At 44.5% G+C, this 144,179-nt stretch overlaps 5 protein-coding genes and 6 non-coding genes across 11 annotated transcripts in view; 2 read left to right on the top strand and 9 right to left on the bottom strand.

The window, feature by feature from the left end:
• The window catches only part of LOC115195330 (potassium voltage-gated channel subfamily B member 2-like), a 274,933-nt gene extending 273,164 nt beyond the window's left edge, over positions 1-1,769 (top strand). Inside the window, exon 4 of the mRNA XM_029755107.1 lies at positions 1-1,769. This exon is cut by the window's left edge and continues 21 nt beyond it. Coding sequence (XP_029610967.1) covers positions 1-1,718 — 1,718 coding nt within the window. The 3' untranslated portion in view covers positions 1,719-1,769.
• A 36,480-nt stretch (positions 1,770-38,249) lies between these two features.
• On the bottom strand, positions 38,250-55,253 carry sbspon (somatomedin B and thrombospondin type 1 domain containing). Its single transcript, XM_029755106.1, has 6 exons — positions 54,855-55,253; positions 47,903-47,978; positions 47,493-47,611; positions 44,585-44,663; positions 39,582-39,758; positions 38,250-38,718 (listed from the first exon to the last, which is right to left on the bottom strand). The coding sequence occupies exons 1-6, from the start codon at positions 55,069-55,071 to the stop codon at positions 38,601-38,603; spliced, it is 786 nt and encodes a 261-aa protein (XP_029610966.1). The 5' UTR covers positions 55,072-55,253; the 3' UTR covers positions 38,250-38,600.
• Positions 55,254-75,431: 20,178 nt separating this feature from the next.
• c6h8orf89 (chromosome 6 C8orf89 homolog) lies at positions 75,432-90,562 on the bottom strand. The gene is made up of 7 exons (XM_029755025.1): positions 90,199-90,562; positions 88,604-88,643; positions 86,506-86,663; positions 85,812-85,947; positions 83,983-84,087; positions 81,093-81,148; positions 75,432-75,574 (listed from the first exon to the last, which is right to left on the bottom strand). The coding sequence occupies exons 1-7, from the start codon at positions 90,389-90,391 to the stop codon at positions 75,432-75,434; spliced, it is 831 nt and encodes a 276-aa protein (XP_029610885.1). The 5' UTR covers positions 90,392-90,562.
• A 196-nt stretch (positions 90,563-90,758) lies between these two features.
• trnaa-ugc (transfer RNA alanine (anticodon UGC)) lies at positions 90,759-90,831 on the bottom strand. The gene has a single exon. It is a non-coding gene; the product is annotated as a tRNA-Ala (tRNA).
• Positions 90,832-91,572: 741 nt separating this feature from the next.
• LOC115195327 (60S ribosomal protein L7) lies at positions 91,573-97,787 on the bottom strand. Its single transcript, XM_029755105.1, has 7 exons — positions 97,711-97,787; positions 97,067-97,166; positions 96,134-96,300; positions 95,605-95,742; positions 94,992-95,101; positions 92,782-92,992; positions 91,573-91,629 (listed from the first exon to the last, which is right to left on the bottom strand). Exons 1-6 carry the CDS (start codon positions 97,722-97,724, stop codon positions 92,784-92,786), a joined length of 738 nt encoding a protein of 245 aa, XP_029610965.1. The 5' UTR covers positions 97,725-97,787; the 3' UTR covers positions 91,573-91,629; positions 92,782-92,783.
• On the bottom strand, positions 91,843-91,934 carry LOC115196501 (small nucleolar SNORD12/SNORD106). The gene has a single exon (XR_003878866.1). It is a non-coding gene; the product is annotated as a small nucleolar SNORD12/SNORD106 (small nucleolar RNA).
• Positions 94,744-94,835, bottom strand: LOC115196500 (small nucleolar SNORD12/SNORD106). The gene has a single exon (XR_003878865.1). It is a non-coding gene; the product is annotated as a small nucleolar SNORD12/SNORD106 (small nucleolar RNA).
• Positions 95,243-95,334, bottom strand: LOC115196502 (small nucleolar SNORD12/SNORD106). Its single transcript, XR_003878867.1, has one exon. It is a non-coding gene; the product is annotated as a small nucleolar SNORD12/SNORD106 (small nucleolar RNA).
• LOC115196503 (small nucleolar SNORD12/SNORD106) lies at positions 95,839-95,930 on the bottom strand. The gene has a single exon (XR_003878868.1). It is a non-coding gene; the product is annotated as a small nucleolar SNORD12/SNORD106 (small nucleolar RNA).
• On the bottom strand, positions 96,811-96,902 carry LOC115196504 (small nucleolar SNORD12/SNORD106). Its single transcript, XR_003878869.1, has one exon. It is a non-coding gene; the product is annotated as a small nucleolar SNORD12/SNORD106 (small nucleolar RNA).
• Positions 97,788-116,525: 18,738 nt separating the features above from the next.
• Positions 116,526-142,543, top strand: LOC115195326 (retinol dehydrogenase 10-A). Its single transcript, XM_029755104.1, has 6 exons — positions 116,526-117,347; positions 118,204-118,439; positions 136,507-136,605; positions 139,433-139,578; positions 141,479-141,610; positions 141,851-142,543. Exons 1-6 carry the CDS (start codon positions 117,047-117,049, stop codon positions 141,972-141,974), a joined length of 1,038 nt encoding a protein of 345 aa, XP_029610964.1. The 5' UTR covers positions 116,526-117,046; the 3' UTR covers positions 141,975-142,543.
• The last annotated feature ends 1,636 nt before the right edge of the window (positions 142,544-144,179 follow it).

The raw sequence follows: 144,179 nt of genomic DNA, 5'->3' as shown, positions 1-144,179 counted from the left end.
ACAACGAGCTGGGCCTGCTCATCCTCTTCCTGGCCATGGGCATTATGATCTTCTCCAGCCTCGTCTTCTTCGCCGAGAAGGACGAAGACGCCACCAAGTTCACCAGCATCCCCGCCTCCTTCTGGTGGGCCACCATCACTATGACTACGGTGGGTTACGGTGACATCTACCCTCAGACTCTGCTGGGTAAGATAGTCGGGGGTCTCTGCTGTATCGCCGGGGTGTTGGTCATCGCTCTGCCCATCCCCATTATCGTCAACAACTTCTCTGAGTTCTACAAGGAGCAGAAGAGGCAGGAGAAGGCCATAAAGAGGCGGGAGGCCCTGGAGAGGGCCAAGAGGAACGGTAGTATCGTCTCCATGAACCTGAAGGACGCGTTCGCCCGGAGTATGGAGCTGATGGATGTAGTCGTGGAGAAAGGAGGAGAGGACAAGCTCTGTGTGGGCCTGGACAACCACCTGTCCCCCAGTCGCTGGGCCGGCACACCCAAATGCGCCGCCTCTGACACCAGTCTTCATTCCCTGGATAAGACGTTCCCCGAATCCATCCTCCTGGGGTCCACCCACCGCATCACCATCACCACCAGCAGCAGCCACCAGCGGCGGCACCTCGGTAGCCCTCAGTTCAGAGGCGGTATCCCCGAATTCAGAGGCGGTACCTCTCAGCTTCTTAACGCTCAGAACCTAGAGACCATGTACAACCAGATGGCCAGGTCTCAGTCCTTCACTAACCTCAACACTTCCTGCTCCCTGAGCACCATGAGCACCTCAACCGCCTTCACCGCCACGACAACCCCAGAGTTGCAGCAGCACCAGCACCCGGGGTCCCCTCCTGCCTCGGCCCCGACCTTCCAGAAAATAGAACTGGAGATGCAGGAAGTCCCGCACTCTTCTTCTTCGATGGAGCCCTTGCTGAAGGAAGGTGAAGGAATGCAGAGCCTGCCCAGCGTGGATAGCATCACCAGCTGCAGGGACGAGTTTGGGGAGGGCTCTGTATATGGAAGGAAGTTCCCTCCGTCTCTGGACCTCCTCCCAGAGTCGAGGGTCGATGACATCCAAAGCCCCCAAGATGCCACCCTCCTCAAAGACAGGATGTATGGGTTTGTTCCCTATGACCAAGATGGTGCCACAAAGTCCCCCAGAGACGACGCAGAGAGCTTCAACAGAACTGTCGAGAACATCCGAAACTCCCTGAGAGGCAGCATCAACCCTGTCGTCAAGGGAACCAAAGGGTTAAAGGTCATTTTCATCGAGGGCCCCCCCACCGAAGCCCCCCCGACGCCACCCAGCACCACCTCACCCCAGGACATCAGCTCCAGCCTCCTGGAGGATGAGTCCCCTGAGGGGGAGAGCACACTTCTCCTCCCCAGCACAGAGGCCCTCGACCTGGGCACAGAAGATAAGATCTTCCCCCTGTCCCCTGAGAGGCTGATGGTAGTGGTGGACACCCCACTAAGGGACGAGGACACCCCGGACCAGAGTCTCGGGGCTCAAGGGTTGGCCAATGAGGAGAAGAACCTGATGGAGACAGCGGGAGCGGCAGGAGGGGCGTCGGCAGGGAACTGCACCCAGGGTATGGTGGGGGGAGGGGCAAGTGGGGAGGGTAAGGTCGACATCAACCAAAGTGGACACAAAGCAGAGAACCACATGTTCACACCAGAGATCCCCCTGATGACCGGGAAAAGCAGTATGTCCCCAACCTGTGAAACCAGCATGTGACTGTAGGGGGCGCTCTGATGGAAAAGACCCACTGGAACTACAATTAAATAACCTGCTGAGAAATACGAAGAAGAATGAGAAGAAAGGGAGGAAATAGGAGGAAAGTGAGATGAGAGAAAAAGGGCCAGATAGTGGAAGAGATATTTTTGCATGGCATGACACGTCCCTTTTACATGTGTTGTTGTTTATTTCTGAAACAGACTGCAGAGGTTTATCGCTGAAACAGAGACTGCAGTAGTTTTGCAGACTTAAAACTTTGGAGCTCAAATCGAGAAACTCATATGGACATATTTAAGAGGAGGACATTTTCAATCCTGATGTATATTTCAGTCTTGTTTCTTTTTTTCTAGCAACAGTGAAAAATGCTTATCTTTTAAAAAAAAGCATGCATTTAAAAATAGATATATAGGTATATTTGACGGTGCTTAGTTTGCTGAAAGCGCTCAACATACTATGACAACAAAGGCAATGACAATTCACAGAAGAAGAGGCAGAAGAAAATCCACGTTCGCCAAAGGTACAAATATTTCTAATGTGAGGAGAAAGGGACTAATGCATTGACAGACCTCAGACAGAGGCTTGTGTTCCAAATGGCACCCTATAGTACACTACTTTACACCAGAGCCCTATGGCACCCTATTCCCTATACAGAGCACTACTTTAGACCAGAACCCTAAGGGGGTGTTGCAACGTAGCGACCTATGACAAACATATCATGACCTTTTCGTTTAAATGCAACGTGTAAAAACCATTGACGACTATGTCATGTTTTTGTGTTGATGAGATTTATGTATGAACTGCAATGTTAAAACATGAATGTCTTAGGTTTGCGTTATAATTGGTTTGGGTTTTCAGTGTAATAATGTCAAAAGACCTTCAGCTTAATGATGATTAGCATATACGTTGGAAATTATGTTTCAAAAAAGTTATAAACAACTGTAGATGCCAAAATATGTAATCAGTGAGGACAAACGGGCAAACGCTTCAGCTACTAGCCTAAACTTAATAAAGAACTATATTTATTTCAGCTTGGTTTCAGCAGGCGAGATAGGGTTTTAGAAAAAAGAAATCATTAGGTCGGTTGAAATACAACACTATACCTCCTCTGCTTCTTGATTCCATCAAAATATCACACAATATATTATTTACTCTCTGACAATGTGTACTTCTGAATGTAGCTTTTACGAATTTAAATTCTATGAATACAATAAAGTAGGATTACAGTTAGTTAAGACAGTCCTAGAGGTGTACTAAAGGGACCTAAAGTTAGTTAAGACAGTCCTAGAGGTGTACTAGAGGGGCCTAAAGTTAGTTAAGACAGTCCTAGAGGTGTTCTAGTGGGGCCTACAGTTAAGACAGTCCTAGAGGTGTTCTAGAGGGGCCTACAGTTAGTTAAGACAGTCCTAGAGGTGTTCTAGTGGGGCCTACAGTTAGTTAAGACAGTCCTAGAGGTGTTCTAGTGGGGCCTACAGTTAAGACAGTCGTAGAGATGTTCTAGTGGGTCCTACAGTTAGTTAAGACAGTCCTAGAGGTGTTCTAGTGGGGCCTACAGTTAGTTAAGACAGTCCTAGAGGTGTTCTAGAGGGGCCTACAGTTAGTTAAGACAGTCCTAGAGGTGTTCTAGAGGGGCCTAAAGTTAGTTAAGACAGTCCTAGAGATGTTCTAGTGGGGCCTACAGTTAGTTAAGACAGTCGTAGAGGTGTTCTAGTGGGGCCTACTGTTAAGACAGTCCTAGAGGTGTTCTAGAGGGGCCTACAGTTAGTTAAGACAGTCCTAGAGGTGTACTAGTGGGTCCTACAGTTAAGACAGTCCTAGAGGTGTTCTAGAGGGGCCTACAGTTAAGACAGTCCTAGAGGTGTTCTAGAGGGGCCTACAGTTAAGACAGTCCTAGAGGCGTTCTGGTGGGACCTACAGTTAGTTAGGACAGTCCTAGAGGCGTTCTAGAGGGGCCTACAGTTAGTTAAGACAGTCCTAGAGGTGTTCTAGAGGGGCCTACAGTTAGTTAAGACAGTCCTAGAGGTGTTCTAGTGGGACCTACAGTTAAGACAGTCCTAGAGGTGTACTAGAGGGACCTACAGTTAAGACAGTCCAACAGGTGTTCTAGTGGGTCCTACAGTTAAGACAGTCCTAGAGGTGTTCTAGTGGGTTCTACAGTTAGTTAGGACAGTCCTAGAGGTGTTCTAGTGGGTTCTAAAGTTAGTTAAGACAGTCCTAGAGGCATTCTGGTGGGGCCTACAGTTAGTTAAGACAGTCCTAGAGCTGTTCCAGAGGGGCCTACAGTTAAGACAGTCCTAGAGGTGTTCTAGTGGGTCCTACAGTTAAGACAGTCCTAGAGGTGTTCTAGTGGGTTCTACAGTTAGTTAAGACAGTCCTAGAGGTGTTCTAGTTGGGCCTACAGTTAGTTAAGACAGTCCTAGAGGTGTACTAGAGGGGCCTACAGTTAAGACAGTCCTAGAGGTGTTCTAGTGGGGCCTACAGTTAGTTAAGACAGTCCTAGAGGTGTACTACAGGGGCCTACAGTTAGTTAGGACAGTCCTAGAGGTGTTCTAGTGGGGGCTACAGTTAAGACAGTCCTAGAGGTGTTCTAGTGGGGCCTACAGTTAGTTAAGACAGTCCAAGAGGTGTTCTGGTGGGGCCTACAGTTAGTTAAGACAGTCTTAGAGGTGTTCTAGTGGGGCCTACAGTTAGTTAAGACAGTCCTAGAGGTGTACTAGTGGGGCCTACAGTTAAGACAGTCCTAGAGGTGTTCTGGTGGGGCCTAGTGTTAAGACAGTCCAAGAGGTGTTCTAGTGGGGCCTACAGTTAGTTAAGACAGTCCTAGAGGTGTTCTAGTGGGGCCTACAGTTAGTTAAGATAGTCCTAGAGGTGTTCTAGTGGGGCCAACAGTTAGTTAAGACAGTCCTAGAGGTGTTCTAGTGGGGCCTACAGTTAGTTAAGACAGTCCTAGAGGTGTTCTAGTGTGGCCTAAAGTTAAGACAGTCCTAGAGGTGTTCTAGAGGGGCCTACAGTTAGTTAGGACAGTCCTAGAGGCGTTCTAGAGGGGCCTACAGTTAAGACAGTCCTAGAGGTGTTCTGGTGGGACCTACAGTTAGTTAAGACAGTCCTAGAGGTGTTCTAGAGGGGCCTACAGTTAAGACAGTCCTAGAGGCGTTCTGGTGGGACCTACAGTTAGTTAGGACAGTCCTAGAGGCGTTCTAGAGGGGCCTACAGTTAAGACAGTCCTAGAGGTGTTCTGGTGGGACCTACAGTTAGTTAAGACAGTCCTAGAGGTGTTCTAGTGGGACCTACAGTTAGTTAAGACAGTCCTAGAGGTGTACTAGAGGGGCCTACAGTTAAGACAGTCCAACAGGTGTTCTAGTGGGGCCTAAAGTTAGTTAAGACAGTCCTAGAAGTGTACTAGAGGGGCCTACAGTTAAGACAGTCCTAGAGGTGTTCTAGTGGGGCCTACAGTTAGTTTAGACAGTCCTTGAGGTGTTCTAGTGGGTTCTACAGTTAGTTAAGACAGTCCTAGAGGTGTACTACAGGGGCCTACAGTTAGTTAGGACAGTCCTAGAGGTGTTCTAGTGGGTTCTACAGTTAGTTAGGACAGTCCTAGAGGTGTTCTAGTGGGTTCTAAAGTTAGTTAAGACAGTCCTAGAGGCATTCTGGTGGGGCCTACAGTCAGTTAAGACAGTCCTAGAGGTGTTCTAGTGGGGCCTAAAGTTAGTTAAGACAGTCTTAGAGGTGTTCTAGTGGGGCCTACAGTTAGTTAAGACAGTCCTAGAGGTGTACTAGAGGGGCCTAAAGTTAGTTAAGATAGTCCTAGAGGTGTTCTAGTGGGGCCTACTGTTAAGACAGTCCTAGAGGTGTTCTAGAGGGGCCTACAGTTAGTTAAGACAGTCCTAGAGGTGTTCTAGTGGGGCCTACAGTTAGTTAAGACAGTCCTAGAGGTGTTCTAGTGGGGCCTACAGTTAAGACAGTCGTAGAGATGTTCTAGTGGGTCCTACAGTTAGTTAAGACAGTCCTAGAGGTGTTCTAGTGGGGCCTACAGTTAGTTAAGACAGTCCTAGAGGTGTTCTAGAGGGGCCTACAGTTAGTTAAGACAGTCCTAGAGGTGTTCTAGAGGGGCCTAAAGTTAGTTAAGACAGTCCTAGAGATGTTCTAGTGGGGCCTACAGTTAGTTAAGACAGTCGTAGAGGTGTTCTAGTGGGGCCTACTGTTAAGACAGTCCTAGAGGTGTTCTAGAGGGGCCTACAGTTAGTTAAGACAGTCCTAGAGGTGTACTAGTGGGTCCTACAGTTAAGACAGTCCTAGAGGTGTTCTAGAGGGGCCTACAGTTAAGACAGTCCTAGAGGTGTTCTAGAGGGGCCTACAGTTAAGACGGTCCTAGAGGCGTTCTGGTGGGACCTACAGTTAGTTAGGACAGTCCTAGAGGCGTTCTAGAGGGGCCTACAGTTAGTTAAGACAGTCCTAGAGGTGTTCTAGAGGGGCCTACAGTTAGTTAAGACAGTCCTAGAGGTGTTCTAGTGGGACCTACAGTTAAGACAGTCCTAGAGGTGTACTAGAGGGACCTACAGTTAAGACAGTCCAACAGGTGTTCTAGTGGTTCCTACAGTTAAGACAGTCCTAGAGGTGTTCTAGTGGGTTCTACAGTTAGTTAGGACAGTCCTAGAGGTGTTCTAGTGGGTTCTAAAGTTAGTTAAGACAGTCCTAGAGGCGTTCTGGTGGGGCCTACAGTTAGTTAAGACAGTCCTAGAGCTGTTCCAGAGGGGCCTACAGTTAAGACAGTCCTAGAGGTGTTCTAGTGGGTCCTACAGTTAAGACAGTCCTAGAGGTGTTCTAGTGGGTTCTACAGTTAGTTAAGACAGTCCTAGAGGTGTTCTAGTTGGGCCTACAGTTAGTTAAGACAGTCCTAGAGGTGTACTAGAGGGGCCTACAGTTAAGACAGTCCTAGAGGTGTTCTAGTGGGGCCTACAGTTAGTTAAGACAGTCCTAGAGGTGTACTACAGGGGCCTACAGTTAGTTAGGACAGTCCTAGAGGTGTTCTAGTGGGGGCTACAGTTAAGACAGTCCTAGAGGTGTTCTAGTGGGGCCTACAGTTAGTTAAGACAGTCCAAGAGGTGTTCTGGTGGGGCCTACAGTTAGTTAAGACAGTCTTAGAGGTGTTCTAGTGGGGCCTACAGTTAGTTAAGACAGTCCTAGAGGTGTACTAGTGGGGCCTACAGTTAAGACAGTCCTAGAGGTGTTCTGGTGGGGCCTAGTGTTAAGACAGTCCAAGAGGTGTTCTAGTGGGGCCTACAGTTAGTTAAGACAGTCCTAGAGGTGTTCTAGTGGGGCCTACAGTTAGTTAAGATAGTCCTAGAGGTGTTCTAGTGGGGCCAACAGTTAGTTAAGACAGTCCTAGAGGTGTTCTAGTGGGGCCTACAGTTAGTTAAGACAGTCCTAGAGGTGTTCTAGTGTGGCCTACAGTTAAGACAGTCCTAGAGGTGTTCTAGAGGGGCCTACAGTTAGTTAGGACAGTCCTAGAGGCGTTCTAGAGGGGCCTACAGTTAAGACAGTCCTAGAGGTGTTCTGGTGGGACCTACAGTTAGTTAAGACAGTCCTAGAGGTGTTCTAGAGGGGCCTACAGTTAAGACAGTCCTAGAGGCGTTCTGGTGGGACCTACAGTTAGTTAGGACAGTCCTAGAGGCGTTCTAGAGGGGCCTACAGTTAAGACAGTCCAACAGGTGTTCTAGTGGGGCCTATAGTTAGTTAAGACAGTCCTAGAAGTGTACTAGAGGGGCCTACAGTTAAGACAGTCCTAGAGGTGTTCTAGTGGGGCCTACAGTTAGTTTAGACAGTCCTTTAGGTGTTCTAGTGGGTTCTACAGTTAGTTAAGACAGTCCTACAGGTGTACTACAGGGGCCTACAGTTAGTTAGGACAGTCCTAGAGGTGTTCTAGTGGGTTCTACAGTTAGTTAGGACAGTCCTAGAGGTGTTCTAGTGGGTTCTAAAGTTAGTTAAGACAGTCCTAGAGGCATTCTGGTGGGGCCTAGAGTCAGTTAAGACAGTCCTAGAGGTGTTCTAGTGGGGCCTAAAGTTAGTTAAGACAGTCTTAGAGGTGTTCTAGTGGGGCCTACAGTTAAGACAGTCCTAGAGGTGTTCTAGAGGGGCCTACAGTTAGTTAAGACAGTCCTAGAGGTGTACTAGAGGGGCCTAAAGTTAGTTAAGACAGTCCTAGAGGTGTTCTAGTGGGGCCTACTGTTAAGACAGTCCTAGAGGTGTTCTAGAGGGGCCTACAGTTAGTTAAGACAGTCCTAGAGGTGTTCTAGTGGGGCCTACAGTTAGTTAAGACAGTCCTAGAGGTGTTCTAGTGGGGCCTACAGTTAAGACAGTCGTAGAGATGTTCTAGTGGGTCCTACAGTTAGTTAAGACAGTCCTAGAGGTGTTCTAGTGGGGCCTACAGTTAGTTAAGACAGTCCTAGAGGTGTTCTAGAGGGGCCTACAGTTAGTTAAGACAGTCCTAGAGGTGTTCTAGAGGGGCCTAAAGTTAGTTAAGACAGTCCTAGAGATGTTCTAGTGGGGCCTACAGTTAGTTAAGACAGTCGTAGAGGTGTTCTAGTGGGGCCTACTGTTAAGACAGTCCTAGAGGTGTTCTAGAGGGGCCTACAGTTAGTTAAGACAGTCCTAGAGGTGTACTAGTGGGTCCTACAGTTAAGACAGTCCTAGAGGTGTTCTAGAGGGGCCTACAGTTAAGACAGTCCAACAGGTGTTCTAGTTGTTCCTACAGTTAAGACAGTCCTAGAGGTGTTCTAGTGGGTTCTACAGTTAGTTAGGACAGTCCTAGAGGTGTTCTAGTGGGTTCTAAAGTTAGTTAAGACAGTCCTAGAGGCGTTCTGGTGGGGCCTACAGTTAGTTAAGACAGTCCTAGAGCTGTTCCAGAGGGGCCTACAGTTAAGACAGTCCTAGAGGTGTTCTAGTGGGTCCTACAGTTAAGACAGTCCTAGAGGTGTTCTAGTGGGTTCTACAGTTAGTTAAGACAGTCCTAGAGGTGTTCTAGTTGGGCCTACAGTTAGTTAAGACAGTCCTAGAGGTGTACTAGAGGGGCCTACAGTTAAGACAGTCCTAGAGGTGTTCTAGTGGGGCCTACAGTTAGTTAAGACAGTCCTAGAGGTGTACTACAGGGGCCTACAGTTAGTTAGGACAGTCCTAGAGGTGTTCTAGTGGGGGCTACAGTTAAGACAGTCCTAGAGGTGTTCTAGTGGGGCCTACAGTTAGTTAAGACAGTCCAAGAGGTGTTCTGGTGGGGCCTACAGTTAGTTAAGACAGTCTTAGAGGTGTTCTAGTGGGGCCTACAGTTAGTTAAGACAGTCCTAGAGGTGTACTAGTGGGGCCTACAGTTAAGACAGTCCTAGAGGTGTTCTGGTGGGGCCTAGTGTTAAGACAGTCCAAGAGGTGTTCTAGTGGGGCCTACAGTTAGTTAAGACAGTCCTAGAGGTGTTCTAGTGGGGCCTACAGTTAGTTAAGATAGTCCTAGAGGTGTTCTAGTGGGGCCAACAGTTAGTTAAGACAGTCCTAGAGGTGTTCTAGTGGGGCCTACAGTTAGTTAAGACAGTCCTAGAGGTGTTCTAGTGTGGCCTACAGTTAAGACAGTCCTAGAGGTGTTCTAGAGGGGCCTACAGTTAGTTAGGACAGTCCTAGAGGCGTTCTAGAGGGGCCTACAGTTAAGACAGTCCTAGAGGTGTTCTGGTGGGACCTACAGTTAGTTAAGACAGTCCTAGAGGTGTACTAGAGGGGCCTACAGTTAAGACAGTCCAACAGGTGTTCTAGTGGGGCCTAAAGTTAGTTAAGACAGTCCTAGAAGTGTACTAGAGGGGCCTACAGTTAAGACAGTCCTAGAGGTGTTCTAGTGGGGCCTACAGTTAGTTTAGACAGTCCTTGAGGTGTTCTAGTGGGTTCTACAGTTAGTTAAGACAGTCCTAGAGGTGTACTACAGGGGCCTACAGTTAGTTAGGACAGTCCTAGAGGTGTTCTAGTGGGTTCTACAGTTAGTTAGGACAGTCCTAGAGGTGTTCTAGTGGGTTCTAAAGTTAGTTAAGACAGTCCTAGAGGCATTCTGGTGGGGCCTACAGTCAGTTAAGACAGTCCTAGAGGTGTTCTAGTGGGGCCTAAAGTTAGTTAAGACAGTCTTAGAGGTGTTCTAGTGGGGCCTACAGTTAGTTAAGACAGTCCTAGAGGTGTACTAGAGGGGCCTACAGTTAAGACAGTCCTAGAGGTGTACTAGTGGGGCCTACAGTTAAGACAGTCCTAGAGGTGTTCTAGTGGGGCCTACAGTTAGTTAAGACAGTCCTAGAGGTGTTCTAGTGGGGCCTACAGTTAAGACAGTCCTAGAGGTGTTCTAGAGGGGCCTACAGTTAGTTAAGACAGTCCTAGAGGTGGACTAGTGGGGCCTACAGTTAGTTAAGACAGTCCTAGAGGTGTTCTAGTGGGGCCTACAGTTAGTTAAGACAGTCCTAGAGGTGTTCTAGTGGGGCCTACAGTTAGTTAAGACAGTCCTAGAGGTGTTCTGGTGGGCCTACAGTTAAGCCAATCCTAGAGGTGTTCTAGAGGGGCCTACATTTAGTTAAGACAGTCCTAGAGGTGTTCTAGTTGGGCCTACAGTTAAGACAGTCCTAGAGGTGTACTAGTGGGGCCTACAGTTAAGACAGTCCTAGAGGTGTTCTGGTGGGGCCTACAGTTAAGACAGTCCTAGAGGTGTTCTAGTGGGGCCTACAGTTAGTTAAGACAGTCCTAGAGGCGTTCTAGAGGGGCCTACAGTTAAGACAGTCCTAGAGGCGTTCTGGTGGGACCTACAGTTAGTTAAGACAGTCCTAGAGGTGTACTAGAGTGGCCTACAGTTAAGACAGTCCAACAGGTGTTCTAGTGTGGCCTACAGTTAGTTAAGACAGTCCTAGAGGTGTTCTAGTGGGGCCTAAAGTTAGTTAAGACAGTCCTAGAGGTGTTCTAGAGGGGCCTACAGTTAAGACAGTCCTAGAGGTGTACTACAGGGGCCTACAGTTAGTTAAGACAGTCCTAGAGGTGTACTAAAGGGGCCTACAGTTAGTTAGGACAGTCCTAGAGGTGTTCTAGAGGGGCCTACAGTTAAGATAGTCCTACAGGTGTACTACAGGGGCCTACAGTTAGTTAGGACAGTCCTAGAGGTGTTCTAGTGGGTTCTACAGTTAGTTAGGACAGTCCTAGAGGTGTTCTAGTGGGTTCTAAAGTTAGTTAAGACAGTCCTAGAGGCGTTCTGGTGGGCCTACAGTTAAGACAGTCCTAGAGGTGTACTAGTGGGGCCTAAAGTTAGTTAAGACAGTCCTAGAGGTGTACTAGTGGGGCCTACAGTTAGTTAAGACAGTCTTAGAGGTGTTCTAGTGGGGCCTACAGTTAGTTAAGACAGTCCTAGAGGTGTACTAGAGGGGCCTTATGTTAGTTAAGACAGTCTTAGAGGTGTTCTAGTGGGGCCTACAGTTAGTTAAGACAGTCCTAGAGGTGTACTAGTGGGGCCTACAGTTAAGACAGTCCTAGAGGTTTTCTGGTGGGGCCTACAGTTAAGACAGTCCTAGAGGTGTTCTAGTGGGGCCTACAGTTAAGACAGTCTTAGAGGTGTACTAGTGGGTTCTACTGTTAAGACAGTCCTAGAGGTGTTCTGGTGGGGCCTAGAGTTAGTTAAGACAGTCCTAGAGGTGTTCTAGAGGGGCCTACAGTTAAGACAGTCCTAGAGGTGTTCTAGTGCGTCCTACAGTTAAGACAGTCTCAGAGGCGTTCTAGTGGGGCCTACAGTTAAGACAGTCCCATTGCCTTTCCTGCGGTGCCTACTGTTCGTTAAGACGTTCCCTGAGGCGTTCTTGTGGGGCCTACAGTTAAGACAGTCCTAGAGGTGTAATAGTTGGGCCTACAGTTAAGACAGTCCTAGAGGTGTTCTAGTGGGTCCTACAGTTAGTTAAGACAGTCCTAGAGGTGTTCTAGTGGGTTCTACAGTTAGTTAAGACAGTCCTAGAGGTGTTCTAGTGGGTTCTACAGTTAGTTAAGACAGTCCTAGAGGTGTACTAGTGGGGCCTACAGTTAGTTAAGACAGTCCTAGAGGTGTTCTAGTGGGTTCTACAGTTAGTTAAGACAGTCCTAGAGGTGTTCTAGTGGGGCCTATGTAGATAATTGGGAGTACCATTTGGGGCAGAACAATATTAGTTTATCACAGAAAAAAAAAACATTAGTATTACTTGTACTGTCAGATGACCAATGCATATGGTCATGTTTTTATTTATCAGTCTATCAGGGCATTCTAGCTGCTCATTAACACCAGTAAATGAGTAGATTAGATGTATTTTTATTTTCCCTAATGGGTGGTTTTGTCTCTAGTATCGGTATTGATTCATCATATCCTCATCGTCATCCGTATATCATTACTGTAACTGTTTGGTCTGTGCGTTTCCAGTTTGTTTATTATCCCGATCCTGATCGTTTAAAACATCTCTGTTTGTCTTGCTGTAGTGTCTTAGACTGGACATGATTGTTTGTATTGCTGTAGTATCTTGGACATGATTGAGTTTTAAAACTGAATGATTTAAGTCAGACTTCAAAACCCTAAGCTTAACTTCTACTTTCTCTGCTTGTTTTCGCAGAATGAAAACACCAGCTGTTTTTATGTTGCCTTTTATTCTAATTGACATGCTGGAATATGATATATATATATATATATTGCTTTGGCATGGAGCTTGGCTGAGTGTATAATATAAACTTGTGTTGAGTTTGAGAAAACGACATAGATGCCGAACGCTACAGAGTCGAGGAGGAGGTGCAACTTTCCTGTTGGTTCTCATAGTTTAAAGCAGGGGAGAAGGACTACCCCCTATCATAGAAGACACGGAAGTTCAAGGCCGACAGCGGTATGCAGGCATTGTTTACAGAAAACAGGATCCCTCGTTATAGTGAATTGAAAAAATTGCCATCTTTGTGGTCAATCTTCATGTAAATAAAAATGTAAACAAATCTTAGACAAACCAGATGTCCTTGAACCAATTGTTTTAAATCCGCACACAGAAGAAGTTAAGGATCATTTGGTTGCAGCCTGCAGTACCCCGGTCAGCCTTCAACTTGAGTTACTCAATGAGGGGGGGGGGGGGGGGGCAGCACTGAGCTAGCCTGCGTCGTCACTTCCTGGATGAGCTCAAAGTGCGCATGTTGTCTCCATGAGACGCCATCTTAACCAACTTCAGGGTGCTATTGAGTCTTCAGATGGGAATGAATGGTGTCAAGTGATCGATGGCTTTGTCCATTCATATATACAGTCATTGGTTTAAAGGGAGAGAGGTGGAAAGTGCAGTACAGCATTCTGCCATCTATGCAGGCCAAGAATTGTTACATTATTTTCTGTCCAATTGGATTTCTAAGTATACAGGCAGACACTAGTACTACACGTGTATTTTTCAGAAGGTATTTAATCGATAAGGCCCGAGGGGATGTGGTATATGGCCAATATATCACAAACCCCCGAGGTGCCTTATTGCTATTATAAACTGGTTACCAACGTAATTAGTGCAGTAAAAACTAATATTTTTTCATACCCGTGGTATACGGTCTGATATACCATGGCTGTCAGCCAATCAGCATTCAGGGCTCAAACCACCCAGCTTATCAATCTGAATATATAACGGGGCTATATCTTTAATCTACACTGAACCTACCAAACATTAGAAACACCTTCCTAATATTGAGTTTTACCCCCCAATTGTGTCTGGATGGCTGGATGTCCTTTGGGTGGTGGACCATTCCTGATACACACAGGAAACTGTAAAGCATGAAAAACCCAGCAGCGTTGCAGTTCTTGTCCCACTCAAAGTGGTGGCCCTGGTCACCTACTACCAGACCTCGTTCAAAAGGTACTTACTGTAAATCTTTCATCTTGCTCATTCACCGTCTGAATGGAAAACATACACAATCCATGTCTCAGTTGTCTCAAGATGTAAAAATCCTTCTTTAACCTGTCTCCTCCCCTTCATCTACACTGATTGAAGTGGATTTAACAAGTGACATCAATAAGGGATCATGGTTTTCACCTGGTCCGTTCTGTTAAAGAAAGAGCAGGTGTTCTTAATGTGTTGTACACTCAGTGTATAATGGAGAAATACTTTTAATATATAATGATATAACAGTGTTATAATGGCCAATGCAACATTATCAAAATGTAAACCGAGAAATTAAAACGCTTACTTTTAAATATTGGTGTGGCTGACAATGTGTTGTCAGTCATCCTGCAATGTGTTGTCAGTCATCCTACAATGTGTTGTCAGTCATCCTGCAATGTGTTGTCAGTCATCCTGTAATGTGTTGTCAGTCATCCTACAATGTGTTGTCAGTCATCCTACAATGTGTTGTCAGTCATGCTACAATGTGTTGTCAGTCATCTACAATGTGTTATCAGTCATCCTGCAATGTGTTGTCAGTCATCCCGCAATGTGTTGTCAGTCATCCTGCAATGTGTTGTCAGTCATCCTACAATGTGTTGTCAGTCATCTACAATGTGTTATCAGTCATCCCGCAATGTGTTGTCAGTCATCCCGCAATGTGTTGTCAGTCATCCTGCAATGTGTTGTCAGTCGTCCTACAATGTGTTGTCAGTCATCCTACAATGTGTTGTCAGTCATCTACAATGTGTTGTCAGTCATCCTGCAATGTGTTGTCAGTCATCCTACAATGTGTTGTCAGTCATCCTGCAATGTGTTGTCAGTCATCTACAATGTGTTGTCAGTCATCCTACAACGCCAGATGTCGATGGAAAAAAACTCTAAACAATTATGGAATATAAATGAGAATATCTTAAATGGTATTTATTTATTTCCATGGCAACTAGTAACATGTAAAGCTATTTTATAGTTTGTTGTGAATTAATGTAGAGAATAATTATATTTTTTTGTAAATCAAAACCAAACAAGCACAACCACGATTTAATGCCATAACAGTGACTTTTCATAAAGATGTTATTTATGAGAAGGTGGTCAAACATTAGGCTTTGTTCATATTATAGAACTGTACAGAAAATGATAACTTTTATAGGGTTAAAACATCAGGTCTTTAAGTAATAGGTACAATATTATTAGAGTTCTCAGGATTTCTATCTATCAACTCACTGATGTTTCGATTGGCTTTCATTAACAGGTATAACGTCAGCTAGTACAGTACTTTATAAAAGATGTTGTCGAATCCACATTGATGTCTTGGCTACTAGGGATATCTTACCCCCATCTCCACCCCGTCAAACCCCAGTGGAATAGAGGGGAAGACAAACACAGATGGGTGTTTCCTGTGTTTCAGCTTTTCTATCATTCAGTTGGCCAATAGCTCTGAGAGAGAGAGAGAGAGAGAGAGAGAGAGAGAGAGAGAGAGAGAGAGAGAGAGAGAGAGAGAGAGAGAGAGAGAGAGAGAGAGAGAGAGAGAGAGAGAGAGAGAGAGAGAGAGAGAGAGAGAGAGAGAGAGAGAGAGAGAGAGAGAGAGAGAGAGAGAGAGAGAGAGAGAGAGAGAGAGAGAGAGAGAGAGAGAGAGAGAGAGAGAGAGAGAGAGAGAGAGAGAGAGAGTCAGAGTCTAATGGACCATCAGAATGGCAACAGGTATTGGACCTCAGACAGGAAGAGATGAATGGATCACTCTGATTGGCTCCTACTGAAGCCAAGTCAATATTGTAGATCACTGGAAGGAGTGATGGGTTGAACCCCCATGGCATGCTTACAGGAAGACTGGTCCATTGATAAATGGTTAGGATAGGTTAGGGAGCCAGTTCTGGGATGCAGGGAAGGACACTAGTCTTTGGACTAAAATATAGACTTGTTTCTTAGTGAGAGCAGTCCGTCCTTGTGTAAAGGAAGCGAGAGCAGTTCCCTCGCTTGGTGCCACATATGAACAATAACTATCGATGTACGCAGACAAGGGAATGTCCCAATGAAAGACTGGCTAAAAGACACACAGGAACACAGGTTCTCATGTCGTAAGATGGTGTGTCCAATCCACTACGACAAGAAGGGAAATTGTCGTTCGAGACCTACACAACATCGTGTGTTGTGTGTGCTGTCTCCAATCTCCAGACTTCCCAAAAAAATCCTTTGACATATTTGGAATTTATTTCAATTTTTCTGTCCAAGATTCATCTGTTAAATGTGAACGGTCATGAAATGTTTCCATGTTTTCTCTCAAAGTGATCCCACATGGAAAAGCACTTTGTTGGTATTTGTGTTCAGTAATCGTAAGTGAAGAGTACTCATTATTTTCCAAGTAGCGAAGCAGGGAGACTCAGTTGAATCAGCTATCTAGAACCAAGCTGAATGTTTCTTCAGGATTGTGTACTGTAGTGTTTCCCAACTCAAGTCCTCCAGTACCTCCAACAGCCCAACTCTGGTCCTCCAGTATCCCATCAGCCCAACTCTGGTCCTCCAGTACCCCCAACAGCCCAACTCCAGTCCTCCAGTATCCCCAACATCAAAACTCCAGTCCTCCAGTACCCCCATCAGCCCAACTCCGGTCCTCCAGTACCCCCAACAGCCCAACTCCGGTCCTCCAGTACCCCTAAACAGCCCAACTCCGGTCCTCCAGCACCCCCAACAGCCCAACTCCAGTCCTCCAGTACCCCCAACAGCCCAACTCCAGTCCTCCAGTACCCCCAACAGCCCAACTCCGGTCCTCCAGCACCCCCAACAGCCCAACTCCACTTCTCCAGTACCCCCAACAGCCCAACTCCAGTCCTCCAATACCCCCAACAGCCCAACTCCGGTCCTCCAGTACCCCCAACAGCCCAACTCCAGTCCTCCAATACCCCCATCAGCACATGTGTGTTGTAGCCCTGGACAAAAACATTTGATTAAACTGGTCAAGGGATTGATGATTAGTTGACAGGTAAAATCAGGTGTGCTTGTCTGAGGACGCAACAACAAATATGTACTGTTGGTGATACTGGAGGACTGGAGTTGGGAAAACACTGCTGTATTGTATAGAGGCAAACTGAAATAGCACCCTATTCCCTATGTAGTGCACTACTTTTGGCCAGAGCCCTGTGTAGGGAATAGATAGCCATTTAGCACCAAAGTCAGTGTGTGTGTGTGTGTGTGTGTGTGTGTGTGTGTGCGTGTGTGCGTGTGTGTATCGTGTGTGTGTATATATATGCTGAATTTAACTCTATGAGCTAACAGAAAAAGGACAGTGTGCTATGACAGTCTCCTGGTATTATTATTGGTGATACCGTTAAAGTGTTGGAGAAAATGTTGTGTCTTTATTTTCTTTGACAGAATGGTTATTATTTGTGTCATTCGCACGTAAAATTATCGAACTCCTACTTCCCTTCCCACAAACACATAAATGCTACATTGTTTGTTTCCCATGTCTATGTGTAATTCTGCCTCTCTTATTTTGGGGATATTGTTTTGTTTTTTACTCTCTTTTTTCAGTTTTAAGGGACATTATCAGTAGACACCTTTTTAAGATTCAGACTGTTTGGCATATCTTTGTACGCATGCTATTAGTCCCAACAATTATGTGACCACAGAACACTTTGTTATGGTACATGTATGTTAACATTTCTGTATTGATTAGACAGCATTGTTCCCCATTTAAGTCTACTAGCATATGCAGGATAACAAATAAATGTAAATAAAACTCATCTGTGTCCTGTCTGCTCTTCTCCTTCTACAAGAAAATTAGCATCCCAAATGGCACCCTATTCCCTATTTAGTGCACTACTGTAGCCTGGCACCAGTCAATTTAGCTAACGTTCCCACTCCCTGTAGTCCATGTCATGTGACTAAGTGACATCTTCATGAACTCGAACATTCTATCACTAATGAGCTCGAGGACAACAGAGGATTTGATCCTGATTCGACAACCCTCACAGCTATCCTCCGATCACAACGATTATGCAAATGATTATGTACTTTTTCCTCTATCCACAGAACACATTGATTGGTATCCGGTTCCTAAGCAACCGTTGTCTTTGTCCAGATCAAAAGTTGCTAGCTGACGTTTACATTCTCAAACTAAATAGCTGCCTGCATAGTCCAATTCCAACCATAAACCGTCTTAGCTTTGATTTTAAGCCTTAAAATACAACAACTTGCCTAGCTAAAAGCTAACTGTTTGTTTATAAATATTTATGTTATTTCCAATTACCAATTCGGTATTAGATAGCTAGAACATAGTGGCCCTTTAGGGAAAACAACCTGTGGTTACCTAGGTTACCCAATCAGCTCACAACACATTTTCAAGCGCAATTTTCTTGTCTACTTGTTTTTGTCAATTACAAGACTACATTTAAGAAAAGTATAACATGTCTAAAGATAACTTTTCAACACTTACTGCTCTCGAGCATCCTCACTAATTAGAAAAAGGTAATATTGTAGAGTTCCTTTTCATAACGGTGCTAGCAGCCAGGTGAGTGAATGCTAACTAGGAGTTACCCACCTGAACATTAAATGTCTTACTGTACCTGTGATTACATTTTTTCCACATTCATATCTATGTGTATCATACTTAGTCACCTGTTCCCATATTGTCCAAGCCGTCGCAGAATAGCCTGAAGCCACAGGGCTCTTCTCAAAGGCTCGATTTCCCTACCTGGGAGTTTTGCGAACCGTAGGTCGGGATGTTTGACCTGGTTGCATGTGTACTGAACAAAAATATGAAAGCAATATGTAATGTGTTGGTCCCATATTTCATGAGCTGAAATAAAAGATTCCAGAAATGTTCCATATGCACAAAAAGCTCATTTCTATCAAATGTTGTGCACAGATTTGTTTACATCCCTGTTAGTGAGCATTTCTCCTTTGCCAAGATAATCCATCCACCTGACAAGTGTGGCATATCAACAAGCTGATTAAACAGCATGATCATTACGCAGGTGCACCTTGTGCTGGGGAAAATAAAAGGCCACTCTAAAATGTGCAGTTTTGTCACACAACACAATGCCACAGTCTCAAGTTTTGAGGGAGCGTGCAATTGGCATGCTGACTGCAGGAATGTCCACCAGAGATGTTGCCAGAGAATTAAATGGTCATTCTACAATGAGTCACCTCCAACAGCGTTTTAGATAATTTGGCAGTTCGTCCAACCGGCCTCAAAACCGCAGACCACATGTAACCACGCCAGCCCAGGACCTCCACATCCAGCTTCTTCATCTGCGGGATGGTCTGAGACGAGCCACCCGGACAGCTGATGAATCAGTGTCAGAAACCGTCTCAGGGAAGCTCATCTACGTGCTCGTTCTGCATTAGCATCGAATAGCCCCCATAATATGCAACTTTTCAGGGAAGTTAGGAACAAATATACACAGGGAGTTAGGAAAGCTAAGGCTAGCTTTTTCAAACAGAAATTTGCATCCTGTGGTACTAACTCAAAAAAGTTCTGGGACACACTCGGAGGGCCTCTTGTCCAGACTTCTGGCAGTCTCTATGGGGGTGCCACAGGGTTCAATTCTAGGGCCGACTCTTTTCTCTGTATACATCAATGATGTTGCTCTTGCTGCTGGTGATTCTCTGATCCACCTCTACGCAGACGACACCATTCTGTATACTTCTGGCCCTTCTTTGGACACTGTGTTAACTAACCTCCAGACGAGCTTCAATGCCATACAACTCTCCTTCTGTGGCCTCCAACTGCTCTTAAATGCAAGTAAAACTAAATGCGTACTATTCAATCGATCGCTGCCTGCACCTGCCCGTCCGTCCAGCATCACTACTCTGGACGGCTCTGACTTATGAATGGCACGACAATGGGCCTCAGGATCTCATCACTGTGTCTCTGTGCATTCAAATTGCCATTGATAAAAAGTCATAATTCAGCCAAAATTCACCCAACTTGTTGTGGGAAGCTTGTGGAAGGCTACCCGACACGTTTGATCCAAGTTAAACAATTTAAAGGCAATGCTACTGAATACTAATTGAGTGTATGTAAACTTCTGACCCACTGGGAATGTGATGAAATAAATAAAAGCTGGAATAAATCATTCTCTTTACTATTATTCTGACATTTCACATTCTTAAAATAAAGTGGTGATCCAAACTGACCTAAGACAGGGAATTTTTACTAGGATAAAATGTCAGGAAGTGTGAAAAGCTGAGTTTAATTGTATTTGGCAAAGGTTTATGAACCTGTTTGGGCTAGGGGGCAGTATTGAGAATTTTGGAAAAAAATATGTGCCCATTTTTAACTGCCTCCTACACCAACTCAGAAGCTAGAATATGCATATTATTGTTCAGGTTTGGATAGAAAACACTCTGAATTTTCTAAAACAGTTTGAATGGTGCTGTAAGTATAACAAAACTCATATTGCAGGCAAAAACCTGTGAAAAATAGATTAAAAAAAATGTGAATTTTGTGACTGTACTATTTAGTGTCATTGTTTTATAGATACCATAGTGAGAAAGGATTCAGTTCGCAACTCCTAAGGCTTCCACTAGATGTCAACGATCTTTATAAAGTTGTTTGAAGCATCTGTGATGAATACAGACCGAATTAGAATGCTTGGAAGTTGACACGTCATCACTTCATTTTTTGCGCCTGCGCATAAATCTGAAAAGAGTGTCTTTGTCATAATCGTTTATTCTAGACACTTGATAGGTTGTGTGAAAATATTACTGATGTTTACTGATGTTTCACGTTAAAAATGGACCAAAAGATTAATGCTAAACAACGTTTGACATGTTTGAACAAACGTAAATAGATTATTTACTAGGTTTTCTTTAGCTTTTCGGCGTGACTTTACACTGCCCACCTCATTTTGTGGGAGCCTGCTGAACGCTAACTATTTGGACATAAATTATGAACTTTGTCAAAAGAAACCACATTTGTTCTGGACCTGGGATCCCTGGCAGCGCCTTCTGATGGAGATAATCAAAGGTAAGGGGATATTTAGAATGTTATTATCGATATTAGATGATGCTAATGCTAACTGTATAGCTTAGCTTAGCTTATAGCTTAGCTTATTGTTGTTAGCATAGTACCCAGTTTATTGCAAAATGTGATTTCCCAGTAAAGTTATTTTGAGATCTGGCCATTCGGTAGCAATTACGAGATGATAATATATTATTCTTTGAATGACATTATTATAATTTACCAATGTTTTCGAATAGTAATTCCGTGATTTGTAATGCTGGATTCACGGGGAGCATTCGAGCCAAATTTTTTTTTGAATTTCACCGCGACTGTAAATGCTGTTTTTGGATATAAATATGAACTTGATGGAACTAAAAATGCATGTATTGTATAACATAATGTCCTATGAGTGTCATCTGATGCAGATTGTCAAAGGTAAGTGCATAATTCTAGCTAGTTTTCTGTCTGTTGATGCCCTTCTTTGAATTGGCTGAACATTACACACAGCTATTGTCAATGTACTCTCCTAACATAACCTAACTTTATGCATTCTCCGTAAAGCCTCTGAAAATCGGACAGCGTGGTTAGATTTAGGAGATATATCTTTCAAATGGAGGAAAATAGTTGATTATTTGAATATTTGAAATGATTACTCTTGCAGTTTTGAATTCCCCGCCATGGTCACATGACAATGAATCCCAATACTGGGATAAGATCCTGCCCCCTGGCCTCAACAGGTTTTAACTTCCGACTTCAACTGTATTTTTATGTACATATTCTCATTAACCCCTTTAGATTTGTATGTATTAGGTAGTTGTTGGGGAATTGTTAGATTACCTGCTAGATATTACTTCACTGTCATAACTAGAAGCACAAGCATTTCGCTACACTCGCATAAACATCTGCTAACCATGTGTATGTGATCATTTCAATATCATTTTGATTTGATTTGTTTCAGTAGTGTGATGCAGCTTGATGTACTGATACCCCCTGGAGGCAGCTTGATGTACTGACACCCCCTGGAGGCAGCTTGATGTACTGACACCCCTGGAGGCAGCTTGATGTACTGACACCCCCTGGGGGCAGCTTGATGTACTGACACCCTCTGGAGGCAGCTTGATGTATTAACACCCCCTGGAGGCAGCTTGATGTACTGACACCCCCTGGAGGCAGCTTGATGTACTTACACTCCCTGGAGGAAGCTTGATGTACTTACACCCCCTGGATGGGTTGAGCCCCTGGTCATGCTACCAGTCAGACTGCAGCTTTGGATGTCCTGGCCTGATTGCTACCTTGTCCCGGACCCGTTGCTGATCAAGCTCAGCCAGTTAGTCGCTGTGTTTCTGCCGTCTGCATTGCTTGCTCTTTGGGGTTTTAGGCTGGGTATCTGTAAACCACTTTGCGTATGTTTTCTATGTATTCGTGATTCAAATATTTCCTTTTGTCAATAACAGCTTCTACACATTATGGTAACATGTTTGACTGAATTATATATTTTTTTGACTTTATGGGGGTGATGCTGTTATCCATTAGAGTTCATTTCATGCTAATTTGTCAAAATTATCAATTAGAAAGATGGTGCTGTTCAACACTGATGTTCACAGGACTCTCCTAATGCTATGATGTACCAGCACCACAGAGGAAGCAGGGAGAGGAAAACCAGCACCACAGATGAAGGAGAGAGGAAAACCAACATCACTGATGAAGGAGGGAGGACAACCAACACCACTGATGAAGGAGGGAGGACAACCAACACCACTGATGAAGGAGGGAGGACAACCAACACCACTGATGAAGGAGGGAGGACAACCAACACCACAGATGAAGGAGGGAGGAAAACCAACACCACTGATGAAGGAGGAGGAGGAAAACCAACACCACTGGTGAAGGAGGGAGGAAAACCAACACCACTGATGAAGGAGGGAGGACAACCAACACCACTGATGGAGGAGGGGAGGAAAACCAGCACCACAGATGAAGGAGGAGGAGGAAAACCAACACCACAGATGAAGGAGGGGAGGAAAACCAACACCACTGATGAAGGAGGAGGAGCAAAACCAACACCACTGATGAAGGAGGGGAGGACAACCAACACCACTGGTGAAGGAGGGAGGACAACCAACACCACTGGTGAAGGAGGGAGGAAAACCAATCTGGGGGAAGCTGTAACCTGTAGCATGCCTTGTTCAGTCTCCTCAGGACTTCGAATGGCCCCACAAACCGCGGACCCAGCTTTCCGGCAGGGCAGGCGGAGGGTCAGGTTTCGGGTCGAGAGCCAGACCCGGTCCCCTGGTGCGAACACCGGGGCCTCACTGCGGTGGCGGTCGGCGCTCACCTTCTGCCGCCTCACGGCCCAATGCAGGTGCACATGGGCGGTGTCCCAGGTCTCCTCCGAGCGCTTAAACCATTCGGCCACCGCAGGAACTTCGATCTGGCTCTGATGCCAAGGTGCCAGAACCGGCTGATACCCCAGGACGCACTGGAAGGGAGAGAGGTTAGTGGAGGAGTGGAGGACAGAGTTTTGGGCCATCTCTGCCTAGGGGATGAACGCTGCCCACTCCCCCGGCCGGTCCTGGCAATATGACCGCAGAAACCTACCCACATCCTGGTTTACTCTCGCCACCTGCCCGTTACTCTCGGGGTGAAAACCTGAGGGGAGGCTGACTGAGACACCCAGACGTTCCATAAATGCTCTCTAGACCCTGGACGTGAACTGGGGACCCCGATCAGAGACTATGTCCTCAGGCACCCCGTAGTGCTGGCAGACGTGAGTGAACAGGGCCTCCGCAGTCTGTAGGGCCGTAGGGAGACCGGGCAAAGGGAGGAGATGGCAGGACTTAGAAAACCGATCCACAACGACCATGATCGTGGTGTTGCCCTGTGATGGAGGAAGATCTGTCAGGAAGTCCACCGACAGGTGCGACCACGGCTGTTGTGGAATGGGTAGGGGTTGTAACTTCCCTCTGGCAGGTGCCTGGGAGCCTTGCACTGGGCGCACTTTGAGCAGGAGGAAACATAAACCCTCACGTCCTTGGCCAAGGTGGACCACCAGTACTTCCCACTAAGACAACACACTGTCCGACCGATGCCAGGATGACCAGAGGAGGGTGACGTGTGGGCCAAATAGATCGCGGACAGGAGACGGAACATACAGACGCCCAGCTGGACACTGGAGAGGAGTGGGCTCTGTACGTAACGCCCGCTCGATGTCCGCGTCCAGCTCCCACATGACCGGTGCCACTAGGCAAGAGGCCAGGAGTATGGGAGTGTGATCCATGGACCGCTCCTCTGTGTCACACATCCAGGACAGTGTGTCTGCCTTAGCGTTCTGGGAACTTGGTCGGTAGGACAGGGTGAACACAAAACGGGTAAAAAAAACATGGCCCTTTGCCTGGCGAGGGTTCAGTCTCTTCGCCGCCCGGATGAACTCCAGATTGCGGTGGTCAGTCCAGATGAGAAAAGGGTGTCTCACCCCATCAAGCCAATGTCTCCACGCCTTCAGAGCCTTGACGACAGCCAACAGCTCCCGATCCCCCACATCATAGTTTTGTTTCCGCTGGGCTGAGCTTCTTCGAGAAGAAGGCACAGGGGCGGAGATTCGGTGGCTTACCCGAGCGCTGAGAGAACACGGCTCCTATCCCAGCCTCGGACGCGTCCACCTCCGCTGTGAACGCCAAAGAGGGATCCGGATGAGCCAGCACGGGAGCCGAGGTAAACAGAGCCTTCAGGTGACCAAAAGCCCTGTCCGCCTCAGCCGACCACTGCAGTTGCACCGGACCCCCCTTCAGCAGTGAGGTAATGGGAGCTGATACCTGACCAAAACTCCAGATAAACCTCCGGTAGTAGTTGGCAAACCCTAGAAACCACTGCACTTCCTTTACCATGGTGGGAGTCGGTCAATTATGCACGGCTGAAATGCAGTCACTCTCCATCTCCACCCCTGAAGTGGAAATGCGGTATGCTAGGAAGGAGACAGACTGTTGGAAGAACAGACATTTCTCAGCCTTGACGTACAGGTCATGCTCCAACAGTCGACCAAGCACCCTGCGCACCAGGGACGCATGCTCGGCGCGTGTAGAGGAGTATATCAGAATGTCGTCGATATACACCACTTCACCCTGCCCGTGCAGGTCACAGAAAATCTCGTCAACAAAGGCCTAGAAGACTGATGGAGCATTCATCAACCCGTACGGCCTGACGAGGTACTCATAGTCCCCTGAGGTGGTACTAAATGCCATCTTCCACTCGTCCCTCTCCTGGATACGCACCAGGTTGTAAGCGCTCCTGAGATCCAATTTTTGTGAAGAAGCGCGCCCCGTGCATTGACTCGATCACACTGGCAATGAGAGGCAGCGGGTAGCTGTACCTCACTGTGATCTGATTGATACCCCGATAGTCAATGCACGGGCGCAGACCTCCATCCTTCTTCTTCACAAAAAAGAAACTCGAGGAGGCAGGTAAAGTGGAAATGTAGGGATTCGGAGACATATGTCTCCTCCTGTGACAAAGGATACACGTGACTCCTGGGAAGTGCTGCGTCTACCAGGAGATTTATCGCACAATCCCCCCATCGGCATATTCTGAGGGGATGCGCACGGTGGAGACCTGGTCTGGACATTCCTCTGTTTCCACGAAATAGTGGGGTCATGACAGGCCAACCAGGGTAGGCCCAGCACCACGGGAAACGCAGGAGAATCAATAAAGAACAGACTGATTCTCTCTTTGTGACCCTCCTGCGTAACAATGCTTAGTGGAGCGGTGGCCTCCCTAATCAGCCCTGATCCTAATGGTCGACATTCTAGGGTGTGCACAGGGAAGGGCATATCTACATTTACATTTACATTTAAGTCATTTAGCAGACGCTCTTATCCAGAGCGACTTACAAATTGGTGCATTCACCTTATGATATCCAGTGGAACAACCACTTTACATTAGTGCATCTAAATCTTTTAAGGGGGGGGGTTAGAAGGATTACTTTATCCTATCCTAGGTATTCCTTAAAGAGGTGGGGTTTCAGGTGTCTCCGGAAGGTGGTGATTGACTCCGCTGTCCTGGCGTCGTGAGGGAGCTTGTTCCACCATTGGGGTGCCAGAGCAGCGAACAGTTTTGACTGGGCTGAGCGGGAACTGTGCTTCCTCAGAGGTAGGGAGGCGAGCAGGCCAGAGGTGGATGAACGCAGTGCCCTTGTTTGGGTGTAGGGCCTGATCAGAGCCTGAAGGTACGGAGGTGCCGTTCCCCTCACAGCTCCGTGAGGGGAACAGGAACAAGGGGGATCCCTAAAATATGAGCAAATGAACGGTCAATAAAATTCCCAGCTGCGCCTGAATCTACGAGCGCCTTATGCTGGGAATGCGGGGAAAACTCAGGAAATTTAATAAACACATACATGTGAGCAACAGGGGGCTCTGGGTGAGCCTGGTGCCGACTCACCTGGGGTGACTCGATAGTGCCCTGCTTGCTACCTCGACTCCCTGAGGAACCCCCTCAGCACCGACCAGCAGTGTGCCCTCTGCGGCCACAGATGGTGCAGGGAATGACCCCTCCTCCGGTCGCCCTAAATGCAGCACCTCCTAGCTCCATGGGCGTCGGGCCAGACGTTGTAACATGGTCTTCGACCGCAAAAGGGGGGTCGCCTGCTCCTGCTGACTCCATTTCAGGTGACTAATTCTGTAATAAAGTCTGTGTGAGCTGGTGTGCATCACCAAATTCAATTTATTAAGGTGGTAACTGACCTTTTTATGGTGTCAGACCTGTCCTCGTGGTCCTAGACCTTAGTGCTGCTTTTGACACCATCAATCACCACATTCTTTTGGAGAGATTAGAAACCTTAATTGGTCTGCATGAACAAGTTCTTGGCTGGTTTAGAGCATATTTGTCAGAAAGATATCAGTTTGTCTCTGTGGATGGTTTGTCCTCTGACAAATCAATTGTAAGTTTCAGCGTTCCTCAAGGTTCTGTTTTAGGACCACAATTATTTTAACTATATATTCTACTTCTTGGTGATGTCATTCAGAAACACAATGTCAACTTTCACTGCTATTTGGACGACACACAGCTGTACATTTTGATGAAACATGGTGAAGCCCCAAAATTGCCTGCCCTGGATGCCTGTGTTTCAGACATAAGGAAGTGGATGGCGGCAAATGTTTTACTTTTAAACTTGGACAAACAGAGATGCTTGTTCTAGGTCCCAAGAAGCATAGAGGTCTGCTGTTGGATCTGACAATGAATCTTAATGGTTGTACAGTCGTCTCAAATAAAACTGTGAAGGACCTTGGCATTACTCTGGACCCTGATCTCTCTTTTGAAGAACATATCAAGATTGTTTCAAGGACAGCTTTTTTCCGTCTATGTAATTGCAAAAATCAGAAACTTTCTGTTAAAAAATGATGCAGAAAATTCCATGCTTTTGTCACTTCTAGGTTGGACTACTGCAATGCTCTACTTTCCGGCTACCCGGATAAAGCACTAAATAAACTTCAGTTAGTGCTAAATACGGCTGCTAGAATCTTGACTAGAACCCCCAAAAAATTATAATATTACTCCAGTGCTAGCTTCTCTACACTGGCTTCCTGTTAAGGCAAGGGCTGATTTCAAGGCTTTACTGCTAACCTACAAAGAATTACATGGGCTTGCTCCTACCTATCTTTCCAATTTGGTCCTGCTGTACATACCTACACGTATGCTACGGTCACAACACGCAGGCCTCCTTATTGTCCCTAGAATTTCTAAGCAAACAGCTGGAGGCAGAGCTTTCTGCTATAGAGCTCCATTTTTATGGAATGGTCTGCCTATCCATGTGAGAGACGCAGACTCGGTCTGGACCTTTAAGTCTATACTGAAGACTAATCTCTTCAGTAGGTCCAATGATTGAGTGTAGTCTGGCCAAGGGGTGCAAAGGTGAACGTCAATGCACTGGAGCGACGAACTGCCCTTGCTGTCTCTGCCTTGCTGGCTCCCCTCTCTCCACTGGGATTCTCTGCCTCTGACCCTATTACGGGGGCTGGATCACTGGCTTACTAGTGTTCTTTCATGCAGTCCCTAGTAGGGGTGGGTCACTTGAGCGGGTTGAGTCACAGACGGGACCTGCTGTCTCGACCTCTGAATGCTCGGTTATGAAAAGCCAACTGACATTACTCCTGAGGTACTGACCTGTTGCACCCTCTACAACTACTGATAAAATAATTGTGTTGGGCGATTTCAATATTCCTGTGGACAAAGAGACTGACTCCAAGGTCACGGAATTTATTAATCTTTTGAGCTCTATGGACTTTACCCAACATGTTACTGGGCCCACCCATAACAACGGCCATACACTGGACCTGGTTATTACCAAGGGGCTTTCTATTGGGCCCACCCATAACCAAGGCCATACTCTAGACCTGGTTATTACCAAGGGGCTTTCTACTGGGCCCACCCATAACCACAGCCATACTCTGGGCCTGGTTATTACCAAGGGGCTTTCTACTGGGCCCACCCATAACCACAGCCATTCTCTGGACCTGGTTATAACCAAGGGGCTTTCTATTGACATATCCTCTATTGTTGATGTTGCTTTATCTGATCATCACTGTGGATTTGCGACTACCTTGTTGTCCAGAGCACAGGGTAATACTGAACGCAGTGTTAAGAAAACGCTATCTGTCCTCTCCTATTCTGCCTTCCTCTTGTGACGATTTAGTTAACTATAATAGAAAATGAATGGCAACTGTTGACGCCATAGCTCCAGTAAAGTTAAGAAAGGCCACATCCAGAGAACCCCTTGGATGAGTGAGAAAACAAATCAATTAAAAATAAATTGTGGAAAGGCAGAGCACAGAGGTGGATAAAGTCAAAGTTGCAGATCCGTTATGATATTCTGAGAGAACAACTTGCATTCGGAAAAGTATTCAAACCCTTTGACTTTTTCCACAGTTTGTTGCGTTACAACCTCATTTTTTAAGTGTAAGAAGGCAATTAGAAATGACAGACGGGGTAGATTACTCCTCTCAACCAATGACGGCCTGATAAATCCTACCCTCGCAAACCGATGTGAACTTTCCTCCACATCTAAATGTGATGAGTTTGCGGCATATTTCAGAGATAAGATTAGGCTGTGTATCAGTCAAGCAAGACCTGATGAGAAGTTCGATATGAGCCCTAGCCTACCACGCAAAGGCACTATGGATTTATTTTTCCTGGTTGACACAGAAATGCTCAGGAAAGTGATATAACAATTTAAGTCTTCTACCAGCCTTTTAGGTCCTATCCCCACCACCTTCTTCAAAACAGTTTTCAATTATATATCTGAAGAAGTGCAAGCTATTGTTAATCACTCCCTGTCCACAGACACTTTCCCCACTGCACTAAAAACTCCTACGATGAAATCTCTTCTGAAGAAAAGTAATCTATATTCTTCAGCTCTTAGCAATTTTCAGCCAATCTCCAACCTTCCATTCCTAAGCAATGTTCTGGAGAAATTGGTGTTCAAACAGCTAAATTATTTTTTAAGTGCCAACTGTATTTTGGTTTTCGTGCCCACCGCCATCACAGAGACAGCCTTGGTTAAAGTGGTAAATGATCTTAGAGCCAACAGAGATGCCAAACAGCTCTCTTTCCTTTTACTCTTAGATTTAAGTGCTATATTCAACACTGTTGTCCATGATGTCCTTCTGAACAGGCTGGAGAGATGGGTTGGCCTCTCCGGTCCAGTTCTAAACTGGTTTTGGACTTAACCGGTCAAGAGGTTTTTTTGTCCAAATTTTTGTCATTTATTTTCACTGGTACGCAGACAATACACGTCTTCACATTTCTCTTTCACCAGAGGATTTAAGCTCCACGGATAAAGTATTACACTGTAGTGATTTAAGTACTTGGATGGCTCACAACTTCCTCCAGCTAAATCAAGACAGGACTGAGAGACTTACTGTTGGAGCCAAAGCACAGAGAGAGAATCTAGCTGCACATTTTAATTCACGGGCAATAAAGATAAAACACCAGGTAAAAAAAACCTAGGTGTTACTTTAGATTCTGAACTAAATGTTTAATCACACATTAGGAATGTGACCAAAATAGCTTTTTACCATGAGGAACATTGCCAAGGTGCGGCCATTTCGCTCTCAGGCTGATACAGAGAGACTCATACATGCTTTTATTACGAACAGGCATGACTACCGTAATGCTCTCCTGTCTGGTCAACTGCAAACCATTAGTCAACTGCTAAACATACAGAATGCTGCAGCACGGGAATTGACCAGGACCAGACAGAGCACACATTACATCGGTTTTATGACCCTGCACTGGCTGCCTTTGAGTTTTAGAATTCATTTGAAGATTCTTCTATTGGTTTTTAAATCAATCCACGACTGTGCAGCCCAATACATGTCAGACATGCTTTTAAGTTACGTACCCAGTGGGTCCTCAGGTCCTCTGGCCTTTTAACTATCCAAAAGCCTAGGACCAAGAGGCATGGAGGCAGACTTTAGTTATTATGCCCCCAGCCTATGGAATAGCCTGCCAGAGAACCTGAGGGGGGCCGAAACTGTGGACATATTTAAAAGAGGCTGGGGGCATAACATATCTTAAAACACATATTTTTAACTTTGCTTTTCCTTGGGGTTCTTTTTGGTCGTTCAGTTTGTGTCATTTTTTTGTTTTCTTTTGTCTTATGTTTCTTGTGTAGTAACTATTTCAGCTTTTTATTTTCATAGTTTTTCATTAGTTCCTATAAGGTATATTGCGTTGCATTCCATGTCTGAAGTGAAGCTTGATATGATTTCATTTGATTATCAGTCTGGTCCAACAGTCTGCATGAAATCAGTCTGGTCCAACAGTCTGCATGAAATCAGTCTGGTCCAACAGTCTGCATGAAATCAGTCTGGTCCAACAGTCTGCATGAAATCAGTCTGGTCCAACAGTCTGCATGAAATCAGTCTGGTCCAACAGTCTGCATGAAATCAGTCTGGTCCAACAGTCTGCATGAAGTCAGTCTGGTCCAACAGTCTGCATGAAATCAGTCTGGTCCAACAGTCTGCATGAAATCAGTCTGGTCCAACAGTCTGCATGAAATCAGTCTGGTCCAACAGTCTGCATGAAATCAGTCTGGTCCAAAATTCTGCATGAAATCTCATCAGTCTGGTCCAACAGTCGGCATGAAATCAGTCTGGTCCAACAGTCTGCATGAAATCAGTTTGGTCCAACAGTCTGCATGAAATCCGTCTGGTCCAACAGTCTGCATGAAATCAGTCTGGTCCAACAGTCTGCATGAAATCAGTCTGGTCCAACAGTCTGCATGAAATCAGTCTGGTCCAACAGTCTGCATGAAATCAGTCTGGTCCAACAGTCTGCATGAAATCAGTCTGGTCCAACAGTCTGCATGAAATCAGTCTGGTCCAACAGTCTGCATGAAATCAGTCTGGTCCAACAGTCTGCATGAAATCAGTCTGGTCCAACAGTCTGCATGAAATCAGTCTGGTCCAACAGTCTGCATGAAATCTCATCAGTCTGGTCCAACAGTCTGCATGAAATCAGTCTTGTCCAACAGTCTGCATGAAATCTCATCAGTCTGGTCCAACAGTCTGCATGAAATCAGTCTGGTCCAACAGTCTGCATGAAATCTCATCAGTCTGGTCCAAACATCAACGTTACTTGCACTATTTTTCTCATCAGTCGTTCCATGTCATCCATTTAAAATGTATTTAGAAAATATGTAAATCTAATAAGCCAGGCAACTAAAAGCAACTTTCTAGGCAATGTTTAGTTTTTTTGCTAGCCTGTTAGCTAACTTTACTACAGTATCTAGCTTGCTAGCCAGCTCAAAATTACCAGAACACACACTACATGACCAAAAGTATGTGGACACCTGCTAGTCGAACATCTCATTCTAATATCATGAGCATTAACATGGAGTTGGTCCCCCCCATTGCTGCTATAACAGCCTCCACTCTTCTGTGAAGGCATTCCAGTAGATGTTGGAACATTGCTGTTGGGATTTGCTTCCATTTAGCCACGAGCATTAGTGAGGTTGGGCACTGTTGTTGAGCGATTAGGCCTGGCTTGCAGTCGGCGTTCCAATTCATCCCAAAGGTGTTCGATGGGGTTGAGGTCAGGGCTCTGTGCTGACCAATCAAGTTCTTCCACACCAACCTCGACAAACCATTTCTGTATGGACCTCGTTTTGTGCACAGAGGCATTGTCATGCAGAAACAGGAAAGGGCCTTCCCCAAACTGTTTCCACAAAGTTGGAAGCACAGAATCGTCTAGAATGTCATTGTATGCTGTAGAGTTAAGATTTCCCTTCACTGGAACTAAAGGGCTGTCCCGAAACATGAAAAACAGCCACCCTCCACAAACTGTGCAGTTGGCACTATGCATTGGGGCTGGCATCTGCCAAACCGTCTGGGCTGGTAGCCTTACGAAGGTTAACATGTTTAAATGACTTACTCACATCGGCCATGGAGAACAAGAGCCCACAGTCCTCGGGAGTGGGCCGCGTCAGTGGCACTATGTTATCCTCAAAACGGGCGAAGAAGGTGTTTAGCCTGTCCGGGAGCAAGACGTCGATGTTTGCGTGGCTGGTTTTCCCTTTGTAATCCGTGATTGTTTGGAGTCCCTGCCACATACGTCTCGTGTCAGAATGTAAGTTACTTCACAAAGTTCAGAAAGTTCACGCTGATCAGCTTGACGCTGCTTTCCTAAGGTGTTCCTAATGTTTGCTCTACTGAGTGTATAATTCATTTTCAAAAAGATCCTTTACCTCTTTCTTGTCAGCATTCACCTTTTATACTGCCATTGATTTGAGCAAGAGACATTCAAATTTGACCCTGTTGTTGCAACTATTCATCAAGTCCGTCATGATTGATGTATTGTAAACAGACCCACAATGTGGTTGCTAAAGTCCTACCCGAAACACTCACGTCTGTAGCCATGAAATGCTTTGAAAGGCTCGTCATGGCTCACATCAACACCATTATACCAGACACCCTAGACCCACTCAAATTTGCATACCGCACCAACAGATCCACAGATGATGCAATCTCTATTGCACTCCACACTGCCCTTTCACACCTTGACAAAAGGACCATCTATGTGAGAATGCTATTCATTGACTACAGCTCAGCGTTCAACACCATAGTGCCCTCAAAGCTCATCACTAAGCTAAGGACCCTGGGACTAAACACCTCCCTCTACAAATGGATCCTGGACTTACTGACGAGCCGCCCCCAGGTGGTAAGGGTAGGTAACAACAAATCCGCCATGCTGATCCTCAACACGGGGGACCCTCAATGGTGCGTGCTCAGTCCCCTCCTGTACTCCCTGTTCACGCATGACTGCACGGCTAGGCACGACTCCAACACCATCATTAAGTTTGCTGATGACACAACAGTGGTAGACCTGATTACCAACAATGATGAGACAGCCTATAGGGAGGAGGTCAGAGACCTTGCCGTGTGGTGCCAGGACAACAACCTTTCCCGCAACGTGATCAAGACAAAGGAGATGATTGTGGACTACAGGAAAAGGAGGACCGAGCACGCCCCCATTCTCATCGATGGGGCTGTAGTGGAGCAGGTTGAGAGCTTCAAGTTCCTTGGCGTCCACATCAACAACAAACTAACATGGTCAAAGCACACCAAGACAGTCGTGAAGAGGGCACAACAAAATATATTCCCCCTCAGGAGACTAAAAAGATTTAGCATTGGTCCTCATATCCTCAAAAGGTTCTACAGCTGCACCATCGAGAGCATCCTGACGGGTTGCAACACTGCCTGGTGAGGCAACTGCTCGGCCTCCGACAGTAAGGCACTACAGAGGGTAGTGCGTATGGCCCAGTACATCACCGAGGCCAAGCTTCCTGCCATCCAGGACCTCTACACCAGGCAGTGTTTGAGGAAGGCCCTAAAAGTTGTCAAAGACTCCAGCCACCCTAGTCATAGACTGTTCTCTCTGCTACCACACGGCAAACGGTACCGGAGTGCAAGTCTAGGTCCAAGAGGCTTCTTAACAGCTTCTACCCTCAAATCATAAGACTCCTGATCAAATGGCTACACAGACTATTTGCATTGCCCCCCCCCCCCTCTTTTATGCTGCTGCTACTCTGTTATTATCTATGGATAGCCACTTTAATAACTCTACCTACATGTACATATTACCTCAATAACCTCGAAACCGGTGCCCCCACACATTGCCTCTGTCCCGGCACCCCCTGTATATAGCCCTGCCATTGTTATTTACTGCTGCTTTTAAATTATTTGTTATTCTTATCTCTTACTTTTGCATTGTTGGTTAAGGGCTTGTAAGTAAGCATTTCACTGTAAGGTCTACACCTGTTGTATTCAGCATTTCACTGTAAGGTCTACACCTGTTGTATTCAGCATTTCACTGTAAGGTCTACACCTGTTGTATTCAGCATTTCACTGTAAGGTCTACACCTGTTGTATTCGGCGCATGTGACAAGCACAATTTGATTTGATTTGATTTAAAAGTCCAAAATGGATGTACCAATCCCAGGTTGCCCCTTTAATGTGAACCCTACTGCTTTCTGTGTAGAAGTGCCCATGGGACATTGCGCTGAAGGCGGGAGAGTGAAGCGCCACCGGGAGGGGAAGTGGTCACGCATCCTCCAGGAAACACAACTTCCAGTTTCGCACAGAGGTTAAACTCGAAGACCGCTGGACGGTCCTCGTGAAGTCCTAAAGTCAACACATACTAAGTCAAACAAAGAGTGTATCCCAAATAACACCCTTATCCCTAAGAAGTACACTACTTTTGACCAGAGCCCTATGGGTTCTCTGTATAGGGCCGCCCCCAGGTGGTAAGGGTAGGCAACAACATGTCTACCACGCTGATGCTCAACACTGGGGCCCCTCAGGGGTGTGTACTTAGTCCCCTCCTGTATTCTCTTTTCACCCACGACTGTGTGGCCAAACACGACTCCAACACCATCATTAAGTTTGCTGATGATACAACAGTGGTAGGCCTGATCACCGACAATGATGAGACAGCCGATAGGGAGGAGGTCAGAGAATTGGCATTGTGGTGACAGGACAATAACCTCTCCCTCAATGTGAGCAAGACTAAGGAGCTGATCGTGGTCTACAGGAAAAGGCGGGCCGAACAGGCCCCCATTAACATCAACTGGGCTGTAGTGGAGCAGATCCTCAAAACGTTCTACAGCTGCACCATTGAGAGCATCCTGACTGGTTGCATCACCGCCTGGTATGGCAACTGCTCGGCATCTAACCGTAAGGCGCTACAGAGGGTAATGCGTACGGCCCAGTACATCACTGGGGCCAAGCTTCCTGCCATCCAGGACCTATATACTAGGCGGTGTCAGAGGAAAGCCCATAAAACTGTCAGAGACTCCAATCACCCAAGTCATAGAATGTTTTCTCTGCTATCGCACAGCAAGCGGTACCGGAGCGCCAAGTCTAGGACCAAAAGGCTCCTTAACAGCTTCTACCCCCAAGCCATAAGAACAATTAATCAAATGGCCACCGGACTATTTACATTGACCCCCCCCCCTCCTCCATTTGTTTTGTACACTGCTACCACTCACTGTTTATTATCTATGTATAGTCACTTCACCCCCACCTACATGTACAGATTACTTATAACCTGTACCCCCGCACACTAACTCGGTACCGGTACCCCCTGTATATAGCCTTGTTATTTCTATGTTATTGTGTTACTTTTTATGTTTTTTTTACTTTAATTTATTTGTTAAATATTTTCTTAACACTTCTTGAACTGCACTGTTGTTTAAGGGCATGTAAGTAAGCTTTTCACGGTAAGGTCTACACTTGTTGTATTCGGAGCATGTGACAAATAAAGTTTGATTTGATTTGATTTGTTTAGGGTACCATTTGGGACTGTTGGTGGTATTGACTGGGTCTTCTGGTCTGTTCTGGACTCAGGTGTTTATACACTTTACTGTTGGTGGTATTGTTCTATCCCATGGATTCATCTTAAATGTAAACTCAGTGATATGACAGTTGAAGTCGGAAGTTTACATACACTTAGGTTGGAGTCATTAAAACTAGTTTTTCAACCACTCCACACATTTCTTGTTAAAAAACTATAGTTTTGGCAAGTCCGTTAGGACATCTACTTTGTGCACGACACAAGTAATTTTTCCAACAATTGTTTACATACAGATTATTTAACTTATAATTCACTGTATCACAATTCCAGTGGGTCAGAAGTTTACATACACTAAGTTCACTGTGCCTTTAAACAGCTTGGAAAATTCCAGAAAATGATGTCATGGCTTTAGAAGCTTCTGATAGGCTAATTTACGTTATTTGAGTCAATTGGAGGTGTACCTGTATATACATGAAGGTACCACGTTCATCTGTACAAACAATAGTACGCAAGTATAAACACCATGGGACCACGCAGCCGTCATACCGCTCAGGAAGGAGACGCATTATGTCTCCTAGAGATGAACGTATTTTGGTTCGAAAAAGTGCAAATCAATCCCAGAACAACAGCAAAGGACCTTGTGAAGACGCCAGAGGAAACAGGTACAAAAGTATCTATATCCACAGTAAAACGAGTCCTATATCGACATAACCTGAAAGGCCGCTCAGCAAGGAAGAAGCCACTGCTCCAAAACCACCATAAAAAAAGCCAGACTACGGTTTGCAACTGCACATGGGGACAAAGATCGTTAAACAATTTAAAGGCAATGCTACCAAATACTAATTGAGTGTATGTAAACTTCTGACCCACTGAGAATGTGATGAAAGAAATAAAAGCTGAAATAAATCATTCTCTCTACTATTATTCTGACATTTCACATTCTTAAAATAAAGTGGTGATCCAAACTGACCTAAGACAGGGAATTTTTACTAGGATTAAATGTCATGAATTGTAGAAAAACTGAGTTTAAATGAATGAATTTGCCGAAGGTGTATGTAAACTTCCGACTTCAACTGTACATGCAGAAAGTAAACATTTACATTTACATTTAAGTCATTTAGCAGACGCTCTTATCCAGAGCGACTTACAAATTGGTGCATTCACCTTATGATATCCAGTGGAACAACCACGTACCGCATAGTGGGTCAATTTCCACAACAACTAAGAGCGTTGAAGGGCGAAGCTCAACTTTTCCGCTGTTTTGGTGCCCTGGCATCCGCACATGAAGAGAACCCATGCCCCTGTACAGATCTGTAGCTGTGTTAGAGCGAAGTGTTGCATATCGCTCATCATAATATCTGCGGTGCTGCTCTTCACTTAGCTGAGTCTACCTTTAAAGCTCTGTTTAAGCCAGACCATGAGTCACTCACAGTGCAGGTTATAGATGGAATGGTACTTTATGCTTGTGGGTCTTTATATTTCCAGAGTTGCCACTTTGAGTGTGACTAAGACTGGGATTCAATCCGATTAAGGTCATTTCCAATTGAGCTGACATATGCAGAGTTTACTATGAATGCGATCTCCCCAAACGCAATAATCTTGCCTTTAAAAACTGCATTGTCTACAACCAGCGATCGGATTGAATCCCGGGCTTTTGTTAACATGCCGCTTCAATGCAAATGTGTATTGTTGAGGAAATTGCTGTTGTGATTATCTTATTACTACCAGTAACCAGCAGAGGGAGCTGTTTATCCTGCTGTGGACAAACACGGTTTAAAAACTTGTACAGTAGATTAACATTTTTGCAAAACTATTTATAACCTCTAGTTAACTTATCAATAGCTTCTAACTATCAATAACTAAAACACACAAAGCTTAAAACCATCAAACTAAACGTTTGATAAAAAAAGGAGAAGAAAAAAACCATTGTTAAATATCTTTCATCTTTTTATTTAATTTCTTATACAGTGTGTTTTATTTCTGCAATATTATTAGGAGTGACAATGCGAAAGCAGCATTGTGTATAGTAAATTAGTTCAATCTATCATTGTGGAATATCATGTGGTTGTCTGTACATAGAGAAAAGTTACTCAAATGTTCTTACAACAATAGTTTAAGCAAACTGATTTCATTAAATAAAGATGCATAACATTGATTGTGTGTTGTTTTGGTGTGGATATGACTTACTGAGTCCAAAATGTCACCCTATTCCCTATTGTTGACCAGAGCCCTATAGGGTACCAGTCACCCTATTCCCTACTGTTGACCAGAGCCCTATAGGGTACCAGTCACCCTATTCCCTATTGTTGACCAGAGCCCTATAGGGTACCAGTCACCCTATTCCCTACTGTTGACCAGAGCCCTATAGGGTACCAGTCACCCTATTCCCTACTGTTGACCAGAGCCCTATAGGGTACCAGTCACCCTATTCCCTATTGTTGACCAGAGCCCTATAGGGTACCAGTCACCCTATTCCCTACTGTTGACCAGAGCCCTATAGGGTACCAGTCACCCTATTCCCTACTGTTGACCAGAGCCCTATAGGGTACCAGTCACCCTATTCCCTACTGTTGACCAGAGCCCTATGGGGTACCAGTCACCCTATTCCCTACTGTTGACCAGAGCCCAGTCACCCTATTCCCTACCGTTACCAGTCACCCTATTCCCTACTGTTGACCAGAGCCCTATAGAGTACCAGTCACCCTATTCCCTACCGTTACCAGTCACCCTATTCCCTACCGTTGACCAGAGCCCTATGGGGTACCAGTCACCCTATTCCCTACCGTTACCAGTCACCCTATTCCCTACCGTTGACCAGAGCCCTATGGGGTACCAGTCACCCTATTCCCTACCGTTACCAGTCACCCTATTCCCTACCGTTGACCAGAGCCCTATGGGGTACCAGTCACCCTATTCCCTACCGTTGACCAGAGCCCTATAGGGTACCAGTGATAACACTCATAAACCCTAGCATCAAAAATGGATTCAATCACTTTTTCCCTCATTAATTTTTCCCATAGGGGATTTTAGAAGCCCTTAAAACAGGGGCTGTGTTTCGTGTAGGCCCTTACCCTGGCGTGACATTTTGATAACCATGTAAGTCTCTCTAGGACAAGGATACTGTTTGACTGTTCTAAAGCAGTGCACTATATAGAGAATAGGGTGCAAGTAGGACCGCAAGTAAGACTTCCTGTGTGTTTATATAAAAATGAAGCTGTGGACTTGAGGACAGGAGCAGTATGCTGTTCTCTGGACCTTTTTCCATGTTCCTCGACAGCGAGAGTTCCCCACAGCCTGCCAATGGAGCAGCTCCTCACTGCAAAACACACAGGTCATAGGTTAGTATGGCTCACAGCCAGCCAATGGAGCAGCTCCTCACAGGTCATAGGTTAGTATGGCTCACAGCCAGCCAATGGAGCAGCTCCTCACAGGTCATAGGTTAGTATGGCTCACAGCCAGCCAATGGAGCAGCTCCTCACAGGTCATAGGTTAATATGGCTCACAGCCAGCCAATGGAGCAGCTCCTAACAGGACGTAGGTTAGTACGGCTGACAATAGACACTAGTCCACTAAGAACACCTGTTTTCATTTTCCTTAGGATAATTTTTCTCTACAGTCGTTCACTACTTCCGACAAAACCAATAGTACTGTATTGGTGGAGGCAGTCCATGATACACAGGGTTAAAGGAAAATACCTGGAGATACCAGGTGAAATACATAGATACATACAGAAATACATAGAGAACATGTACAAATACATGTTCTGAAAGGTCATTCTAACAGGAGTGGCGAGGGGTCAAATCTACAGCAGCGCAAAGATTACACTGACGACAACACAACTACTGTGTGTGAAAACATTTTTCACCTTTCAGTTTGAAAAAAAAATACAGAAATGTATCCTATCCTGACTATAGACTAGTCTTCATCCATGCAACTGTTTTGCTAAGCTTGTACACCAGTCATATGTAACCATAAACTAAGAATACAGTACTGTAATATAGTCTACACATTGAATAATGTACCTGTATGATCAATCACCTAGTACCATTTCCAGGGGCTTGGACATCAAAGCCCAACTACAGAATCTGCACTAGATAGCTGCGCTGGTTCGAACAGGGCTTACATAACTTTCTTTATAATACCAAACGTCTTTAAAATGATCCGTCCGTGACTCCGTACCTGTTGGATTCTTGTCCGTCTCCCTGGCAGCTGCCGCTATGGTTACGCATGGCGGGGTGTTGGCACGCCACACACACCGTGTAGCCCTCCCGTAGGTACTGCATCCAGTGGGTGTGTGGCCTGTTCTCCACCGTACACTGGCTAGTCAGAGACTCCATCTGATACTCCATACAGAACCTGACAGGAGGAGGGTTTTTGAAATATCATACGTACCATTCCACACAGTGTACATCCTAAATGGCACCCTATTCCCTATATAGTGCACTACTTTAGACCATAGCCCTATGGCACCCTATTCCCTATACAGTGCACTACTTTATACCAGAGCCCTATGGCACCCTATTCCCTATATAGTGCACTACTTTGACCAAGGCCTATAGGGAGTATGGTGCACTACTTTTGACCAAGGCCTATAGGGAGTATAGTGCACTATTTTTGACCAAGACCTATAGAGAGTATAGTGCACTACTTTTGACCAAGGCATATAGGGTGCCATTTTTAGATGCAACAAAAGTAATTGGATTGAATAATTACAGGGGTGCAGGAGGGAGCTGGGTGTGTGTGTGTGTGTGTGTGTGTGTGTGTGTGTGTGTGTGTGTGTGTGTGTGTGTGTGTGTGTGTGTGTGTGTGTGTGTGTGTGTGTGTGTGTGTGTGTGTGTGTGTGTGTATGTGTGTGTGTGTGTATGCGTGTGTGCATGCGTGTGTGTGTGTGTGTATGCGTGTGTGCATGCGTGTGTGTGTGTGCGCGCGCACGCATGCGATCTAGATATCCTGGTGAGAAAACACTTCATTTGGGCTGTAGAAAATCCCTAGTTGTTTTTTGCTGTGATTATGGCGTGACGCCATAAATAAATAAAAAGACTCACATTTCAAACCAGAATGATTGTTGAAATCTTATGAACTGAATAGGTATGTACCACAGGTCCCCTTGAACTAAAGAGGTACAGGGCATTCGGAAAGTTTTCAGACCCCTTCACTTTTTCTACATTTTGTTACGATACAGCCTTATTCTAAAATGGATTACATCGTGTTTTTCCTCGTCAATCAACACCATAATGACAAAGTGAATACAACCTGACAGCGCTTGAGAGGATCTGCAGAGAAGAATGGGAGAAACTCCCCAAATACAGGTTTGCCAAGCTTGTAGCATCATACCCAAGAAGACTTGAGGCTGTACTCGCTGCCAAAGATGCTTCAACAAAGTACTGAGTAAAGGGTCTGAATACCTATGTAAATATGATATTTCCTTTTTTATTTTTAATACATTTGCAAAAATTTCTAAGAACCTGTTTTTTGCTTTGTCATTATGGGGTATTGTGATGTCATTATGGGGTATAGTGATGTCATTATGGGGTATAGTGATGTCATTATGGGGTATAGTGATGTCATTATGGGGTATTGTGATGTCATTATGGGGTATTGTGATGTCATTATGGGGTATTGTGATATCATTATGGGGTATTGTGTGTAGATTGATGAGGATTTTTTATTTTTATTTTAGATTAAGGCTCTATTTTAACAAAATGTGGGAAAACTCAAGGGGTCTGAATACACTGAATACTTTCCAAATGCACTGCATGTACCACAGGTACCTTTAAACTAAAGAGTTACAGTTCCTTCAGAAAGTATTCATATACCTTGTGACTTATTCCACATTTTGTTGTGTTACAGCTGGAATTCAAGATGGGCAAAAAAATAAAAAATTATAAACTAATCTACACACGATAAACCATAATGACAAAGTGTAACATGTTTTTAGAAATGTTTGCACATTTATTAAAAATTATATTCAGAAATATCTAATTTACATAAGTATTCACACCCCTGAGTCAATACTTTGCAGGAGCACCTTTGGCAGCGATTACAGCTGTGAGTGTTTCTGGGTAAGTCTCTAAGAGCTGTGAGTCTTTCTGGGTAGGTCTCTAAGAGCTGTGATTCTTTCTGGGTAAGTCTCTAATATCTCTGAGTCTTTCTGGGTTAGTCTCTAGGAGCTGTGAGTCTGTCTGGGTGAGTCTCTAAAATCTGTGGGTCTTTCAGGGTGTCTCTAAGAGCTGTGAGTCTTTTTGGGTAAGTCTCTAATATATGTGAGTCTTTCTGGGTGAGTCTCTAAGAGCTGTGAGTCTTTCTGGGTAACTCTCTAATATCTGTGAGTATTTCTGGGTAAGTGTCTAAGAGTTGTGAGTCTTTCTGGGTAAGTCTCTAAGAGCTGTAAGTCTTTCTGAGTAAGTGTCTAAGACCTGTGGGTCTTTCTGGGTAAGTCTCTAAGAGCTGTGAGTCTTTCTGGGTAAGCGTCTAAGAGCTGTGAGTCTTTCTGGGTAAGTCTCTAATATCTGTGAGTCTTTCTGGGTAAGTGTCTAAGAGCTGTGAGTCTTTCTGAGTAAGTGTCTAAGACCTGTGGGTCTTTCTGGGTAAGCGTCTAAGAGCTGTGAGTCTTTCTGGGTAAGTGTCTAAGAGCTGTGAGTCTTTCTGGGTAACTCTCTAATATCTGTGAGTATTTTTGGGTAAGTGTCTGAGCTGTGAGTCTTTCTAGGTAACTCTCTAATATCTGTGAGTATTTTTGGGTAAGTGTCTGAGCTGTGAGTCTTTCTGGGTGTGTCTAAGAGCTGTGAGTCTTTCTGGGTAAGTCTCTAATATCTGTGAGTCTTTCTGGGTGTGTCTAAGAGCTGTGAGTCTTTCTGGGTAAGTCTCTAATATCTGTGAGTATTTCTGGGTAAGTGTCTAAGAGCTGTGAGTCTTTCTGGGTAACTCTCTAATATCTGTGAGTATTTTTGGGTAAGTGTCTGAGCTGTGAGTCTTTCTAGGTAAAGTCTCTAAGAGTTGTGAGTCTTTTTTGGTAAGTCTCTAAGTTATGTGAGTCTTTCTGTGTACGTCTCGAAGAGCTGTGAGTGTTTCTGGGTGAGTCTCAAAGAGCTGTGAGTCTTTCTGGGTAAGTGTCTAAGAGCTGTGAGTCTTTCTGGGTAAGTGTCTAAGAGCTGTGAGTCTTTCTGGGTAAGTGTCTAAGAGCTGTGAGTGTTTCTGGCTAAGTCTCTAAGAGCTTTGAGTCTTTCTGGGTTAGTGTCTAAGAACTGTGAGTCTTTCTGGGTAAGTCTCTTAGAGCTGTGAGTCTTTCTGGGTAAGTCTCTAAAATCTGTGAGTCTTTCTGGGTAAGTCTCTACGAGTTGTGAGTCGTTCTGGGTGAGTTTCTAAGAGATGTGAGTCTTTCTAGGTAAGTCTCTAAGAGCTGTGAGTCTTTCTGGGTAACTCTCTAATATCTGTGAGTCTTTCCGGGTAGGTCTCTAAGAGCTGTGAGTCTTTCTGGGTAAGTGTCTAAGAGCTGTGAGTCTGTCTGTGCAAGTCTCTAAGAGCTGTGAGTCTTTCTGGGTAAGTTGCTAAGAGCTGTGAGTCTTTCTGGGTAGGTCCCTAAGAGCTGTGAGTCTTTCTGGGTAGGTCCCTAAGAGCTGTGAGTTTTTCTGGGTAAGTTGCTAAGAGCTGTGAGTCTTTCTGGGTAGGTCCCTAAGAGCTGTGAGTCTTTCTGGGTAGGTCCCTAAGAGCTGTGAGTTTTTCTGGGTAAGTTGCTAAGAGCTGTGAGTCTTTCTGGGTAGGTCTCTAATAGCGTTCTATACCTGGTTTCTACAATATTTGCCCATTTATTGTTTTCTAAATTCTTCAAACTCTGTCATATTGGTTGTTGATCATTGCTTGACAACCATTTTCAGGTCTTGCCGTAGATTTAAGTCAAAACTGTAACTCGGCCACTCAGGAACATTCACTGCCTTCTTGGTAAGCAACCCCAGAGTATATTTGGCCATGTCTTTTAGGTTATTGTCCTGCTGAAAGGAAAATGTATCTCCCAGTGTCTGGTGGAAAGCAGACTGAACCATGTTTTCCTCTAGGATTTTGTCTGTGCTTGAGCCATTTATTTGTTATCCTTTTTTATCCTTGTAAGCATACCCATAACATGATGCAGCCACCACTATGTTTGAAAATATGGAGAGTGGTACTCAGTAATGTGATGTATTGGATTTCTCCCAAAAAGAACACTTCGTATTAAGGACAAAAAAATGAATTGCTTTGCCACTTTTTCTTGCAGTATTACTTTAGTTTCTTGTTACAAACAGGATGCATGTTTTGGAATATTTTTATTCTCTCGAAGCTTCCTTCTTTTCACTCTGTCAATTATGTTAGTATTGTGGAGTAACTACAATGTTGTTGATCCATCCTCAGGTTTCTCCATTCACAGCCGATAAACTCTAACCTGTTTAAAAGTCACCAGTGGCTTCTGGTGAAATTCCTGAACGGTTTCCTTCCTTTCCGGCAACTGAGTTAGGAAGAATGCCTGTATCTTTGTAGTGACTGGGTGTATTGATACACCATCCAAAGTGTAATTAATAACTTAACCATGCTCAAATGGATATTTAAGGTCTGCTTTTTAGTTTTTACCCATCTACCAATAGGTGCCCTTCTTTGCGAGGCATTGGAAAACCTCCCTGGTCTTTGTGGTTGAATCTGTGTTTGAAATTCACTGTGCGATTGAGGAACCTTACAGATAATTATATGTGTGGGGTACAGAGATGAGGTAGTCATTCAAAAATCATGTTAAACAGTATTATTGCATACAGAGTAAGTCGTAACTTTGTGTAACTTGTTAAAGCACATTGTTACTCCTGAACTTATTTAGGTTTGCCATAACAAAGGGGTCGAATACTTATTGACTCGAGACATTTTAAGCTTTTCATTTTTAATTAATTTGTAAAAATGTCAAACATTATAGGGTATTGTGTGTAGGCTAGTAACAAAAAAATCTCTTGAAGGAATCCATTTTAAATTCAGGCTGTAATAACAAAATGTGGAAAAGGTCAAATTTCTGATGTCATTGTGTATAACAGGATCCTTAACTCTGATTCGTCCCCGTACCCTATGTGAGTAGACGGGTGTAATATAGCATTATACAACTTGCTATAAGCCTTCATAACTGTTCATTGCTCCTTAAAGAACAGTCAGAAAACATGTATAATGCAGCATACCCAGGGTACAGAGGTGCTCCGTAGATGTCATGCTTTGTTCTTCCTTTACCAAACTCCCTGGTGGTGATGAAAGCTGGACCTAGAGAGAAACCAACACAGTCCCCAGGTTAAAACCAGGAGCAGGAGAGAAACCAACACAGTCCCCAGGTTAGAACCAGGACCTGGAGAGAGACCAACACAGTCCCCAGGTTATAACCAGGACCTAGAGAGATAACAACACAGTCCCCAGGTTAGAACCAGGACCAGGAGAGAGACCAACACAGTCCCCAGGTTATAACCAGGACCAGGAGAAATAACAACACAGTCCCCAGTTTAAAACCAGGACCTGGAGAGAATCCAACACAGTCCCCAGGTTATAACCAGGACCTAGAGAGATAACAACACAGTCCCCAGTTTAAAACCAGGACCTGGAGAGAAACCAACACAGTCCCCAGGTTAGAACCAGGACCAGGAGAGATAACAACACAGTCCCCAGGTTAGAACCAGGACCAGGAGAGAAACCAACACAGTCCCCAGGTTAGAACCAGGACCTGGAGAGAAACCAACACAGTCCCCAGGTTAGAACCAGGACCAGGAGAGAAACCAAAACAGTCCCCAGGTTAGAACCAGGACCTGGAGAGAGACCAACACAGTCCCCAGGTTAAAACCAGGACCTGGAGAGAGACCAACACAGTCCCCAGGTTAGAACCAGGACCTGGAGAGAGACCAACACAGTCCCCAGGTTAAAACCAGGACCTAGAGAGATAACAACACAGTCCCCAGGTTATAACCAGGACCTGGAGAGAGACCAACACAGTCCCCAGGTTAGAACCAGGACCTGGAAAGAAACCAACACAGTCCCCAGGTTAGAACCAGGACCTGGAGAGATAACAACACAGTCCCCAGGTTAGAACCAGGACCAGGAGAGATAACAACACAGTCCCCAGGTTAGAACCAGGACCTAGAGAGAAACCAACACAGTCCCCAGGTTATAACCAGGACCTGGAGAGAAACCAACACAGTCCCCAGGTTAGAACTAGGACCTGGAGAGAGACCAACACAGTCCCCAGGTTAAAACCAGGACCTGGAGAGAAACCAACACAGTCCCCAGGTTATAACCAGGACCTGGAGAGAAACCAACACAGTCCCCAGGTTAGAACCAGGACCTGGAGAAATAACAACACAGTCCCCAGTTTAAAACCAGGACCTGGAGAGAATCCAACACAGTCCCCAGGTTATAACCAGGACCTATAGAGAATCCAACACAGTCCCCAGGTTATAACCAGGACCTGGAGAGAAACCAACACAGTCCCCAGGTTAGAACCAGGACCAGGAGAGAAACCAACACAGTCCCCAGTTTAAAACCAGGACCTGGAGAGAAACCAACACAGTCCCCAGGTTAGAACCAGGACCTGGAGAAATAACAACACAGTCCCCAGTTTAAAACCAGGACCTGGAGAGAAACCAACACAGTCCCCAGGTTAGAACCAGGACCTGGAGAGAGACCAACACAGTCCCCAGGTTATAACCAGGACCTGGAGAAATAACAACACAGTCCCCAGGTTAAAACCAGGACCTGGAGAGAGACCAACACAGTCCCCAGGTTAGAACCAGGACCTAGAGAGAGACCAACACATTCCCCAGGTTAGAACCAGGACCTAGAGAGAGACCAACACAGTCCCCAGGTTATAACCAGGACCTGGAGAGAGACCAACACAGTCCCCAGGTTATAACCAGGACCTGGAGAGAGACCAACACAGTCCCCAGGTTATAACCAGGACCAGGAGAGAAACCAACACAGTCCCCAGGTTATAACCAGGACCTGGAGAGAGACCAACACAGTCCCCAGGTTAAAACCAGGACCTAGAGAGAAACCAACACAGTCCCCAGGTTAGAACCAGGACCTGGAGAGAAACCAACACAGTCCCCAGGTTAGAACCAGGACCTGGAGAGAGACCAACACAGTCCCCAGGTTATAACCAGGACCAGGAGAGAAACCAACACAGTCCCCAGGTTATAACCAGGACCAGGAGAGAGACCAACACAGTCCCCAGGTTATAACCAGGACCTGGAGAGAGACCAACACAGTCCCCAGGTTATAACCAGGACCTGGAGAGAGACCAACACAGTCCCCAGGTTATAACCAGGACCTAGAGAGAGACCAACACAGTCCCCAGTTTATAACCAGGACCTGGAGAGAGACCAACACAGTCCCCAGGTTAGAACCAGGACCTAGAGAGAGACCAACACAGTCCCCAGGTTATAACCAGGACCAGGAGAGAAACCAACACAGTCCCCAGGTTATAACCAGGACCAGGAGAGAGACCAACACAGTCCCCAGTTTAAAACCAGGACCTGGAGAGAAACCAACACAGTCCCCAGGTTAGAACCAGGACCTGGAGAGAGACCAACACAGTCCCCAGGTTAAAACCAGGACCTAGAGAGAGACCAACACAGTCCCCAGGTTAGAACCAGGACCTAGAGAGAGACCAACACAGTCCCCAGGTTAGAACCAGGACCTGGAGAGAGACCAACACAGTCCCCAGGTTATAACCAGGACCAGGAGAGAGACCAACACAGTCCCCAGGTTTTAACCAGGACCTGGAGAGAGACCAACACAGTCCCCAGGTTATAACCAGGACCAGGAGAGAGACCAACACAGTCCCCAGGTTATAACCAGGACCTGGAGAGAGACCAACACAGTCCCCAGGTTAGAACCAGGACCTGGAGAGAGACCAACACAGTCCCCAGGTTATAACCAGGACCTGGAGAGAGACCAACACAGTCCCCAGGTTATAACCAGGACCTGGAGAGAGACCAACACAGTCCCCAGGTTAGAACCAGGACCTGGAGAGAGACCAACACAGTCCCCAGGTTAAAACCATGCAACAGTGTGACTCAGCTGGTTTAGTTTAGTGTGTGTGTGTACCTGTGTTCTGAGTGCAGACCTCTCCATGGTTTGACTGGTAGTCCATGCAGCCTGCCTGCTCCTCCAAGCTGGGACATGGCTCTGCGCTGTTTCTGGGCTCCCGCTCAATGTGCCGCTGCCTACAATCCATTGATGATTCATAGATTATTGGGTTAAGAATAAAAACACAATTTGTAGTTTTTAAAAAAGCTTCTTTTTTTTAAAGTACAAATAAAATCAATACAGGAAGATAACACGAGTGTTATGTACACTTAGTGTATCTAATGTGGTCTTCAGTGTAGGACAAAAGAGCGGTTTACACAAGAAGCCTAATTCTGATCTTTCGCTACTAATTTGTCTTTTGACAAATCAGATATTTTCCCATTAATTTGGCTGCCAACGGGACTAAGTAAATAACACACAGGACTCACCGGACCCTCATGGACCGCTGGCAGGACTGGGCACAGCCACTCCAGTGACTCCATTCAGTCACCACACAGGACTGGGCTAGACGAGAGACAACAGTGTTATTATTTGCGTTGAGTATCTTCACAAACACCTATAAAAACGACGCGCGACATAACAGCTATATAGAGTCTCATTAACGCTTCGTTAATAGTACATTCACAGCATTGCTACATAACACCGTCCTTGATACACATGTATCTTTAAAAGACCATTCAGGGAATCGTTACCTAATATTCGTACACTTGCCATGTCCTTCACTCCTGCTGGTTGTACATGCTTTTGTTCAAGCCCAGGATAAACGCACCTACCAAATCATCAAGGCTTTGATTTAGCTGAATCAGATTAGTTAGTGCTGGGTTGGAACTAAAGCCTGCACGCCCTGTGAATCCTCAGTACCAGGAGTGAAAACCCCTGAGGTTTTGTTAGTTTGACGACCGAAGTTCTGTCAGACTGAAGACTGAACAAGTCAAGGGTGTGTACAGTTCGCTCGGCTGACTGCTCAATATTCTAGAAATATTCACCCTATTCCCTATAAAGTGCACTAATTTTGACCAGAGCTCTACAACAATAAGGTGCCATTTGAGACACATACTTGGATTTGAAGGATTAGTGTTTCTGTACAGCGTTGAGTGATCTGAATGGAACTGTAAAGCTGAATGAATTGGATCCAGTCACTGACACATTTAATCATGTCGTTCTCTTTTCAATGCTCTCCTCACGCTCTCTGAGTACCTGGTCTTTGATGTGTCCGGAATTAGGTACACTCTGCTTGGCTGACTCCTACAGGAAATACCACAGAGATCTTATTCAAGTCTATATGTAGTACACTACATTGTAAATAAGGTGATATTCGGGATACAGATAATGATTAATGGAAGTGCATTCCTGACATATTTGTCCGTAATTCCATCCTGTACGCGAATTCATACAAAGTAAATGAGTTACAATTGAAACTAGACATCATTGTTGATATCAGATCAGTCAGATTCCTAACCATAGGGATCAGATTCAATTACTAGAAGGGCTATGATGTCATAAACCCTTAAAGTTCCAGAATAGGTTTGAAAATGGCAGCCATCTTGGTCAGGGAGAAGTCTAGACCAGTCTAATTGGAATGAACGGCCAGAAGAGGCTTAATTCTGATTTTACTTATACAGGAAATTCTAAGTAAAAAAAATTTGATGTCAGAAATTGTTGAATAGAAGTTTTGTCAACTTAAAATAATATCATATAATTATAACTGCACTTTATATGGGTTTTATACACATTTTCTGTATAAATACCCTCTAAAATATATGTAAGCAGACCATAAATGTCTACTTTTTTTTTCTTGGAAGGCTGTGAGTGCTATTGTAACCCTAAATATTAAACTAATTATCCAACACCTTCTCCGAAAGGGCCCGTGGGATCGACGATAAAGAATCGGGTTACAATTGAGTTATTTTTTTTGTAATTGAATCCTTCCAAGTAGCAGCAGCACAAACTTTAGTAGCACATTAGGCTACATCTCCATCGCTTCAGTTCTCTGTCACTCACACGTCTGAGTCTGGTTAGGGTATTTTCAGAATAATAGTCCCAACATAAAATCTCAATGACAATGCCATAATAAAAGTCTCAAATGCACATTACATATTTATCAATATAAAATATATAAACTGAACAAAAAAATAAACGCAACATGTAGCAATTTCAAAAGATTTTACTGAGTTACAGTTTATATAAGGAAATCAGTCAATTTAAATTAATTCATTAGGCCCTAAACTATGGGTTTCATTCCTGGGAATACAGATATGCATCTGTTAGTCACAAACACCTTTAGAAAATAAAGGTAGGGTCGTGGATCAGAAAACCAGTCAGTATCTGGTCATACCACCATTTGCCTCATGCAATGCGACACATCTCCTTCACATAGAGTTGATCAGGTTGTTGATTGTGGCCTGTTGGAATGTTGTCCTACTCCTCTTCAATGGCTGTCTAAAGGTGAGAACTGGATCATGCTGTCGTACACATTGATCCAGAGCATCCCAAACATGCTCAGTGGGTGACATGTCTTGTGAGTATGAAACCGTGATTCATCTGTGAAGAGCACATATCAAAGGTGAACATTTTCCCACTCAAGTCGGTTACGGCGCTGAAATGGCAGTCAGGTCAAGCCCCTGGTGAGGACGACGAGCACGCAGATAAGCTTCCCTTAGATGGTTTCTGACAGTTTGTGCAGAAATAGTTTGGTTGTGCAAACCCACAGTTTCATCAGCTGTCCGGGTGGCTCGTCTCAGACCATCCCGCAGGTGAAGAAGCCGGATGTGGATTTCCTGGGCTGGCGTGGTTACATGTAGTCTGTAGTTTTGAGGCCAGTTGGACGTACTGCCAAATTCTCTGAAATGACATTGGAGGCAGCTTATGGTAGAATGAACATTCAGTTTTCTGGCAACAGGTCTGGTGGACATTCCTGCAGTCAAAACTTGAGACATTGTGTTGTGTGACAAAACTGCACATTTGTTAGTGGCCTTTTATTGTCCCCCAGCACAAGGTGCACCTCTGTAATGGTCATGCTGTTCAATCAGCTTCTTGATATGCAACACCTGTCAGCTGGAGGGATTATCTTGGCAAAGGAGAAATGCTCACTAACAGGGATGTCAAAAGATTTGTGCACAACATTTGAGAGAAATAAGCTTTTTGTGTGTGTATGTAAAATAATCTTATATTTCAGCTCACGAAACACGTGACCAATACATGTTGTGTTTATATTCTTGCTCAGTAATATTTCTTATTCCAAAACCATGGCTACACTATTATATCATACAATATCAGTACATGTTGCTTTTACAACTTGTCTAAATCCTATCATCAACTGATTTCAGCCAGTGTATTGCTGTGGATGGACTGCATTGTTTGAATGGAATGTCGGCATATTGGCAGTTAATAAAAAAAAAAAATGACAGAATCTTTCCTCTAAAACTGACTGGCTAGCGAGATAACAAAGATACAGTGCAGATAAATTCTTCAAATTCATTATTTTATACGATATATTATCACAGCTCTGGCAAACCATGTTTGACCAACTCCCTGACCAAAATGGCTGACCTTTATCCCATTATGAGAAGGTTAACGTCCATTTGAGGATTCTAATTCATAACTCTATGGTCCTAACACTTTGAAATGGCACCCTATTCCCTATTTAGTGCACTACTTTTGGCCAGGGCCAACTATCCAGTAGGCCTGGAAGAGATGTACACTGTTCAGACACAACACACTGTATATTCAGAAATGTATCTGCACTTCTTTAATTGTGAAATGAATGTAGGAGAATATAACACATTAGATCTGGTAAAAGATAATACAAATAATTCCAGTTTAGGCGCAATTTTGATTTTGTGTATGTGCAATGTTTTAGAGTGATCCAATGAACCATTGCATTTCTGTTCAAAATGTTGTATCAAGTCTGCCTAAATGTGCCTAATTGGTTTTATTAATACATTTTCAAGTTCATAACTGTGCACTCTCCTCAAACGGGGGACACCGATCCTGTAGAGGTTAAAAGTGTTTAACTTACTGTTAGATTAGAGGTTGGGGCAGACAGAGTCCATTTATATGGGCCCACATTCTCTAGTTCATTCACTCTACTTCACCTATAAGTACAGTATGGCAATGTCTGAAATAGCATCCTGTATAGTGGACTATGGGCCCTGGTCAAAAGTAGTGTACTATATAGGGAATAGGGTGGCATTTGGGATGCAAACATTGACAGCACCATTGAGCAAGTACAGTTAATAGATTACCTATTTATTCACCAGTCTGTTTCTTTACCTAGGGTTAGGTTAGAACACGGGTTCTCAAACAGAGGTACTGCAGATGGTCCGTGTAAATACAATCTTTTTTATAGAAAAATATTTTGTGTTTGTTTTGGGGGGGTGAAACATCATTATTTTATTTATATCGCTAGCTGCAACAGAATAACATTGTGGATAAAATGTTTATGTCTCTCTGTTCAGTATGAAGGCAGGTAGAGGTACAGTAACTTCATGAGCCAATGCTAACTAGCATTAGCACAATGAATGAAAGTCTACAGGAACAGTTAGCATGCTAGCTGTTCCTGTTCATCAGACTAGGGAATTAGATAAATGGCTTCTTTGTCAAAATCTCAAAGTATTCCTTTAATATGGAGGAAATTACAATCATTGGAGTTAATTACAGGGTGTGTTCTGTATAGAAAATTATTTGGCGAGCCGTTTAAGTGGTAATTTTCAGTATGGAAAAAAGGTTTTAATGTCAACTTCAACAACCAAAACCAGATAGAAGCATGCAGAAAATATATTGAACTATATATATTTATATTTAATAGTACCATCTTTGAGTACTAACAATAAAATAAACGCTAGACAGTCAGAAATAATGGGCTCCAGAGTGCTAGAGGCGTTACTACAGACCCCGGTTTGAATCCAGGCTGTATCCCATCAGGCCGTGATTGGGAGTCCCATAGGGCGGCGCACAATTTGCCCAGCGTCGTCCAGGTTTGGCCGGTGTAGGCCATCATTGTAAATAACAATTTGTTCTTAACGGACTTGCCTAGTAAAATAAACATTTAAATAATAAAAATCTAAACAGTCATTCAGTGGCACATGTCCATTGATTTAGTTATAATGTTTGAGCAGAGGAACACAGTGTTAGCCATGGCAAAATGCATACAATTACAGGAAATTTGCTTTAAAACTGCAAAATTGTCTCTCAGCTTCATGCCAAACTATGTAGATTTGCTGGAAATTTGCTTCAAAACTGCCAACATTTTCTCTCATCTAAATGAAGAAATGTGTAGAATTGCAGGAAATCAGTTTTACATCAGCAACATTTTCACTACGCCGCCAATATACCATTCTAGCTAATAGACTACGTTAGAGTTCACACTTCCTCTTCCAATGAACTGTGGGGACTGGAAGATCAAAATAATAAAACTGTCTACCAATGTCTATTCATTTTAAAAGGTTGATTACTTCTACTTGCCATTGCCGGTTTGCCTGGGCGGGGGTCTCTGGGCAAGAAAGGTTTGACAATCCCTCGGTTAGAGGACAGAGGTAAATAAAACCACGAGTGGTAAAATTAGATAAGGGTTTAAAATCTCACTGTTAAGAAAACACTATGCATCCATTGTTTCTCTGGCCAGATACTGTAGAATGTATCCATTGTTTCTCTGGCCAGATACTTTAGAATGTATCCATTGTTTCTCTGGCCAGATACTTTAGAATGTATCCATTGTTTCTCTGGCCAGATACTTTAGAAGGTATCCATTGTTTCTCTGGCCAGATACTGTAGAAGGCATCCATTGTTTCTCTGGCCAGATACTTTAGAATGTATCCATTGTTTCTCTGGCCAGATACTTTAGAATGCATCCATTGTTTCTCTGGCCAGATACTGTAGAAGGCATCCATTGTTTCTCTGGCCAGATACTGTAGAAGGCATCCATTGTTTCTCTGGCCAGATACTGTAGAAGGCATCCATTGTTTCTCTGGCCAGATACTGTAGAAGGCATCCATTGTTTCTCTGGCCAGATACTGTAGAAGGCATCCATTGTTTCTCTGGCCAGATACTGTAGAATGTATCCATTGTTTCTCTGGCCAGATACTTTAGAATGCATCCATTGTTTCTCTGGCCAGATACTGTAGAAGGCATCCATTGTTTCTCTGGCCAGATACTGTAGAATGTATCCATTGTTTCTCTGGCCAGATACTTTAGAATGCATCCATTGTTTCTCTGGCCAGATACTGTAGAAGGCATCCATTGTTTCTCTGGCCAGATACTGTAGAAGGCATCCATTGTTTCTCTGGCCAGATACTGTAGAAGGCATCCATTGTTTCTCTGGCCAGATACTGTAGAAGGCATCCATTGTTTCTCTGGCCAGATACTGTAGAAGGCATCCATTGTTTCTCTGGCCAGATACTGTAGAATGTATCCATTGTTTCTCTGGCCAGATACTTTAGAATGTATCCATTGTTTCTCTGGCCAGATACTGTAGAAGGCATCCATTGTTTCTCTGGCCAGATACTTTAGAATGTATCCATTGTTTCTCTGGCCAGATACTGTAGAATGTATCCATTGTTTCTCTGGCCAGATACTGTAGAAGGCATCCATTGTTTCTCTGGCCAGATACTGTAGAAGGCATCCATTGTTTCTCTGGCCAGATACTTTAGAATGTATCCATTGTTTCTCTGGCCAGATACTGTAGAATGTATCCATTGTTTCTCTGGCCAGATACTGTAGAATGAATTCATTGTTTCTCTGGCCAGATACTGTAGAATGCATCCATTGTTTCTCTGGCCAGATACTGTAGAATGTATTCATTGTTTCTCTGGCCAGATACAGTAGAATGCACCCATTGTTTCTCTGGCCAGATACTGTAGAATGTATCCATTGTTTCTCTGGACAGATACTGTAGAATGCATGTTAAATGGCAATAATTTCCATATACTATATGGTTCACAAATTCAAATGGCATCCTAACAAAATTTGGAAAAATCAAGGGGTAGGAATACTTCACTGTATATACCGTTTCCAGTTTTACATAATAACATAGACTGCCCACAATTCTTCATCATCATTACACTATTGTGGCGCATGGTAGCCTAGTGGTTAGAGCATTGGGCCAGTAACTGAAAGGTTGCTGGATTGAATCCCAGAGCTGACAAGGTAAAAATCTGTCGTTCTGCCCCTGAACAAGGCAGTTAACCCACTGTTCCCCGGTAAGCCGTCATTGTAAATAAGTATTTGTTCTTAACTGACTTGCCTAGTTAAATAAAGGTCAAATATATTGCTATGGACCCTGGTCAAAAGTAGTGCACTACATAAGGAATAGGGTAACATTCGGGGGATATTCATGACAAACGTGACAGCCGTTACTGTAGTGACTCCACCCATCCTCCTTACCTGGGCACTCGGCGGGGTAGTCATAGCAACAGTCTTTGGTCCTGAGGCAGCCGTCGTCGCAGTAGCAGGTGCCGTACACACGGTCCATCCTCCAGTCTGCCGTTGCACAGGTGATATCTGAACCCCGGCAGCACTTCCCAGCGCACCCCCCTTCCACCTCCACGTGGTACGATCCAGCAGCTACCAGCAACAACACATAATCCACGAATGACGCCATCGTCGGGGACAAAAATACAAGGGGGGGACCAAGTTGGGATCTCCGAGGATTCCACAAGAGGCTGAAATTGTCTCTCCAAAATAACAATGTGTGTGTATGTTGTCTCCGCGTCCTTTCTACTGTGTGTGTGTGTGTGTGTGTGTGTGTGTGTGTGTGTGTGTGTGTGTGTGTGTGTGTGTGTGTGTGTGTGTGTGTGTGTGTGTGTGTGTGTGTGTCGTCTCTGTGTCTACAGTCTCTCTGTGTGTGTGTGTGTTCTAGAGCCTGTGTGTGTATGTGTGTCTTCTACTCAGTGTGTTTTCAGATCTCCCATACTGTCAGAGTAAGAAGGACAGGGACAAACTTCAATCAAGCAGAAAACAGTACACATACTCCCTACCCCAGCTCAGATTAGCTACAACACTTGTCCAGCCAAGCCCAGTCCAGCCTCTGCCCCGCTGCTGGAGCCCTCGTGACCTGAAATTCCTGCGTCCACACAGCCCTTCTGTTTACCAGCAGGTTGAGCTGAAGAAAAGCTTCATTCCACAAACACACTCAGCTCCACTGTTCACACAAAGATCAGTCACTCCGGCAGTGTGTCTGTCCGTCTAGTGTCTATTTCCGCCCCGCTTGAAGACTAACCACACACCTCTCCCTCCTGAGATTCTCTCTCTCGCCCACTGAGTTCCTCCCCTCTCTCTCTCTCTCTCTCTCTCTCTCTCTCTCTCCGTCCCTCACTCCCTCTCTCTCTCTCCGTCTCTCCGTCTCTCCGTCCCTCACTCACTCCCTCCCTCTCTCTCTCTCTCTGTCCGTCCCTCTCTCTCTCTCTCTCTCTCTCTCTCTCTCTCTCTCTCGCTCTCTCTCTCCGTCCCTCACTCCCTCTCTCTCTCTCCGTCCCTCACTCCCTCCCTCTCTCTCTCTCTCTCTCTGTCCGTCCCTCTCTCTCTCTCTCTCTCTCTCTCTGTCTCTCTCTCTCTCTCTCTCCGTCCCTCACTCCCTCTCTCTCTCTCCGTCCCTCACTCCCTCCCTCTCTCTCTCTCCGTCCATCCCTCTCTCTCTCTTTTTCTCTCTCAATTCAATTCAAAGGGCTTTATTGGCATGGGAAACATATGTTTACATTGCCAAAGCAAGTGAAATAGAAAATACAAAATGTAGAGTAAACATTCCAAAGGAATAAACACATTTCAAATGTCATATTATATCTATATACATTGTTGTAACGATGTGCAAATAGTTAAAGTACAAAACGGAAAATAAATAAATATAAATATAGGTTTTATTTACAATGGTGTTAGTTCTTCACTGGTTGCCCTTTTTTTATGGCAACAGGTCACACATCTTGCTGCTGTGATGGAACACTGTGGTATTTCACACAAGAGATATGGGAGTTTATCAAAATTTGATTTGTTTTAGAATTCTTTGTGGGTCTGTGTAATCTGAGGGAAATATGTGTCTCTAATATGCTCATACATTTTGCAGGAGGTTAAGAAGTGCAGCTCAGTTTCCACCTCATTTTGTGGGCAGTGTGCACATAGCCTGAATTCTCTTGAGAGCCATGTCTGCCTACGGTGGTCTTTCTCAATAGCAAGGCTATGCTCACTGAGTCTGTACATAGTCAAATATTTCCTTAATTTTGGGTCAGTCACAATGGTCAGGTGTTCTGCCACTGTGTAGTCTCTGTTTAGAGCCAAATGGCATTCTAGTTTGCTCAGTTTTTTTGTTAATTCTTTCCAATGTGTCAAGTAATAATATTTTTGTTTTCTCATTATTTGGTTGGGTCTAACTGTGTTGCTGTCCTGGGGCTCTGAGGGGTCTGTTTGTGTTTTTGATCTGAGCCCCAGGACCAGCTCTTCTCCAGGTTTGTTTCTCTGTAGGTGATGTCTTTGTTATGGAAGGTTTGGGAATCGCTTCCTTTTAGGTGGTTGTAGAATTTAACGTCTGTTTTCTGGATTTTGATCATTATTGGGTATCTGCCGAATTCTGCTCTTCATGTATTATTTTGGTGTTTTACGATGTGCACGGAAGATATTTTGGTGTTTTACGATATGCACGGAGGATATTTTGGTGTTTTGTGAATTCTTGGTTGGTGAGCGGACCCCAGACCTCACAACCATTAAGGGAAATGAGTTATATAACTGATTCAAGTATTTTTTTGCCAGATCCTAATTGGTGTGTCAAATTGTATGTTCCTTTTGATGGCGTAGAAGGCACCAGATCATCAGCAAACAGCAGACATTTGACTTCAGATTCTAGTAGGGGGAGGCTAGGTGCATCAGATTGTTCTAGTGCCGTCGCCAATTTGTTGATATATATGTTGAAGAGGGTGGGGCTTAAGCTGCATCCCTGTCTCACCCCACGGCCCTGTGGAAAGAAATGTGTGTTTTTTGCCAATTTTAACCTCACATTTGTTGTTTGTGTACATGGATTTTATGATGTCGTATGTTTTTCCCTCCAATACCACTTTCCATCAATGTGTATAGCAGGCCCTTATGCAAAATTGAGTCGAGAGCTTTTTTGAAATCAACAAAGCATGAGAATACTTTGCCTTTATTTTGGCTTGTTCGTTTGTCAATTAGGGTGTGCAGGATGATACATGGTCTGTCGTATGGTAATTTGGTAAAAAGCCAAATTGACATTTGCTCAGTACCTTGTTTTCGTACGAGTCCTTATTTTCGCTGAGGAAATGTACGAGTCTGCTGTTAGAATGGCGCCGGAGGAAATGGCTGTCATTCTATGGGCTCTTAACCAATGGTGCTATTGTTTGTGTTTTTGTTGTGTTATTTGTAACTTATTTTGTACATAACGTTCCTGCCACCATCTCTTATGACCGAAAATAGCTTCTGGATATCAGGACAGCAATTACTCACCTCATACTGGACAAAGATTTGTTTTCTTTAACGAGTAGGACACAAAGGGTTTACTTCAGACACCCGACAAGGCCCAAAAATCCTGTAATTTGCATGAGAAAGAGACAGCAATATCGGGGACATACACTACCGTTCAAAAGTTTGTCCAAACTTTGATCAAATTGATCAAAAATACAGTGTAGACATTGTTAATGTTGTAAATTACTATTGTAGCTGGAAATGGCTGATTTTTTATGGAATATCTACATAGGCATGCAGAGAGAGGCCCATTATCAGCAACCATCACTCCTGCGTTCCAATAGCATGTTGTGTTAGCTAATCCAAGTAGAAAACCCTTTTGCAATTATGTTAGCACAGCTGAAAACTGTTGTCCTGATTAAAGAAGCAATAAAACTGTCCTTCTTTAGACTTGTTGAGTATCTGGAGCATCAGCATCTGTGGGTTCGATTACAGGCTCAAAATAGCCAGAAACAAAAGACCTTTCTTCTGAAACTTGTCAGTCTATCCTTGTTCTGAGAAAAGAAGGCTATTCCATGCGAGAAATTGCCAAGAAACTGAAGATCTCGTACAACGCTGTGTACTACTCCCTTCACAGAACAGCGCAAACTGGCTCTAACCAGAATAAAAAGAGTGGGAGGCCCCGGTGCACAACTGAGCAAGAGGACAAGTACATTAGAGGGTCTAGTTTGAGAAACAGATGCCTCACAAGTCCTCAACTGGCAGCTTCATTAAATAGTATCAGCAAAACACCAGTCTTAACGTCAACAGTGAAGAGGTGACTCCGGGATGCTGGCCTTCTAGACAGAGTTGCAAAGAAAAAAGCCAAATCTCAGACTGGCCAATGGTTGGATAGGTTTTTACATTTATTTTTTAGATTTTTGCCATCTTCATCAAACCATTTGTCATTGTTGTTCATTTTCTTAGGTTGTCTGCTTGAAATGTTTTGATTTGATAGGGAATCTGAGAGGTCAAATATACTGTTTAGGTTTTCTACTGCTAAGTTTACACGTTAACTATTACAGTGAAACATTTTGTCCAGGAAATTATCTAGAAGGGATTGAATTTGTTATTGTCTAATAGTTTTTTGGTAGATTTCCACACTACTTTCCTTCCATCTATAGCATTTCTTAATATTATTCAGTTCCTTTGGCTTTGATGCCTCATGATTGAGCATACAGTGAGGGAAAAAAGTATTTGATCCCCTGCTGATTTTGTACGTTTGCCCACTGACAAAGAAATTATCAGTCTATAATTTTTATGGTAGGTTTATTTGAACAGTGAGAGACAGAATAACAACAAAAAAATCCAGAAAAAACGCATGTCAAAAATGTTATAAAATGATTTGCATTTTAATGAGGGAAATAAGTATTTGACCCCTCTGCAAAACATGACTTAGTACTTGGTGGCAAAACCCTTGTTGGCAATCACAGAGGTCAGACGTTTCTTGTAGTTGGCCACCAGGTTTGCACACATCTCAGGAGGGATTTTGTCCCACTCCTCTTTGCAGATCTTCTCCAAGTCATTAAGGTTTCGAGGCTGACGTTTGGCAACTCGAACCTTCAGCTCCCTCCACAGATTTTCTATGGGATTAAGGTCTGGAGACCTGTTGAGGACAGACGTTCCGCTAGCAGAACGCCTAGCCAATATCCAATGGAACAGCATGGCGCGAAATACAAATCCTAAAAAATCGAATAATTTCAATTTCTCAAACATACGACTATTTTACACGATTTTAAATATACACTTCTCCTTAATCCAACCACATTGTCCGATTTCAAAAAGGCTTTACAGTGAAAGCAAAACATTAGATTATGTAAGGAGAGTACATAGACCAAAATAATCACAGCCATTTTCCAAGCAAGGACATGTGTCAATAAAACCCAAAACACAGCTAAATGAAGCACTAACCTTTGACGATCTTCATCAGATGACACTCATAGGATATTATGTTACACAATACATGTATGTTTTGTTCGATAAAGTTCATATTTATATCCAAAAACAGCATTTTACATTGGCGCGTGATGTTCAGAAAATGTATTCCCACCAAAAACTTCCGGTGAATTTACAAAAATACTCATCATAAACATTGACCAAATACATAACAATTATTTTAAGAATTATAGATACAGTACTCCTTTATGCAACCACTGTGTAAGATTTTAAAATAGCTTTATGGAGAAAGCACATTTTGCAATATTCTGAATAAATAGCTCGCCATCCCAGCGAGCTATACAGACACCCGCCAAGTTCGGGGCAACCTAAACTCAGAATTAGTATTATAAATATGCTCTTACCTTTGCTGATCTTCGTCAGAATTTACTCCCAGGACTGCTACTTCCACAAGAAATGTTGTTTTTGTTCGAAATAATCCATATTTATGTCCAAATACCTCCGTTTTGTTCGTGCGTTCAGGTCACTATCCAAAGGCATACCGCGCGAGCGCAATTCGAGACACAAAAAGTGAAAATGTTCCATTACCATACTTAGAAGCATGTCAAACGCTGTTTAAAATCAATCTTTATGGTATTTTTAACGTAAAATTGCGATAATATTCCAACTGGACAATAGCGTATTCATTCAAGGAGAAAAAGAAGGAACAGCGTGCTCGCGGGACCGCGCATATCCAATCTCTTTGTCCCCAGGCAGTCCACTCAGTAACTGAGCTCCTATACTCTGCCCAGTGAAAGGAGAATGCTCAAACAACTTTCTGAAGGCTTTTGACAGCCAATGGAAGCCTTAGGAATTTCAACGTGACCCCACAAATACTGTAGTTTCGAAAGGGACTAGAAAGAAGAACTACAATTCTCAGATCCTCCACTTCCTGGTTGAATTTTTCTTAGGTTTTTGCCTGTCAAATGAGTTTTGTTATACTCACAGACACCATTCAAACAGATTTAGAAACTTCAGAGTGTTTTCTATCCAAATCTACTAATAATGTGCATATTCTAGTTTCTGGGCCAGAGTAGTAACCAGGTTAATTTTGGTGCGTTTTTCATCCGGCGGTGAAAATACTGCCCCCTACACCTCAACAGGTTTGTGCTTCTTCTTGAGCCACTCCTTTGTTGCCTTGGCTGTGTGTTTTGGGTCATTGTCGTGCTGGAATACCCATCCACGACCCATTTTCAATGCCCTAGCTGAGGGAAGGAGGTTCTCACCCAAGATTTGACAGTACATGGCCCCGTCCATTGTCCCTTTGATGCGGTTAAGTTGTCCTGTCCCCTTAGCAGAAAAACACCCCCAAAGCATAACGTTTCCACCTCCATGTTTGACGGTGGAGATGGTGTTCTTGGGGTCATAGGCAGCATTCCTCCTCCTCCAAACACGGCGAGTTGAGTTGATGCCAAAGAGCTCCATTTTGGTCTCATCTGACCACAACACTTTCACCAGTTGTCCTCTGAATCATTAAGATGTTCATTGGCAAACGTCAGACGGGCATGTATATGTGCTTTCTTGAGCAGGGGGACCTTGCGGGCGCTGCAGGATTTCAGTCCTTCACGGCGTAGTGTGTTACCAATTGTTTTCTTGGTGACTATGGTCCCAGCTGCCTTGAGATCATTGACAAGATCCTCCCGTGTAGTTCTGGGCTGATTCCTCACCGTTCTCATGATCATTGCAACTCCACGAGGTGAGATCTTGCATGGAGCCCCAGGCCGAGGGAGATTGACAGTTCTTTTGTGTTTCTTCCATTTGCGAATAATCGCACCAACTGTCACCTTCTCACCAAGCTGCTTGGCGATGGTCTTGTAGCCCATTCCAGCCTTGTGTAGGTCTACAATCTTGTTCCTGACATCCTTGGAGAGCTCTTTGGTCTTGGCCATGGTGGAGAGTTTGGAATCTGATTGATTGATTGCTTCTGTGGACAGGTGTATTTTATACAGGTAACAAACTGAGATTAGGAGCACTCCCTTTAAGAGTGTGCTCCTAATCTCAGCTCGTTACCTGTATAAAAGACACCTGGGAGCCAGAAATCTTTCTGATTGAGAGGGGGTCAAATACTTATTTCCCTCATTAAAATGCAAATCAATTTATAACATTTTTGACATGCGTTTTTCTGGATTATTTTGTTGTTATTCTGTCTCTCACTGTTCAAATAAACCTACCATTAAAATTATAGACTGATCATTTCTTTGTCAGTGGGCAAACGTACAAAATCAGCAGGGGATCAAATACTTTTTTCCCCTCACTATAGCTCTGTTCATGTCACGACTTCCGCCGAAGTCGGCTCCTCTCCTTGTTCGGGCGGCTTTCGGCGGTCGACGTCACTTTCTAGCCATCGTGGCTTTCTAGCCATCACCGCTCCATTTTTTATTGATCCATTTGTTTTGTCTTGTTCCCTGCACACCTGGTTTACATTCCCTAATCACACTGCATGTTTTTATTCCTCTGTCCCGCCCCCCCCCCATGTCTTTGTGTGAAATTGGTTTTGTTACGTGTTCGTGTGTACGCGCCAGGCTGGGTTTTCCCCCGTTAGTCTGTGGCTTTTCACGAGAGATGTTTATTGTACAACATTTGCTCATTTTTTGTGACTGTTTCGCGCATTGCACTTTAACCTTTGGCTGGAGGTTTTGACGCAGTGGCGTCAGTCTGTTTGGTTTCTCCTGCCTTAATAAAGTGTGCGCCTGTTCACAACTCTTTGCTCTCCTGCACCTGACTTCTCCACCAGTAGTGCACACCTTGACAGTTCAAGTAGACTGTGATTTTGCTGTTATCTGATAAGGGTGTCAGTGGACTGACTATGCACGCTGTAAAAGAGTCTTGGTTGAGTTCAGTGATGAAATAGAGAGATGAGCTATAGGTGTTCCTACCGTAGGAGTCCCCTCGACGCCTACCATTGACTATGTACATACCCAGCGTCCAACAGAGCTGCAGGAGTTGTGACCCATTTTTGTTGATTACGTTGTCGTAGTTTTGTCTAGGGGGGCATATGGGGGAGGGAATGCTGTCACCTCCAGGTAGGTGTTTGTCCCCCTGTGTGCTGAGGGTGTCAGGTTCTTGTCCAGTTCTGGCATTTAGGTCGCCACAGACTAGTACATGTCCCTGGGCCTGGAAATGATTGATTTCCCCCTCTAGGATAGAGAAGCTGCCTTTAAAGTATGGGGATTCTAGTGGGGGGATATAGGTAGCACACATGAGGACATTTTTCTCTGTTGAGGTCATTTCCTTATTAATTAGTAGCCAGATGTAAAGTGCTCCTGTTTTGACTAATTTAATAGAGTGGGTTAGGTCTGCTCTATACCAAATTGGCATACCCCATGAGTCTCTTCCCTGTTTTTCACCTATTAATTCAGTGGATGGGTCTACCAGCTCTCTGTAACCTAGAGGACAACCAGTGGGTCCGTCTCCTCTATACTACCACCCACCTGGTAGTTTGGTGGATGGGACTACCAGCTCTCTGTAATCTAGAGGGCAACCAGTGGGTCCGTCTCCTCTATACCACTCACCTGGTAGTGTGGTGGATGGGACTACCAGCTCTCTGTAACCTAGAGGGCAACCAGTGGGTCCGTCTCCTCTATACCACCCACCTGGTAGTTTGGTGGATGGGACTACCAGCTCTCTCTAACCCAGAGGGAAACCAGTGGGTCCGTCTCCTCTATACCACCCACCTGGTAGTGTGGTGGATGGGACTACCAGCTCTCTGTAACCTAGAGGGAAACCAGTGGGTCTGTCTCCTCTATACCACCCACCTGGTAGTTTGGTGGATGGGACGACCAGCTCTCTGTAATCTAGAGGGCAACCAGTGGGTCCGTCTCCTCTATACCACCCACCTGGTAGTTTGGTGGATGGGACTACCAGCTCTCTGTAACCTAGAGGGCAACCAGTGGGTCCGTCTCCTCTATACCACCCACCTGGTAGTGTGGTGGATGGGACTACCAGCTCTCTGTAACCTAGAGGGTAACCAGTGGGTCCGTCTCCTCTATACCACCCACCTGGTAGTGTGGTGGATGGGACTACCAGCTCTCTGTAACCTAGAGGGCAACCAGTGGGTCCGTCTCCTCTATACCACCCACCTGGTAGTTTGGTGGATGGGACTACCAGCTCTCTCTAACCCAGAGGGAAACCAGTGGGTCCGTCTCCTCTATACCACCCACCTGGTAGTGTGGTGGATGGGACTACCAGCTCTCTGTAACCTAGAGGGAAACCAGTGGGTCTGTCTCCTCTATACCACCCACCTGGTAGTTTGGTGGATGGGACTACCAGCTCTCTGTAATCTAGAGGGCAACCAGTGGGTCCGTCTCCTCTATACCACCCACCTGGTAGTTTGGTGGATGGGACTACCAGCTCTCTGTAACCTAGAGGGCAACCAGTGGGTCCGTCTCCTCTATACCACCCACCTGGTAGTGTGGTGGATGGGACTACCAGCTCTCTGTAACCTAGAGGGTAACCAGTGGGTCCGTCTCCTCTATACCACCCACCTGGTAGTGTGGTGGATGGGACTACCAGCTCTCTGTAACCTAGAGGGTAACCAGTGGGTCCGTCTCCTCTATACCACCCACCTGGTAGTGTGGTGGATGGGACAACCAGCTCTCTGTAACCTAGAGGGTAACCAGTGGGTCCGTCTCCTCTATACCACCCACCTGGTAGTTTGGTGGATGGGACTACCAGCTCTCTGTAACCTAGAGGGCAACCAGTGGGTCCGTCTCCTCCATACCATGTTTCCTACTAGGACGACAATGTCTGTATTTCTGATGTCTTTGATGAAGTCTGGGTTCCTGCTCTTTAGGCCAAAAGCAGATGACCTCAGACCTTGTAAATTCCAGGATGAGATAGTAAAGGCTTTGTGTTCCATTGTGTCTTGTGTTGTTTTTGTATGGTTAACGCCCGGACCTCTCTCTCTCTGTCTTACTTTCCCTGTCTTTGTTTCTCTAGTTTCTCTCAAAGAGAGAGCGAGAGAGCTTAAGGTGGAGAGCTGTTGTGTGTGCTTCCCCCTTCTCTCTCTCTCTCTCTGTCTTACTTTCCCTGTCTTTGTTTCTCTAGTTTCTCTCAAAGAGAGCGAGAGAGAGAGAGAGCTCAAGGTGGAGAGCTGTTGTGTGTGCTTCCCCAGTCTCTCTCTCTCCCTCTCTCTCTCTCTTTCTCTCTCTCTGTCTCTCTTTTTCTCCCCTGTGCCATCCCAGTGTCTCAGCCAGTGTAATACCAGTCATGCCCAGCCGGTCTCAGCTCCGTAACCAGGAGCCTCAGGGGCAGAAGCAGGAATGTGAATGGAGTCCAGGCCTAAATGCCTAGGGGGCTAGAGTACAGGGTCTGCATCCGAAATGGAACCCTGTGTGTTTTACTTGTTAACGTTAAGTTATCTATACAATCACAGTTTGACATTCACATATCCACAGTTGACATGTAGTCTTGACATGTCAAATCAAATCACATTTTATTTGCCACATGCGCCGATTACAATAGGTGTAGACCTTACAGTGAAATCTTTACTTACAAGCCCTTAACCAACAATGACGTTTTAAGAAAAATATGTGTTAATAAAGTATTTACTAAAAATCATCTTAAGTAAAAAAAAAAAAAACATATGCAAATAGCCACTTGATTAGCTGTTCAAGGGTCTTATGGCTTGGGGGTAGAAGCTGTTAAGAAGCCTTTTACCACTTGCCGTGCGGTAGTAGAGGGAACAGCCTATGACTAGTGTGGCTGGATTTTATTCCTATTGTTTTGAGTGTTGTACCCTGCCTTAGATTTTTTTGGGACTTATCCCATTAAACGTGGGTTTCACGTAGTTCTGTCTCCTGCGCCTGACTTCACCACGCCTACACATTAGAGACGGTTCCTGACACCGTCCTCTTTTTCCTGTAGTCCACAGCCATCTCCTTTGTCTTGACGTGTAGTCTTGGTGAAGAAGTACAAGACAACAGGTTCTATGCACATCAGATCAGGGATAACGACTTCATCTAACTTGGTTTGACTTGAGGATAATTGATTTGTTTGGCTGCATCCCAAATGGGACACTATTCCCTACATGTGCACATTTTTTTTACTTTTCTACCCTTATGTTATACTAGGGAAATTGTGTTTCCATATCTAGGGCTGACGGTGAGGACTTGTGAAGTGCAGAAACAACAACCTCTGCATAATCAAGACAGTTGCTGTGTGAGAAGGTGTTAAAGTTCACAGTTAGCCATTGTTATTGAAATGCCAGCTGAAAAGTACCAGCGGCCTGGCTTTGGCCCCAAGTGAGAGGCAGGGCCGCCGGAGCCATGGCCCAGTGAGACACGAGTGGCGGCCCGCTTAGACGGTCTGAGCCTTTTGAATAAAACACCTTTGGAACACAGCCTTTGAGTCTCCATTAAGATTAGTCATTTCAGGAAAAGAGAGCACATAAATGCTTCCTTTAAGCCAGACACACAGACAGGGTTGGGGAGTAACTCTAATAAAATAAAATATAACTGTAATCAGTTACGTTAACAGCAAAAATATTGAAATCAGATTAGATACTTTTGAAAAGTTAGATGATTACTTCTTAGATTACTTTAAAATTCAGAAAGGACGCTTTCTTTCTGTCTACTTTTAACTATCCTTAAGGGGAAAGTATTCCAAAAGTAACTGGCAGTAATCAGATCACGTTGCTGAGTTTAGGTCATCCAACATTTACATTACTGGATACAATTAGACAGGTAACTAGTAACTGATTACATTTAGAAAGACAGGTAACTAGTAACTGTAACTAGTAACTGTAACTGGATACAATTTAGAAAGACAGTTAACTAGTAACTGATTACATTTAGAAAGACAGGTAACTAGTAACTAGTAACTGATTACATTTAGAAAGACAGGTAACTAGTAACTGTAACTAGTAACTGTAACTGGATACAATTTAGAAAGACAGTTAGCTAGTAACTGATTACATTTAGAAAGACAGGTAACTAGTAACTGTAACTAGTAACTGGATACAATTTAGAAAGACAGGTAACTAGTAACTAGTAACTAATTACATTTAGAAAGACAGGTAACTAGTAACTAGTAACTAATTACATTTAGAAAGACAGGTAACTAGTAACTGTAACTGATTACATTTAGAAAGACAGGTAACTAGTAACTGTAACTAGTAACTGATTACATTTAGAAAGTAACCTACTCAACTCTGCACACAGACACATGCATCCATACTCTTGGCATTCATCAGCCATACTCTTGGCATTCATCAGCCATACTCTTGGCATTCATCAGCCATACTCTTGGCATTCATCAGCCATACTCTTGGCATTCATCAGCCATACTCTTGGCATTCATCAGCCATACTCTTGGCATTCATCATCCATACTCGTGGCATTCATCATCCATACTCTTGGCATTCATCAGCCATACTCTTGGCATTCATCATCCATACTCTTGGCATTCATCAGCCATACTCTTGGCATTCATCAGCCATTCTCTTGGCATTCATCAGCCATACTCTTGGCATTCATCAGCTATACCCTTGATCAGTGGCCATTTTAGCATGTAAATCTTAGTGGGGCAAACTCCCCCAAAAAATGTTTTTGATGCATGCCAGCAAATCCACTACACAACACTAAACAATACATGAATTGCACTATAACGGTGAAAAGCGGTGCCCACAAACTGTTATGTCCTACATAAAGCTGTCCCAACAGCAGAGCTTTCTTTTCAATACCATGAAGTGAATCCTTACCACTGCTACACCTGGCTATCAGCGGAGCCTTGTCTGGCAGCGAAACAGTTCATTCAGCCTTGTTTACTGCCTTTTTAAAAAAACATAAATGACATGACTGACTTGCTTAAACAAATGTGGTTTCTACTGACAATTGAGATGTACAAACTACGGCATAAGGGAATGATGAGTGGAAATGAGGCATTCCATAATTTCGATTAAGAAATTAATTAACGAACTAATACGGACGTATTCAATATAACTATGTGTTCAGCACTTTCGAAATGTACAGCGACAGAATGCAGAACATGGGCTGCTCTTACAGTATTTCCCCTGTACACCAAGTCAGAACCGTAGGCTAAATAAAGGGGGCATATAAGCAGACAATGGAAGCTCTCAATATTTGATGATGACATTTCTCAAAAACAGGTTATAGGCTCCATGTGCACCACCACCGAATCAGAACAGTAGGCGAAATTAAGAGGGGTAAATAGACCAAATGATTAGGGTGAGGCACATGGGCTACTAACATCTTACTACACAACATACACTTAGTATTACTTTCTTAGCTACAGTATACATATCTACCTGGCATATTACATCATTTATGCAGCAGCATATAAGACATTTTTGTACTCACCTTGTTGTGAGGTGCTCACTTGAACAGGAAGGTGGCGTGGCGACCCTTCGTGGGCAAGTTTTTTCATCAAAGAAAGACAGAAGCCGGATTTACAATTCCGAGTTGCATGACCATTCAAAATGTATTTCTCCAGTCTGAGCTCGTTTATTCACGACTTCCCAGTTGCAATGCTTGCAGTTAGCCACTGTCACTGATTCCGTCCAAACCACTCATTGTTGAATTTGCGATTCCCCTTAGCCTGCCTTTCTCCAGAAAACTGCTCCGAACCAGTGGAGGGGGTCTGCATGGGTCCTGTGAGTTCTACCTACCTAGCAGTGTTAAACAGTGAAGGTTCAACTGAGTTCTACCTACCTAGCAGAGTTTAGAGAGAGGATAACACACTAGAGAGAGGATAACACACTAGAGAGGATAACACACTAGAGAGGATAACACATTAGAGAGAGGATAACACACTAGAGAGAGGATAACACACTAGAGAGGATAACACACTAGAGAGAGGATAACACACTAGAGAGGATAACACACTAGAGAGGATAACACACTATAGAGAGGATAACACACTATAGAGAGGATAACACACTAGAGAGGATAACACACTATAGAGAGGATAACACACTAGAGAGAGGATAACACACTAGAGAGAGGATAACACACTAGAGAGGATAACACATTAGAGAGAGGATAACACACTAGAGAGAGGATAACACACTAGAGAGGATAACACACTAGAGAGGATAACACATTAGAGAGAGGATAACACACTAGAGAGAGGATAACACACTAGCGAGGATAACACACTAGCGAGGATAACACACTAGAGAGGATAACACACTAGAGAGGATAACACACTAGCGAGGATAACACACTAGAGAGGATAACACACTAGAGAGAGGATAACACACTAGAGAGAGGATAACACACTAGAGAGGATAACACACTAGAGAGGATAACACACTAGAGAGAGGATAACACACTAGAGAGGATAACACACTAGAGAGAGGATAACACACTAGAGAGAGGATAACACACTAGAGAGGATAACACACTAGAGAGGATAACACACTAGAGAGAGGATAACACACTAGAGAGGATAACACACTAGAGAGGATAACACACTAGAGAGAGGATAATACACTAGAGAGGATAACACACTAGAGAGAGGATAACACACTAGAGAGAGGATAACACACTAGAGAGGATAACACACTAGAGAGAGGATTACACACTAGAGAGGATAACACACTAGAGAGGATAACACACTAGAGAGGATAACACACTAGAGAGGATAACACACTATAGAGAGGATAACACACTAGAGAGAGGATAACACACTAGAGAGAGGATAACACACTAGAGAGGATAACACACTAGAGAGAGGATAACACACTAGAGAGAGGATAACACACTAGAGAGAGGATAACACACTAGAGAGGATAACACACTAGAGAGGACAACACACTAGAGAGAGGATAACACACTAGAGAGAGGATAACACACTAGAGAGGATAACACACTAGAGAGGATAAAACACTAGAGAGGATAACACACTAGAGAGGATAACACACTAGAGAGGATAAAACACTAGAGAGGATAACACACTAGAGAGGATAACACACTAGAGAGGATAACACACTAGAGAGAGGATAACACACTAGAGAGAGGATAACACACTAGAGAGGATAACACACTAGAGAGAGGATAACACACTAGAGAGGATAACACACTAGAGAGGATAACACACTAGAGAGAGGATAACACACAGTAGTTGTAGTTGATGCAAAAATCCAACTTATCTTATCTTGTTTGGTTTTGCTATTGGACATTAAACATGTTTGGTATTGGATTTTAAACATGTTTGGTATTGGACTTTAAACATGTTTGGTATTGGATTTTAAACATGTTTGGTATTGGATTTTAAACATGTTTGGTATTGGATTTTAAACATGTTTGGTATTGTATATCTCTTGAGCTCAGTGTTAGAGGATTCATCACACAGTATATTTGTCACGCTATCAGAAAGCCAGTCAAAAGCCTTGATAGTTTACATGAAAGCCAAATTACCTCAGTGACTGTGTACAGTATCAACCTGCCCATCTAACTCCAAGCCAGTCATGGGGCTCCATCTTGGCTCGGTTTCCCCATGCCTAAGCTGTGACGACAGGCAGTGAGTAAAACTGAGAGTGGCTGGCTCCATTTTGGCTCAGTTTCGCCCATACCTAAGCAGTAATAAGAAGCAGTGAGTAAAACTGAGAGTGGCTGGCTCCATTTTGGCTCAGTTTCGCCCATACCTAAGCAGTAATAAGAAGCAGTGAGTAAAACTGAGAGTGGCTGGCTCCATTTTGGCTCAGTTTCGCCCATACCTAAGCAGTAATAAGAAGCAGTGAGTAAAACTGAGAGGGGCTGGCTCCATTTTGGCTCAGTTTCGCACATGCCTAAGCAGTGATGACAGGCAGTGAGTAAAACTGAGAGTGGCTGGCTCCATTTTGGCTCAGTTTCGCACATGCCTAAGCAGTGATGACAGGCAGTGAGTAAAACTGAGAGTGGCTGGCTCCATTTTGGCTCAGTTTCGCCCATGCCTAAGCTGTGACAACAGGCAGTGAGTAAAACTGAGAGTGGCTGGCTCCATTTTGGCTCAGTTTCTCCATGCCTAAGCAGTAATAACAGGCAGTGAGTAAAACTGAGAGTGGCTGGCTCCATTTTGGCTCAGTTTCACCCATGCCTAAGCAGTGATGACAGGCATTGAGTGAAACTAAGTGACTTTATTGGAGACTTGATGCCCATGAGAGGTCAGTGGGGCAAAACAGTTGGCATCACCCTGAACATCTAAGAGTATTCCTTTGTTGGGTCTTCCTTTGCTTTCCGGAGACGATGGTTTTGAAAACATTGGACTGGCCGCAGGGCAGAACCATAGGAAGATGATAAAGAATTATATTATATAATTATATTATATTATAGTGGCTGTAACTATGGGCTCTCTCACCCTGGTATTGGAACAATCTTCTATTGTCATACCACTCTGTCATTGAACGCTATTCAGCTATTCTGACTTCAGATTCTACTTCACACTAGGACAATAGAGTTGAGTCCCAAATGGCACCCTATTCCCTACATTGCGCACTACTTTTAACCAGAAGCGCTATGGGCTCTGGTCAAAGGTAGTGCACTATGAAGGGAATATGGTTCCATTTGGGACGGATTCTACAGGAAGAGGATGATGTCAATGGAATCACTTACTGCAACTAAGATCGTATCATCTTTTCGTTACATTATCATGAATCTGATGTTTTCATTAGTGAATCACCTCCCTTCCCAGAGATCACTGTTTTATAACAGACTCCCTCCTATTGGTATTGTCCTGATGTTGTCTGTTTACACTTATAACATCTGATCACAGTCAGATCCAAACACATCTTTTAATAATGAGGACAAGATCAGGACAAAGGACGCAGGTTGGAATTTAGGTAAAAACAGGGCTTGTGTGTGCGCGTGCCTGCATGACTGCCGTGAGTTGTTAGCGTGTTGTCAGCGTGTTGTCAGTAAGTTGTCAGCGTGTTGTCAGCGTGTTGTCAGTAAGTTGTCAGTAAGTTGTCAGCGTGTTGTCAGTAAGTTGTCAGCGTGTTGTCAGCGTGTTGTCAGTAAGTTGTCAGTAAGTTGTCAGTGTGTTGTCAGTAAGTTGTCAGTAAGTTGTCAGTGTGTTGTCAGTAAGTTGTCAGTAAGTTGTCAGCGTGTTGTCAGTAAGTTGTCAGCGTGTTGTCAGTAAGTTGTCAGTAAGTTGTCAGCGTGTTGTCAGTAAGTTGTCAGTAAGTTCTCAGCGTGTTGTCAGTAAGTTGTCAGCGTGTTGTCAGTAAGTTGTCAGCGTGTTGTCAGCGTGTTGTCAGTAAGTTGTCAGCGTGTTGTCAGCGTGTTGTCAGCGTGTTGTCAGCGTGTTGTCAGTGTGTTGTCAGCGTGTTGTCAGCGTGTTGTCAGTAAGTTGTCAACGTGTTGTCAGTAAGTTGTAAGTTGGTTGTCAGCGTGTTGTCAGTAAGTTGTCAGCGTGTTGTCAGTAAGTTGTCAGTAAGTTGTCAGCGTGTTGTCAGCGTGTTGTCAGTAAGTTGTCAGTAAGTTGTCAGCGTGTCTTCAGTAAGTTGTCAGTAAGTTGTCAGCGTGTTGTCAGTAAGTTGTCAGCGTGTTGTCAGTAAGTTGTCAGTCTGTTGTCAGCGTGTTGTCAGCGTGTTGTCAGCGTGTTGTCAGTAAGTTGTCAGTGTGTTGTCAGCGTGTTGTCAGCGTGTTGTTAGTAAGTTGTCAGCGTGTTGTCAGTATGTTGTCAGTAAGTTGTCAGCGTGTTGTCAGCATGTTGTCAGTAAGTTGTCAGCGTGTTGTCAGTAAGTTGTCACTGTGTTGTCAGTAAGTTGTCAGCGTGTTGTCAGCATGTTGTCAGTGTGTTGTCAGCGTGTTGTCAGTAAGTTGTCAGTAAGTTGTCACTGTGTTGTCAGCGTGTTGTCAGTAAGTTGTCAGTAAGTTGTCAGTGTGTTGTCAGCGTGTTGTCAGTAAGTTGTCAGCGTTTTGTCAGCGTGTTGTCAGCATGTTGTCAATGTGTTGTCAGCGTGTTGTCAGTGTGTTGTCAGTGTGTTGTCAGTAAGTTGTCAGTGTGTTGTCAGTAAGTTGTCACTGTGTTGTCAGTGCGTTGTCAGTAAGTTGTCAGTGTATTGTCAGTAAGTTGTCAGTGTGTTGTCAGCGTGTTGTTAGTAAGTTGTCAGCGTGTTGTCAGTAAGTTGTCAGCGTGTTGTCAGCATGTTGTCAGCGTGTTGTCAGTAAGTTGTCAGCGTGTTGTCAGTAAGTTGTCAGCGTGTTGTCAGTAAGTTGTCAACGTGTTGTCAGCGTGTTGTCAGTAAGTTGTCAGCGTGTTGTCAGTAAGTTGTCAGCGTGTTGTTAGCGTGTTGTCAGCGTGTTGTCAGTAAGTTGTCAGCGTGTTGTCAGCGTGTTGTCAGTAAGTTGCCAGTAAGTTGTCAGCGTGTTGTCAGCGTGTTGTCAGCATGTTGTCAGTAAGTTGTCAGCGTGTTGTCAGCGTGTTGTCAGCGTGTTGTTAGCGTGTTGTCAGTAAGTTGTCAGCGTGTTGTCAGCATGTTGTCAGTAAGTTGTCAGCGTGTTGTCAGTGTGTTGTCAGCGTGTTGTTAGTAAGTTGTCAGCATGTTGTCAGCGTGTTGTCAGCGTGTTGTCAGCGTGTTGTCAGCGTTTTGTCAGCGTGTTGTCAGCATGTTGTCAGCGTGTTGTCAGTAAGTTGTCAGCGTGTTGTCACTGTGTTGTCAGCGTGTTGTCAGTGTGTTGTCAGCATGTTGTCAGCGTGTTGTCAGTAAGTTGTTAGCGTGTTGTCAGCGTGTTGTCAGTGTCTTGTCACTGTATTGTCAGTAAGTTGTTAGCGTGTTGTCAGCGTGTTGTCAGTAAGTTGTCAGCGTGTTGTCAGCGTGTTGTCAGTAAGTTGTTAGCGTGTTGTCAGCGTGTTGTCAGCGTGTTGTCACTGTGTTGTCAGTGTGTTGTCACTGTGTTGTCAGCGTGTTGTCAGTGTGTTGTCAGCGTGTTGTCAGCGTGTTGTCAGTAAGTTGTCAGCATGTTGTCAGTAAGTTGTCAGCGTGTTGTCAGTAAGTTGTCAGCGTGTTGTCAGCGTGTTGTCAGCGTGTTGTCACTGTGTTGTCAGCGTGTTGTCAGCGTGTTGTCAGTAAGTTGTCAGCATGTTGTCAGTAAGTTGTCAGCGTGTTGTCAGTAAGTTGTCAGCGTGTTGTCAGTAAGTTGTCAGCGTGTTGTCAGTAAGTTGTCAGTGTGTTGTCAGTAAGTTGTCACTGTGTTTATGGATTCCATGTGGCTCAGTTGGTAGAGCATGGTGTTTGCAACGCCAGGGTTGTGGGTTCGATTCCCACGGGAGGGCCAGTACAAAACAATTTTTTTTTTAAATGAAATGAAATGTATGCTCATGTTCACTACTGTAAGTTGCTCTGGACAAGAGCGTCTGCTAAATGACTAAAATGTGAAATGTTGTCAGTAAGTTGTCAGTCATTAGCTTCTCTCCTCCAGGCTCTGTGTTGTCAGTCGTTAGCACAATGTTTGCGATCAAATGTAGTTTTACTGCACACGCTCTCTGCAGTGAGTCAATTCACTGGGGGTAATGGAGGGGTAGCGATTCCTGCTATCTGTTTTGTACATGTGTGCATTTACTGATGAACACCTTCTCGAGGCTGTTTCAGCCCCGTCAATGTAACCGTTCATTGAATCTCCCGCCACGCAACTGATTCTCTCCTCATCTCACCCGACACAAAACAAGATACAATAGACGTGTGTGTGTGTGTGTGTGTGTGAGGGGCCTCATTATTGAACACAATGAAGTCTATTCAATAGTATAGTTGTGTCTGTACAGTACTGCAACGCCACAATGTAGCCTACTTAGTGAGGAAAGGCCACATTCCTGGTCCTGTGGGAAAGATTTGGTCTCTATATTGGTGATATGGAATGCACTCGTCTATGTCCCAATTGGCACACTATTCACTATATAGTGTCCCTATGGGCCTTGGTCAAAAAGTACCGCACTATATAGGGAATAGGGCCCTGGTCTAAAGTAGTGCACTATATAGGGAATAGGGCCCTGGTCTAAAGTAGTGCACTATATAGGGAATAGGGCCCTGGTCTAAAGTAGTGCACTACATAGGGAATAGGGCCATGGTCTAAAGTAGTGCACTATATAGGGAATAGGGCCCTGGTCTAAAGTAGTGCACTATATAGGGAATAGGGCCCTGGTCAACAGTAGCGCAATATATATATGTAATGATCAATTAGCCTTTTTAAAATGATAAACTTGGATTAGCTAACACAATGTGCCATTGGAACACAGGAGTGATGGTTGCTGATAATGGGCCTCTGTATGCCTATGTAGATATTCCATTAAAAATCTGCTGTTTCCAGCTACAACAGTCATTTACAACATTAACAACATCTACACTGTATTTCTGATCAATTTGATGTTATTTTAATGGACAAAAAAAAATTGTTTTTCTTACAAAAACAAGGACAAGTCTAAGTGACCCCTAACTTTGAACGGTGGTATAAGTCAAAATATTGAATTACACTTTACTATTACATAGCACCAACAAGCTTTTACAAAGTTAGATTATTTTTAAACAACAAAAAAGGTTTATATTTTCCCAAAATGTTTTATTTGTTCAGGTGGCATTGGCACTGCGTATGGGGTCACAGCTTTTAACTGTGACCTCTGCTCTCTTCATTGGCTGATAGACAGGTTGCATCAGGAGTCCTGCCTCCTGCTCTTCCTAATCTTCTTGATCTTCTCCTGCCTGACCGTTTCTCCCTCCAGAGAAGCGATCTCAGACAGTCTCTGGATGATTGCGGCTGACGGGGCTCCGCTTACCGGGTCTGGGTACGACTGGGCTGGAGGAGGAACACAGAGGAGAGTTAGGAGACCAAGTGATATGTACAGTCCAAAAGACTCATTCGTGGATGAGAGGGCTAAAATCTTGAGCAGGTCATGTGTGATATGGGGAACACTGGACTAGAAACAAAACAGAGTCTGATCAAGCATCATGATCCGACTGTCCTGGAGGAGGAATAGGGAGAACAGTCTATGAGCTGGAGGAGGAACAGAGAGAACAGTCTATGAACTGGAAGAGGAACAGATGGAACAGTCTATGAGCTGGAGGAGGAACAGAGAGAACAGTCTCAGGACTGGAGGAGGAACAGAGAGAACAGTCTCAGGACTGGAGGAGGAACAGAGAGAACAGTCTATGAGCTGGAAGAGGAACAGATGGAACAGTCTATGAACTGGAAGAGGAACAGACGGAACAGTTAGGATACCAAATAAAATAAAAACTACAGTAAGAAAGTGTTAGGAAGACACACAGACACCTTCAGGGAAGCTAGAAAACAAATCACAAGGGACGGATTATGAGGGCACTGGGTTCATGGAAGGATACAGGTCTATGGGTTTTCCTTTACACACAGTCTTTTCATAGAGGCCTTATTAAAAAGTTTCAGTATTTTAAAGAGAGCGGTATGGAAACAATAGCTACTGGTCACACAAGGTTTAAATCTTGACTTGATGGATTAACGGTAGACGAGGCTGTATATCGTTTTCCACGCAGGAATTTAAAAAGGTCTAGTAGAGCTGATGAAAGATATAAATGAACCACACTCTGAGGTAGCCATTGTTGTGGGGACGATAGCCCTCACAATAGTACAGGCATTGATTGAAGCGCAACGTTGAATTCAAATTGCCCTACCATACAATGTAACTGTATGTACAGTTGAAGTCGGAAGTTTACATACACCTTCGCCAAATACATTTAAGCACAGTTTTTCACCAATCCTGACATTTAATCCTAGTAAAAATTCCCTGTCTTAGGTCAATTAGGATCCCCACTTTATTTTAAGAATGTGAAATGTCAGAATAATAGTAGAGAGAATAATTTATTTCAGCTTTTATTTCTTTCATCACATTCCCAGTGGGTCAGAAGTTTACATACACTCAATTAGTATTTGGTAGCATTGCCTTTAAATTGTTTAACTTGGATCAAACGTTTCGGGTAGCCTTCCACAAGCTTCCCACAATAAGTTGGGTGAATTTTGGCCCATTCCTCCTGACAGAGCTGGTGTAACTGAGTCAGGTTTGTAGGCCTCCTTGCTCGCACATGCTTTTTCAGTTCTGCCCACATATTTTCTATAGGATTGAGGTCAGGGCTTGTGATGGCCACTCCAATACCTTGACTTTGTTGTCCTTAAGCCATTTTGTCACAACTTTGGAAGTATGCTCGGGGTCATTGTCCATTTGGAAGACACATTTGCGACCAAGCTTTAAATTCCTGACTGATGTCTTGAGATGTTGCTTCAATATATCCACATAATTATCCTCCCTCATGATGCCATCTAGTTTGTGAAGTGCACCAGTCTCTCCTGCAGCAAAGCACCCCCACAACATGATGCTGCCACCCCACTGCTTCACGGTTGGGATGGTGTTCTTCAGCTTGCAAGCCTCCTCCTTTTCCTCCAATCGTAACGATGGTCATTATGGCCAAACAGTTCTATTTTTGTTTCATCAGACCAGAGGACATTTCTCCAAAAAGTACGATCTTTGTCCCCATGTGCAGTTGCAAACCGTAGTCTGGCTTTTTTATGTCGGTTTTGGAGCAGTGGCTTCTTCCTTGCTGAGCGACCTTTCAGGTTATGTCGATATAGGACTCGTTTTACTGTGGATATAGATACTTTTGTACCCGTTTCCTCCAGCATCTTCACAAGGTCCTTTGCTGTTGTTCTGGGATTGATTTGCACATTTCGCACCAAAGTACATTAATCTCTAGGAGACAGAACGCGTCTCCTTCCTGAGTGGTATGACAGCTGCGTGGTCCCATGGTGTTTATACTTGCGTACTATTGTTTGTACAAGGATGAAACAGACCTGTGGAGGTCCACAATTTTGAGGTTTTGGCTGATTTCTTTAGATTTTCCCATGATGTCAAGCAAGGAGGCACTGAATTTGAAGGTAGGCCTTGAAATACATCCACAGGTACACCTCCAATTGACTCAAATGATGTCAATTAGCCTATCAGAAGCTTCTGAAGCCATGACATCATTTTCTGGAATTTTCCAAGCTGTTTAAAAGGCACAGCCAACTCAGTGTATGTAAACTTCTGACCCACTGGAATTGTGATACAGTGAATTATAAGTGAAATAATCTGTCTTTAAACAATTGTTGGAAAAATTACTTGGGTCATGCACAAAGTAGATGTTCTAACTGACTTGCCAAAACTATAGTTCGTTAACAATAAATTTGTGGAGTGGTTGAAAAACTAGTTTTAAATTACTCCAACATAAGTGTATGTAAACTTCCGACTTCAACTGTATGTAACTATGTCAAATTAAAATCTCCCTACCATTATATCTAAGCCAATATGACACCAATGTCGAGGAAAATTCTCAAATCAAAGTACCGCTAAACTGGATTTTATCATCAGAAAATGTATTTGCCTAAACCTAGCTCAAATTCTAGATGTCGAATGAAAACAAGGCTACAGCATCCGTAAGATAAGATGACAATTATACTCAGATCCATTTGGACTGAATAGGCTTGTAGGTGCAACAGTTTTTATAACGTGTATAATTCAAATCGCTCTCGTTCATTTCCGCCCGTTAAGAACCAACGATGTGCTACCTTTTTGTAGCATCAATGGACAATGCTAACTGACAATGGTGATGCAAATTCATTTCAGAATTTCTGTTAATGTTATTTATTGAGGCACAGTTTACAAAATATATTTTATCAATCAAATCAAAATATCAGCCGGGATGAGAAGGACACTTTAGCGCGTCTGCGTTGGAACGCGGATCACCTGCGTGTGTTTGTGATGAGTGGGCTATCGACAGTCGGACAGTAGCAGTAGCAGGTAGGCCTATAAAATATGATAGAGAACAGAATAATAACTAGTTATAGCCAATTCAAAACAAACATTGTACCCTCTGGTTAACTGTTTAGCTTTTACTAGGCCTATTGTACATTTTTATTATCGTAGCGCCACCATCTTTGATGCAAAAATAAATCCAAATACACACAACTTTAAGCTACATATTCATTTGACAAAGGTAATAAACTGGCCATGGATCACAGTAATTGATAAAACAGGATCATGTTTGCAAAACAAGTGTTTCTGAGCTAGGTAAGCTAACAGTTACAAAAATCAGGAATGCAGACAGGCTCTATAGACCTTCAGAAATTATTCATCCACCTTATTCCACATTTTGCTGTGTTACAGCCTGAATTCCAATCGCATTCAATAGATGCTTTTTCCCCACCCATCTACACACAATACCACATAATGACAAAAAACATATTGTTAGACATTTTTGCAAATGTTTGGAAAATGTAATACAGAAATCTCATTTAAATACACTAAGTATTCACACCACTTTGCCACGACAGTCCAAATTGAGCTCAGGTGCATCCAAATTTCCTTCGATCATCCTTGAGATGTCACTACAACATGATTGAAATTCACCTGTGGCCAATTAAATTGTTTGGACATGATTTAGAAACATACCTGTCTATATAAGGTCCTACAGTCGACGGTGCATGTCAGAGCAGGAACTAAACCATGAAGTCCAAGAAACTGTCTGCAGATCTCTGAGATAGAATTGTGATGAGGTGAATAAAACTATTTCTAGAGTGTTGAATGTTTCCAAGAGCATAATTGGGTAAATGGAAAAAACATTGAATTACACAGACTACTTAGAGCTGGACGTCCGACCAAACTGAGCAACCGGGCCAGAAGGATCTTGGCCAGAAACAAAACCCAAGAACCCATTTTGTATTTCAATTTATTATGGATCCCCATTGCCAAAGCAGCAGCTACTCTTCCATTGATCACTCTGACAGAACTACAGAGTTCCTTGGCTGAGATGGGAGAAACTGCCAGATGGGCAACATTCTCTACAGTGCTTCATCAATCTGGGCTTTATGAGTGGCTAGACGCAAGCCACTCCTGAGAAATAGGCACATGACAGCACGCCTGTAGTTTGTAAAAAGCTACATCATAATGCAAAAGATTCTGTGGTATAATGAGACAAAAATGTAATTCTTTGGCCTGAATGCAAAGCGCTATGTCTGGAGAAAACCAAGCACAGCTCATCACCTGTCTAACACCCTCCCTACCGTGAAGCATGGTGGTGGCAGCATATGGGGGATGCTTTAGAGCGACAGGGACTCTGAAACTGGTAAGGATAGAGTGAAAAATGAATTCAGCCAAATACATACAAATCCTTGATGAGAACCAGCTTCAGAGTGCAAATGACCTTAGACTGGGGCGAAGATTTGTTCCAACAGGACAATGGCCCAAAGTATACAGCCAAAGTAAGACTGGATTGGCTTCAGAACAAGAATCTGAAAGTCCTCGAGTGGCCCAGCCAAAGCCCAGACTTGAATCCCATTGAAAATCTGTGGAAAGACTTGAAGATTGTTGTTCACCACACTCCCCCATCTAACTTAAAAGAGCTTGAAAAAAATCTGCAAGGAAGAATGGGAGAAAATCCCCAAATCCAGATGTGCAAAGCTGATAGAGACATATCCAAGATGGCTGAAAGTTGTAATCACCAGCAAAAGGTGCTTCTACAAAGTATTGACTCAGGGGTGTGAATACTTATTTAAAATTAGGTCTTTCTGTATTTTCAATACATTTGCTAAACTAAAAAAATTAAAACATGTTTTCAATTTGTCCTAATGGAGTATTGTGTGTATATCGGTGAGAGAAAAAAATATATTTCATCCATTTTATTTTATTCAGGCTGTAACAACAAAATATATAAAAGGTCAAGAGGTATGAATACTTTCTGAAGGCACTGTATATGAGTGACTGTACTACACTGGGCACCTACTGACCCCCAAAAAATATTATGATATATACTGTCTTTTTTTCTCAATGACATGTACTGCTAAATATAGAGGTTTAAAGGAAATACAGGCAGGCACCACATTACAACAAGACAAAACAGTTCGCTCAACCAAGCATGGTGATCTTGTACGTTTAAAAGCAAAGCTTGTTTTCATATAATATTTAAAAAAGCCTGATAACAGTGGAATGGGATTAGTGTGGTGTGTGAAGAATCCGATACTTTAACTTTTATGCTACTAATCACATTATTGTGGAAGAACCTCCTCTTAAGAGTATGAATTAGGCTGTTTGAGAAGGTTTTAATCCTAAAAAAAACCTGCATACACATTGAAGGACAATAGACAAACATAGCTACTGTAGTAGGACAAAGCCGTGTGCTGGAAAACCTTGGTATAGCATGGGTGAAATAAGCATTGTGGTGCTCATGTGAACTCACTCTCTTTTTCCCCGCTTCAGACAAAAATGTCTACTTCACTTAATACTTTTTTTTTTTTTGCTTTTTAAAATTATACTTACATTTCTGATTAGCTCCTATTGTGAAAAGACTGCAGGTTCTGTTATTTACTCTTGGTCTGAGAACAGAATGAGCAACAAGACAAGTTACCACCAAAACTAGTGACGTTATGCTACATATGGTACTAGCATACTCTATATACTGTAGATATGCATCCCCAATGGCAACCTATTCCCTATACGTCAGGGGAATTCAACTCTTACCCTACGAAGTCCAGAGCCAGATGGGTTTTCTGTTCTAACTGATAATTAATTACACCCACCTAGTGTCCCAGGTCTAAATCAGTGCCTGTTTAAAGCAGTGGAACTGGCTTCGAGGTCCAGATTTGAGTACGAGGGCCCCATATCGTGCAGCACATTTGACCAATACACTATGGAGTGTCGTTTGGCCCTGTGGGCCTTCAGAAAGTATTCATACCCTTTGACTTATTCCACATTTTGTTGTGTTACAGCCGGAATTCAAAATGGATTAAAAAAAATATATATATATATTATCTCATCCATCTACACACAATACCCCATAATGACAGTGAACATTTTTTAGAAATGTTTGCAAATGTATTGAAAATTAAATAACAAAATATCTCATTTACAAAATGATTCACACTCCCTGAGTCAATACATGTTAGAATCATCTTTAAATCTGTGAGTCCTTCAGGCTAAGTTTCTAAAGGCTTAGAACACCTGGATTGTACAATATTGGCAACATTATTCTTATTTGTTTTATTCTTCCAGCTCTATCAAGTTGGTTGTTGATCATTGCTAGACAGCCATTCATTCCTGCCATAGGTGAGGAAATATAAGGCAAAATTGTAACTAGGCCACTCAGGAACCTCCAATGTCATCTTGGTAAGAAACTCCAGTGTGGATTTGGCCTTGTGTTTTATGTTATTGTCCTGTTGACAGGTGATTGTGTCTCCCAGTATCGGGTGGAAAGCAGAAGGAACCAGGTTTTCCTCTAGGCCTCTATTACGTACATTTTTATCCTATAAAACTCCCTAGTCCTTGCCGATGACAAGCATACCAATAACATGATGCAGCCTCCACCATGCTTGAACATTTGAAGTGTGGTACTCCGTGATGTGTTGGATTTGCCCCAAACATAACACTTTGTATTCAGGACATAAAGTTAATTTCTTTGCTACCATTTTTGCAGTTTTACTTTAGTGTCTTATTGCAAACAGGATGCAAGTTTTGGAATATTTTTTATTCTGTACAGGCTTCCTTATTTTCACTGTCATTTAGGTTTAGTATTGTGGAGTAACTACAATGTTGTTGATCCATACTCAGTTTTCTCCCATCACAACCATTCAACTCTGGTGACTTTTAAAACAGTTACATTGGCCTCAGAGACTGAAAAATGGCTTCTATCTCAAGGCCATCAGACTGTTAAATAGCCATCACTAGCACATTAGATGCTGCTGCCCTATATACATAGGCATGAAATCACTGGCCACTTTAATAATGGAACACTAGTCACTTTAATAATGTTTTCATATTTTGCATTACTCATCTCATATGAATATACTGTATTCTATCCTACTCTATCTTAGTCTATGCTGCTCTGACATAGCTCGTCCAAATATTTATATATTATTAATTCCATTCCTTTAGATGGGGAGTGTTAGATATTACTGCACAGTTGCAGCTAGAAACAAGCATTTTGCCACACCTGCAATAACATCTGCTAAACACGTACATGTGACAAATACAATTGATTTGATAAGGAAATCAGAGAATTGAAATAAATAAATAGGCCCTAATCTATGGATTTTACATGACTGGGCAGAGGCACAGCCTGGGAGGGAATAGGCCCACCCACTGGGGAGCCAGGCTCAGCCAATCAGAATGAGTTTTGCACCACTAAAGGGCTTTATTAGACAGAAAATAATCCTCAGATTCATCAGTTGTCCGGGTGGCTGGTCTCAGACGATCCCGCAGGTAAAGTCGGATGTGGAGGTCCTGGTCTGCGGTTTTGAGACCGGTTGGATATACTCTCAAATTCTCTAAAATGACATTGGAGGCAGCTTATGGTAGAGAAATTAACTTCAAATTCTCTGGCAATAGCTCTGGTGGACATTCCTGCAGTCAGCATGTCAGTTGAACTCTCCCTCAAAACTTAAGACATCTGTGGCATTGTGCTGTGTGACAAAACTTCACTTTTTATAGTGGCCTTTTATTGCCCCCAGCACAAGGTGCACCTGTGTAATTATCATGCTGTTTAATCAGATTCTTGATATGCCATACCTGTCATGTGGATGGATTATCTTGGCAAAGTTGAAATGCTCACTAACAGGGATCTAAACAAATTTGTTACACAACATTTGTAGAGAAATAAGCTTTTTGAGCGTATGGTAAATTTCTGGGATCTTTTATTTCAGCTCATGAAAGATGGGACCAAAAACGTACATGTGTTTATATTTTTGTTCAGTAAAATTTGTAATTATTTCTCAAACCATAATTCCACTTTGACATTTTTAATTTTTTAATTTTACCTTTAACTAGGCAAGTCAGTTAAGAACAAATTCTTATTTTCAATGACGGCCTACCAGGGAACAGTGGGTTAACTGCCTTGTTCAGGGACAGAACGACAGATTTTTACCTTGTCAGCTCGGGGATTCGATCTTGCAACCTTTCGGTTACTAGTCCAACACTCTAATCACTAGGCTACCTGCCGCCCCCACATTATGGGGCATTGGGTGTAGGCCGGTGACACACTATCTCAATTGAATCCATTTTAAGTTCAGGCTGTATTCAGTTAAGTGGTGAATACTTGCTGTAGGTCATAGGGTTGCAAATGGGATATAGACATTCTGTATATTTAATACTGTAATGGGATGTAGACATACTGTATATTTAATACTGTAATGGTTCTTTAACAATACTCTGGTACCTGTTCTTGTAGCCTTCTGAGGAGAAGGGGTTTCTCCCATTGAACGAGGCTGCAGCTGGCAGCAGGATGGCAGGAAATGACGTCAGGTCATAGGCTTCATAAGAGCTGTATGGCAGAGGTACACACCGTCAACACCCCAACACACACCGTCAACCCCACACACACAGCATCAACACCCCACACACAGCATCAACACCCCACACACACACCGTCAACACCCCAACACACACCGTCAACCCCACACACACAGCATCAACACCCCACACACACACCGTCAACACCCCAACACACACCGTCAACACCCCACACACAGCATCAACACCCCACACACAGCATCAACACCCCACACACCGTCAACCCCACACACACAGCATCAACCCCACACACACAGCATCAACACCCCACACACAGCATCAACACCCCACACACCGTCAACCCCACACACACCGTCAACCCCACACACACACCGTCAACCCCACACACACAGCATCAACACCCCACACACAGCATCAACACCCCACACACACACCGTCAACCCCACACACACAGCATCAACACCCCACACCACATCAACACCCCACACACACACAGTCAACACCCCAACACACAGCATCAACACCCAACACCACATCAACACCCCACACACACACAGTCAACACCCCAACACACAACATCAACACCCCACACACACCGTCAACCCCACACACACACCGTCAACCCCACACACACAGCATCAACACCCCACACACAGCATCAACACCCCACACACACACCGTCAACCCCACACACACAGCATCAACACCCCACACCACATCAACACCCCACACACACACTGTCAACCCCACACAAACAACATTTTTTAATTGTTTAAAAACACCTTCAACTCCAATGACTGTCAGATTAGAGTCAACAGACTACGACTTTGAATCAGAAGTGGTTTGGCTGGCTCTTTCTATTGTCAGACACACTGTAACCTAGCAGCTAATCTCCCTCGGTGTAATACAGTGGTGGAAAAAACACCCAATTGTCATACTTCAGTAAAAGTAAAGATACCTTAATAGAAAGTTACTCAAGTAAAAGTCAGCCAGTAAAATACTACTTGAGTAAAATATTTGGTTTGAAATATACTTAAGTATTAAAAAGTACATGTAATTGCTCAAATATACTTAAGTATCAAAAGTAAAATTAAAAATATAAGTCACTTAAAATTCCTTATATTATGCAAAGCAGATGGCACCATTTTTTTTTTTGTTAACATTTACAGATAGCCAAAAGAACACTCCAACACTCAAGATATTATTTACGAAAGATGCATTTGTGCTTAGTGAGTCCGCCAAGCCAGAGGCAGTAGGGATGAGCACGCGTTCTCTTGATAAGTGCGTGAATTTGACTATTATCCTGTCCTGCTAAGCTTTCAAAATATAACAAAGTATTTTTACTTAAGTACTTTACACAACTGCTGTAATAGGAGTTACGCAGCGGCAGACAGTGATTTGGGGGGGGGGGGGGGGGTCAAAATACTGTTGAGAGGCCCCTTACCCACAAAAAGGGATATTTTCCTCCATACATTAAGTGTTATGATAATGAATAACCTGGTGTTAAAAATACCTTCAATTCTTTGGTTTAATTTCAGGCAATTAGTGTTAGTTTTTCCATTTGTGTCAAAAACTGTCTCTGGGGCCCCCCTGGGCAGTTGGGGCCTGTTTCATTTGAAACATGACTGAGTTCAACTGGCATTTACAGACAGTAGAGACACAGAGCACAGTGATGGATTAATGTATTCCGGATGAGCTGCTTAGTTACCCGAAGGCCAAGCAGGGTCTGCTTACCCAAAGGCGCAGGGGCGAGCAGTGGCATGGGAAAGCTCCTTGTGGAGGGTATAGTGGTGGCGGTGGCCCGACCGGTGGATCTGGTAGTCTCTGGGCAGGGGAGGGATGGAGCCGTTAGGCTTCATGGGACGCTCATCTGAGTGGGGAAATTAATTCTAAAAGTAAGCTTGACTAAGAGAAATGTCAACAAGATAAGAGTGGGAAATGGAAAAACAACATTGGCTCACATAGAAGGTAAAGCCTCAGTTTGACGTGGATGTCGCTGGTCCAAAACAAGTGCCTAAAAGGGTTCACACACACACAAAACGACTGCTGCAACCAAGCCTGCCAATGTCAATAGCTTGGACAGATGGAAAATACAAATGCTGAGGTCGCCATCTACTGGTGACTCTGTAGTCACACCTGTCCAACATCAATCAAACTGAGCCTTCACTCCTGTATACCACATTTTTATTGTATTTTTTTTTACTCAACATTTATTTAACTAGGCAAGTCAGTTAAGAACAAATTCTCATTTACAATGACGGCCTAGGAACAGTGGGTTAAACTGCCTTGTTCAGGGGCAGAACTCAGGGATTCGATCTAGCAACCTTTTGGTTACTGGCCCAACACTAACCACTAGGCTACCTGCCGCACCAAAAGGCCATGGATCTTACAGTAATAATCAATTGGGGGAAAAAAATTAAACAAATACCTCTGAAATCATACTTGGGATACATCCTGTTGTCATTCTTCCATGTCTTATCAAACAGGAAGTGACTCCCACAGATGTCTCTCTCTGGGTAGTTATTATCTGAGGAGCCCAGCCGGGACAAAGGAGACACCTCTCTGCCCAGGAAGGAGGAAGTAGACCTGAACATGTAAATAACATTTCAATAGTAGGCCACAAATTAACATCCATTCAGCTGAATGGAGTAGTGCCTAATAATATGGCTAACCTGACTGTGTGCGCACGCATCTCAAATGACACCCTACACCCCATGTAGTACACTCACCCCGACACATATCTACCTCCATCACTCCAGTATCCCTGTCCCCTTCCCCCTATACATATCTACCTCTATCACTCCAGTATCCCTGTCTCCTTACCCCTATACATATCTACCTCCATCACTCCAGTATCCCTGTCCCCTTCCCCCTATACATATCTACCTCCATCATCCTTGCACATGTAAATATGGTATTGGAACTGACTTTTTAAATATTTCCTGTATATAGTATGCTTACTTAAATTTGAATTACATATTTCCTTTTTTTCTCTCCCCTTCTTCTAGAAATAAACTCTGCAAAAAAAGAAAATGTCCTCTCACTGTCAACTACGTTTATTTTCAGCAAACTTAAAATGTGTAAATATTTGTATGAACAAAACAAGATTCAACAACTGGGACATAAACTGAACAAGTTCCACAGACATGTGACTAAGATAAATTGAATAATGTTTCCCTGAACAAAGGTGGGGGGGTCAAAATCAAACAGTCAGTATCTGGTGTGGCCACCAGCTGCATTAAGTACTGCAGTGCATCTCCTCCTCATGGACTGCACCAGATTTGCCAGTTCTTGCTGTGAGATGTTACCCTACTCTTCCACCAAGGCACCTGCAAGTTCCCGGACATTTCTGGGGGGAATGAGGGAGGAGGATGTCTTCCCTGTAACGCACATCGTTGCGATTGCCTGCAATGACAACAAGCTCAGTCCGATGATGCTGTGACACACCGCCCCAGACCATGACGGACCCTCCACCTCGAAATCAATCCCGCTCCAGAGTACAGGCCTCGGTGTAACGCTCATTCCTTCGACGATAAACGCGAATCCGACCATCACCCCTGGTGAGACAAAACTGCGACTCGTCAGTGAAGAGCACTTTTTACCAGTCCTGTCTGGTCCAGCGACGGTGGGGTTCTGCCCATAGGCGACGTTATTGCCGGTGATGTCTGGAGAGGACCTGCCTTACAACAGGCCTACATGCCCTCAGTCCAGCCTCTCTCAGCCTATGGCAGACAGTCTGAGCACTGATGGAGGGATTGTGCGTTCCTGGTGTAACAGGCAGTTGTCGTTGCCATCCTGTACCTGTCCCGCAGGTGTGATGTTCAGATGTACCGATCCTGTGCAGGCATTGTTACACGTGGTCTGCCACTGTGAGGACGATCAGCTGTCTGTCCTGTAGTTCTGTCTTAGGCGTCTCACAGTAGACATTGCAATTTATTGCCCTGACCACATCTGCAGTCCTCAAGCCTCCTTGCAGCATGCCTAAAGGCACGTTCACGCAGATGAGACGCTGGGCATCTTCCTTTTAGTGTTTTTCAGAGTCAGTAGAAAGGCCTCTTTAGTGTCCTAAGTTGTCATAACTGTGACCTTAATTGCCTACCGTCTGTAAGCTGTTAGTGTCTTAACGACCGTTCCACAGGTGCATGTTCATTAATTGTTTATGGTTCATTGAACAAGCATGGGAAACAGTGTTTAAACCCTTTACAATGAAGATCTGTGAAGTTATTTGGATTTTTACAAATTATCTTTGAAAGACAGGGTCCTGAAAAAGGAACTTTTTTTTTTTTTTTTTGCTGAGTTCACATTGTATTGATTATTGCATTGTTGGTTGAGTTTGCATGAAAGGCATTTCACTGTACTTGTGCACGTGAAATTAACACTTGAAAACGGTTGACCAGGGCACATCAAAAGTAGTGCACTATATAGGGAATAGGGTGCCATTGGGCCCTGGTCTAAAGTAGTGCAATATGTAGGGAATAGGGTGCCATTCGGGACATAGACATTCTCTTGTACACAACGTTACCTACCCTTCTACATTCCAGTTGGAATCCTTTCGGTCCCTGGAGTCTAGAATTTCAACAATAAAAAAAAGCATGTTGTGGTATTCAGCTATAAGATATGAAGGAAGTGGAACCAGCATAGTAGAAGCAGTCACACTACAGGTGTTTAATTTAATATATTAGGATGAGACACTGCAAATGCAGCAGCTACTCTTCCTGGGGTCCACATTAAAAACGTACAAATACATTAAAGTACAGAAGCGTTATAGGCAAAAACATTAGATTACATTAACTTCAAAATAAAAATTAAATAAGCATTACTGGAAAGACAAAAAATAAATACTATTTACACACAATCATATTGTTATATAGAGTACAGTTAGATTTTAATAATGAGGAGAGGCGCTGTGATACATCTTTCTATTTGTTTTTTTAAAGCTAAACTTTGTCTGGTGGCAGAGCATTCCACGATGGCACGGCTCCGTTATCTGAGGCCAAGCATTAAACTACCACGTACCCCGTCTCATCGTGAAACATTACCGGTGTGAACTAGGTAGGCTGGCTATAGCTGCTGGCTAATGAAATGAGGTCAACCCTCTACAGGAGACTGCAACGGGCAAAAAGATCCTGTTCATGGGTGATAAGTAGTGCACTATACAGAGAAACCCATCACCAGAACCCTATTGGCACCACACTGGGAAAGGGGCACATTTTGGACGCAGTGATATAACCTGGCTCTGGACATATGGATGGACTGTCAGTGGACTGTCAGTACACCGGTTAGACGGCTCAAAACAGAGCAGCATGCCTTGCCCTTAAAGGGATATGTCAACCTGTACTTGATAAGGTTCTCCTCATTGTAAATGAGAACTTGTTCTCAACTTACCTACCTGGTTAAATAAAGGTGATAGAAAATAAAAAAATTGGAGATACGGTATAGGTATAGGCATAGTTGTCTAGAACATATACATCTGTCTATATAAATAAAATGCCCTCAAAGTGCGCCGTCAGATTAATATCCTTATGACTACAACTCCCATGGCGCAAAGCGGTTCTCCTCGTCTTCCTGCTTGCAGGCTGACAAGGCCATTGCGCGTTGCCATAGCAACCTGACTCGCGTAGTTGAGTTAGGAAAACCATTTCTACCAGGTTGAATATGGTGAGATTGTAACGCCTACATTGATAGCTAGTTGTAAAATCCCTGAAACAAACTGCACTAACTACCTCTCATTCGGATATCGACTACTGTAACTTATTTTAAGCTAGCATTTCAAGAAACCGCAATGCATTGTGGGTTTTGTAGTCGACTTGGAACTCGGCAGATTTGACATAAATTGCTTCCTGACACATGCGTTATAAATCAAAGGCATTTGCATGCTTATTAATTTAACTGCACACAGATCATGAACAGCATGCATGACATTGTCAGGATTGAGAATAAATTGACTACTTCTCTAGTCTTTAAGCAACATTTGTTTTAAAAACGCCTAACCACTTGTATACTCTTACTTGCATCCACTTTAGACATACAAAAAAAAATCAAGACGCCAGTTTCTTCACCGTACCCAAACCAGAAACTGATTTAACGCGTTCAGTATACATAACAAGCATTTCCTACTTACCGTTCTGAGGGAATTTTCTCCTTGATGTATGAACATGTATCGGCTTGACCCCGGTCAGTCGTCCTGGTCCATAGCCGCCTTGGCCTAACTGTATACCGGTGTAACCCGAGCAGCCCAGCGTCAAGTCCCGGGCGGTGCTGAGAGAAGGCGCTACCGGTAATGTTATCAACTTCGGGATGGCTGTAGGGTACATTACCGCGTTAAAATACCGGACGATAGCCTATCTAGAGATAATAATACGACGCACTAATATTCCAAACGCATAAAATGGTTTGTTAACATACTGGTGATGGCTAATTATCAACAAAAAAAGACAAGTATAAACTTTAACTAGCAGCGGAGCGAAAAGCCCACTTGAGGCTACGTGGCGAGTTGAGTCGTAGTTTCCATGGCTACAGACGGTGGATGGACAAGCAGCAGGCCCGACATATAATCACAATGTCCTAAACATTTACATAGTAATATACACCTTTTACATTTTTAGTCATTTAGCAGACGCTCTTATCCAGAGCGACTTACAGTAGTGAACATGAGCATACATTTCATTTATTTTTTGTACTGGCCCCCCGTGGGAATCGAACCCACAACCCTGGCGTTGCAAACACCATGCTCTACCAACTGAGCCACAGGGACACCTCATCTACTATACTACAAATCACCTAACCAAACAAGATCATGCAAAAAAAATGTTTTATCAAAGTGATATGTGCCAAGTTTGTGACAGCATTGCATTGCTTTGTTAATGAAGTGCTAGTATAGAAGCTACAAAATGTATTTATTGTTAAAATGTTTCAAAGATGTGACTCAAGTGATTACTGATGTGACAAAATAGTGTGGACTAGAAAGCAAGGATCTCTCCAAGCTTGTTCCTGGAGAGGTAGCGCCCTATAGGTTCAGGCAGGGGCGGTTCTGGGAGGGAGGTGCCCCTGTAACAACAATTTTGGGCCCCCTTGTGGCCCTCCTAAATGTGGAGTATGAAATAATTTTTACATAACTCATTTTTGCTATCGTTCTTTTTTTTTTACATCCGTTATTAGATAGTGGCAACGAGGAACACTAATGATTATGAACATGGTCTTTTGCCTGCAATGTGCAGTGAAGAAAACGACATGACAACAATAACATTTAATTCAACTGGCCCCTCTAACAGTACAACTGGACCCAGCTTGGCCCTGCCAGGTTGAAATGGTCTAGAACCGCCACTGGGTTCAGGTTAGATACAAATGGGGATGGAGTAAAAACGTACAGGACCGTCACTCTCCAGCAACAAGCTTGGAGAGCCCTGCTGTAGAATCCAGTGTATTTTATGTAGGAAAAGGTTCAACATACTACACAAAACAGATTTTAGACACCAGAGTTACGAGACAAGACCAATAAGTTCCTTTTGATGTTTATTGTAGACTCAACAGCATCCTTTGGGGGAAAAAAAACCTGGAAGACAAGAATAGTTTATATTTAATACCAGAAAATAAGACAAGTTTCTTACAGCAAACGCATTTCCAATGTTTAGAGTTTGAGATCAAATTGTCAATGCTCTGTTTTCCAGCACCGAGCACAAATTTGAACTGAGCATCTAAAAAAACCAAAATCCTTTAAATCACTAAGTAACTGGATCGAAAAACATCCTCAAAGTGTCAGTAGTTTAATGTGGTTTCAGACAAATTGGCTTATTTTTCAGACTGGTTTCACCAGAGTCGATAAGATGGGGAAAAAAGTTGAGCATCATTAACCACATTGTGTAAAAACAGAAATTGGACACTTAGGACTTGAGATACCCATAAACAATGTTCAAATGGTTTTGTTCTCGATCATAGCACTAGTATAAAGCTAATAAGCCAGTAGTCACCAACCCTGACAAAAACAAGACCGGATTCATCTCGTCAAGATCTTGGAAAAGTGAGCAGACTTGGCGAAAACAAAACCCTAAACACACGTTGGCTTTCCAGAACCAGGGTCTACGGACATCAGTCGTATGCCTCAATAATCTTTCCTTCGTCCCTAAGCGTGCCCATGTTCACTTCCCCCTCACTCACTCAAAAGGAAAATAGCCGTTATAAGAAATAAAATGAATCTCCCATCTAACTCATAGCCTCCAAATCCAAAGCTTATATATATATTTGTGGAAAGAATTGAAGTGCACACATCAAGAGAACGATAGGCAACAGTCTGAGCACTGATCTAATACTAGGTCATCATGTAAAAATGAAAACTGATCCTAGATCAAACCACCTACTCTGACACACACACATCCCCAGAAGTTCAAAGTTAAGTCCCAAAATGGCACCCCAATTCCCTATATAGTGAACTACTTATGGGTTGAACTAGTACACTATACAGGGAATAGGGTCTCACTTGGGATACAAACATACAGGTTTCCCCATCTCACCTTAACCCCCACCCCCGGCCCTGGCATTTCCCCCTAACTCAATCCTTGGGACCTCAACGTGTGAACATTTTGGTGTTAGCCCCCAACGATACAAAGCTTGTTGATTATTTGAATCAGCTGTGTAGCGCTAGGGGGGGTGGGGTCCCGAATACAGTTTTGGAAACACTGCCTTAAAAATAAAATAAAAGGTGAGTCACCTCTAGTTCATCCTCCTGATGAGTCTGTTGATCTGGTCCTCTCTGTTTCCAGCATCTCCTCCCTCCACAAAGTGAGTCGTCTTCTTGTTCATGCCGCCGCGGGGCGTAGACAGTTTGAAGGGCCACAGGAAGTTGTTGGCAGGCTTGAAGTTCTTCCCGACTGTGTAAATCTCATGGATCAGGTCCTCCACACAGATGATACTGTATTTACCTGGAGGGACAAGGACAGAGTGAGGACAGTGTGTGTAAAAAAAAAGGGCACTCTGCAGTTCAAGTCAAAGAGCTGATTTTTTTTTTTAAAAAACACTTAAATTGATAAGACATAAGGAAGGACTGACCATCCAGGAGATTATCCATTTCAACAAATTTGAATGGTCACATTCAATGCCTCTGGAAAGTATTCAGACTTATTCCACATTTTGTTACATTACAGCCTTATTCTAAAATATATTTTTTAAATCCTCAGCAATCTACACACAACACCCCATAATGACAAAGTGAAAACAGGTTAAGCATTTCTGCAATTTAAAAACAAAAAATATTAATCTTATTTAAACAAGTATTCAAGTGCATCCTGTTCCCATTGATCAGCCAGCCGTAAGACGTTTCTACAACTTGATCCCAGCCCCACCTGTGGTAAAAGCAATTTATTGGACATGATTTGGAAGGGCACACCTGTCTATAAAAAGGTCCCACAGTTGACAGTGCATGTCAGATCTGAGAACGAATTGTGATGAGAATAAAACCCTTTCTAGAGTGTTGAATGTTTCTAAGAGCACAGCCATATTTGGGAAATATTGAACTGCAGACTAACTCGGGCTGGCCGGCCGACCAAACTGAGCAATCTGGGGAGAAGGGCCTTGGTCAAAGAGACGAGCAAGAACCTGAGAGTCACTGATATAGCTTCTCGGTAGGGATGGGAGAAGCTTCCAGAAGGACAACCATCTCTGAAGCACTCCAGGAATCAGGCCTTTATAGTAGAGTAGCCAGACAGAAGTCACTCCCCAGTAAAAGACACATGACCGTCTGCTTGGAGTTTACCAAAAAGCACTAAAAGCACCTAAAGAACTCAGACCATGAGACAATATTCACTGATCTGATGAAACCAAGATTGAACTCTTCAGCCTGAATGTCAAGCGTCACTTCTGGAGGAACCCTGGCACCATCCCTTCGGTAAAGCATGGTGGTGGCGGCAGTATCATGCTGTGGGGGATGTCTTTCAGCGGCAGGGACTGGGAGACTAGGCAGGATCGAGGCAAAGTACAGAGAGATCCTTGATGAAAAGCTACTCCAGAGCACGCAGGACCTCAGACAAGGTTCACCTTCCAACAGGACAACGACCCTAAGCACACAGCCAAGTGGAGTGGCTTCAGGACAAGTCTCTGAAAGTCCTTGAGTGGCCCAGCCAGAGCCTGTACTTGAACCCGAGCGAACATCCCTGGAGACCTGAAAATAGCTGTGCAGCGACGCTCCCCATCCAACCTGACAGAGCTTGAGTGGATCTGCAGAGATGAATGGGAGAAACTCCCCAAATACAGGTGTGCCAAGCTTGTAGTGTCATACCCAAGAAGACTCAAGGCTGTAATCACTGCCAAAGGTGCTTCAACAAAGTACTGAGTAAAGGGTCTGAATACTTACGCAAATGGGATTACATCTTTGTTTTTATAAATAAATATGCAAAAATTCCAAAAACTGTTGTTTGCTTTGTCATTTTGGGGTGGTGTGTAGATTGCTGAGGGAAAAATGATTTAATCAATTTTAGAACAAGGCTGTAAAGTAACAAAATGTGGAAATGTCAAGGGGTCTGAATAATTTCCAAAAGCACTGTATATAGCACATGTTATTGCTGGTGTAGAGAAAAGCTTACTGCTAGAGGTTTGTGTACAGTAACGGGATATCCATGTCCCAAATCACTAAATGCAGTTGCCTATTCTGCCATTTCAGATTTCAGATTGTTTTCTCAATGTGGTTTCAGACAAATTGGCTTATTTTTCAGACTGGTTTCACCAGAGTCGATAAGATGGGGAAAAAAGTTGAGCATCATTAACCACATTGTGTAGACGTTTGAAAGACAGGACAATCAGTGCCGATTTGTCCCATCGTGTAAGGGATCATCTTTAACCAATCTAGTCTATGTTACGTGTGAAAAAGGCTTTGACTTCCAACATGGGCGCTTGAAGCGATTCAGTCCCATATAAGTAAAGGCGTACCCAGGGCCTTCTCGACCAGGGCGTTGTCTGTGAGGGCAATGCGCTGCTTGGTCATCCTGCCATGGCCACGCTTGTAGATCAGCTCGCGAACAGACTTCAGGTTAGGGTACCTGGGAAACAAGAGCAGGAAAATACTATCTGTGAAACAGCATGCAGGTAGCGTAGTCGCAACGAAACAGTGAGAACTACTGCATCTGCACCCAAACAAAACATTTGGTTCATTTCATACTGGGCATGCCATTAGTAATATCAATGTGGTTTCAGACAAATTGGCTTATTTTTCAGACTGGTTTCACCAGAGTCGATAAGATGGGGAAAAAAGTTGAGCATCATTAACCACATTGTGAAAAAAAAAATCTAGATAAACACTGCATCAGAAGTTAGGTTGTACCACTACCTTAATCACTGCCAAGTAAAGCAACAACACAAAACCATAACTGTTAAATTCAACAGATCAAAGCAGGGGAGAATTCATTAGTACAAACCTGTTTGCAACATGAAAAGTTCTGCTACGAAAACGAGCATTTCTTGTTGGCCAATTCTGGTTAGTCCCTCCCTACATCGGACCCTTGGCTTCCTAGTGAATACACCGTGGTAGTAATGTCAGCCTTACCCCCAAGCGATGTAGGGCTCGGCGATCCTCAGCATGTTGATGGAAGCCTTGTTCAGTTTGACAAACACTCCATTGAAGATCTGACGCAGACGCATGAGCTGGAGGACCTTGCGCACCTTGGGACTGACACCGTTGATACTGAGAGGGGGGCAGGGGCGAGAGGTACAGTGTTAGAAATATGTTCAGCACAGCATCACCCATCTTCATTTTCAAGTCAACTTTTAGTTTACATTCAATGTGGTTTCAGACAAATTGGCTTATTTTTCAGGCTGGTTTCATCAGAGTCGATAAGATGGGGAAAAAAGTTGAGCATCATTAACCACATTGTGTAGACGTTTGAAAGACAGGAAGAAGACATGGTCGCCAGCTATACCAAGTAACAAATAAAATCAATGTCCAGGTAACGACTTAAATACATCCATGTTTTACCCAGCACCTGAGTAATGGTGCACGAGACAGACATGGAAATCTGACCCAAAAAAAACCCAGATAAAATATGCATTTAGCAGTCTAATCCACAGAAACATACCCCCTGATCCTGATGACGAAGGCCAGCTTGGGCTCAGCTGGGACGTAGAAGTTCCCAACCTTGCGGGCTGTCCGCCCCATGCGGATCTCACGCCGGTACATCTCCCTGTACTCCTTGTGGTACTTCTCAGCCCTCTTGTAGATCAGTTTCCTGGTCACCTTACGAGTCTGGGGATATAAGGCATCAACTATGAGTCGGAGCAGAACATTACAGCTGGTTAACTTCACAGTAGGACCAAAGTTGCTTTTTTTAGCAGGATGTAGGGAATTCACCCACCACTGTACAATGTAGAGAAAAGGCCAATTCAGGAGGGTGCTACGAAATGTCAAAACGTAGCTCTTTAGTAGTGTCATTATAAAGGATAGACTATTCTCTGCAATACTTGACAGTGTTGATAAAATATGAACATTAATTTGCTTTGACTTTTGCTTGTTTAGACTGTGCCACTCTTGGTTGTATATCTTCCATATTTGGTGTTGGACCAATCAATTTATACATGTTTGTATAAACCTGGAATGAATTCATCATTTTATGGGTGAACAGCCATAAGGATGCAATGTTTTAAACTGATCAAATCAAAATTGTATTTGTCAAATATAACAGGTGTAGTCGATTTTACAGTAGACCAACAACGCAGTCTCAATGTTATAACTAACAATGATTATTTAGGACATTTCTATGTGGTTTCAGACAAATTGGCTTATATTTCAGACAGGTTTCACCAGAGTCGATAAGATGGGGAAAAAAGTTGAGCATCATTAACCACATTGTAGTTATACATTTTGAATGACAGTGGGTAGTTATTACCCCCCTACACCCAGACAGCTCTACGCAGTACATCAACTGCATTTAAAGGGGAGATGATATAAGTATTGTAAACTTAAATATGGAAGCCTGCTAGTTAGGTTAATACTTGGGTTAGTTCAAACTCACTTTTTTGTCGGCAAGCATCTTCTTGATGCGCACGGCCTTCATGGTGGCGAAGGCCTTCCGCCTTTTCAAAAGGCTCTCAGGGACCGCAGGAACCTTCTTTCTGCAACAGATGCAACACTTTGGTTTAGAGAAAAGGGGGAAATAGTTTAACATGGACGTGACTGACTGAGAAATAGTATCTTAAAAAACGGACCAAACGTGTTGCGAAAGCTGTTAGTTTTACCTAGCTGTTAGCAACATCACCGCTAACTAGCCATTTCCAAAACGTGAGCTAACCTGGCTTGTTAGTTTTGCCGGGCGAAGACAGAAGCAAAAAGTCTACTTTGTGATATTGTAGGGATCAAACAGCGAAATACTCAGAAAATACTTTGCAACTCATTGACAATATGCAAGTGATACTACGAGCCACGCATACAGGTTAAAACATGTGCAAATGGATTCGCAAGCCGGGCATGTTTCTAACCATATCCAGTCCCGAGTCAACCAAATCAACAAAAATATCGTAGAGTAAAAAACGCCACTCAACACTACCGACCGACAAACATGTTCTTTAGCTGGCAATAACTAATTTAATGTGAAATAACGTTGGATATTTGTTAAATTAGTAGATGGGCATAGATTGTGGCAGAGAAGAAATCACTTACTCTGCGTCCGCCATTGTGTCCACCGAGAAAGAGACATTCTCTCCTGCGCATGCGTGAGTTGAAAGCTTTTAGGACCCCAGTCGCTGTCTATTAAACTGCCTGAGAAGAATTCCCTCTTGCCGCTAATCTCGCAGTGTCTGCCCTCCACTGGTGATTTTAGCATGGAAATCTTGCTGGGGGCAAACTCAACATGAGAAACGGTGCACACGAACTCTTATGACCTACATTTTTTTTATTTTTTTATTTAACATTTATTTAACTAGGCAAGTTAGTTAAGAACAAATTCTTATTTACAATGACGGCTTACCAAAATGCAAAAGGCTTCCTGTGGGGGCTAGGATTAAAAATACAAATAAATTAAATAAAAAATATAGGACAACACAGGCCAAACACTAACCCGGAGGATGCTAGTCAATTGTGCGCCGGCTTATGGGATTCCCAATCACGGCCTGATGTGATACAGCCTGGAATCAAACCAGGGTCTGTAGTGACACCTCTAGCACTGAGATACAGTGCCTTAGACCACTGATACAGCCTGTATTCAAACCAGGGTCTGTAGTGATGCCTCTAGCACTGAGATGCTGTGCCTTAGACCACTGCGCCACTCAGGAGCCCACTTATGAACTTTGAGGGATTTTAATTAATGTATTCATTCATGCAGACATGTGACAAAATGTTTACCATCCATTTTTACTGTGTTAATATTGAGTTAGAATCCCTCAAAGTTCACTAAGATAGAACAGAATAATTATTTTCCTCATCATGGAGCTGGCATAATACGGACATCGTATGGTAAACAATGACCATCACACTGGATTCATTATCCACTAGTGGCACATCAAAAAAAAAAAAAAAAGGTCTAACAGAGATTTGTCCAGTTCTTTTTTAAATGTAATTACATTTTTACATAGTCCACTGTAATATAACTTCTTAAAAAATAAAAGAAAGATTTAAAAAATGTGGGGAGAGACCAAAGAAATGTAGTTATTTAACTATTTTTTTAATGCAGAAATCAATATCAATGTAGTAGTAACAATAACACAGAATAAATAAAAATATAAATAAGAAGAACACAAGAAAATAAGCATACAGGTAAATATGTATAGGGTTAAGGGGACTATATACAGGTACTATATCCAATACCATATTAACAATGTACAGAGATACTGGAGTGATGGAGGTAGATATGTATAGGGTTAAGGGGACTATATACAGGGTCAGTACCATATTAACAACGTACAGAGATACTGGAGTGATAGAGGTAGATATGTATAGGGGGAAGGGGACAGGGATACTGGAGTGATGGAGGTAGATATGTATAGGGGGAAGGGTACAGAGATACTGGAGTGATGGAGGTAGATATGTATAGGGGGAAGGAGACTATATACAGGGTCAGTACCATATTAACAACGTACAGAGATACTGGAGTGATAGAGGTAGATATGTATAGGGGGAAGGGGACAGGGATACTGGAGTGATGGAGGTAGATATGTATAGGGGGAAGGGGACAGGGATACTGGAGTGATGGAGGTAGATATGTATAGGGGGAAGGGGACAGGGATACTGGAGTGATGGAGGTAGATATGTATAGGGGGAAGGGGACAGGGATACTGGAGTGATGGAGGTAGATATGTATAGGGGGAAGGGGACAGGGATACTGGAGTGATGGAGGTAGATATGTATAGGGGGAAGGGGACAGGGATACTGGAGTGATGGAGGTAGATATGTATAGGGGGAAGGGGACAGGGATACTGGAGTGATGGAGGTAGATATGTATAGGGGGAAGGAGACAGGGATACTGGAGTGATGGAGGTAGATATGTATAGGGGGAAGGAGACAGGGATACTGGAGTGATGGAGGTAGATATGTATAGGGGGAAGGGGACAGGGATACTGGAGTGATGGAGGTAGATATGTATAGGGGTAAGGGGACAGGGATACTGGAGTGATGGAGGGTAGATATGTATAGGGGGAAGGGGACAGGGATACTGGAGTGATGGAGGTAGATATGTATAGGGGGAAGGGGACAGGGATACTGGAGTGATGGAGGTAGATATGTATAGGGGGAAGGGGACAGGGATACTGGAGTGATGGAGGTAGATATGTATAGGGGGAAGGGGACAGGGATACTGGAGTGATGGAGGTAGATATGTATAGGGGTAAGGTGACTATATACAGGGTCAGTACCATATTAACAATGTACAGGGATACTGGAGTGATGGAGGTAGATATGTATAGGGGTAAGGGGACAGGGATACTGGAGTGATAGAGGTAGATATGTATAGGGGTAAGGGGACTAGGCATCAGTATATATAATAAACAGAGTAGCAGCAGCGTAAATTATGATTGTATGTGAGTGTGTAGAGTCCTGTGAGTGTGCATAGAGACAGTGGAAAAAATAACAAGTGTGCGTCTGTGTGTGTGTGTGTGTGTGTATGTACTGTTTTTGTATGTTATGACTGTAAACACATCCTGCTTTGACAATTTAACATTTGCTCAACAGCAATGCCGTTAGTTATCAAAGTAAAAAAAAAAAAGAAGTTGTAAAAATAATATAGACGATTTGGTATCATTTTGATGACGGAAAATTGAATTAGAGTTCTTCAAGCTGTTTGGAATGATTTCTCTATCAGTGCTTTGAGTGCATCCATTTTTCGACCAGAAAACAGTCAATACCGTAAAGTGCTGTGTATTCGAGCATAAAAAAATTCAGGAGGGCCCTGAAAGAGAGGATGGCTTGACCGCGTTTTACGAGTGTTTGGCTCACTTGACCGCAGTCTATTTGTGATGGTGTTCTTTGTTCTCACACTCAGTCATAGAACAATAATGAATGGATTGGCACTGTTAACTTGTAGAAGGTTTAGTGGGAAAGTTTAAACCACCTAAATATTTGCACATTCACTTAACATTTAGTATTCGACACTCAAACAATTTCCCAACACATTTTTCTATAATCCTACAGGCTCTTTATCGTTCTCCATATCTTATATCCCAATGCATCCACATTACACATGCCCACCATGGTATTGGGCAGCTGCTATTCTGCTGCGTATTTCAAGTGCACTCGAAAACAGATATTTATGTTATTTCAGTCTGGGCGCTAGCTAGCTACAGTGCCTACAGAACGTATTCACACCCCTTAACTTTTTACACATTTTCTTGTGTTACAGCTTAAATGGATTAAATTGAGATTGTGTGTCACCGATCTACACACAATACTCCATAATGTCAAAGTGGAATTTTGTTTGTAGAAATGCTAAAACAATTATGTATAAAAAATGAAAAGCTCAAATGTCTTGAGTCAATAAGTATTCAACCCACTTTGTTATGGCAAGCCTAAATGAGTTCAGGAGTAAACATGTGCTTAACAAATCACAAAAAAAGCAACACGGACTCACTCTGTGTTCAATAAAAGTGGTTAACATGATTTTCGAATAACTACACCATATCTGTACCCCACACATTCAATTACCTGTACGTCCCTCAATCAAGTAGTGAATTTCAAGCACAGATTTAACCACAAAGACCAGGGAGGCTTTTCAATGCCTCGCAAAGAAGGGCACCGATTGGTAGATGTGTACAAATAAATTAAAAAAACAGACGCTGAATATCCATTTGAGCACGGTAAAGTAATTAATAACGCTTTGGATGGTGTATCAACACAACTAGATACTAAAAAGATACAGGCGTCCTTCCTAACTCAGTTGCCAGAGAGGAAGTAAACTGCTCAGGGATTTCACCATGAGGCCAATGGTGATTTTTAAAATAGTTACAGTTTAATGGCTGTGATATGAGAAAACTGAGGATGGATCAACAACATTGTAGTTACTCCACAATACTAACCTAAATAACAGAGTGAAAAGAAGGAAGCCTGTACAGAATACAAATATTTCAAAACATGCATCATGTTTGCGATATGGCACTAAAGGAAACATTTTGGCAAAGACATTAACTTCTTGTCCTGAATACAAAGCATTATGTTTTGGGCAAATCCAATACAACACATCACTGAGCGCCACTCTTCATATTTTAAAGCATGGTGGTGGCTGCATCATGTTATGGGTATGCTTGTCATCAGCAAGGACTAGGTTGTTTTTGGGGGGGATAAAAATTTACTGGAATACAGCTAAGCAGAGGCAAAATCCTAGAGGAAAACCTAGTTCAGTCTTCTTTCCACTAGGCACTGAGAGATGAATTCACCTTTCAGCAGGACATTAACCTAAAACACAAGGACAAAAATATACATTGGAGTTGCTTACCAAGACGAAATTGAATGTTCCTGAGTGGCGTAGTTAAAGTTCTGACTTAAATCAGCTTGAAAATCTATAGCAATACTTGAAAATGGCTTTCCAACAATGATCCACAACCAACTTGACAGAGCTTGAAGAATAAAAAAAGAAATAAAGGTAAATATGGTACAATCCCGGTGTTTGTTTTGGGCTTTGTCCCCGTCGTTTTCATGACATACTTTATTTTGGGTGGAAAAATAAAAACCCCGATTATTTTCTTCAAGTAGCCAAACAACAAAACTAGGCTACTTAATTGGGAAGATGGCCGAAGCCTGTGCAGTGGTGTTCAAATGTAGGCCAAGTAGTTTTGTGTTCTCCTTAAAATGATCACAAATAATTGCATCACAGGCTACATCTTTGAAAACAGTAGTCTTTTAGATTAGATTGTTTTTACCCAAAGTGCATTTCTGTTTTCTCATTGAATAGTGTTTCTTGTTCTCTTGGCCTTCATCAGAGCTTTTTAAACTAAAGACTAAACCACGTTTTGCTTTCTGAATGTGTCTGCACCGGGGGTTTTATTTTTACACCCAAAATAAAGAATGTCACGAAAACAACGGGGACAAAAACAAACACGTATATATGTCTCGTATATATTTACATATATATATATATATATATATATATATATATATATATATATATAACACAGGGATGTAATCCAAACAAAAGAGCAAGGTGTAAATCTCTAAATAAATACATGGGACGAGACCTGTAATAACAAGCCCACAATAGCATGAAAGCCGATACAACAGAGCACAGGCGCTCACAAGACCAACGGACATGGAGACAATAATCAACCAGGACAATGGGGGAAAGAAAGGCACATATATATAACATACAAATCAGGGGGAAATGGGAACCAGGTGTCCGTAATGAGATAAGAAGAGTCCGGGGTTTGGCAGTAATGAATCCAGTTCAGTGACGCCTAGAAAGCCGGTGATGTAGACCTCCTGAGCTGGTGAACAGAATGAGCAGCAGTACCTGGGGAGAATCATAACATTAATACAATTGGAAATTTGCTATAATCGGGTAGGTTGATGCCATGCATGGCCCCACCCCCCCCCCACCTACTCAGCCAATCAGGAGCCGCTACCACGTTGCGGGCTCTTAGTATAACCCTACTGCATACTGTTTACTAAACGGTACGTGCTAAATAGTATGCGACGATTAGTAAATAGTGTGCAGTTTAAGTATGTAGTACACTAGTATGGGTATTCGGACACGGCCACTGTCTACCGGTGTCCTAGTTAGCTAGCTACCTTTGTCGCCTCCGACTCTTCTTCTTCTTCTGTGGGTTTTATCGGCCGTTGACATGCAACGTTATGGTGCGTTTCCGTCACCTGCTGTACTGAAGCGCCCCACCTCCCGCCTGTGTACCTTAAAAATAAAACAAGGGAATTTTTATATATATATAAATGGACTAACAGAAGTACTGTATATAGAGGTGGTTTCCTGCAGATGCCGCAATTTCACCCTTCTACGTTAAACATATCTTTGGTGTTGCGCTGTGTTTCTGAGATTTGACAGTACAACGAAAATGTTACATTAATGAAACATTCATCATTTTTTTTCATCCAAAAAAAACCCCATTGAGGGTAACTGCACCGCCGTCAATCGCATGGCGCTACAGAGGGTGGTGCGGACAGCCTAGTACATCGCTGGGGCCGAGCTCCCAAGCCATCCAGGACCTCTATATCAGGCGGTCTCTCTGCTTTTGCACAGCAAGTGGTAGCGGAGCAACAAGTCTGACACCAACAGGCTCCTGAACAGCTTCTACCCCCAAGTCATGACTGCTAAATAGATAACAAAATGGCTACACGGATTATCTGCATTGACATTTCTATAAAAAAATGATGCACTGACTTTATGCACACACACGCACACACACACACACACAAACACTCACTCTAAGTACACGATACACACTCAGTCACACACATTCACACTGACATTTCAACACAAACACATACACACACACACACAAACTTAATTTGTTCGCACACACACACACATTCATACTGACTCCTATACACGCTACACACTCACATACAATCATCATATACACTGCATCTACTCCGTTTATTATATATCCTGATGCCTAGTCACCTTACGCCTTATACATATCTACCCCTGCTACTCCAGTATCCCTGCACATTGTACATATAGTATATAGCTACTGACCCTGGAACTGACCCTGTATATAGCTACTGACCCTGTATATAGCTACTGACCCTGGAACTGACCCTGTATATAGCTACTGACCCTGGAACTGTCCCTGTATATAGCTACTGACCCTGGAACTGTCCCTGTATATAGCTACTGACCCTGGAACTGACCCTGTATATAGCTACTGACCCTGTATATAGCTACTGACCCTGTATATAGCTACTGACCCTGTATATAGCTACTGACCCTGTATATAGCTACTGTCCCTGTATATAGCTACTGACCCTGGAACTGACCCTGTATATAGCTACTGACCCTGTATATAGCTACTGACCCTGGAACTGACCCTGTATACAGCTACTGACCCTGGGACTGACCCTGTATATAGCTACTGACCCTGAATATAGCTACTGACCCTGTATATAGCTACTGACCCTGTATATAGCTACTGACCCTGTATATAGCTACCGACCCTGTATATAGCTACTGACCCTGTATATAGCTACTGACCCTGTATATAGCTACTGACCCTGTATATAGCTACTGTCCCTGTATATAGCTACTGACCCTGGAACTGACCCTGTCTATAGCTACTGACCCTGTATATAACTACTGACCCTGTATATAGCTACTGACCCTGGAACTGACCCTGTCTATAGCTACTGACCCTGTATATAGCTACTGACCCTGGGATTGACCCTGTATATAACTACTGACCCTGTATATAGCTACTGACCCTGTATATAGATACTGACCCTGTATATAACTACTGACCCTGTATATAGCTACTGACCCTGGAACTGACCCTGTATATAGCTACTGACCCTGTATATAGCTACTGACCCTGGAACTGGCCCTGTATATAGCTACTGACCCTGTATATAGCTACTGACCCTGTATATAGCTACTGACCCTGTATATAGCTACTGTCCCTGTATATAGCTACTGACCCTGGAACTGACCCTGTATATAGCTACTGACCCTGTATATAGCTACTGACCCTGGAACTGACCCTGTATACAGCTACTGACCCTGGGACTGACCCTGAATATAGCTACTGACCCTGTATATAGCTACTGACCCTGTATATAGCTACTGACCCTGTATATAGCTACCGACCCTGTATATAGCTACTGACCCTGTATATAGCTACTGACAATGTATATAGCTACTGTCCCTGTATATAGCTACTGACCCTGGAACTGACCCTGTATATAACTACTGAACCTGTATATAGTTACTGACCCTGGAACTGACCCTGTCTATAGCTACTGACCCTGTATATAGCTACTGACCCTGGGATTGACCCTGTATATAACTACTGACCCTGTATATAGCTACTGACCCTGGAACTGACCCTGTATATAGATACTGACCCTGTATATAACTACTGACCCTGTATATAGCTACTGACCCTGGAACTGACCCTGTATATAGCTACTGACCCTGTATATAGCTACTGGCCCTGGAACTGACCCTGTATATAGCTACTGACCCTGTATATAGCTACTGACCCTGTATATAGCTACTGACCCTGGAATTGACCCTGTATACAGCTACTGACCCTGGGACTGACCCTGTATATAGCTATTGACCCTGAATATAGCTACTGACCCTGGAACTGACCCTGTATGTAGCTACTGACCCTGTATATAGCTACTGACCCTGTATATAGCTACAGACCCTGTATATAACTACTGACCCTGGAACTGTCCCTTCATATAGCTAGTGACCCTGGAACTGACCCTGTATATAGCTACTGACCCTGTATATAGCTACTGACCCTGGAACTGTCCCTGTATATAGATACTGACCCTGTATATAGCTACTGACCCTGGAACTGACCCTGTATATAGATACTGACCCTGTATATAGCTACTGACCCTGGAACTGACCCTGTATATAGCTACTGACCCTGTATATAGATACTGACCCAGTATATAGCTACTGACCCTGGAACTGACCCTAGAACTGACCCTGTATATAGATACTGACCCTGTATATAGCTACTGACCCTGGAACTGACCCTGTATATAGATACTGACCCTGTATATAGCTACTGACCCTGGAACTGACCCTGTATAAAGCTACTGACCCTGTATATAGCTACTGACCCTGGAACTGACCCTGTATATAGCCACTGACCCTGTATATAGCTACTGACCCTGGAACTAACCCTGTATATAGATACTGACCCTGTCTATAGCTACTGACCCTGGAACTGACCCTCTATATAGCTACTGACCCTGGAACTGACCCTGTATATAGATACTGACCCTGTATCTAACTACTGACCCTGTATCTAACTACTGACCCTGTATATAACTACTTACCCTGGACCTGTCCCTGTATATAGATACTGACCATGGAACTGACCCTGTATATAGCTACTGACCCTGTATATAGCTACTGACCCTGGAACTGAGCCTGTATATAGCTACTGACCCTGTATATAGCTACTGACCCTGTATATAGCTACTGAACCTGTCTATAGCTACTGACCCTGGAACTGACCCTGTATATAGCTACTGACACTGTATATAGCTACTGACCCTGTATATAACTACTGACCCTGGAACTGAGCCTGTATATAGCTACTGACCCTGTATATAGCTACTGACCCTGTATATAGTTACTGACCCTGTATATAGCTACTGACCCTGTATATAGCGACTGTCCCTGTATATAGCTACTGACCCTGTATATAGCTACTGACCCTGTATATAGCTACTGGCCCTGTATATAGCTACTGACCCTGTATATAACTACTGACCCTGTATATAGCTACTGACCCTGTATATAACTACTGACCCTGGAACTGACCCTGTATATAACTACTGACCCTGTATATAGCTACTGACCCTGTATATAACTACTGACCCTGGAACTGACCCTGTATATAGATACTGACCCTGTATATAGCTACTGACCCTGTATATAACCACTGACCCTGGAACTGTCCCTGTATATAGCTACTGACCCTGTATATAACTACTGACCCTGTATATAACTACTGACCCTGGAACTGTCCCTGTATATAGCTACTGACCCTGTATATAGCTACTGTCCCTGTATATATATACTGACCCTGTATATAGCTACTGACCCTGGAACAGACCCTGTATATAGCTACTGACCCTGTATATAGCTACTGACCCTGGATCCGACCCTGTATATAGCTATTGACCCTGGAACTGACCCTGTATATAGCTACTGACCCTGGGACTGACCCTGTATATAGATACTGACCCTGAATATAGCTACTGGAACTGACCCTGTATATAGCTACTGACCCTGTAAATAGCTACTGGCCCTGTATATAGCTACTGACCTTGTATATAGCTACTGACCCTGTATATAGCTACTGACCCTGGAACTGACCCTGTAAATAGCTACTGACCCTGGAACTGTCCCTGTATATAGCTACTGACCCTGTATATAGCTACTGACCCTGTATATAGCTACTGACCCTGGAACTGACCCTGTAAATAGCTACTGACCCTGGAACAGTCCCTGTATATAGCTACTGACCCTGTATATAGCTACTGACCCTGGAACTGACCCTGTATATAGCTACTGACCCTGGGACTGACCCTGTATATAGCTACTGACCCTGAATATAGCTACTGACCCTGTATATAGCTACTGACCCTGGGACTGACCCTGTATATAGCTACTGACCCTGGGTATAACTACTGACCCTGTATATAGCTACTGACCCTGGAACTGACCCTGTGTATAGCTATTGACCCTGGAACTGACCCTGTATATAGCTACTGACCCTGGGACTGACCCTGTATATAGATACTGACCCTGAATATAGCTACTGGAACTGACCCTGTATATAGCTACTGACCCTGTAAATAGCTACTGGCCCTGTATATAGCTACTGACCTTGTATATAGCTACTGACCCTGTATATAGCTACTGACCCTGGAACTGACCCTGTAAATAGCTACTGACCCTGGAACTGTCCCTGTATATAGCTACTGACCCTGTATATAGCTACTGACCCTGTATATAGCTACTGACCCTGGAACTGACCCTGTAAATAGCTACTGACCCTGGAACAGTCCCTGTATATAGCTACTGACCCTGTATATAGCTACTGACCCTGGAACTGACCCTGTATATAGCTACTGACCCTGGGACTGACCCTGTATATAGCTACTGACCCTGAATATAGCTACTGACCCTGTATATAGCTACTGACCCTGGGACTGACCCTGTATATAGCTACTGACCCTGGGTATAACTACTGACCCTGTATATAGCTACTGACCCTGGAACTGACCCTGTGTATAGCTACTGACCCTGTATATAGCTACTGACCCTGGGATTGACCCTGTATATAACTACTGACCCTGTATATAGCTACTGACCCTGTATATAGCTACTGTCCCTGTATATAACTACTGACCCTGGAACTGTCCCTGTATATAGCTACTGACCCTGTATATAGCTACTGACCCTGTATATATATACTGACCCTGTATATAGCTACTGACCCTGGAACAGACCCTGCATATAGCTACTGACCCTGTATATAGCTACTGACCCTGGAACTGACCCTGTATATAGCTACTGACCCTGGAACTGACCCTGTATATAGCTACTGACCCTGGGACTGACCCTGTATATAGATACTGACCCTGAATATAGCTACTGACCCTGGATCTGACCCTGTATATAGCTACTGACCCTGTATATAGCTACTGACCCTGTATATAGCTACTGACCTTGTATATAGCTACTGACCCTGTATATAGCTACTGACCCTGGAACTGACCCTGTAAATAGCTACTGACCCTGGAATTGTCCCTGTATATAGCTACTGACCCTGTATATAGCTACTGACCCTGTATATAGCTACTGACCCTGGAACTGACCCTGAAAAAATAGCTACTGACCCTGGAACTGTCCCTGTATATAGCTACTGACCCTGTATATAGCTACTGACCCTGGAACTGACCCTGTATATAGCTACTGACCCTGGAACTGACCCTGTATATAGCTACTGACCCTGGAACTGTCCCTGTATATAGCTACTGACCCTGTATATAACTACTGACCCTGTATATAGCTACAGACCCTGTATATAACTACTGACCCTTTATATAACTACTGACCCTGTATATAGCTTCTGACCCTGTATATAGCTACTGACCATGGAACTGACCCTGTATATAGCTACTGACCCTGTATATAGCTACTGACCCTGGAACTGACCCTGTATATAGCTACTGACCATGGAACTGACCCTGTATATAGCAACTGACCCTGTATATAACTACTGTCCCTGTTTATAGCTACTGACCCTGTATATAGCTACTGACCCTGGAACTGACCCTGTATTTAGCTACTGACCCTGTATATAGCTACTGACCCTGGAACTAACCCTGTATATAGCTACTGACCCTGGAACTGACCCTGTATATAGCTACTGACCCTGTATATAGCTACTGACCCTGTATATAGCTACTGACCCTGGAACTGACCGTGTATATAGCTACTGTCCCTGTATATAGCTACTGACCCTGTATATAACTACTGACCCTGGAACTGACCCTGTATATAGCTACTGACCCTGGAACTGACCCTGTATATAGCTACTGACCCTGTATATAGCTACTGACCCTGTATATAGCTACTGACCCTGGAACTGACCCTGTATATAGCTACTGTCCCTGTATATAGCTACTGACCCTGTATAAAACTACTGACCCTGGAGCTGACCCTGTAAATAGCTACTGACCCTGTATATAGATACTGACCCTGAATATAGCTACTGGAACTGACCCTGTATATAGCTACTGACCCTGTAAATAGCTACTGGCCCTGTATATAGCTACTGACCTTGTATATAGCTACTGACCCTGTATATAGCTACTGACCCTGGAACTGACCCTGTAAATAGCTACTGACCCTGGAACTGTCCCTGTATATAGCTACTGACCCTGTATATAGCTACTGACCCTGTATATAGCTACTGACCCTGGAACTGACCCTGTAAATAGCTACTGACCCTGGAACAGTCCCTGTATATAGCTACTGACCCTGTATATAGCTACTGACCCTGGAACTGACCCTGTATATAGCTACTGACCCTGGGACTGACCCTGTATATAGCTACTGACCCTGAATATAGCTACTGACCCTGTATATAGCTACTGACCCTGGGACTGACCCTGTATATAGCTACTGACCCTGGGTATAACTACTGACCCTGTATATAGCTACTGACCCTGGAACAGACCCTGTGTATAGCTACTGACCCTGTATATAGCTACTGACCCTGGGATTGACCCTGTATATAACTACTGACCCTGTATATAGCTACTGACCCTGTATATAGCTAATGTCCCTGTATATAACTACTGACCCTGGAACTGTCCCTGTATATAGCTACTGACCCTGTATATAGCTACTGACCCTGTATATATATACTGACCCTGTATATAGCTACTGACCCTGGAACAGACCCTGTATATAGCTACTGACCCTGTATATAGCTACTGACCCTGGAACTGACCCTGTATATAGCTACTGACCCTGGAACTGACCCTGTATATAGCTACTGACCCTGGGACTGACCCTGTATATAGATACTGACCCTGAATATAGCTACTGACCCTGGAACTGACCCTGTATATAGCTACTGACCCTGTATATAGCTACTGACCCTCTTTATAGCTACTGACCTTGTATATAGCTACTGACCCTGTATATAGCTACTGACCCTGGAACTGACCCTGTAAATAGCTACTGACCCTGGAATTGTCCCTGTATATAGCTACTGACCCTGTATATAGCTACTGACCCTGTATATAGCTACTGACCCTGGAACTGACCCTGAAAAAATAGCTACTGACCCTGGAACTGTCCCTGTATATAGCTACTGACCCTGTATATAGCTACTGACCCTGGAACTGACCCTGTATATAGCTACTGACCCTGGAACTGACCCTGTATATAGCTACTGACCCTGGAACTGTCCCTGTATATAGCTACTGACCCTGTATATAACTACTGACCCTGTATATAGCTACAGACCCTGTATATAACTACTGACCCTTTATATAACTACTGACCCTGTATATAGCTTCTGACCCTGTATATAGCTACTGACCATGGAACTGACCCTGTATATAGCTACTGACCCTGTATATAGCTACTGACCCTGGAACTGACCCTGTATATAGCTACTGACCATGGAACTGACCCTGTATATAGCAACTGACCCTGTATATAACTACTGTCCCTGTTTATAGCTACTGACCCTGTATATAGCTACTGACCCTGGAACTGACCCTGTATTTAGCTACTGACCCTGTATATAGCTACTGACCCTGGAACTAACCCTGTATATAGCTACTGACCCTGGAACTGACCCTGTATATAGCTACTGACCCTGTATATAGCTACTGACCCTGTATATAGCTACTGACCCTGGAACTGACCGTGTATATAGCTACTGTCCCTGTATATAGCTACTGACCCTGTATATAACTACTGACCCTGGAACTGACCCTGTATATAGCTACTGACCCTGGAACTGACCCTGTATATAGCTACTGACCCTGTATATAGCTACTGACCCTGTATATAGCTACTGACCCTGGAACTGACCCTGTATATAGCTACTGTCCCTGTATATAGCTACTGACCCTGTATAAAACTACTGACCCTGGAACTGACCCTGTAAATAGCTACTGACCCTGTATATAACTACTGACCCTGTATATAACTACTGTCCCTGTATATAGCTACTGACCCTGTATAAAACTACTGACCCTGGAACTGACCCTGTATATAGCTACTGACCCTGTATATAGCTACTGACCCTGGAACTGACCCTGTATATAGCTACTGACCCTGTATATAGCTACTGACCCTGGAACTGACCCTGTATATAGCTACTGACCCTGTATATAGCTACTGACCCTGTATATAGCTACTGTCCCTGTATATAACTACTGACCCTGGAACTGTCCCTGTATATAGCTACTGACCCTGTATATAGCTACTGACCCTGTATATATATACTGACCCTGTATATAGCTACTGACCCTGTATATAGCTACTGACCCTGGAACTGACCCTGTATATAGCTACTGACCCTGGAACTGACCCTGTATATAGCTACTGACCCTGGGACTGACCCTGTATATAGATACTGACCCTGAATATAGCTACTGACCCTGGAACTGACCCTGTATATAGCTACTGACCCTGTATATAGCTACTGACCCTGTATATGGCTACTGACCTTGTATATAGCTACTGACCCTGTATATAGCTACTGACCCTGGAACTGACCCTGTAAATAGCTACTGACCCTGGAACTGTCCCTGTATATAGCTACTGACCCTGTATATAGCTACTGACCCTGGAACTGACCCTGTATATAGCTACTGACCCTGGAACTGACCCTGTATATAGCTACTGACCCTGTATATAACTACTGACCCTGTATATGGCTACAGACCCTGTATATAACTACTGACCCTTTATATAACTACTGACCCTGTATATAGCTTCTGACCCTGTATATAGCTACTGACCCTGGAACTGACCCTGTATATAGCTACTGACCCTGTATATAGCTACTGACCCTGGAACTGACCCTGTATATAGCTACTGACCATGGAACTGACCCTGTATATAGCAACTGACCCTGTATATAACTACTGTCCCTGTTTATAGCTACTGACCCTGTATATAGCTACTGACCCTGGAACTGACCCTGTATATAGCTACTGACCCTGTATATAGCTACTGACCCTGGAACTGACCCTGTATATAGCTACTGTCCCTGTATATAGCTACTGACCCTGTATATAACTACTGACCCTGGAACTGACCCTGTATATAGCTACTGACCCTGGAACTGACCCTGTATATAGCTACTGACCCTGTATATAGCTACTGACCCTGTATATAGCTACTGACCCTGGAACTGACCCTGTATATAGCTACTGTCCCTGTATATAGCTACTGACCCTGTATATAACTACTGACCCTGGAACTGACCCTGTATATAGCTACTGACCCTGGAACTGACCCTGTATATAGCTACTGACCCTGTATATAGCTACTGACCCTGTATATAGCTACTGACCCTGGATCTGACCCTGTATATATCTACTGACCCTGGAACTGACCCTGTATATAGCTACTGACCCTGTATATAGCTACTGACCCTGGAACTGACCCTGTATATAGCTACTGACCCTGTATATAGCTACTGACCCTGGAACTGACCCTGTATATAGCTACTGACCCTGTATATAGCTACTGACCCTGGAACTGACCCTGTATATAGCTACTGACCCTGTATATAGCTACTGTCCCTGTATATAGCTACTGACCCTGTATATAGCTACTGACCCTGTATATAGCTACTGACACTGGAACTGACCCTGTATATAGCTACTGACCCTGTATATAGCTACTGACACTGGAACTGACCCTGTATATAGCTACTGACCCTGTATATAACTACTGACCCTGGATATAGCTACTGACACTGGAATTGACCCTGTATATAGCTACTGACCCTGGAACTGACCCTGTATATAGCTACTGACCCTGTATATAGCTACTGACCCAGTATATAGCTACTGTCCCTGTATATAGCTACTGACCCTGGAACTGACCCTGTATATAGCTACTGACCCTGTATATAGCTACTGACCCTGGAACTGACCCTGTATATAACTACTGACCCTGGAACTGACCCTGTATATAACTACTGACCCTGTATATAGCTACTGACCCTGTATATAACTACTGACCCTGGAACTGACCCTGTATATACCTACTGACCCTGTATATAACTACTGACCCTGGGACTGACCCTGTATATAGCTACTGACCCTGTATATAGCTACTGACCCTGGAACAGACCCTGTATATAGCTACTGACCCTGGAACAGACCCTGTATATAGCTACTGACCCTGTATATAGCTACTGACCCTGGAACTGACCCTGTATATAGCTACTGACCCTGTACATAGATACTGTCCCTCTATATAGCTACTGACCCTGTATATAACTACTGACCATGGAACTGACCCTGTATATATAACTACTGACCCTGGAACTGACCCTGTATATAGCTACTGACCCTGTATATAACTACTGACCATGGAACTGACCATATATATAGAACTACTGACCCTTGAATTGACCCTGTATATAGCTACTGACCCTGGAACTGACCCTGTATATAGCTTCTGACCCTGTATATAGCTACTGACCCTGTATATAGCTACTGACCCTGTATATAGCTACTGACCCTGGATCTGTCCCTGTATATAGATACTGACCCTGGAACTGAGCCTGTATATAACTACTGACCCTGGAACTGACCCTGTATATAGCTACTGACCCTGGAACTGTCCCTGTATATAGCTACTGACCCTGGAACTGAGCCTGTATATAACTACTGACCCTGTATATAGCTGCTGACCCTGTATATAGCTACTGACCCTGTATATAGATGCTGACCCTGAAACTGACCCTGTATATAGCTACTGACCCTGTATATAGATACTGACCCTGTATATAGCTACTGACCCTGTATATAGATACTGACCCTGTATATAGCTACTGACCCTGTATATAGCTACTGACCCTGTATATAGATACTGACCCTGTATATAGCTACTGACACTGTATATAGATACTGACCCTGGAACTGACCCTGTATATAGCTACTGACCCTGTATATAGCTACTGACCCTGTAACTGACCCTGTATATAGCTACTGACCCTGTATATAGATACTGACCCTGGAACTGACCCTGTATATAGCTACTGACCCTGGAACTGACCCTGTATATAACTACTGACCCTGGAACTGACCCTGTATATAGCTACTGACCCTGTATATAGATACTGACCCTGTATATAGCTACTGAGCCTGTATATAGCTACTGACCCTGTATATAGCTACTGACCCTGTATATAGCTACTGACCCTGTATGTAGCTACTGACCCTGTATATAGCTACTGACCCTGTATATAGCTACTGACCCTGTATATACCTACTGACCCTGTATTTACCTACTGACCCTGTATATAGCTACTGACCCTGGAACAGACCCTGTATATAGCTACTGTCCCTGTATATAGCTACTGACCCTGGAAAAGACCCTGTATATAGCTACTGTCCCTGTATATAGCTACTGACCCTGTAACAGACCCTGTATATAGCTACTGTCCCTGTATATAGCTACTGACCCTGGAACAGACCCTTTATATAGCTACTGTCCCTGTATATACCTACTGTCCCTGTAACTGGCCCTGTATATAGCTACTGACCCTGGAACTGACCCTGTATATAACTACTGACCCTGGAACTGACCCTGTATATAGCTACTGACCCTGGAACTGACCCTGTATATAGCTACTGACCCTGTATATAGCTACTGACCCTGTATATAGCTACTGACCCTGTATATAGCTACTGACCCTGTATATAGCTACTGTCCCTGTATATAGCTACTGACCCTGTATATAGCTACTGACCCTGTATATAGCTACTGACCCTGTATATAACTACTGACCCTGTATATAACTACTGACCCTGTATATAGCTACTGACCCTGTATATAGCTACTGACCCTGTATATAGCTACTGTCCCTGTAACTGGCCCTGTATATAGCTACTGACCCTGGAACTGACCCTGTATATAACTACTGACCCTGGAACTGACCCTGTATATAGCTACTGACCCTGGAACTGACCCTGTATATAGCTACTGACCCTATATATAGCTACTGACCCTGTATATAGCTACTGACCCTGTATATACCTACTGGCCCTGTAACTGGCCCTGTAACTGGCCCTGGAACTGGCCCTGTAACTGGCCCTGTAACTGGCCCTGTAACTGGCCCTTCTCGTGATCAATAAAAACAATAATTTTTAGATATATAAGGCTATACTTATTGAATAGAATTACATGTTGACTGGTTTTACAAGACATTGGATGACATTTTAATTTAACTTATACATTTTCATAACTTTAAATCTACTCATGTAATAAACAAAAACCGTAAAATCATCATCAGCGATAAACGCTTTTGTAAAGGTGCCACATTTACAGTTAGGTTATCTTTCCAAAAGTCGGAATGTTGTTTTTAATTTAATTACTAAAGAAAAAGAAGACAATTGTTTAAAATAGATTTTCCCCTGTATTTCCATTCATCTGACAACACTTCAACAGTCCTACAGGTGGCACAAGAGAGCTCCTCAATTCAGCCTCCAGTTTCCACTCCGCGCCTTTCATTTTACTAAAGATAAGACGGTGTATTTCTGTCAGGCGCAACCGCCCTCGTCCTGTCGGGGTCCATTGACAGGCAGTGGTTAAAAAGCGCATGAGTCGCTGTTATGTTGTGAGAGGGTTGCAGGACTGTCGCTGCTACGGATGGAAGGACGCAACTCCGTCCTTATTTCATTCTATGCGCTCTTCTGACAACTGGGACTGTTTGTGAGATCGGGAAGCAACTTGACGAAATCAGCAACAAGTTGTTATTTTTTTTAAACATTTGTTGAGTCTAGGGTTCATTGATTCAGTCAATTTCTGCATTATTTTGCTGTCTTGGAGTAGAGTAATTTATTTTTTTTAAAGAAAGGAATCAGTCCAGTAGACCTTTATTCTATTCAGACCGTTTCTTTCATAAGCAACACGGACAATATTAGTTTACAAGTCATTTCGGTAGATGGTCTATGTATCACAACTTTGGCTGTAATAACTCATTTAAACCACAGTAAAGCAAAAAACGGTGTGTGCTTTTCTATACAATATTATCTCCGTTCTCTCATTATCTTGCTCCGTTCTCTCATTATCTTGCTCATTGTCATCGCCTTCAACATGATGAACGCTATGGTCATTTTTGCGGAATTTTTCGTGGTCATCTTGAAAGTGCTGTGGGCTTTTGTTACCGCCGGGGCGAAATGGGTGGTGCGACCGAAGGAGAAGAGTGTAGCGGGACAGGTGTGTGTTATCACCGGGGCAGGGAGCGGTCTGGGCCGGCTGTTCGCCAAGGAGTTCGCCCGGAGACGGGCTGTACTGGTGCTGTGGGACATCAACAGCCAAAGCAACGAGGAGACGGCGGAGTTGGTGAGGGAAATTTACCGGGAGCTGGACAGTGAATCCCCGATGTCCAAAGAAGGTGAGTTGCCTGAAGGAAAAAAAAAAATCTGTCATCCGATTTTTTGTTGTTGTTGCTCATTATGCTTGATGAAATATTGTCTGGTCAGGCGGGTCACCCTAGGCGTTTAATCGTAATAACAAGAGAGTTGAAACATGAGCCAACTAGTCTATTTACTGTCGACTCCGTTTATTAACGTATAAGAGCACATCGCTGCAGCCTCGACGTACAGCTGGGCTACATCATTCAGTCGGTAAACTAGGCGGTGGTACGGTGCGCTCGGCACAGGACAGCTCCCTGTTAAAGTCCTCTCTGTCGGTCCCTTCACCGTGGGTCTGTGCTAGTAGTCTACCCAGTCATTGTCTATAGGTTCATGTTTTACCTACCGCCACACACAGAGAGTATAAAGGGCTGAAAATAATACGTTTCAGAACTGTTGCATGGCAGTTAAAGGGTCTGACTTGTCCATAAACTTGAAAAGAAACGTTATTTTTACATGGCTTGATTTTTAAATGTGTTATTACCTTTATTCTGATTTGGACTGTCTACTTATGATTGGACTGTCTTGCCTTCCAGCGATGTACTGTGGTCTATTCTCACTCCGTCTCTCTCTCTTCCTCACTCCGTCTCTCTCTCTTCCTCACTCCGTCTCTCTCTCTTCCTCACTCCGTCTCTCTCTCTTCCTCACTCCGTCTCTCTCTCTTCCTCACTCCGTCTCTCTCTCTTCCTCACTCCGTCTCTCTCTCTTCCTCACTCCGTCTCTCTCTCTTCCTCACTCCGTCTCTCTCTCTTCCTCACTCCGTCTCTCTCTCTTCCTCACTCCGTCTCTCTCTCTTCCTCACTCCGTCTCTCTCTCTTCCTCACTCCGTCTATCCAGGAGCAATAGGAGAGCTAGAGGAGGTGCTTCCGTTCAAGCCTCAGGTGTACACGTACGTGTGTGACGTGGGCAAGCGGGAGAGCGTGTACTCCACGGCGGAGAAGGTGCGTCGGGACGTGGGTAACGTGGACATGTTGATAAACAACGCCGGTGTGGTCTCTGGTCACCATCTCCTGGAGTGTCCTGACGAGCTGATCGAACGCACCATGCTGGTTAACTGCCACGCACACTTCTGGGTGAGTCCCCCCCATACCTACTGCACTGTCCCCCCTTACCTACTGCACTGTCCCCCCCATACCTACTGCACTGTCCCCCCCATACCTACTGCACTGTCCCCCCCATACCTACTGCACTGTCCCCCCCATACCTACTGCACTGTCCCCCCCATACCTACTGCACTGTCCCCCCATACCTACTGCACTGTCCCCCCCATACCTACTGCACTGTCCCCCCCATACCTACTGCACTGTCCCCCCCATACCTACTGCACTGTCCCCCCCATACCTACTGCACTGTCCCCCCCATACCTACTGCACTGTCCCCCCCCCATACCTACTGCACTGTCCCCCCATACCTACTGCACTGTCCCCCCATACCTACTGTACTGTCATCCCTGTCCCCCACGCCTACTGTACTGTCATCCCTGTCCCCCACACCTACTGTACTGTCATCCCTGTCCTCCACACCTACTGTATTGTCATCCCTGTCCTCCACACCTACTGTATTGTCATCCCTGTCCTCCACGCCTACTGTAGTGTCATCCCTGTCCTCCACGCCTACTGTACTGTTATCCCTGTCCCCCACGCCTACTGTACTGTCATCCCTGTCCCCTGTCCCCCACGCCTACTGCACTGTCATCCCTGTCCCCCACGCCTACTGTACTGTCATCCCTGTCCCCCACGCTTACTGTACTGTCATCCCTGTCCCCCACGCCTACTGTACTGTCATCCCTGTCCCCCACGCTTACTGTAGTGTCATCCCTGTCCCCCACGCCTACTGTAGTGTCATCCCTGTCCCCCACGCCTACTGTACTGTCATCCCTGTCCCCCACGCCTACTGTACTGTCATCCCTGTCCTCCACGCCTACTGTACTGTCATCCCTGTCCCCCACGCCTACTGTACTGTCATCCCTGTCCCCCACGCCTACTGTACTGTCATCCCTGTCCCCCACGCCTACTGTACTGTCATCCCTGTCCCCCACGCCTACTGTACTGTCATCCCTGTCCCCCACGCTTACTGTACTGTCATCCCTGTCCCCCACGCCTACTGTACTGTCATCCCTGTCCCCCACGCCTACTGTCATCCCTGTCCCCCACGCCTACTGTCATCCCTGTCCCCCACGCCTACTGCACTGTCATCCCTGTCCCCCACGCCTACTGCACTGTCATCCCTGTCCCCCACGCCTACTGTACTGTCATCCAATTCATCTTTATTCACCAAGTACGTTCACATGAACCAGGAATTTGAGCTGGTGAATTTGACCTGGTGAATTTGACCAGGTGATATAGTGCTGCCAACAATAAACACAATATACAGAGAGAATATGTAGACGTGGACTTTACACATAGTCCACATTCAGTGTGTACTGTCCCCTATCCCTGTAAACCTACTTCTCTCACAACCTTGACCTCAGGTTCACCCTTTAGGGCGCCAAAATAAGACTGGATCAACGATGTTGATATTTTATGGGGGTATTTAAAGCCCCCCTTGGCCAGTTTATTGGGTGGTTATTCCCGTGATTACTGTATGACGCATTCAAATGATTGCTAGCTTTTAAGATTAATTCATTCAGGGTTGGAAAGATCTCTCTGAGAACGGCCATGTTGTCGAGCATAAGGACCCATGTAGTCTCTCTGAGAACGGCCATGTTGTCGAGCATAAGGACCCATGTAGTCTCTCTGAGAACGGCCATGTGTTGTCGAGCGTAAGGACCCATGTAGTCTCTCTGAGAACGGCCATGTTGTCGAGCGTAAGGACCCATGTCGTCTCTCTGAGAACGGCCATGTTGTCGAGCGTAAGGACCCATGTAGTCTCTCTGAGAACGGCCATGTTGTCGAGCATAAGGACCCATGTAGTCTCTCTGAGAACGGCCATGTGTTGTCGAGCGTAAGGACCCATGTAGTCTCTCTGAGAACGGCCATGTTGTCGAGCGTAAGGACCCATGTCGTCTCTCTGAGAACGGCCATGTTGTCGAGCGTAAGGACCCATGTCGTCTCTCTGAGAACGGCCATGTTGTCGAGCGTAAGGACCCATGTAGTCTCTCTGAGAACGGCCATGTTGTCGAGCGTAAGGACCCATGTAGTCTCTCTGAGAACGGCCATGTTGTCGAGCATAAGGACCCATGTAGTCTCTCTGAGAACGGCCATGTTGTCGAGCATAAGGACCCATGTAGTCTCTCTGAGAACGGCCATGTGTTGTCGAGCGTAAGGACCCATGTAGTCTCTCTGAGAACGGCCACGTTGTCGAGCGTAAGGACCCATGTCGTCTCTCTGAGAACGGCCATGTTGTCGAGCGTAAGGACCCATGTCGTCTCTCTGAGAACGGCCATGTTGTCGAGCGTAAGGACCCATGTAGTCTCTCTGAGAACGGCCATGTTGTCGAGCGTAAGGACCCATGTAGTCTCTCTGAGAACGGCCATGTTGTCGAGCATAAGGACCCATGTAGTCTCTCTGAGAACGGCCATGTTGTCGAGCATAAGGACCCATATAGTCTCTCTGAGAACGGCCATGTTGTCGAGCGTAAGGACCCATGTAGTCTCTCTGAGAACGGCCATGTTGTCGAGCGTAAAGGGGCCACATAGTTTAAACATCCCTTAAAAGTATTTACTACTGAATCTAGTCCAATCTGTGTGGATTATATTGTCAAAAAAAAGTGACAGCATCCATTCTTTCGAACCTCTCACCTAAACTTGTCACCATCTCCGAGCTTCCATGATCAGTGATGATCATTTTTAATTTAATTTATTTCACCTTTATTTAACCAGGTAGGCCAGTTGAGAACAAGTTCTCATTTACAACTGCGATCTGGCCAATAATAAAGCAAAGCAGTTCGACACAAACAACAACACAGAGTTACACATGGAATAAACAAAACATACAGTCAATAATACAGTTAAAGAAAATCTATATACAGTGTATACAGCAAATGAGGTAAGATAAGGGAGGTAAGGCAATAAATAAATAGGCCATGGTGGCGAGGTAATTACAATATACCAATTAGACACTAGAGTGATTGATGTGCAGAAGATGAATGTGCAAGTAGAGATACTGGGGTGCAAAGGAGCAAGATAAATAAATGAATACAGTATGGGGATGAGGTAGTTGGATGGGCTAAATTACAGATGGGCTATCATCACCTCCTCCTTATACTGGTCTGGTGTTTACTGTTCTAGGAATGTATCCTACAGTATGTCTGACAGATCTGCTCTGTGTGCCAAACTATGGTTTATTTTGTATGTGTGTGTGTGTGTGTGTGTGTGTGCATGTCTGTATGTGTGTCTTTCTCTGTGTCTGGAAAGTAAACGCTGACCATAAATAGTTTCCCTGGCTGCATCTGCAGTCTGATCCAGTTAACATACGTTCCTTTCCTCTCCTCTCTCTTCTCTTCTCCTCCAGTCACCATACATTCCTCTCCTCTCCTCTACCAGCCTCAGAAAGAGAGAGTGGTGGGCTGGGTTGGATGTTGTAACAACTGAAGCCAGCTGTTTGGCAGACAGGCAGGCAGAGATAAGTTGCCTCCCAAATGGCACCCTATTCCCTGTGGGTCTTGGTCAAAAGTAGGTCACTGCATAGGGAATAGAGTGTCATTTAGGAGGCAGACATAGACTGATGATCCCACTGGTATGTCAATCCCCTCTGCACTGCCCTGAGCTCACTAACATATCCCCCACTTCCGCCATGACACACACAGAGAGAGAGGGATGGGGTCAAGCCAGGAGAGAGAGAGAGAGGGATGGGGGTCAAGCCAGGAGAGAGAGAGAGGGATGGGGTCAAGCCAGGAGAGAGAGAGAGGGATGGGGGAGAAGCCAGGAGAGAGAGGGAGAGGGATGGGGGAGAAGCCAGGAGAGAGAGGGAGAAGCCAGGAGAGAGAGGGAGAGGGATGGGGGAGAAGCCAGGAGACAGAGAGAGATGGGGGAGAAGCCAGGAGAGAGAGATGGATGGGGGAGAAGCCAGGAGAGAGAGAGAGAGAGAGAGAGAGAGAGAGAGAGATGGATGGGGGAGAAGCCAGGAGAGAGAGGGAGAGAAGCCAGGAGAGAGAGGGAGAGAGATGGTGGAGAAGCCAGGAGAGAGAGAGAGATGGATGGGGGAGAAGCCAGGAGAGAGAGAGATGGATGGAGGAGAAGCCAGGAGAGAGAGAGAGAGAGAGAGATGGATAGGGGAGAAGCGTGGGCTCCTACTGCACGGCATGTCTCTCTCCATCCGTTGTAGTGGTCTCAGACCTCTTTAGGGCATTGGATAGGATTGTCCTTCCTGGTGCCTCAGCCCCTCCCCCTGCCTGCCAGCTCCACACAGCCTGACTTGCTGCATCCCAAATGGCTCTCTATTCCCTACATTCTGCACTATGGGCTCTGGTCAACAGTAGTGCACTATATATAGGGAATAGGGTGCTATAGGGCCCTGGTCAACAGTAGTGCACTATATAGGATGCCATAGGGCCCTGGTCAACAGTAATGCACTATATATAGGGAATAGGGTGCCATAGGGCCCTGGTCAACAGTAATGCACTATATATAGGGAATAGGGTGCCATAGGGCCCTGGTCAACAGTAATGCACTATATATAGGGAATAGGGTGCCATAGGGCCCTGGTCAACAGTAATGCACTATATATAGGGAATAGGGTGCCATAGGGCCCTGGTCAACAGTAATGCACTATATATAGGGTGCCATAGGGCCCTGGTCAACAGTAATGCACTATATATAGGGAATAGGGTGCCATAGGGCCCTGGTCAACAGTAATGCACTATATATAGGGAATAGGGTGCCATAGGGCCCTGGTCAACAGTAATGCACTATATATAGGGAATAGGGTGCCATAGGGCCCTGGTCAACAGTAATGCACTATATATAGGGAATAGGGTGCCATAGGGCCCTGGTCAACAGTAATGCACTATATATAGGGAATAGGGTGCCATAGGGCCCTGGTCAACAGTAATGCACTATATATAGGGAATAGGGTGCCATAGGGCCCTGGTCAACAGTAATGCACTATATATAGGGAATAGGGTGCCATAGGGCCCTGGTCAACAGTAATGCACTATATATAGGGAATAGGGTGCCATAGGGCCCTGGTCAACAGTAATGCACTATATATAGGGAATAGGGTGCCATAGGGCCCTGGTCAACAGTAATGCACTATATATAGGGAATAGGGTGCCATAGGGCCCTGGTCAACAGTAATGCACTATATATAGGGAATAGGGTGCCATAGGGCCCTGGTCAACAGTAATGCACTATATATAGGGAATAGGGTGCCATAGGGCCCTGGTCAACAGTAATGCACTATATATAGGGAATAGGGTGCCATAGGGCCCTGGTCAAAAGTAATGCACTATATATAGGGAATAGGGTGCCATAGGGCCCTGGTCAACAGTAATGCACTATATATAGGGAATAGGGTGCCATAGGGCCCTGGTCAACAGTAATGCACTATATATAGGGAATAGGGTGCCATAGGGCCCTGGTCAACAGTAATGCACTATATATAGGGAATAGGGTGCCATAGGGCCCTGGTCAACAGTAATGCACTATATAGGGAATAGGGTGCCATAGGGCCCTGGTCAACAGTAATGCACTATATATAGGGAATAGGGTGCCATAGGGCCCTGGTCAACAGTAATGCACTATATAGGGAATAGGGTGCCATAGGGCCCTGGTCAACAGTAATGCACTATATATAGGGAATAGGGTGCCATAGGGCCCTGGTCAACAGTAATGCACTATATATAGGGAATAGGGTGCCATAGGGCCCTGGTCAACAGTAATGCACTATATATAGGGAATAGGGTGCCATAGGGCCCTGGTCAACAGTAATGCACTATATATAGGGAATAGGGTGCCATAGGGCCCTGGTCAACAGTAATGCACTATATATAGGGAATAGGGTGCCATAGGGCCCTGGTCAACAGTAATGCACTATATATAGGGAATAGGGTGCCATAGGGCCCTGGTCAACAGTAATGCACTATATATAGGGAATAGGGTGCCATAGGGCCCTGGTCAACAGTAATGCACTATATATAGGGAATAGGGTGCCATAGGGCCCTGGTCAACAGTAATGCACTATATATAGGGAATAGGGTGCCATAGGGCCCTGGTCAACAGTAATGCACTATATATAGGGAATAGGGTGCCATAGGGCCCTGGTCAACAGTAATGCACTATATATAGGGAATAGGGTGCCATAGGGCCCTGGTCAACAGTAATGCACTATATATAGGGAATAGGGTGCCATAGGGCCCTGGTCAACAGTAATGCACTATATATAGGGAATAGGGTGCCATAGGGCCCTGGTCAACAGTAATGCACTATATAGGGAATAGGGTGCCATAGGGCCCTGGTCAACAGTAATGCACTATATATAGGGATAGGGTGCCATAGGGCCCTGGTCAACAGTAATGCACTATATATAGGGAATAGGGTGCCATAGGGCCCTGGTCAACAGTAATGCACTATATATAGGGAATAGGGTGCCATAGGGCCCTGGTCAACAGTAATGCACTATATATAGGGAATAGGGTGCCATAGGGCCCTGGTCAACAGTAATGCACTATATATAGGGAATAGCATATAATTTGGGACAGGTTTGTGTTCTCCATTTGTTTTCCCTCTTTCTTGCTTGCAGACAGACAGACAGACAGACAGACAGACAGACAGACAGACTCAAATCTGCTTGGCCAGAGTAGTTAATTAAAAGCCCATTGAAAGTGCACATCCTGTCTGCGGGGGAGGAGGGGTGTGTGTGTGTTAGTAAACGAGTCCATTCTGAGGGCTGTTTAGAGCATTGTTCAGGAGATTACCCCCCCCTGTGGTGAGGCAGTTGTGATGGGGGGGGGGGGGGGATTTGTTTAGAAACCTGCAGTGAGAGCTGACTAGCTCTGAAGAACCAGGAGGATTTTTATAGCACAGGTTGCTTTACAATCGGACATATTTCTTAGTGTTTGTTTACGTGTGGTGGTGATGAATGATGCATTGAGTGGAGAAGCTGTCTGTTTCAGTCTCAGGGATTTGAGTGGAGAAGCTGTCTGTTTCAGTCTCAGGGATTTGAGTGGAGAAGCTGTCTGTTTCAGTCTCAGGGATTTGAGTGGAGAAGCTGTCTGTTTCAGTCTCAGGGATTTGAGTGGAGAAGCTGTCTGTTTCCGTCTCAGGGATTTGAGTGGAGAAGCTGTCTGTTTCAGTCTCAGGGATTTGAGTGGAGAAGCTGTCTGTTTAAGTCTCGGGGATTTGAGTGGAGAATCTGTCTGTTTCATTCTCAATGACACCATGTGAATTGATTCTAGAAAATGAGCATGCGCAATCTCTTGCCAGTTCAATGGGCCGTGTAGGAGATAGGTTATATATGACTGATCTATTAACTTAGTGACGATTCCCTCGACCATGTAGGATTTATTAATTGCACCCTATTCCCTATTTGTGATTTTAACTGTACCCTAGTTCCCTTAGGAGTAGTTTAAAATAGTGCCCTATATTTTGTAATAGGGAGCCATTTGGAACGCTGCCTTAGTCAGTGATACAGCAGTAGTCTGGATTCTCATTAGGGCTGCTCCTGATTTTTTTTTTTTTTGTCTTGTTCTTTGCAAAGGGACGGCCGGAGGGAGGCAGGGAGGGACGGAGAGAGGGAGGGCAGTGTGGGTAGATGAAAGCAGGTTCTAATGAATGGGGACAGACCAGCATGTCAGAATGGAGGATTGTGGTCCATTAAAGACACCAGAGTCTGCTGCGGTTTTTGGATTTTCTGGAACCCGATTTTGTTTTGCCTTAGCTATTAATATGGAGATTTATGCGCCCCGTAGGGCTCTGGTCAAAAGTAGTGCGCTATGTAGGGAATAGTGTGCCACTTGGGACTTAGTCGTCCTCTTTGCTCTTACACAAACGCATGCAAGCCGGTGTCGTAGCTCACTACATGCAGATGGTCCTATCACACAGAGCTTTGATATGTGTTGTGTCTGTAGGCTATAGCAGGTCGTACACAACTATTGTACTGTTCCATATTATTACTCAACATCTAATCACAAATGGGATTTAATGCTAGTCATATATATATATATAGTTGAGTAGGACGTTAAAACCAGTTTAAGGGGATATGGTGCTTTCTAAAGCTTTAAACTGCTTTGTGGATATTGCTAAACAGGACATTTTATTTCCTCCACACAGCGTTTGCCAGAAGAAGGGATTAAAATCAGGGGGAGAGAGTGGTTCGGTTCCTCTGTTTCAGTTTTAGTTTACAAAGGATTCCTTCCCAGCTCTGCTGCTTTCTCAAGCCTGCCATCTCTCTGTTTGGATATAAACAGCCTAAAGCACATTTCTCCTCCATGTTATGTTCGAGGTTCATTTTTTTTATGAGGAAAAAGTAAGAATATATATATATTTTTTAAATCCTCCAGAAGCCTTAATTCTGTTTTCTTTCTATGTCTAAAGTTTACAGATTATTATTCCAACGACTGCCCCGTAACCAACGACTGCCCCGTAACCAACAACTATCCCATAACCAACGACAATCCCGTAACCAACGACAATCCCGTAACCAACGACTATCCCGTAACCAACGACTATCCCATATCCCGTAACCAACGACTATCCCGAAACCAACGACTATCCCGTAACCAACGACTATCCCATAACCCGTAACCAATGACTATCCCGTAACCAACGACTATCCCGTAACCAACGACTATCCCATAACCCATAACCAACGACTATCCCGTAACCAGCAACTATCCCGTAACCAATGACTATCCCATAACCAACGACTATCCCGTAACCAACGACTATCCCATAACCCGTAACCAACGACTATCCCATAACCCGTAACCAACGACTATCCCATAACCCATAACCAACGACTATCCCATAACCCATAACCAACGACTATCCCGTAACCAACGACTATCCCATATCCCGTACCCAACGACAATCCCGTACCCAACGACTATCCCGTAACCAACGACTATCCCGTAACCAACGACAATCCCGTAACCAACGACAATCCCGTAACCAACGACAATCCCGTAACCAACGACTATCCCGTAACCAACGACTATCCCGTAACCAACGACTATCCCGTATCCCATAACCAACGACTATCCCATAACCCATAACCAACGACTATCCCGTAACCAACGACTATACTATCCCGTAACCAACGACTATACTATCCCGTAACCAACGACTATACTATCCCGTAACCAACGACTATCCCGTAACCAACGACTATCCCGTAACCAACGACTATCCCGTAACCAACGACTATCCCGTAACCAACGACTATCCCATATCCAACGACTATCCCGTAACCAACGACTATCCCATATCCAACGACTATCCCGTAACCAACGACTATCCCATAACCCATAACCAACGACTATCCCGTAACCAATGACTATCCCATATCCCGTAACCAACGACTATCCCGTATCCCATAACCAACGACTATCCCGTATCCCATAACCAACGACTATCCCATAACCCATAACCAACGACTATACTATCCCGTAACCAACGACTATACTATCCCGTAACCAACGACTATCCCGTAACCAACGACTATCCCGTAACCAACGACTATCCCATAACCAACGACTATCCCGTAACCAACGACTATCCCGTAACCAACGACTATCCCATAACCCATAACCAACGACTATCCCGTAACCAACGACTATCCCATAACCCGTAACCAACGACTATCCCATAACCCATAACCAACGACTATCCCGTAACCAACGGCTATCCCGTAACCAACGGCTATCCCGTAACCAACGACTACACCGTAACCAACGACTACCCCGCAGTCTGGCAGCAGCTCGGCTGTTACCCAGGGTAACAGTTACAGACGATTATCAGAAACCCCCTCCATCCTTTCCTCCTCTAAAATGTCTTATCAGAGTCTACAACGTGTAGGTGTACGTACAGCAAGGTTGTAGAGTCTTGGGACCGTTGACTTTCATACTTTTGTAATTGTCAGCACGGCTCAACTAATTTTCTCCAACTGTCAACACATTCAAATGAGTAGAGGATGTGTACGCAGGGCAGGGGGGTGGTTGGGAATTTTGTAGAGGTGCACGCTCAGGCCACGCCCCCCCCCCCCCCCCCCCCCACGGACGGTGGTCTGAGAGCCGCATACCTATGTCACAATGGGAGGCCAGACTATCGCGTCTATGAGTCTGGCCCTTTTACAGTGAAGTTTGAAGTGTTCCCCTTCCCTCTCTGGCCTCTCCAGCAACACCAGCCGTTTCCTCCCCTCCCTTCTCTTCCTCTCCTCCTCTCCGCTCCAACGTGACCTGGCAGTGGGTTCACTGCACTGACTCCATCTGAAATGGTCCAACGAGTGTGGAAACAAGACGAAAGGGAGAGACTGAGCTTGGGAAGGGCAGAGTCCAGATGGGAGAAGGAGAGAGGGGGGGCTGAGAGAGATGGAGAGTGTGTGTGTGTGTGTGTGTGTGTGCACGTGTTTTTGGATAGCGCCGTTTGAATGGAGCCCCGATGGAGACGTGAGCAGGAAGTGGGTGGTTATCTAAGCATGATTCTGCCAGGCTGCACACATACATACATACATACATACATACATACATACATACATACATACATACATACATACATACATACATACATACATACATACATACATACACACCCATGCATACAGTGCCCTCCCCCGTCTCCACCATGGGTCCCTGATGGGTCCCAAGGCCTGATTCAGAGGACCCATCCCGGCCCAACTCTGACCAGTCGGTCCCCCGTCCCGGATCAGACGTCACTTCCCTTTTTATTCTTGTGTTTTGAGGAAGAGGAGGGGCTATATATACGGACACGCCTGGTGCTCAAATGGATGACGTGTGTCCCACAGCTGAGAGTCGAGTGTGGAAACAAATGGATTTGGTTCAGTCAGCTGTCCTGATGAGCCCGGTATTGACCTGGTAGTGTCCAGAGAATCAGGTTAATGGATATGAAAAGTTCTGGCTGGAGTGCAGAGAGGAGTTACAAAAGGTTTCAGGCGTGACTCATTCACAGTTTACAATTTTAGTCATTTAGCAGATGCTCTTATCCAGAGCCATTTACAGAGTCCTTCTTCTGAATTGTGGTTTTAATAAGTCGTGGAAATAACCATGGATAAGTCGTAATATATTGATCAGGGTATTCAACAGGAGAGAGATGCAGTGTCCCTCGATCTCACAGTGCTCATGTAGTGGAAGTTCATCTGGAGGGTGGCGTGGATCTCTGAAGAGTGGCGTGGCGGGAATGAAAAGAAAGAGAGAGAGAGGAAAAGAAGAAAGGCCGTCACTTCCTGTCCCATCACTTCCTGTCCCGTCACTCCCTACAGGCTAGATTAGACGAAAGGGTAATGGTGAGTTGCTGTCTGACCCACTTATGTGACAATTGGTTTCTTGTCTGCGGATCATGGGCTTGACGTGATGCCAAGCGACAGGAGATAAGTTCCCCTCCCTGCATTCCTGCCCGGACCGGAGAAAGGAGGCAGCCAGGCAGAAGGGTCGTACTTGACTGGCTTTATATGAGCCCTCCCTGGGCTCAGTGCACCTGTAGGCTAGGCTAGCTGGGCTAGGCTGGGCTAGGCTGGGCTGGGCTAGGCTGGCTAGGCTGGGCTAGGCTGGGCTGGGCTAGGCTGGGCTGGGCTGGGCTAGGCTGGGCTGGGCTGGGCTAGGCTGGGCTGGGCTGGGCTAGGCTGGCTAGGCTGGGCTGGGCTAGGCTGGGCTGGGCTAGGCTAGCTGGGCTAGGCTGGGCTGGGCTAGGCTGGCTAGGCTGGGCTGGGCTAGGCTGGGCTGGGCTAGGCTGGCTAGGCTGGGCTGGGCTAGGCTGGGCTAGGCTGGGCTAGGCTGGGCTGGCTGGGCTGGCTGGGCTGGGCTAGGCTGGGCTAGGCTGGGCTGGGCTAGGCTGGGCTAGGCTGGGCTGGCTGGGCTGGCTGGGCTAGGCTGGGCTGGGCTAGGCTGGGCTGGATGTGGATGGAGGGAGTTAGCGATTAGGGTATTGCGTGCGTCTGTGTGTGACAGAGTAGAGCTAGAGAAGAGGGTGTCTGAGTAGAGCTAGAGTAGAGGGTGTCTGAGTAGAGCTAGAGTAGAGGGTGTCTGAGTAGAGCTAGAGTAGAGGGTGTCTGAGTAGAGCTAGAGTAGAGGGTGACAGAGTAGAGCTAGAGTAGAGGGTGACAGAGTAGAGCTAGAGTAGAGGGTGTCAGAGTAGAGCTAGAGTAGAGGGTGTCAGAGTAGAGCTAGAGTAGAGGGTGACAGAGTAGAGCTAGAGTAGATGGTGTCAGAGTAGAGCTAGAGTAGAGGGTGTCAGAGTAGAGCTAGAGTAGAGGGTGACAGAGTAGAGCTAGAGTAGAGGGTGTCTGAGTAGAGCTAGAGTAGAGGGTGTCTGAGTAGAGCTAGAGTAGAGGGTGTCTGAGTAGAGCTAGAGTAGAGGGTGACAGAGTAGAGCTAGAGTAGAGGGTGTCAGAGTAGAGCTAGAGTAGAGGTTGTCAGAGTAGAGCTAGAGTAGAGGGTGACAGAGTAGAGCTAGAGTAGAGGGTGACAGAGTAGAGCTAGAGTAGAGGGTGACTGAGTAGAGCTAGAGTAGAGGGTGTCTGAGTAGAGCTAGAGTAGATGGTGACAGAGTAGAGCTAGAGTAGAGGGTGTCTGAGTAGAGCTAGAGTAGATGGTGACTATGTTAGCACTGCTGCTACTCACAACCAAGACTTTCTGTTTAATGAGTCTGGGAAAAGTCTGACCACTGTTGCCCTCGTTGGCCTTTTCAGGGGGTTGTGTGGTGTGTGTGTGTGTGTGTGTGTGTGTGTGTGTGTAAACCAGAAGGAAAGTTGTCTTGAGGTTTCGGGGGAAAGAGAATAGTATGAATGTTTGTGTTCAGTACTAGAATGTTTTCTATGCATCAAGTGTTTTTGCTTTGTTGCAAATGAAAGCTGATTCCCTTTGGATTAACCTTTCAATCATTTACGTCTTATGACCCCACATTATATACACACACACACACACACACACACACACACACACCTGACTGAGTCCCTCTCCACCACAACAATTCACTTCTGTCGCTATGACTACACAAACCCTCCACTTTCTCTAGCCTCAATCAATACAGCAATGTTCTTGTGGGTGTTTTGACCAAGGACCCCTCTCTCTCTCTCGTTCTCTCTCTCTCGTTCTCTCTCTCTCGTTCTCTCTCTCTCGTTCTCTCTCTCTCTCGTTCTCTCTCTCTCTCGTTCTCTCTCTCTCTCGTTCTCTCTCTCTCTCGTTCTCTCGTTCTCTCTCTCTCTCGTTCTCTCTCTCTCGTTCTCTCTCTCGTTCTCTCTCTCTCTCTCTCGTTCTCTCTCTCTCTCGTTCTCTCTCTCTCGTGTTCTCTCTCTCTCGTGTTCTCTCTCTCTCGTTCTCTCTCTCTCTCGTTCTCTCTCTCTCGTTCTCTCTCTCTCTCGTTCTCTCTCTCTCTCTCTCGTTCTCTCTCTCTCTCGTTCTCTCTCTCTCTCTCTAGTGTTGAGGTCGTTCTAATTAAATGACCATCTGGCCCTTCTGTAACTCCAATATTTGTTCATATTCCTGTTGGTCAGACACAGGCAGTAATATGCTCTGACACCCCAGCTGTGAGCAGCTTTGTGTGGGCCATATTCTCTTGGGGGTACGCAGCAATTAGAGGCATGCAGCGGGTAGGACATCCCGGCGGGGGCCCGGGGGGCAGGGCGGTGGGGGGGGGGGGGGGGGGGGGTGTAATTCAGCGGAACTGGGATCCTTGAGGCCCAATTACGGACCGTTCTGATGTAAGACATGAGCCCCCCTGGTCGATTTTTCACAGGTTTCGTGTCTGAGAGGTCGCCAGAGGTTGCGGCTGACACGCCAGAGTTGCCATGAGAAGCAGGGAATCATGGGAGGGCTGGGGGGGGGGGTGGTTTGGGCAGAGAGCGGAGTGGTCCCTGTGTGCTTGCTATATGTAGGCCCAGGAGGTTACCTAACTAGAGACAGTCCTGCACGTGTAACTCTGTCTTCCTTCAATCTCTGACCTCAATAGTTCTGCCCTGAAAAGCCAAAGCTTTTCAATCGCAGTTTACCAGAAATGTCTCATTTTTTCCTGCCCTGATGGCAGGCAGACCCAGTCGTTGTGCTGCTGGATCAAATCAAAACCAAGCCTCCCTCCTTCCTTTCCCCCTGTACGTAATGATGCAGTGTGGGAGTGGGTTCTGGGTTGGAGTGAGTTGGCTGGACCAGGTACGGGGGTATAGCTCTGCTAATGCTCCGTTTGCACGCATAGCCCCCACCCACCTCCATCTTGGCACGCAGGAAGCCTGTCTCTGTTCTTTACCCAGTCCTGATATTCCTTCTGGCTAGTCCTCCCCTTCCCCTCCTCTCACCCAACGCCCCATCCCTCAATAAATTGAATATTGCAGCAATTTCAGATTTTAATGTCCTGGAAAAGTGCAGATGTTTGGTTCTGCCTGCATCAGATCTTATTCCAGTAATCTACCTAGCTTACTGTAGCAGAACAGAGTACACCACCTTACATTACCATGATCTGCCTGCCAGTTCTTTAAATCCCTCTATTCCTCCCCTCTGTAGACCATAAAGGAAGATTGGCTGGAAGTGATTAATGCTCCTTCTAGCTTCATACATAACAGACACAGAGAGAGAAGAGATATCTACACCAGTCTGGTTATCACACAGACAGACAGACACAGACAGACACAGACAGACACAGACAGACACAGACAGACACAGACAGACAGACACAGACAGACACAGACACAGACACAGACAGACAGACAGACAGACAGACAGACAGACAGACAGACAGACAGACAGACAGACAGACAGACAGACAGACAGACAGACAGACAGACAGACACAGACACAGACAGACAGACACAGACACAGACAGACAGACGAGATATCTACACCAGTCTGGTTATCAGACAGACAGACAGAAAGACAGACAGACAGACAGACAGACAGACAGACAGACAGACAGACAGACAGACAGACAGACAGACAGACAGACAGACAGACAGACAGACAGACAGACATCTACACCAGTCTGGTTATCAGACAGATACAGAGTCTGGTACCATAAAAGTGTGTGTCTGTGTCCCAAATGGCACCCTATTCCCTATATAGTGCACTACTTTAGACCAGAGCCCTATGGCACCCTATTCCCTATATAGTGCACTACTTTAGACCAGAGCCCTATGGCACCCTATTCCCTATATAGTGCACTACTTTAGACCAAAGCCCTATGGCACCCTATTCCCTATATAGTGCACTACGTTTGTCCAGAGGGCAGTGCTCTATTTAGGCCAGAGGGTAGTGCGCTGCTTTTGTCCAGAGGGTAGTGCTCCATATAGGCCATAGCTCTCTGGCGCTCTCTCTCTGGCGCTCTCTCTCTGGCTCTCTGGCGCTCTCTCTCTGGCTCTCTGGCGCTCTCTCTCTGGCTCTCTGGCGCTCTCTCTCTGGCTCTCTGGCACTCTCTCTCTGGCTCTCTGGCGCTGGCTCTCTGGCGCTGGCTCTCTGGCGCTGGCTCTCTGGCGCTGGCTCTCTGGCGCTGGCTCTCTGGCGCTGGCTCTCTGGCTCTCTGGCGCTGGCTCTCTGGCGCTGGCTCTCTGGCGCTCCCTCTCTGGCGCTCCCTCTCTGGCGCTCCCTCTCTGGCGCTCCCTCTCTGGCGCGTTCCCTCTCTGGCGCGTTTTCTCTCTGGCTCTCTCTCTGGCTCTGTGAACTGAACTCCTTCAGGGCATGTTTAGAACTCAGTGATATAATCTAGAACTCTGTCTGTGTGTTTCTCCTGGCTCTTTCCAAGGCCGTGTTCATCAGGTTCTACAGCACAGGACAATCCTCAACCAACAAAGTACTACTATGGAATACAACACCTATGTGACAATAAAACACAGGTGCAATCAAACATGATGCAGTAACACCATGACACATTCTTTTAAAAATGTATTTACATGTATTTATTTCACCTTTATTTAACCAGGTAGGCCAGTTGAGAACAAGTTCTCAATTACAACTGCGACCTGGTCAAGAATAAAGCAAAGCAGTGCGACACAAACAACAACACAGAGTTACACATGGAATAAACAAATGTACAGTCAATAACACAATAGGGGGGAAAAAATCTATATACAGTGTGAGCAAATGTAGTAAAATAAGGGAGGTAAGGCAATAAATAAATAGGCCGTAGTGGCGAAGTAATTACAATTTAGCAATTAAACACTGGAGTGATAGATGTGCAGAAGATGAATGTGCAAGTAGAGATACTGGGGTGCAAAGGAGCAAGATCAATAAATAACAATATGGGGATGAGGTAGTTGGATGGGCTATTTACAGATGGGTTCTAGTATATTATCTATTCAGTGATTTGAGTTCTATGTCCATTTTCTAGCACCAGTACTCCCAGAGATGGTAATGAGGGGGGGGGGGGGAGTCAGAAAGCTGTTCTGTTGTTGTTATTCCACCTCGACACCGACACCTCAGATCTAAGTGAAGTTAGCGCTGTTAGGCCCTCCCTAGTCTTCACTCTCCCCCAGTGTTAAGGCTTCACTCTCCCCCAGTGTTAAGGCTTCACTCTCCCCCAGTGTTAAGGCTTCACTCTCCCCCAGTGTTAAGGCTTCACTCTCCCCCAGTGTTAAGGCTTCACTCTCCCCCAGTGTTAAGGCTTCACTCTCCCCCAGTGCTAAGTCTTCACTCTCCCCCAGTGCTAAGTCTTCACTCTCCCCCAGTGCTAAGTCTTCACTCTCCCCCAGTGCTAAGGCTTCACTCTCCCCCAGTGCTAAGGCTTCACTCTCCCCCAGTGTTAAGGCTTCACTCTCCCCCAGTGTTAAGTCTTCTCAATGTGCATCCCAAATGGCACCCTACCCCCTACACAGTGCACTGCTTTTGACCAGGACCTATTGGGCTATGTAGTGAATAGGTTGCCGTTTGGGACTCGGTGTCTGTCTCCTCCAGTGTTTTGTTTCTCACCGCTCCAGGTAGATAGAAGTTACACTAAGGCACAGGATCAGCTCAATCCTTAAATCTTAATGTTAGCCATTAGAGGGAAGGCCAAAGGGCTCTTGTCAAAAGTAGCGCACTATGTAGGAAATAATGTGCAATTTGGGATACACAACTTCTATCCTATCACTCTCTCACATTTTTACATTTTAGTAGACCTCTTATCCAGAGCGACTTACAGTAGTGAATGCATACATTGCATGCTTTTTGGTACTGGCCCCCCGTGGGAATCGAACCCACAACCCTGGCATTGCACACACCATGCTCTACCAACTGAGCCACAGGGAATACCAGGAAAGCCTACACTCTCTCTCTCCTATCTCTCTCTCTCTACCCCTATCTCTCTCTCTCTCTCCCCTATCTCTCTCTCTCTCTCCCCCTATCTCTCTCTCTCTCCCCCTATCTCTCTCTCTCTCTCTCTCCCCCCTATCTCTCTCTCTCTCCCCCCTATCTCTCTCTCTCCCCTATCTCTCTCTCTCCCCCTATCTCTCTCTCTCTCCCCTATCGCTCTCTCTCCCCCCTATCGCTCTCTCTCCCCCCTATCGCTCTCCCCCCCTATCTCTCTCTCTCTCCCCCCTATCGCTCTCTCTCTCCCCCCTATCGCTCTCTCTCTTCCCCCTATCTCTCTCTCCCCTATCTCTCTCTCATCTCCCTCTCCCCTATCACTCTCTCTCTTATATCTCTCTCTCTCCTATCACTCTGAGTATTGTTCCGCTTAGGCAGCGCAGAGGGGAGTGGGTGGACAGCGGTTGAATTGCATTATGGTCCATGGTGAGTGAACGGGGACCTGTGATTGGTTCTGTCAGCGGGTCTTTAGAGCTGGGCACAGCGCTGGGTACTGGATCTGTGTGGGAAAGAACAGACGCATACAGTAAACCATCTCTCTTCTCTGTGGTGTGCTCCCTCTCCCTCGTTCTCTCCTGTTTTTTCCCTCTGTTTGTCTGTCAAAAAGTCTCCCTCTCTTTCTCTGCATCACCATGGAGAAGAGAGGGAGAGAGAGAGAGAGGGAGGAAGAGGATCAAAGGGTTTTGGCAGAGACAAACTGCACTAGTAAACTAACCTTCCTCTCTTTTTTTTTCTCCCCCTCCTTCCCCCTCTTCTCTCTTTCTATAGACCACCAAGGCATTCCTTCCCAAGATGTTGGAGCTGAACCACGGCCACATTGTGACGGTTGCCAGCTCTCTGGGGCTGTTCAGCACAGCTGGTGTGGAGGTGAGTTACCACACATGAATGAGACACTCTCTCTGCGGTCAGTTAGTTAGTAGTACTATGTAGTACACACAGAGACAGATATTCGCCTTTCTCGTATTATTCCCCCCCCCCCCCCCAACGCTGGAAATTTTAAAGAACAGAGATGAGCTTTGGGGGCCCTCTGTCTATAGTAGAGAGGGGGGTCTGGGGGCCTGTTACGGGACCCTCTTACAGGTTACGGGTCCCTCTGTCTGTAGTTCGGGGGGTCTAGGGGGCCTGTTACAAGGCCCTCTGTCTGTAGCTGGAGGGGGGGGGGGGGGGTCTGGGTGTGGGGGCCTGTTATGGGGCCCTCTGTCTGTCGCTGGGGGGGTCTGGGGCTGGGCCCATAGGGCCCTTGGCTCTGGGGGAAGAACAGGCTGACAGGTCTCTGTGGGAGAGAGACATCTTCATCAGGTTCTTTGTGAAACCATCGCAGCTCTCTCAGTATTCACATCACAGCCAATTCACTCTAAATGGAGGGGACTTTGTTTTCACTTTTTTTTTGTGTGTGTGTGTGTGTGTGGGGGGGTTGTCTTTCGTCCAGGCCCCTCACTGTTTCTTTTTGTGTGTTATCTGAGTCAGTGTTAAAAGGATTTGATGTGGTCATTTTGTCCTGGGGACAATAAGGAGAGGGGCTGTATCTGTCACTCTCTGTTGTGTGTTCCAGAGAAACCTTCTAGAATGCTTCTTTAATATTCTAGAACACATGGACTCCCTTTCACTCCCTCTCTCCATTCCGGAGTGGTGTCATTTTCATTCTGTCTTTAGGCACCGCTACCCCATTGGCTTTTTGTTTTTCTAGCTGTTGTTGCACGGGCGAGAACTCATCCATAACCATTAAGTCTCTCTTCAAAGGAACTGGAACACAGTCAAGGTTTTAACCTATAATACTTCATAGAAATTGAATGTGATTTTAAGGCAGGAGGGACTATTCATTTAGGAACCATAGTCTGGCAGGCTTGTCACGTGGACACAGTCACATCTCCTTTATCTTCTCTGAGTTTGCCCAAGCTGCTTTTTGAAGATTAGTCCCCCGGGTAACCATCAAACCCTCCTCGCCCCATAACTCAACCCAACCCATCCCATCCCCAGTCCATAACCCAACTCCAGTCCATAACCCAACTCCAGTCCATAACCCAACTCCAGTCCATAACAGTCCATAACCCAGTCCATAACCCAACCCATAACCCAACCCAGTCCATAACCCAACCCATAACCCAACCCAGTCCATAACCCAACCCATAACCCAACCCAGCCCATAACCCAACCCAGCCCTAGTCCATAACCCAACCCATAACCCAACCCAGTCCATAACCCAACCCATAACCCAACCCAGCCCATAACCCAACCCAGCCCTAGTCCATAACCCAACCCCAGCCCATAACCCAACCCAGCCCATAACCCAACCCAACCCTAGTCCATAACCCAACCCCAGCCCATAACCCAGCCCTGTGCCCACCAGGCCCATAACCCAACGACAGCCCATAACCCAACCCAACCCATAATCCAGCCCGTAACCCAACCCCAGCCCATAACCCAACCCAGCCCATAACCCAGCCCATAACAGCCCATAACCCAACCCCAGCCCATAACCCAGCCCATAACCCAGCCCATAACCCAGCCCATAACCCAACCCAGCCCATAACCCAACCCATAACCCAGCCCATAACCCAACCCAGCCCATAACCCAACCCATAACCCAACCCCAGCCCATAACCCAGCCCATAACCCAACCCAGCCCATAACCCAACCCAGCCCATAACCCAGCCCATAACCAACCCCAGCCCATAACCCAACCCCAGCCCATAACCCAACCCAGCCCATAACCCAGCCCATATCCCAACCCAGCCCATAACCCAGCCCTGTGCCCACCAGCCCCATAACCCAACCCATAACCCAACCCATAACCCAACCCATAATCTAACCCTAGTCCATAACAGTCCATAACCCAGCCCTGTGCCCACCAGGCCCATAACCTAACACATAACCCAACCCATAACCCAACCCATAACCCAACCCATAATCTAACCCTAGTCCATAACAGTCCATAACCCAGCCCTGTGCCCACCAGGCCCATAACCTAACACATAACCCGTAATCCATCACTCATCTGTCTGATGAAGGGCAAAATAATGCTAATGAAACTGTAGAATAGAGGACAGGAGAAATGGAGGGATGTAGGGAAAGTGGATACTTAGTCAGTTGTACAACTGAATGCATGGAGGGTTGGAGGGTTGGGAGTGGTTTTGGGATCTTTGTCCCAAATGGCATCCTATTGTTTTTTGACCAGGGTCCACAGGACCCATAGTGCTCTGTTTAAAAGTAGTGCACTATATAGGGAATAGGGTTCCATTTGGGACATTTTCCCCGTGGTCGTGAAGCTACTAAGAAGCAGAAAGCAGCCTGTCTGGGGTGAGAAAGTGATAATGTCCAGCTTTTTACAGGGATACCTGTTCTGTCAGTACTGCAGTCTGGTCCGGTGTACAAACACGGATACAAGCTGAGTCACCGGTGAAACTATTAAGAACCTAGCCAGACAGTCACTCACATCACCATCCCATAATGCAGGGTTTTTAAAGTGGGTACCTGTTGTCCATAGAGAGAGAATGGGCTTGGAACCTCTGACCTTGGCAAATTTAACTAGTTAATCCTGTAGGTCCACCCATTATGGCGTCATTGACCTAAATGGTGACGCCCGTTCTATTCGGTTGTAATTCTACGACTGTGTCCTTACTCCAGTAATGATAACTACACAGGATTTAACAGTGACACCTTTTTTTCTCTTCTCTCCTCTCATAACCCCCTATAGGACTACTGCGCCAGTAAGTTTGGGGCCATCGGCTTCCACGAGTCGCTGAGCCACGAGATCAAGGCTTCGGATAAGGACGGCATTAAGATGACGCTGGTGTGTCCGTACCTGGTGGACACGGGCATGTTCAAAGGCTGCAGGATAAGGTGAGACATCGTCAATCGATCATTCACTCAATCAATAAATCAAAACGTGATTCATAACGTTTTCATAGTGCTTTAAATCACCTTAGGATTAAATTTCTATTTAAAATATACGTTGAGGTTAATAATTAAATTTTAAAAAATGCACCAGGGAATCTACTGCTAACAGCAATGTTCCGTTAAAAACAAATTCCGGGCGCAGAGCAAATTTCAGGTCTACTGAACGCAAACTTCAATGTTGTGAAAAATTCTACTTTTGACGCTCGTTTATTGTGAACACTGAGGCTGTACCCACTTTGAGTTCCAGTTTAACATTGGCCAAGTACGTCACTTTGGCTATTTCATCATAACGTAGGGCCTACCAAAGTGGACTACCATCAAAAACAAATGGGAGGAAATGCATCCCATAATATTTTATCATGGAAATAGCTGTTCTATCATACAGCCTACAGTAGCAGCCAATTTTGTGGTGTTCAGTGTAGGACCTACATTCCATGAGACCTTTGAAGAAAGAAACATGCAGGGCTTGACATTAACCTGTTAATCCACTTACCCTCCAGACAATGAGGTGACTGAAAATGCTGTGTTTGATGCAGGAAGCTACTTTACAAAATAAAATGCATATTTATTTATTTATTTATTTATTTATTTACATACCATTATTACAGGAGAAAGAATGAGACAAATTATACTACCCTCTGCCTTATTGGCTACTTAGTTTATTCAAGCCTGTCTTAAAATACAACACTGCCCCTTTAAAGACAGAACAAACGCTCTCTACCTGGCTGGCTTTTCAGAGATGTCTAGAAATATACACGTCTTTGTGCTCTTGTCCCTTCCCCCATTGCTGACTATAAATTAGCTATAACTTGGCTAATAATTCACTAACTAGAAAGAATATGTACAAATATACACACGCAGCTACATGCAATGGGCTAATGATGTACTGCAATGCACTGTACTCTATTGTACTATACACTGAGTGTACAAAACATTATGAACACCTGTTCTTTCCATGACATAGACTGACCAGGTGAAAGCTATGATCCCTTATTGATGTCACTTGTTAAATCCACTTCAAAATCAGTGGAGATGAAGGGGAGGAGACAGGTTAAAGAAGGATTTGTAAGCCTTAAGACAATTGAGACATGGAATGTGTAAGTGTGCCATTCAGAGGGTGAATGGGCAAGACAAAATATTTAAATGCCTTTGAACGGGGGTATGGTAGTAGGTGCCAGGTGCATCGGTTTGTGTCAAGAACTGCAACGCTGCTGGGTTTTTCAAGCTCAACAGTTTCCCTGTGTCTATCAAGAATGGTCCACCCACCCAAAGGACATCCAGTCAAGTTGACACAACTGTGGGAAGCATTGGAGTCAACATGGGCCAGCATCCTTTCGACACCTTGTAGAGTCCATGCACCCAACAAATTGAGGCTGTTGTGAGGACAAAAAGGGGGTGCAACTCAATAGTAGGACGGTGTTCTTAATGTTTTGTACACTCAGTGTACTGCACTGTTCTACTGAGTTCACTTGTGCCTTAACCTGTACGTCAATGTCAGTGTTTCACCTAGAGCTCTACTTCACCAAGGGACACCCTCTCTACCTCCCTTAACAGGTGCACCCTGGATACGGTTCCCCTCTTTAGTTACAATGCCCCCCCCCCCCCCCCCCCCCCCCCCGCTGTGTAAATGGAAGAGTTTCTGTATCTGAACTGGCCTATTCGAAGGGTTTTAGATCGATGTGGTTTAGATAAGATCAGACTTGGTTGTCTGTTGTGTACAAACTCTGCACTACATTGCTGAATAGCACCCTGGGCACTTTCCCCCTTGTGTTTATGTGTGTGTGTGTTCTGCCCTCGTTCTGGCTGTCTCTTTTAACTGTTATGCCACTTCCTGTCTGTACAGGAAGGAAATCGAGCCATTCCTGCCTCCCCTGAAGCCAGAGTTCTGTGTAACGCAGTCTATGAGGGCCATTCTCACCGATCAGGCTATGATCTGCACACCACGTATAGTTTACATGGTCAACTTCATGAAAAGGTCAGTCCAGTCTTTCTCCCTCTGTCTTTCTCTCTCTCAATTCAATTAATAAATACATGCTTTATTGGCATGAATGGGTGGTTGCCATCTCTACTCTCTTTCCACATCCCTCTCCTCTCCTCTCTACAGTGTGTGAATGAACTCAGTCCTTCTCCTCTCTACAGTGTGTTGTGAATGAATTCATGTCTCCTAAATGAAGAGCTTTGTGTATCTGACCTCTGACCCCTCTCCTCTCTACAGCTTCCTGCCCTTTGAGGCCATCGTGTGCATGTACAGGTTCCTGGGTGCTGATAAGTGTATGTATCCCTTCCTTGCCCAGAGGAAGGAGCTGATGAACAACAACGAGGCTAAAGGGGACATCTAGGGGGGGGGGGGGGGCGCTGTTGCCGCGGGGCCCATAACCCTAGAGGCACAAGGATAAGACCACTGAGGGTGCGAGGAGGAGGAGGAGGAGGAGGAGGAAGAAGAGGATTTAAAAAGACTGAATCTAGACTGGTGAACTTGCATTGAGCAGATACAAAAGGTCCTCTGAAACGATGCCAGCTGTGTACTACACAAAGGATTTTATTCCTCTTAGTTCATTTTTTTTTCCATAGTCTTTTTTCATTTTTTTTTTCTTCTAAGGTTTGTTTAAAGAAACCGACCATCTATATACTGTGTCAATAGTTTTTTTTGAAATCATATGAAACAAAGGTATTAACTATTTACGTAATGTAGTCACCAACTTTTTATTTTATTTAGTATCTTTGTGGAAATATACAGTATGTTACTGTACAGTAAAATCTTGTCACTTTTTTTTTAGTTTCTCTTTTATTTGTAGACATGCACTGTAATACTGCCTTTCTCTACACGGCCAAGTCTCTGTAGAAACGGTTCACAATGGCATTTCATCACCCAGACCAACATGCAAAATAAATGTACACGTACATGTTATTCATTCGTTGCACCAACACTGATCACGTTTCTCAGTGAGCGTCTGGGTAGCCAGGCGCTAAAATTAGAACTGCAAGTCCCGCCTCTCCCATCTCCTCATTGGTTTATTTTAGGAGTATATACCCACGTGGGTGATTGAAAGATGAACTGAGGTCTACACTCCAGTCCAGTTGGTGGTGGTAACTCACCTTAAAGTTGGTTGCCAACCACCATATAAAGTCCATAGAAGAAGAAGACTGAAGGAGGAGAGATTACTAGAAACAAACTCAGTTTACTGTTTTTTTTATCTGTGGATTAATTGTAGGAGTAGAGAACCTTGTTGCATTTCAGGTAAAATAACAACCCAATGTTTATATCCCAGGATAAATTAGCTAGCAACAGCAAGCTAGCTAGCTAAATTGACATAAATGTATGCTTTTTGACCTGTCCACAAATTAATATAGTTGGTTCAGAGTTTGTTTTGATATTTCCACTGGTCAGGTGTGGGTGGACAAAATCAGCATGCGCGCAAGCAGTCTAGTCAGCATGTTAGGGTTGCATATTTCTGTTAATTTCCAGAAAATTCTGGTTAAAAGATTCCCAGAATCAAGATGGGGGGGGGGGGGGGGGCAGGAAATCCTGAATCCGCCAACCAGGATTTCTGGACAACCTGGGGATTTTGGGAAACACTACCCAGCAACCCCTGCGGCTCAGTCTAAACAATCATGACATGATGCTCCAAATGGTTATCCAATCATACTATAGCGATCTGAGCTTGCGTTTTATGTATTTTAATTCCTTCAGATCATATGAAGATATTCCGATTATTCCATCTATTTCAAACAGTTCACATTAGTTGTACCTACCGGCCACTGATTTGGGTAAATCTATCAGCCAAATGTCTCATTAATTTAATGTGACTTGCTTCAGCAGTCAACTTATGAGCTTTATCACACTTTGATTTATTGCTGGCCCTATCAAATCACCACATCTTAAGACATACGCTACCGTTCAAAAGTTTGGGGTCACTTAGAAATGTCCTTGTTTTCCATGAAAACATACATTAAAATGAGTTGCAAAATGAATAGGAAATATAGTCAAAATGTTAACAAGGTTATAAATAATTATTTTTCCTTGAAATAATAATTGTGTCCTTTTAAACTTTGCTTTTGTCAAAGAATCCTCCATTTGCAGCAATTATAGCCTTGCAGACTTTTGGCATTCTAGTTGAGGCAATTTGTTGAGGTAATCTGAAGAGACTTCACCCCATGCTTCCTGAAGCAGCTCCCACAAGTTGGATTGTCTTGATGGGCACTTCTTACGTACCATACGGTCAAACTGCTCCCACAACAGCTCAATAGGTTTGAGATCCGGTGACTGTGCTGGCCACTCCATTAAAGACAGCTGGTATTCTGACTGCTTCTTCCCTAAATAGTTCTTGCATAGTTTGGCGCTGTGCTTTGGGTCATTGTCCTGTTGTAGGAGGAAATTGGCTCCAATTAAGCTCCGTCCAAAGGGTATGACATGGCGTTGCAAAATGGAGTGACAGCCTTCCTTCTTCAAGATCCCTTTGACCCTGTACAAATCTCCCACTTTACCACCACCAACACTCTCCCACACCATCACATTGCCTCTGCCATGATTGACAGATGGCATC

Source organism: Salmo trutta, chromosome 6 (assembly GCF_901001165.1).
Source record: "Salmo trutta chromosome 6, fSalTru1.1, whole genome shotgun sequence".
Lineage (NCBI taxonomy): Eukaryota > Metazoa > Chordata > Actinopteri > Salmoniformes > Salmonidae > Salmo > Salmo trutta.
The sequence above is the reverse complement of the archived record's forward strand: the minus strand, read 5'-3'. Positions and strand labels throughout refer to the sequence as shown.

What these genes read in the sequence shown, in the direction of transcription:
- sbspon (XM_029755106.1), bottom strand. Translation starts at nt 55,071, where the DNA reads ATGGCGTCATTCGTGGATTATGTGTTGTTGCTGGTAGCTGCTGGATCG. An exon ending in CTACCCCGCCGAGTGCCCAG is followed by an intron (nt 47,979 to 54,854) that starts GTAAGGAGGATG and finishes TCTCTCGTCTAG; the next exon opens with CCCAGTCCTGTGTGGTGACT. An exon ending in GACGGACAAGAATCCAACAG is followed by an intron (nt 38,719 to 39,581) that starts GTACGGAGTCAC and finishes TGTGTTTTGCAG; the next exon opens with TGAGGAGCTGCTCCATTGGC.
- c6h8orf89 (XM_029755025.1), bottom strand. Translation starts at nt 90,391, where the DNA reads ATGTACCCTACAGCCATCCCGAAGTTGATAACATTACCGGTAGCGCCT. An exon ending in GCTCGCCCCTGCGCCTTTGG is followed by an intron (nt 84,088 to 85,811) that starts GTAAGCAGACCC and finishes TCTGCCATACAG; the next exon opens with CTCTTATGAAGCCTATGACC. An exon ending in TCAGAAGGCTACAAGAACAG is followed by an intron (nt 81,149 to 83,982) that starts GTACCAGAGTAT and finishes TTCTGTTCTCAG; the next exon opens with ACCAAGAGTAAATAACAGAA.
- LOC115195327 (XM_029755105.1), bottom strand. An exon ending in AGATGCTTGCCGACAAAAAA is followed by an intron (nt 96,301 to 97,066) that starts GTGAGTTTGAAC and finishes TTATATCCCCAG; the next exon opens with ACTCGTAAGGTGACCAGGAA. An exon ending in TTCGTCATCAGGATCAGGGG is followed by an intron (nt 95,743 to 96,133) that starts GTATGTTTCTGT and finishes CCCCCCTCTCAG; the next exon opens with TATCAACGGTGTCAGTCCCA.
- LOC115195326 (XM_029755104.1), top strand. Translation starts at nt 117,047, where the DNA reads ATGATGAACGCTATGGTCATTTTTGCGGAATTTTTCGTGGTCATCTTG. An exon ending in ACTGCCACGCACACTTCTGG is followed by an intron (nt 118,440 to 136,506) that starts GTGAGTCCCCCC and finishes CTCTTTCTATAG; the next exon opens with ACCACCAAGGCATTCCTTCC. An exon ending in TCAGCACAGCTGGTGTGGAG is followed by an intron (nt 136,606 to 139,432) that starts GTGAGTTACCAC and finishes AACCCCCTATAG; the next exon opens with GACTACTGCGCCAGTAAGTT.